This window comes from Strix aluco, chromosome 3 (assembly GCF_031877795.1).
Source record: "Strix aluco isolate bStrAlu1 chromosome 3, bStrAlu1.hap1, whole genome shotgun sequence".
NCBI classification, from domain to species: domain Eukaryota; kingdom Metazoa; phylum Chordata; class Aves; order Strigiformes; family Strigidae; genus Strix; species Strix aluco.
In genome coordinates this window covers 110,807,326-110,951,504 of record NC_133933.1, presented here as the reverse complement: position 1 = coordinate 110,951,504, position 144,179 = coordinate 110,807,326, and the positions used below count along the sequence as shown (strand labels likewise).

Sequence of the window (144,179 nt, the reverse complement as noted above, 5' to 3'; positions counted from 1 at the left end):
GTTCTATTTGGTGGACAGCTTAATTCTTCATCCATTACTTGCCTTCATTTGGTGGCTCATTGTTTCTAGTGTGATAATTATTTTTTCAGTTTGTGAAGAAAATTAAATAGGGTGAGGTAAAAGAAATTAAGAGAATTTTAAGGAAATTATTTCCTTAAAAGTTCACAATTTATACTTTTTGCCATTTTGTAGCACTCCAATTCAATGCATGTTTCCCCATGATACCTCATGAACTAGTATATAGAAATGAGAAACAAAGAAATTACTTTCAAATATTGAGAAAGATTCCACTCCTGAAAAATAATGAGTCTCTTCCTGAAAGTAGGAGCAAGAAAAACAAGACTAACATAAGTGAAACATTGTGCATGATTTTTGGTTAAAATATGTTACAAAATATTGATTTAAAATCAGAAAAGTCAAGAAATGCTAAAGGTGTTCATAAAGATTCATTAAGTTTCAAAAAGTCAAAGGAGCTGTTTGTAAAAGAAGAGATATTTTGCTTGAAAGCTGTCCAACACTAGAATAAAACAGGTTCAGTCCAGCACGCTGGCATCTGTCAGTACTCAGCAAAGGGCATAACAGACAAATCATATGTCTAAAGTAGTTATGTCTGACGTCAAATTTATTAGAAACGTAGTTCTGCATCCATTCTGGCTGAAAATTGCCAATACAGAAGGACAAGGTCCATCAAGAGAGGACCATGTCAATGCCATCCAAGACAAGGATTTTGTTCATAAAATGATCCAAAGTTGAATATTCTGTTTTGAATTAATAAAAGGGAGGTTTCTGCTAGACAGCAAACAGTATCTATTCCTTCATTTGTTGATACGCACAAAAAGACTGCCTGCTATGCTGTTGCTCTCTTTCTGCAAGGTACTGATGTGTCACATTCCCTAGGATTTTAATGTATTTCCCTCTTTACTAAATAAGCATAAAGACCTGGCAGGAAGATTAATGGGGAGACATGGGCTACAGAGCATATTTAGCATTGTATCTCTTCTACCAGATCTATCCAGAACTTCTGAGCAAGTGATTCAGAATGTGGATGAGACGGGAAATTTATGAAACCTGTCTAACAAGGGATCATCTGTATAAAACATTAGAAAACTGAAAGAATTGACAGAAGCAATTGTTCTTGTCACATGAACCACTTTGCATGTAATTCTGTGAGTATCTTCAAGTCTTCTTAGGCTGGGGCACACTGGCTCTTCAGCTCCTGGTAGGTGGTGGTTTATCATCTGTTCTGCATATTTGTAGTCACTGTATCAGAATTAACAAAGCTCTAGAAAAATTAGTGTCAGTAACCTCCCTGCCCCCAAAAAACACCCTGAATAAAACTATTCTATTCCAACTCCATAGTAATTTAAATAATTTTGGATAGGAGATAGCTATTTAATCTAATTGGGCCTCATGTCTTTCTGCTGTCTTGACATTGCCTTCATGCCCAACAGAAGCGTAATTTTTTTAAAAAATGTATGCAGCCTATTGGAGCAATATTTGAAGAAAATTCAAACACCTAAAACTTCTGAAAGAACTGTTGAATTATGTACATTTCAACTTGCAATTTTTACTTTGAAGATTATTTTCACTTACTACATGAGTTAGAGCTGTAATTTATACTGACTCTTCTATGTACCTTTATCTCTGTTTTCAGGTATCTAAAGAGTTATGCAAATCTTGCTATTATTAATTCACATCTTGGTTATTCAGCTGATGACACATTTCTCCAGCTCTCACCTATCTTTACTAATAACAAGGTACAGAATTAAAAATCTGGAAGCCTGGTCTAAATTTCGAAGAGTGGATAGAGATTTAGGATTGTTGAAGCCACTGGGGATCAAGCATATGAAATTTTATAGACGCAAGAGCTAACTTTCAACCAGTGAATTGCTGAATGCTTTCTGGAAAATAAGCTTAAAAACAGCACAAGAACTGAATCATTCAAATGATGCACTAACAAATTCTGAAATGTAATTGAGCTAATCTTTTCTGTTCTTTACTCTTGTTCTGAATTGATGTGCAGTTAAAATTTACCATACTGACAGTAGTGGTTATCAGGATATAGGCAGAACTACAGTAGGTCTTATCTTTGTATTGAAAGAGCCAATAGTAAAAATTAGAGATCAGCATAGTTAGCAGGTCCAATCAGATCTCTGCAGAGATTCACTTACCTTAAGGATGGAATTTTGTAAGGACAGGAAACCAAAAGGGAGGGAGGATCGGGTAAAGCTAGCAAAGAATTTTTTAAGAAGATACTTTTTTCATAATAAATGGGGTATGGTCAAACAAAAATGCTCACAACGGAGGCAATTTTAACTATTTTCTTCTTTGGATTTTTTTTTCTCTACAGCTTTGACATTGCCATAGATAAAGATGTACATTCTCTGTTTAACATCTCTTCCGTATTTTAAATGTAAGCAAATTAGAGTAATGGTCTTTTTAAAGCACAGAACAAAATGACACATATAAAGATTAGGAAAAAAAAAGATATTTCAACATACAGGACTCTGATTCTCCTTGGATAAATATTAAATGAAAGTTTGAAGAGTTAGTTGTAATTCACAATGATAATATTTTTTGAATTTTTATCTTCCCAGCATGGAAAAAATATTTCCTGCCTATCTCCAGCAACAGGAAAAAATGTGTCATTTTGTCAGTGCAGAAAATAAAGACAGAGTAGAGCTACATCAGTGCTTGGGAGCCATGAAGAAAGCACTGTAGTTCTGGACACTAGAAGAAATGTAAACTGATCTGCCCTTTGTAAGGCTTCACCTGCTCTTTTCTTAAATCAGTTTGGCAGGAGGAATGGTTGCAGGCTATGACTCTTTCCCTTTTCTAGACCCACTGAGATTGGCATCCCAAAGATGGACAGGTAAAAATCCACACTGATTGTCTTTGTTTCTGACCTTTCACTGGTAGAATTTGAGGAATGATTTTAGTTCCAGTGAAAATTCAGCTCCACAACTAAGCCAAATTTGGAAGCACATTAGATTCCTTCTATTTAGATACTCAGCTAAGATGGCTAAGTTATCTAATCACCCAGGACTTTCACTCTCAATGATGAAAAGAAATAGGTGTCTTCAGTATTTCGATCTATCTCAGAACACAGATCTGAGTGAATTACCTTCTGGAAATACCTGTCATTTCCTCTCTTCATTGAACAGCAAACCTCCTCAGCTAAGCAGCTAAAATTAGGAGGGATAAATCTGGGCCTATTAAGTCCCAGTAGCACTACACGTTAAAAAGTGCTAGCGGTCTGCTTTGAAGTCCTGCTGGAAAGATGTATATTACATTGCTGAAGGAGTACCATGGTTTTGGTATTCTGTTTGTACACGTTTATATTGCTTCACTTAGTGTTTCTTTTTATGATCAATAAAATTATAGTTTAAAATTTTATTCACTCTTCACATTTGCTAACTTTATGTTTTACAGTGGATAATAGACACGTACGTTATTTTGAAATACAATACTGTGAAAAAAGTAATGGTAACATTTAGGAAAAGATTTTCATTTTGTTGGACGAAGTGCTGAATAAAAGCATCCCATTTTACTAGCTGAGATAATCAGTAAATAATCATAACAGCTTTTGCTGATAGAGAACAAAGACCATTCTTTCACAGTTATGTCTATAACGTTCACATCAAATTGTAGTGTACTACTTTTTGAAAGTTGAACATTAGTGAAATAAGGTAGCTGATTGGAAAAATTCATAACTCAAATTCAATTGTCAAGGTTTCTCTTCATAATCTCAAAACTCTATCCAAAGGGTTGTCTACATATTGAAGAAGGAAAACTCACTGTCTTGGAACAAGTCTAATGACACCAGTGGCTGTAAGATTTTTCACAATAATCTGGTCTGTCCTAATTTACAACATTCATTTTTCTATAATCATAATGGCTTATGGGTTATGTCCACATGTAAGCAAGTGGACATAGTAAGCAGTTCTTTAATCATGATACATCAAATAATTCAAAGTTGAAACAAGGAGGTATTTTTCACTAATATATCCTGCAACCCACTACAAATAGTAATCAATAAAAATATTTACAGTTCTTGAAGAACTTTGTGGATGACATGTTTGTCTAGGCTTTTTTACAATTTTACCCCTGGATTGAAAAAAGAGACACCATTGAAATAATACTCATATTTAATTTGTCACTTTCCAAAATTATGATCATACAGTCACAAAATTAGAAAAGTGTTAAATTTGGTTTGCACCTCTGGAGATAGTCTAGTCCAACCTCCTGTTCAGAGTAGGGTCACCTAGAGCAGGATGCCCAGGACTGACTAATCTGGTGTGGCCTTCTCTGATGGAGTGATTGCATTGGTGGCTAAGGAAGAGCAGCAGATGTCATTCGACTGGACCTCTGTAGGGCCTTTGGCATGGTCTCACACAACATCCTTGTCTCTAACAGGAAAGATGGATTTGATGGATGGACTATTTGGTGGGTAAGGAATTAGCTGGATGGCCACATAGCTGTGGTCAATGATTCAATGTCCAAATGGAAAATAGTATCAAGTGGTGTCCTCCCATACAGGGACAAGTACTGTTCAATATCTTTATTAATGATATATAGAGTGATCAATAAAATCTCTTTAATAATAAGCCTTGAGAATAGTACCTGCTTTCTGTTTTTTTCAGAAATATCTGGAGAATGAATCGTTAACAACAATATTCTACTTGCACTGCAAATTCTGCAAATCTATGTGCACCCATGTACTTGAACTTACCTGTATAAATGTAAAAGATTAATAAATAGGTCAGCATATACTCATCTTGAATGGAACTAGATTTCTGACCCTTATTAATTTTTTGCTTTCAGAAAATATCACTGAGACTTGCTAACAAAGCACATGCTTCACTCACCTCATGTGCTAGCCTGCATAAAGTCAAGTAATCTGCTATTGCCTAGTATTAATGAAGACTTACTACTTTAGCTCTGCATAGCTTATAAAATGTAGTCTCACCCCAATATCAAAGGGGTCATTTCATGATTCATCTTATCTTTTTTTTCTACTTGAAGTGACAGAAGATTGGAAAATAATCTGTGTTCAAACTCAGTTGATAAAAACACATCGTTGTCCATATAATACCATAGAAGTATTTTTTATTCAAAAGTTTACCTAGATCCATTCACATATGCTAACAGATTTCTGCTTAGTGCTTTCTCAATAAATCTGCTGGGTAAATATGATCTCTGTGGGCTTTGTGGTCACTTCTCACTTGTTCTTTATTGTGGCTGTATTAGTAAAATCCTCTGACTGTGCAACCTCTATCTGTAATGTCCAAAAACATCTTTACCTGAAAAACATATCCAGAAAACATTACCAACAGTTAGGTCTAGTATGCATTGACCTCCTGAATTTAGTAGAAGCAAATGAAGAAAGAGTTACATATACATTGCAATGCATCTTTATGGCATTTTTCAGAAAAAGTATGCTTGTAAACTCATGTCTTCTCAGTCGTGAAGAACTTCCAATTTAGCGGTGAACATAATAGCAAACAATTTAAAGCTGAATTTCCAGAATATTCCCCACAAATCATTCCTACTAAGGAAATCTTTCTATCAGACCAGCAGTATAACTTGCTACAGCAAAGTCAGATGGACTCATGAGCCCATAGAAGCCACATGGCCTCTTCTAGCTGCACCAAGGCTGGAGTCCATGGCCATGAGCTAAAGATTTCTGATGCTCAGGCTCTGAAGAAGTTTCATGTTGCTCCAGTTGTTGTCAACACTCGATATAAAAATAAAAGGCAGAAAACCAAACCAGTGTAAATCTAAAGTGGGAAGACTTTTCCTGCTAGCAAGCAAGGAAGGAAGGACTCAGCTGAGTAGAATGATCCTATATCAAGATAGTGTTAGCTTCTTGAGATATCAACTGTACCAGAGTCTAACAAGCACTTAAAATTCCGGCTTATTCAGCTTTGAACAAGAATTGCTTTTCTTCTACAAGAAACTTGAGGAGAGAGATCACCACTTTAATGTACCACAGCAGCAAGTGTGACAATTATAGTCCTAAGAGAGGTTTGAAGGAATACTAAAGATACAGTTTTCTTTTGGATTCCTAACTCTTGTCATTGGGGATAAATGTTTGATCATCAGCAAGTCCCACAGAGAAAAAGCAATGTCTCCTACCAGGATCAGCAACGGTCCTGTTGGATACTTTTTCAATTCCAGTCATCATGTAATTTCTGGCTGTAGAGAGTCCAAGATTGAGTAGACCACTGTGATTCTCTGCTCTGATCTCTTGGATATCAGTGGCCACCAGGTTTTCCTGAATTTTCATGTTTCCTTTATCTAAAGCTTTTCTAAATCTAATTCACTCATGCCTTAAATCATAATTCAAATTTTACTTGCATCAGGCTCTAGTATTAGGATTTTGTTATAACCTTGCCTGTTAGATTTGGAGAGCTTTTTATTAGCAGATTTCTGTTCCTTACGTAGGCACTTATAGGTGAAAGTCAAGTTTCTCTTTTGCCTTTTCTTTGGGTAATTCATTGCAGCATAGATGAGAAACAGCCGAGCAGACTTTACATTAGTTAGTTTGAGCTCATGCTTCCACACTCTCCTGTGGAATCATGACCTGATTTTCCTGTACAGACATGTTACTAGAGTGCAGACATGCATTGTCCATGATTTTTTTCAGAATCTCTTGTTGCCAGCACAATATCAAACATAGAGGCACTAAGATCTTAGAAGAAACAAACTTATTTTACTTTCTATTCTAGAATTATGAAATTTAGGACTGCAAAACCAAATAATTCCTGTACAAATACATTTTATTTCAGTATTTCCTTTTTTGTTTTTCTATTTACAAAATAATTTTCCTTTCTCAGAATTTTATTCTTTTATTCCCAGAGTTTTCAGTCTAGGATTGATTCAACAGTTATTAAAATCAGTTGAAAAATTAAGCTCATATTTATTGGTTTTTAGACCAAAAATAAACATATATTTACACTGTGATGCTAAGTTATAGTGTTAGTTGTGAGTACAGAAAAGATTCATTTCACCTAACAACCATGTCTAAAAAGTTAGATGTCTAAGTCTAACTCAGTCACTCCCTTTATATGCAATAGAGTATAAGAGGCATCTTCACCAAATGATTCATAGCATCATAAAATAGGTGTCCAAGATGAGTTAGTTACCTGAGTCACCCTCTGTAAGTATATTTTTCTCTCCACTGACTATATAAAGGATAATTATTCTAGATTTAGGAGGACAGGTTTTAGATATTTCAGGAACGATTCAGGTGCCTATACAGAAATACTGAAGGTTGTCTGAGGTATCCTCATGGAGACAACAGAGACAACACAGAAGTTAAGAGAAGCAGCAGCTGGAAACCAAACAGAATACTCCAAGTATCTAATAGAACAGAAAATGCTTAGGCAACTGAATTCAAGCCCTGCATTCTGGTGAGGTAAAATTTCCATGATTACATGATTATGTACTATAGTCGTCACAGGCTTTTACCCAGTTATTTTAAAAATTTCACAAACCAAAATTCTGAATTTTAAAACATCACAAGAACACAAGATTTTTCTTCTACCAACAAATCCAGAGTTCCATGAATGAACACACAGTTGAATAAAAGGTTTACTCATACCTTTCTCCCTAATGATAAAATTATTTATAGAAAAATAACTAAGCTGTATAACCTCACTAAAGTTGTAATGTATGAAAAAAACTTTTACTTGCCTGTTAGAGGGTCAGTGAAGTTTTCTGCACAAAGGGACTGAATTTTGAAAAGTGTACATCAGTAAAAATTGAAATTAACATATTTGATGGCTTGGGGTTTTTTCAATATTCACTATGTTCTATCCAGGCTCCTGAGCAACCATAAAGATTTCCATGAATCGGATACAGACACTGAAGGAGACATGATCCAGCTGAAGAGCAGAGCTTACATGGTGTTTTTGAATGACTCAGAACTGCAGCTCCCAAGAGGCATCATAAGAATTCTTTCTTCCAGAGTCAGTCCTGTCAATGAATTAAAAAAGCATTGAAATGATCTGCTGTCTTACTCTTCCTCATGGCTTGGACAGATGTACTTTTTGGTGGGTAAAAAACTGTCTGGATAGCTGGGCCCAAAGAGTGGTGGTGAATGGAGTTAAATCCAGTCGGCATCTGGTCACAAGTGGTGTTCCCCAGGGCTCAGTGTTGAGGCCACTCCTGTTTAACATCTTTATCAATGATCTAGATGAGGCAATCGAGTGGACCCTCAGTAAGTTTCCAGATGACACCAAGTTGGGCGGGAGTGTTGATCCACTTGCGGGTAGGAAGGCTCTACAGAGGGATCTGAACAGACTGGGTCAATGGTCCAGGGACAACTGCATGAGTTTCAACAAGGCTGAGTGCTGAGTCCTGCTCTTGGGTCACAACAACCTCATGCAACGCTACAGGCTTGAGGAAGAGTGGCTGGAAAGCTGCCCGGTGGAAAAGGACCTGGGGGTATTGGTCAACAGCTGGCTGAATATGAGTCAGCAGTGTGCCCATCTGTGAGAATGACTTATGAGGAGCATCTGAGGGAACTGAGGCTCAGGGGAGACCTTATTGCTCTCTACAACTACTCAAAAAGAGGTTGTAGCGAGGTGGGTGTCGGTCTCTTCTCCCAAATAACAAGCGATAAGACAAGAGGAAACGGCCTCAAGTTGCACTGGGGGAGGTTTAGATTGGATATTAGGAAAAATTTCTTCACCAAAAGGGTTCTCAAGCATTGGACGAGGCTGCCCAGGGAAGTGGATGAGTCACCATCCCTGCAGGTATTTAAAAGACGTGTAGATGTGGTGCTTAGGGACATGCTTTAGTGGTGGACTTGGCAGTGTTACATTTATGGTTGGACTGGAAGATCTTAATGGTCTTTTCCAACTTAATTGATTCTATGATTCCATTATTCTATGATTCTGAAATATATAGGGACATTTAGACATCCCACTTATGCAGCCCTTGGAAGAAGACAGGTGCCCAGATTTCCAGTCAACCCAAAAGGTGGAATTCTGGGATGGTGATAATAGCAGAACTTGAGGTATCTAAGCCAATAAATGGTAATAGTTTAGGCCCTAACAGGTCCTTAATTGTGTAAGCACTAGATGTGAGCTTTATTACTTTATAAATCACTTTCCTAGACTTTGATACCTATGTTTCCTTTGGGAATGTTTTTCAACCAAATTTACAACCTCACTGTCTCCACATCAGTTTTTCAACTTGGCTTCTCTCATGTAAACCATAAGATGTGCATCCAAAAATGACCATAAAACAAATACTAAAGCAACAGCATAATCTGAAAAATTCCCCCTAAAAGAAGAATCTATGACTATGAAAAATTACATTTCATACAAACTTTTCCCCTGAGCTGAAAATGAGAAAACTATGCAAAACAACGTGAAACAGATGTGGCCACTGAACCTAACATGGCACTGGAGGGAGTCCAGAGGTGGTAATGAGAACAGTTTAGGCATCTGTAGAGGAATAAGTGATGCTTTCTGGTCAGGATAAAATTAATTTATTGTCTTACTGATACAATGGATTAGTACTTATTAATTGTTCCTATGCTTTTTTTTTTTAGTACCCATATATTTATAGTACCCATGCTTTACAACAGCATGTTACATCTGAGCCTACCAATCATTTCTTTTTTTATAACTAAAGATTTTACATTTAAAAAATTTTGGAATTGAGACCTAGAAAGGCTACTTAGAATACAGCTCTCCATTTTCATCTATGAAATGAGAATTAAGAGAGGATTGATGAATCTAATTCTTCTTTAAAGCATATGGATTCTTTGAATCTTTTTAACATGTATACAGACCCTAGTAAATTTAAGGTTTCTGTGTGTTCAGGTGATTTTTCAGCATAAACAGAAGAAATATTTCTCTAATATAATTAGTCAGAATTTACCCTTTTTTCAAAAGAAAAAAAGCAGGGTATAGTATATATTTGCCCTTAAAAAAATCTCTAGAAATGCATTCAGAAGGTATATAAATAGTTCTCAGATAATTGGTTATTACACATTCAACCTCTGTCTTTGCTAAATTGGAAAATGAATTTTCTGAAAACAGAACAGAGGCAGCTCATGCAATACAAGAACCATTCCCATATATCTGCCATTATAAATCCAATATACAGAGTTGTAACTCTATTCTTACTGATCTCAATTCATTCACCACATTGTGCCAGGGAAGGTTTAGACTACATATTAGGAAGCATTTCTTTACAGAATGGGTTGTTAGGTGTTGGAATGGGCTGCCCAGTGCAGTGGTGGAGTCCCCATCCCTGGAGGTGTTTAAGAGGCAGGTTGACATAGTGCTTAGGTATATGGTGTAGTTGAGAACTGTCACTGTTAGGTTAATGGTTGGGCTAGATGATCTTCAAGGTCTTTTCCAACCTAGATGATTCTGTGATTCTGTGCTTCTGTGATTGTCTGTACTGACACTGGTGATTGCCCCAACCCAGGTGCAGAACCTTAGCCTTTGCTTTGCTGAACTTCAACATGGGCCCACTTCTCAAGCCTGTTAAGGTCCCTCTGGATGGCATAATGACAATAATATTAATATTAAATGTAATACTTACCTTTAATATCTAGAATTTGTCCAAAAGTAAACAAGCACGAGCCAAATTTAACACAGCTATCATGAATCACCTAATGAAGTATTCAATCACAGTGGCATTCATATACTACCTAAATCAAACACCTGCTCAAGTTTTTAATCTTTTATGTCATCACACTGTTATCACCCAATAATTATTTTGCTTTGTATGGTTTTACCTTAAGTCAAAAAAAATGTGACATCTCAAAGGTGCTCAGGGAAGCATGACTCCTGAATTTTTTGGAGAGTAATTTGATCAGACCTGTGAAGGTCATGAGCATACTGGGTGTATTGAGATGCAGGTTGGTTTGCCAAACCAGCCATTGAGCCTGGAAGTGCAAAGGAGTGCAAGTTAAAGCAGCTTTATTAAGTGGATGAGAGTGAGGGCATTTTTCCTCAAGCTTACTGCTACACAAACACAGTTGTCCTTTATCTGAGCAGTGATACTCCACTGTGCTGTGCTCTGAAGATTTACCAGTCTCTAAGACTATGCACTACATATTAGTTCAACTTTAGGCACATATATTCAAACATTAGAACCTCAAAAGCTCTGTCTCATCTAGCTGATTAAACTCTTGAGACACCTACATTTCTTTTAATCAGCCTTTCTTGGATTAACTCTCCAGAACAGTGAAGCAAGTACTAAAATAAATTCTCTTATATTTCAGATAAATTGTCTAATCACTGGGATAATGAATCAGTTTTTCCTTTTCCTCCTTCCTTTCTGGTCAATAAAGAGTAATTATATAAAACAAAGTAGAAGAGCTTTGCATTTTCTCCCCGCAACAAGGAGAATGAGCTTCAATGGACACGTTTCTGTGTCTTCCCACTCAGGGGGGACCTGTTGTGCTTTAGGCGTTTAAATCAGGGGACTGGTGAATGAAAAACAGCACTAACTCAGCATTATCGCTCGAAGTCAGATTAACATTTAACTGAAGTACCAAACCCTGTGTGTATTACTAGCCTGTCTCAAATGTGCTTAAAGCACATTAAATTAAACTTCTGTCATTAAAACTTAAGATAATACATTTGTCTCTCATTTATGATGAATTAAGTGTGTAGATGGCAGCGTGCAACAGATCAGTTGACAGTGAAGGTCTCTGCAGTGATTCTCTCTACCTGCTACCCCAACTTGAAGGAATTCAGTTCAGAATTAAGACAACCAATGCAGGTGTTTACACATACATATCTGCAGGCATGCTGTTTCTTAAACTTTCATCATCATCGATGTACTGTATTGATTCAACAGAATCAACAGAAATAAAAAGTGATTCAGGTCACCATAAAATAGATATCTGGTAGTGTAATCTGAAGCTGAATTGCTGAACATTATCACTAATTATCAACAGTTGAACCACCCCCTTCAGGTGATTATTTGTCCCTTCTGACTACAGAAAGAGCCTAGACAAACATGTTAGCTCAGAAGCCTAATTCTTACATGGCTGTAATTAGATAAAATCAATTTCACTGGTTTTATTGCAAGCTTTTATCTCTGTCTCTCTCTCATATTCATCCTTTGGCCATTATTTCTGAAAATTTCTCTGCTACATTGTTAGCAGTGGTTGAAAAAAGAATAAATGGGGACATATCCTGATTGTCTTATTTTTTTCTGAAGTTTCTGTAGACCATTTTCAAAAAGAAATAGATAAACAGGTCTTGGTTTCTCAATGGAGAAATAATTTGATAAAGTGCTGTTCTCTAAAGCATGTATTTTTGGTTGCTCAGGACAGTAAGACTACGGAAAAAAAAATCTTTGAAAGCAAAATGACTTGTAATGATGAATCACAGCTGAGAAGGGGGATATACCAAATCATCCTCTTGGCTGTATTGATTTCAATGTACAGACAGCTCAACCTCTGATGTAATGGGAAGCACTGTCCATGGCACTTCCCCAAGGGCTAAGAGGCTTTATGTTATTACATGAGTGTCTCCTAAATGTGGATGAGGATTAATTTTCAGAACTCTGAAAAACCAAAAATAAGTTTTGCTCTCTCACACTAAGTTGGATTTATTACATAGTAACTCCCACCACTTTATTCTCTAAATTGCAGCAAATTGGCCCTGACTTTTTGAGTTGGACTTATCTCATGCAACCCCCAGATAAACTCCTATTTTGTTTTGTATTGTTTTTCTAAATTCAAATAAATTATACAAATTAAAAGTCCCTCCGAAGTGTTCTGTTGAAACATGCACCTAGACATGCTGAGTTGGAAAAAATATGAACTCTCCATCCTTTTCTCAAAATCTGACATAGAGACCTGAAGTCAAAAAATTTTGTTTTCAGGTGATACAGGGTTGTGTCTTTACTGTTGGAAAATGATTGATTAAATTAAATTGAGGTCTAGTCAAATATGAACAAGCACAAATCTTTTTCACAAAGAAATTCTGAGACTCCACAAGGTTAGTGTTCAAATATATACATAACATGTAGAGCACCTTCATGTTGACATTCACAATCTCCATTTCCTGTCTTTGTCTTTCGTCTTATTCATATATAGGTCAGGAGATGTGATATAATACGATCTATTGAGAGCACAGATTCTCCTAGCAAAATGCTTCAAGTAATATCATTTTTTATTGGATTAGCACTACTAAAATCTAATTTAAATACTCATTCAAATATAGGCTGTTAAATTATAGGTTCATGTTTAATATTGTTAATGGAAATATATTTTTATGTGTGCACACATATGGACCAATGGAACCCAAAACAAAAGCCATGTGCAAAGAGAGGGCTACTTAGATTAAACATTTATCTGAGTTAAAACAATTCTGTTATCCTGAAACTTGATCATGTTTCTTTTGACTGAAACATGGAATTTTTGCTCCTTGTTGAATGCTTTTGGTAAGTGTCTTGTTAGAGAGACTGACAAAGCACCCTCACACACAGTAAATTAAAAACGCAGAGTAGTTGCCATTTTAATGGACACAGATATTGTTAAAATAAAATACCAACAGAGCTATCTTACTCTGAGTCTCTCACGAATTGTGTGTGAGTTCTGTTTCAGTATTACAGTAAATACACCTCAATTATTTCAACAAGCAACAAGAGCCTGACATTTCTATTACCCCCCAGGAATCATGACAAAGCTTCAAAATTGCATATAGCTTTATATATTTATCTTATTAAATAATTTTTCTAAGACAGAAGTTTAATCTTCATGGGCATTTTCCTGTTTAAGCAGGCTGGCAAATTAAAATGAATGCTCTTTGGAGAACAGATGAAGAATACACTAGGAAATCCCAGGTGAACTTCTGATCATGCATGAGATACTGCATGACTGACAGACTTGTTCTTTCTTCATGTATGATGCATATAAAAGATCATGTTGGGTGACTTCAAACAGTAGATAAAATTCATTCAGAAGTTAGGAGATACATATCTGTATGAGTTTCTGTATTTATGGCACTGTAATGAGACCAGGCTAAGCTGTGCTTGGTGAGGGCATGGAACTTATATTCTCATTAAAAATCTATCGTACTAAAAATATACAACTAGGAAAATATATCTTATTAAAGTTATGGACTGCCCAACATCTGACAGTTACCATTTAAACCTTAAAATAGTGCTTGCGCTGCCATTTTGCGTGCATATCATACAGGATAGAGAGAAAGCTACATCCCTGTCTGACTATTGTTTAAAAATCTTCTAACACAATCCATTCTGAAATCTAGCATGGAATACCACACACATTTACAGCAGCATGAGACCTTTTCTCCCCACATTCAGTGCACTATGCACTTGTACTCTAAGACAGTCAAAAGTGCTTGCAAGGAAGCTGCCCCTTACATAAATTTTCTCAAAGACAGCTGCAGAAAAGGAAGGGATTCTACAGTGAGCAGTTTTACATTAGTTTCACCTTCATTTAAATGCCACAGGAATCCAATACTGCAAATTAGATTGATTAGTCTCTTAGGAACTTTCTCTTCTGTAACATCACAAAGACTCAAACTGAATAAGAGAACTTTGGGAGAAAAGACTCAGCTAAGTATCTTTATCCTGCTACAACTGATCACACTACTACAATATTTTGGCCTTGCCTATTCACTTACTTAGGTTCTTCAATATTTTAACTACTATCTTCTTTCCCACTCCAGTCCCTAAAATCTTTATTTCCAGTCCTTGGTATAGAAAGCAGGTAATAATTGCAATAGTTTTACTAAAATTCTGTTAAATATTCAGGTTTTGCATCTCAGAAAACCCCCAAATCAGAAAGGAGGTGACCAGTGTTTTAAATTTTCCAAGAAATAACATCCACATGGGCTGTGTTGAAATTTGTCTGCCATTTATTACCCCATGATATTAATGAAGAAACTGAAATATTTTGGGTTCCAGAACTGGCTTGACCTGGTAATAGGACTTGTAAGAGGGTGAGCTAAGATTGTAGGAGAGAAAAGGGGAAAGAACAGGCATAATCAGGGTTTTGGGGGGAACTCCAGGTTTTGATATCATGCCATTGGACAGGTAGAAGCTAGAGGAACTAATGACATATGGCAGTAACACACAGAATATCAGAGGTGAGAACACAGCAGTAACAGTATGGGTGGTCAGGGGAGTGGTATAGATATGAAAAGAAAGCAAGACTTGGAACAAGGACTGGATGGGTGAGACCGAGGCAGGCAGGTCCAGGTCAGGAGAGGCTGGAGAAAAGTAGCTAAACCATGCTATTATGCTTTTGTCAGTGCACAATGTCTCTGCACACAGATTCGAGAGATGACTGAACAGGACAGGGTGTGACCATCCCAAGACCAAATCGCAGAACATTTCCAGATATCTTGGACTCTGGCTGCCCAGAAGGTGGTGGAGTCACCATCCCTGGATGTGTTTAAGGGTCGTTTGGATGAGATGTTGGGGGATATGGTGTAGAGGAGAACTTTGTAGAGTAGGGCTGATGGTTGGACTCGGTGATCCAAAGGGTCTTTTCCAACCTCAATGATTCTGTGATCCTGTGACTCACCTAAAAGGCTCATATTCCCAGCTTGTCCCATACATCTTTCAAAATGTATCTGAGCACCACTGTGAATATCCTAATTGGTTCCTATTAGTGCATCCCCAGACTGCCTGCTATCATAACAGTTACAAAGACCAACTCTACATATGGGTAAATATTTCTGTGTCCAGACATCCTGACATTATGTACTCTGAGTCCAACCTTAGCTACCTTCTCATTGCTGATAACAAGCTGCCTCACCAGGGAGCACACCTAATAGTCTATCCCCCAGGCTATGTACCTCTTTCCCTTTATATGGACATCAGGACTGTCTTTCACTCTCCAAAAAATTATTATCCTTTAATAAGGAGTCAACAAAGGTCTTGCTAATGATATATCTTGCTGTCTGAATATCAATATCATGAAACAGAAACATTCTCTGGAATCTGGTGTCAAATTAGAGAGGCAGGGAAAGATCTGTCCTAAATTATAACGCCGCACTTCTCTAGACTGTGCAGAAATGCCCAGAACATAGCCAGAATGCGTGACCACCTATCTAGGGAGATGTTAATTTGCTATTAATGAAAAGGATTTCAAAAGACCATGAAATAAGCTTCTAAATATCTTAAATTAGGGGCTGCCTACTTATGAACAAAACTAAGAAATTGTAAGAAATGGTTTTATTATAAAAGTTCTGCTTGAAAGGTATGCTCAAAGTTTTGCCCACAAGTCATCCTAGATAAATGAATGAAATGATATATATTGTTTAATCAAACATGCCTGATAAAACCAGGTGAACTGTGGAGGCTGTATACACCTACAACACATCTGCACTAGTTTCTCCACATGAAAATAGAAACATGTGGCAGCATTACATAATCAATTCTGTAGTTGTACCTCTTGTACCTCTTGTACCTCTCAAATTTCAGTAGTAATGTACAAAGATCTATGAACAGTAGCTGACCTTCTTTTGTGTTAACATATGTGTACATTCTGCATTTTATATACCTTTTTCTCCAAACCTCATAAACGTATAAAATCTGCATATCATCAGTTTGATTGATGGTGTGCCAGCGATGACCCTCACCCTGCCATCTCAGTGGAGGCAAGGGATGGAGATATGCAGGACAACAAAGATGCAAGGGATATGGATGGATCAGTAATGGTGGTAACACCTGTGAAACATCAGGCTGGAATTAGGACCTCTAAATGCAAAAAAGTGCTGGGGACATCAGCCCATCTGCAGTGCATCTATACCAATGCACACAGCATGGGTAACATACAGGAGGAGCTTGAAGCCATGATGAAACAAGAAAATTATGATGTTGTGGCTATAACAGAGACATGGTGGGATGTCTCCCATAACTGGAGTGTGCCAGTTGATGGCTACAAACTCTTTAGGAGGGATAGACAAGGAAGGAGAGGTGGTGGGGTGGTGCTGTATGTTAGGGACTGTTATGATTGCTTTGAGTACACGTGTAGTGAAGACAGGGTGGAGTGTCTTTGCGTTAGAATCAGGGGGAAGGCCAACAGGGCAGATGTTGTAGTAGGAGTCTACTGCAGGCCACCCACCCAGGACAGAGAGGTGAATGAAATATTTTATAGGCACTTAGGAGAAATCTCACGATCGCTTGCCCTTGTTCTTGTGGGAGACTTTAACTTCCCAGACATCTGCTGGAAATACAACACAGCAGAGTGGGACCAGTCCTGGAAATTCCTGGAACGTGTGGCAGATAACTTTCTGATGCAGCTGGTGAGTGAACCAACCAGAGAAGGTGCCCTGCTGGATCTCCTCTTTGTGAACAGAGAAGGACTGGTGGATGATGGGGAGGTTGGAGGCTGACTAGGGCACAGCGATCATGAAATAATACAGTTCCCTGTTCTTAGAGAGGCTAGGAGAGGGGGTAGCAGAACTGACATCCTGGACTTCCAAAGGGCTGACTTTTACTTGTTTAGGCACCTGCTTGACTTGAACCCTTGGGAGATGGTTAGGAAGTGTAGAGGGGTCCAGGAAGGCTGGGCACTCTTTAAGAAGGAAGTCTTAATGGCACAGGAGCAGGCAGTCCCCAGGTGCTGTAAGAGAAGTCAACACCAGAGAAGACCACCCTGGCTGAACAGGGAGCTTTGGCTGCAACTCAGGGAGAAAAGGAGAGTTTACAGCCTTAGGAAGAAGGGGCTAGTGACTCACAGTGATTACAAAGATGCTGTGAGGCTATGCAGGGTGGAAATCAGGAGGTCTAAAGCCCAGCTAGAAATTAATCTGGCTTCAGCAGTCAAAGATACCAAAAAGTGTTACTATAAGTACTTCAACAGCAAAAGAAAGACCAGAGGGAGCCTCCATCCCCTGCTACACGCAGGAGGAAACATGGTAACAAGTGATGAGGAAAAGGCTGAAGTGCTTAATGTCTTCTTCGCTTCAGTCTTTAATAACAAGACTAGTTGTACTGAGGGAATCCAGCCTCCTCAGCCAGTAGACAGAGACTGGGAGAATGACCCCCCCACAATCCAGGAGGAGACAGTCAGTGACCTACTGCATCACATAGACACACACAAGTCTATGGGACCGGATGAGATACACCCGAGGGTGCTGAAGGAGCTGGCTGGGGTGCTCGCCAAGCCGCTTTCCATCATTTACCAGCAGTCCTGGCTGATCAGGGAGGTCCCAAGAGATTGGAAATTGGCCAATGTGACACCCATATATTAGAAGGGTTGGAAGGATGATCCAGGAAATTACAGGCCTGTCAGCTTGACTTCGGTGCCCGGGAAGCTGATGGAGCAGCTCATCCTGAGTACCATCATACAGCACATGCAGGACAACCAGATGATCAGGCCCAGTCAGCATGGGTTTATGAAAGGCAGGTCCTGCTTGACAAACCTGATCTCATTCTATGACAGGGCGACCTGCTTATTGGATGAGGGAAAGGCTGTGGATGTAGTTTACCTTGACTTTAGTAAGGCCTTTGACACCGTTTCCCACAGCATTCTCCTGGCAAAACTGTCTGCTTGTGGCTTGGATGGGCACATGCTTTGCTGGGTAAAAAACTGGCTGGATGGCCGGGCCCAAAGAGTTGTGGTGAACAGAGTTAAATCCAGTTGGCGGCCGGTCACGAGTGGTGTCCCCCAGGGCTCGGTTTTGGGGCCACTCCTGTTTAACATCTTTATTGATGATCTAGACGAGGGGATCGAGTGCACCCTCAGTAAGTTTGCAGACGACACCAAGTTGGGTGGGAGTGTTGATCTGCTCGAGGGTCGGGAGGCTCTGCAGAGAGACCTGGACAGGCTGGAGCGATGGGCTAAGGCCAACTGTATGAGCTTCAATAAGGCCAAATGCCGGGTGCTGCACTTGGGCCACAACAAGCCCCAGCAGCGCTACAGGCTTGGGGAGGAGTGGCTGGAGAGCTGCCAGTCAGAGAGGGACCTGGGGGTGTTGATTGACAGCCAGCTGAACATGAGCCAGCAGTGTGCCCAGGTGGCCAAGAAGGCCAATGGCATCCTGGCTTGTATCAGAAATAGCGTGGCCAGCAGGGACAGGGAAGGGATCTTACCCCTGTACTTGGCACTGGTGAGGCCGCACCTCGATTACTGTGTTCAGTTTTGGGCCCCTCACTACAAAAAGGACATTGAATTACTTGAGCGTGTCCAGAGAAGGGCAACGAAGGTGGTGAAGGGTCTGGAGCACATGTCGTATGAGGAGCGGCTGAGGGAACTGGGGTTGTTTAGTCTGGAGAAGAGGAGGCTGAGGGGAGACCTCATCGCCCTCTACAACTACCTGAAAGGAGGTTGCAGAGAGCTGGGGATGAGTCTCTTTAACCAAGTAATGAGCGATAAGACAAGAGGGAATGGCCTCAAGTTGTGCCAGGGAAGGTTTAGACTGGATATTAGGAAGCATTTCTTTACAGAACAGGTTGTGAGGCGTTGGAATGGGCTGCCCAGGACACTGGTGGAGTCCCCATCCCTGGAGGTGTTTAAGAGTCGGTTTGACATCGTGCTTAGGGATATGGTGTATTTGGGATCTGTCAGTGCTAGGTTAACGGTTGGACTAGATGATCTTCAAGGTCTTTTCTAACCTAGATGATTCTGTGATTCTGTGATAGACTGAGGAGGGGATAGAGAATCTTTGTTTCCAGAGAATCATTGTCTCAAGAATAATGATTTTCTGCCAATCAGCATTTTACACTGTAATTTTATTTTTGAATCATGCCAAATAGGATAGAAATAGTCAGGGTAGAATTAGAATTACCAAATTACAGAATGGATGACATTGGAAGTGACCTGTGGAGACTGTCTAGTCCAACACCCACCTCAAAGTAGGGTCAACTACTGCAGGTAACTCAGGACTATGTCCAGTTTGGCTTTGAATATCTTCAAGAATGAAGCCTCCATCACCTCTCTGGGCAACCTGATCCAGTGTCTGACCACTCTTACTATAAAAAGGTTTTTTCTTATGTTTAAACATCTTTTTCTGTGTTTCAGTTTGTGCCCATTGCCTCTTGCCCTGTCAGCAGGCATCAGTGAGAACAGTCTATCTTCCTCTTCTTCATTGCTTCCCATTGATAAGATCCCCCTCAGCCTTCTTTTCTCCAAGCTGAGGATTTCCAGCTCTCTCAGACTCTCTCCATCTGACAAATGCTCCAATCATCTTTGTGGCCCTTCACTGGACTTGTCTTGTAAGTCCATGCCTCTCTTGTACTACAGAGCCCAGAACTGGACAGAATACTCCAGGTGTGGCCTCAGCAGTACTGAGTAGAGGGGATCTCCTTGTGCATCCATGCAGGCCTCCTGACACCTTTGATTCTTTACTGACCTAAACTTTTTGTTTTCAGGATTCTATCATTGAAAATTTCCTCTCTTTGTTCTGTTGTGGTTGGTAAGTATATGCACCATTGGCTAGCTACCTTCTACAATGTTACAGATTCATCAAACATAGTAAGGGCTGAAAGAACTAACATTTCTAATAGTTGATTGTTTAATCTCCTTCTTTAAAGACCCAAGCTTCATCATCACCACTGTAATAGTGATAGCACAGTACAAATATTACTTATATAAGATATAAAATTGTGATGTAATATGGTTGCAGAAGAAATCATGACACTAACATGTGTGACCACAAAAATGACTTTACCTTTCCTTCTCTCAAACCAAGTTGATGTCTTCTCTTTTTCCTACAAGTGTTCAAAAAACTTTTCCCAGTCTTATTCCCTGCCCTTTATGTAATGTCTAGCACACTGTTATCAGCAATAGATTGCAATATCCACAAACTAGATGCCACCATCCATTGAAACCCCAGACATATGTCCTTTGCATTATGCAGTTGTGCATGTTGTCTTTTGACCATTTTGGGGTAGAATTTCTAGAGGCTTCTTTCCCCAAAAGATATGAATAATAGGTCTCAAAGTAAACAACAATGTCTGCTTACTCAGTAATGAACAATATTTCAGGGAAGGGAAGGGAAGGGAAGGGAAGGGAAGGGAAGGGAAGGGAAGGGAAGGGAAGGGAAGGGAAGGGAAGGGAAGGGAAGGGAAGGGAAGGGAAGGGAAGGGAAGGGAAGGGAAGGGAAGGGAAGGGAAGGGAAGGGAAGGGAAGGGAAGGGAAGGGAAGGGAAGGGAAGGGAAGGGAAGGGAAGGGAAGGGAAGGGAAGGGAAGGGAAGGGAAGGGAAGGGAAGGGAAGGGAAGGAAAGGAAAGGAAAGGAAAGGAAAGGAAAGGAAAGGAAAGGAAAGGAAAGGAAAGGAAAGGAAAGGAAAGGAAAGGAAAGGAAAGGAAAGGAAAGGAAAGGAAAGGAAAGGAAAGGAAAGGAAAGGAAAGGAAAGGAAAGGAAAGGAAAGGAAAGGAAAGGAAAGGAAAGGAAAGGAAAGGAAAGGAAAGGAAAGGAAAGGAAAGGAAATAATCTTTCTTGTGTTTAAATGGGCAAAATAAATAATCATTATGTTTCTCTGTTATTTCCCACTTCTATGTGTAGTCTATAATAGAGGAGTCCAACTGCCGGAAAGGTTTATCTCTTGCCCTAGTCATGATGTGACCATCATCACCACTTCTCTTTACTGCTGCACTTATTACCCTTCTCCTCTATCCACCTTTTCCAGAAGAGTTTAATCTCTTCCAGAGGAACCGGGGGGTCCTGACTAAATTCTTCACGTGACAGGGGAAAGAAGTTGGTGTCCCCTTCCCACTTTCCCAAATTTACTCTTTTTAAATTTGATCCTGTCACAGGTTGCAGTGTGGTTATATGTTCACCCAGGTACACTGAACACAATCTCTTGCCAAAGGTTTTCAATTCTGAATAAAAACTCATGAATCAAAATAGAGTGGAATGCTAACAATGTCTCAAATCCTTACATAACTTGATTGCAAATGAGGATTAGCTTACCCTGGCAGCTACCTTTATTTGCCAGCAGATGCTGGCAGAACACTTCTTCCCTGGGGAGGTTTCCATCTGCTGTTTTAAATAGCTTTGGATTCCTCTTTTGATTCATTTATCAAAAAGGTCAAAGAAATTTTTTTTGTTTAAGGTTTCAGCATCCTAGTAGGCAAAAGAGGAAGTTATCTTTTGAAGGACTCCCTCCTTCAAGCAGAGGGACCTTATCACTGGGCAGTAGATATGTAGATATGTGTGTTCACATATTCCTACTGTCTCACACTATAGTTTCTTGCTTTTTTTGTCCAACCAGTGACACAACTTCTTCAGGAAGAATGGTTACAGTTCTATTCTCACCTCTTCTCAGTCTTACTTATATTCTACTAGAAAATTGGAGTAGGATGTACAAAATGCTGGGAAGGACAGAGTATCAGTTATTCATATTCTAAAGGTGTGCACATACCTCTAAACCTAGCACCAGGCTCCTATGTAACACATGGATAGATCTTTTCCCCTCCACACTAGCATCTTCCTGAACGACAAACACTAGCATTGTGCATTCTGTGTTGGACTCTCGGCTGGGGTTACATGCTAAATGTGGATTTTTTGTATTGTGGAGCTAAAGACAGCCAGCCCTCATAGATGGTTCAGTTGAGTCAAGACAAGTAAGAAAATTACTGTGAAACTGTTCTTCCTTATACCTGTTACCTCCTTATTGCTTCCTCATTTAGAGGCATTATGAATTTCAGAGTGAGCTGCTTCTTCTCCTTCCAGATAAACATCAAGGTGAATTTACAGCTCTGGCATCAGCTATATCATTTACATGTATATACTACAATATCAGCTGTGTTGTGACTGTAATCACTGTTTCTGTGTTTATAACATTCTAGCTGACAGATAATACAATTGAACAGATTGGAAAGATATTGTGCCCTTAACAGTCTGGCTTCTGCAATAAAATGATACATTAGATAAGCAACACACACTGTTTTGCACTGATGTCTGAGCATAGTTTTATATTTTCAGTATTATTGTTAGCTAAGCAGCCTTTACAGTATGTCATTATTTACACTCATGCAATATCTTCAAGGGTAGCATCCAAGAGCAGATGTCAGACATTCTCGCCTTGTAACAAAAGCCTCTAGCCTATGATAAACATAAAAAGGAAATGTTCTTAAGAAGGCTGTCAGGTCCTTGCCCTTCTGGAGCCTGGTAGCCATGTGGCACCCACTGGAGTCAATAGAAATCTTTTTGTTAACTTCAGTGAGCTTTGGATTAGCACTTCAAGTTTCTGTAGTATTCCAGATCAGCCACTGTACAAATCTTAATGAGATGAGTTGAACAATGCCCTTAGAAGCTAGAAGGACAGAACATATTGTTTCATCCATCCATTTCTGACAAAGATGAAGGGCCACGATGGAGGAATGTAAAGAGATACCACAGTGTGTCAAGACGGGAAATGGATATGCTCATTATACTCTTTAAAAATCCAGAGGGATTTAAATGGGTGAGTTTCTATTGGCTCCCTAATAATTCCTCTTAAGGATAAATCCATAAGAGGAATTAGAAAGGAGATAATGACTGAGGTTGATATACATTTGCTGGAACTTCTTTCCTGTCTGTCAGGACCATGCCTATAGGCTTTTAAGCATTTCAGTGCCAGTCCTTAAGTGGAAAACCACAATTAATACTTAAAAGCTTATCACTTTAAAGTCTAAAAAACCCCCATTTTCTCACAATGCTAACTCATTGCCTCAGTAAATTCTGGATAATAAAGATAAAAATGGGTTCAAAAGTAATTAGGCATATTTTTCTAAGAAACGTTCGTCTAGAAGTATATAATGGTGTGGATACAACTGAGCCTCGTGAAGTCTCTATGGAAAACATTTGTGGGAGGACATACTTAGGAATATTATTTCCTAAGCACCCACTCTTGGCTTCTATCGTAGATAGTGGCTTAGATAAGCTACATGGCTTGGTTTTCAGTGTGAACCCAAAACTGTCTGCTACTAGGCCAAATGGCGCATTTTAAAGGTTCTGATTCGCAGGTAGGGAGACAGAAAATAAGGAAGATAGAACAAAGACATATAAAGACACAAACAGATCAGTTGTGCATTAGATGGAGATGTCTCACAGAGACATACATAGTTCATGTTACTCATTTGCAAAAAAAAAAAAAAAACAGCTATGAAAAGATAGCAAAAAATAGCCTACTGAAAGTGATAAAATGTAAGTAGAATTAACATTAGGTTGAAGGTAAATAGTCCCATATGTCTAGATTTGGTAAGGATTTATCCATTATATTGTCATTTGCCAAGATCATATTTCTTGGAATATATATATTGTTTATATTTTGGAAAAATTACAAAATGCCGTGTCCCTCCTCCCAGCAGGAAAGCCTGGATGGAAGAATTTTCTCACTGTTCTCATGTTAAAACCTTCTGTGTAAAAATAGAAAAAATGCCATGATACCTATTAATTTTGTGAACCCTCAAATCATTTCCTAGCATAAGAAGAAAAGACACTTGAGAAAATACAAGAACCGTCAGACTATTATACCATGAAGTATTGTTGATATCGAAATCTTTCATGTTTGTTTATCTGTACAGTCTCAAACAGGATTTTTTTCCAATACATTGTATATTTCGCAGTATATTATACAAACTAAGCAACTGGAACAATCTCTCTCAAAATTTTGAGAAAGTGCAATCATACATTGCAATGTTGAGCAAGATATAATCAAGAAATCTTAATTTAACACAGGAATGACTGGATGAAATGCTGATATTATTACACTTAATACCAGACTGGATTAATTCTATCATTCTTTTTTGCTATAAAATTTATTAACTGATTAAATTTCATACTTCAGGTTTAGTTGGAATAAGATAGATTTCACACATGAAAATTAATTTGGAAATTTAAACATATGGACTCTGATATACCCCTTTGAAAACCAATAAAGCTACATGAGGAATTTAAGAACAGTGTTTTAGTTCCAACTAGTCCCTTGATTCCTTGACAACTATTAAGAAATGAAATTCCTACTAAAGGGAAAGCTATCACTTATTTCAGTGTAGTCAGAATCGCAATATATCTGCTGTGTTTGGTTGTGCAATTGTATGTGTATTTCCTTGTTTATAAAATAGTGATATTTCTACTTTTTTCCCTCTGCACCTTCTAATATTTTGCATAATAAAATCAGTTGCATCTTTTAGGCCACTTCTCACATTGCAAGCTTATAAGTAAAATATTTTCACAAGTCCCTGGTTAGTGTCAGCACTGAAATACCCATTTTTCAAAGACATTTAATGAAGAAACATAAAATATTTTTCTCTGGAATAATTTATTTCTCACCTTAACATAGTTATGACCATAATTACAAACATAGCACCTTGATAACAATCTCAGGTGTTTCATTAAATCTTCTGTGTATTAATTTGTCCTCATTTTGTGACTTATCATCAAGGTTTTGCCATCATTCCAAATGAAAATAGTTTTAGAGCCATATAATTTGATCTTGCTTTTCTGGTGACCTTGAAAATTTCCCCTTAAGTCTCAAAATAAATTGCCCTTTACATTATTGATACGCAGTCAAACATCTGTTTTGAATGCTCTCTTTACACACCTAATCATTTGTTTACGTATTCCATTCAGAACAGCAAAAGCAAAATTATATACTGGACATCATACCTACTTTAACACCCAAAAGCTGTAAGCTGTTGGCCATCTGTCCATGGATCATAGCTAAGTTAGCATATGCTTTCTGTAGCCATGTATTTGGAAGATGAGTAACCAAAACTCTACTTTGAGCAATGAGTCATATCACAGGATTGCCTCTTCTCTATGTCACAAACTTTCTATTCATCTTCCTATGACAGATAGCAAAACCTGTCACGAAACCTGTCAGACAGGAATTCTTCCTTAGGAAGGACCTTCCTCTTAAAAATCAGATATAGAAGCAACACAAGTCCAATCAATGTAACTGTAACATAAAAATGCTGTTCTGCTCTTGTTGGACATATAGTTATTTGGGAATTTTATATGAAGTCAAGTATAAGGAATAAGCAATTTGTCCTACAAGCTTCTCCCTGCTGTGACTGCTATGTGGGCAACTTTGTTTCCATCTGCATCTTGCAGGAGGACAAAATACTGTAATAGGTTTGACTTTGTCTGGCAGCCAGACCCCCACCCACCTGCTCTCTCACTCCCCCTCCTCAACAGGATGGGTGGAGAAAATAGGATGGAAAGCTTGTGGGTCAAAATATAGACAGGGAGGTCACTTACCAATTACCATTACCAGCGAAACAGACTCAGATTGGCAAAAATTAAGTTAATTTATTGCCAATTAAAAAAATATAGTAGGACAGTGAGAAACAAAGACAAAACCAAAGCACCTTCCCCCCATCACCCTCCTTTTCCCATGCTCAATTTCACCCCTTCATTTCTGGCTCCTCTACATCCTTCCCCCAACCCCAAGTAGTGCAGGGCGGTGGGGAATGGGGGTTGTGGTCAGTCCATAAGAGCTCCTCTCTGGTGCTCCTTCTCTCTCATGCTTTTCCCCTGTCCCAACTTTTCAGGGTAAGCCTGCTCCAGCACGGTATCTCCATGGGCTGCAGATTCCTTCAGGACACATCCATATGCTCTGCCCTCCACAGGCAGCATGGCCCTCTCCATGGGCTGCAGTGGAACAATCTGCGTCACCATGGTCTCCTCCAGGTGCTGCAGGGGAATCTCTGCTCTGGTGCCTGGAGCATCTCCTGCCCCTCCTTCTTCACTGATCTTGATATCTGCAGGACCTTTCTCACTCTCTTTTTTTCCCTCCTCCTCTTTCTGTGCAGTGTTTTGTGGTAATCATGAAAGCAGGGCCAAAGAGGGACTGAAGTATATGACATAAATAAGGGAGTGATGAAAGGGCAGTGCTATGGGAGAAGCTCTCACACTTCTGGAATATCAGCACAACTATGGTCTGTACACTAATGCATGTAGCATGGGGAACAAACAGGAGGTAATAGAGGTCCGTGTGCAGTCTCACTGGGATGAAGGGGATGTGGTGGAGTAGCTCACATTGCCATGGATAGACACAGATGCTTTACAAAGGATAGGCCAAGAAGGCAAGAAGTGGAGAGTCACCCTTTATGTTAGAGAGCAGCAGGAATGCATGGAGCTCTGCATGGGAACAGATGATAACCCAGCCAAGACCTAACTGATTGGGATTAAGAGAACAGACCAATCTGGGCAACATTGTGGTGGGTGTCTGCTACAGATCACTTTATCAGGAAGAAGTATATGTGGTTTTCTTCAGACAACTGGAAGAAGTTTCACATTCTCAGGCCCTGGTCCTCATGGGGGATTTTAATCATCCCAATGTCTGCAGGAATGGCAACACAGCAGGGCAGAAGCAATCCAGGAGATTTCTGGAGCACACTGATAACAAATTCCTACCACACGTGATCAAGGAGTCCATAAGGACAGGTGGTCTGCTGGACCTGATTCATACAAACAAAGAAGAATCAGTAGGAGATGTGAAGGCTGGGGGCAGCCTCAGCTGCAATGACCATGAGATTGTGGAGACTAGGATCCTGAGGTGAGAGAACAAGGCAAAAAGCAGGATCACAGCACAGAACTTCAGGAGGGACAACTTTGGCCTGTCTGGGAGAATCCCGTGGGATATGGTCTCTGAGAGATGATGGGTCCAGGAGATCTCGTTGACTTTTAAGGCTCATCTCTTCCAAGCCCAAGAATGGTCAATCACAGCAAGTGGAAAAAGAAGCAAATGCAGCAGAAGGCCTCCAGGGATGCATAAGGGGCTCCTCACTAAACTCCAACATAAAAAGGGGGCATGCAGAAGTTGGAAGCAGGGGCGGATCACCCAGCAGAATGAATACAGAGACACTGCTGGAGCGTGCAGTGATGAGGGTAGGAAACCTGAAGCCCATCTGGAGTTAAACCTGGCCAATATTATTGTGAGGTCACTTTCAATTATCTTTAAAAGGTCATGGTGATTGGGGTAGGTTCCTGAGGACTGAAGGAGAGCAACTGTCACTCCTATCTTCAAGAAGGGCAGGAAGGAGGATCCACAGACTTACAGGACAGTCGGTCTCACTTCAGTACCTCAGAAGGTGATGGAGAAGACCTTCCTGGAAACCATTTCCAAACATATGAAGGACAGAAAGGTGATTGGGAGTAGTCAACATGGATTTGCGAAGGAAAATCAGGCATAACCAACCTCATAGCCTTCCACAATGAAATGACTGGCTCACTAGATAAGGGAAGAGCAGTGAGTGTTGCTTATCTTGACTTTAATGAGGTTATTGACATTGTCTCTATCACATCCTCAAAGACAAACTGATGAGACATGGGCTAGATAAATGGACAGTGGACTGAAAATTGGCTAAACTGCTGGGCTCGAGGGCTTGTGATGAGAGCTACAAAGTTCAGTTGGATGCACGTCATTAGTGATTTACCCCATGGGTTGATACTGGGGCCACTACTGTTTAACATCTTCATTAATGACTTAAATGATGTAGCAGGCTTCACCCTCTGCAAGTCTGCAGACAATTCAAAACTGGGAAGAGTGGTTGGTTCACCAGGTGGCTGTGCTGCCCTTCAGAGGGACCTCAACAGGGTGGAGAAATGAGCTTACTGGAATGTCATGAATTCTTTAAAGGGAAATGAGAAATCCTACACCTATTGAGGAATAACCTCGGGCACCAGTAGAGACTGGGGGCCAACCAGCTCGGAAGTAGCTTTGCAGAAAACATCCTGGGGGTTCTGGCTGCACCAAGTTGTCCATGAGCCAGCAATGTGCACTTGCAGCAAAGGCCAACAGCATCCTAGGCTGCATTAGAAAGTGTTGCCAGCAGATTGAGGGAGATGATCCTTCCCATCTACTCAGCACTGGTGAGACAACATCTGGAGCGCTGTGTCCAATTCTGGGCTCCCTGGTGCAAGAGAGACATGGACAAACTGGGCCTTCAATTCCATGGAACATTATTGCTACAAGTTGCCTTCTCTAAAACAATCAAAAAACTCTTTCTCTGTTACCCTATACTTCCCTAACTGGTGATATTTTGATGTAAATTCAGCTTGATGACGATTCTCAAGCTTTTCTAGTCCTTTTCTTTCTTATACCTACTTTTGTGACTATGGTTAACAAATTTTACCATTAAATTTACAGCTGTGTTGTGCTTTTCCATTAGCACATGCCTTTTAATTTTGACTGCATCATAAATCATTTTCATATCAGACATCCTGACTGTTGGCGCATTTACGTGAGCACTGAAAATTCCTAACACTGAATTAGTCTTCCACAAATCATGCATCATAAGAAAGCTTCAGGTTTCATATATTTTATCAATTCTATAACCCTATGTCTCGTCCCATGCGGTGGGTTATAAAGGGGGTGAATCTTTTGAATTCCCCAAAAGCCTGTGTGCCCGTGGAATAGAGGTGGTCTCTGCTCGGCAGAGCCGCAGGGTGGGTCGAGTCATGACAGTGACTCAGAGGAAAAATTTAGTTGGTAACTTTGTGTGAATGGAGACAATTTGGCAACAATCAACTGATAACCATCCAGGAATGAATAAAGACACTTTGGTGATGAAACTATTTTCCTAACAACCCATCAATGATCAACTGATTGCAATTCATACACAATTTATACACATGAATCTATATAAGAAAGAGAGAGAGAGCAAAATGAGGAAATAGAAAAGAGAGGAGGAGGGGATAGGAAAAGGGGAATCACCACCCTTGGATCCCATGTTGTCATAGAGTAGCCAGCGTGGTCCATAGGTGATGGGTCGACAAAGACACACGTGGGGTGTTGCCTTTATATAGTCTTTCTTGTGCACGCACAATAGGTTGTTCCAGAAGGTTCTCATTTTCTCTGGCTTGTACCTGCACAGTCAGGCAAGTTCTGTCTCTGGGCAACAACAGGAGAGAGGGGGAGAGAAACAGCCCACCGCCCTCTCTCCGCAGAGCTCGCTCTGTTTCTCCCCCACAGGGTATCCTACTTGAGTTGTCTGAGACATCCTCTTTATGAACAGTTTCTTGTTTACAAACAATTTGTGAAACCCTAGCATGTTCCTAACTTATGATAGAAGCTATACATGAGAGCTTTCAACACATTATTAGTAAAGGTCACATGCAAAACACAGTGTTTTCCTCTGATCTGCTGCAAGGATTTATGCTTCTACCTCCAGTCGTTACAAGATTTTCTGTATCACACTAATAAAAAATAAAGATTGGTATGACTCAAATTTGTTATGTGCAAATGAAGTCAACTAAGGCTTGATGAATCTTGCCTAGGATATCAAGGAAACTGTAACAAATTTATAAATGGCAAATGCATGTGATCTTAACAAACTGTTAACCTGAATAAAGTATTGAAATCTTTTACTCAGAAGACAGCATTCAAGCAGCAGTCTTGAGAAAGGCAAGCTAATGAACTTAACTCTGATTAAATCTCATTATTTGCCTCTACTTATTTAAGTTCAGCATGTCTTCTTTTCAAGACTGTTATATCTTGGCCACTACACTGCCCAGTAAAAGAAAACACTCATTCTGATGATTCAGATGTACTTTATAACTTTGTCTCATCCATGATGCTGTTGCTTTGAAGATACATCAATGATGAAGTGGTGCTAAACTGAACAGTTGCAACTTCTTATGCTGTGATCTAGCTTCTTTTGTTCTCTGATTTTCTGAATTACTTCTCTGTGGCTACTGTTAAGGATGAGCTGTATAAGTGTTGTTAAGTTGGGTAGAAAAAAGAGATAGAGGAAAAGAACAGATGTCCTTAGAGACAGCATCCTCTCAAAATTGAGGACTATAACTGATATAATTGAAAAAAGTTTAAGTCACAAGAACCTTTCTTCAGATTTAAACTAGAATCCTTAAGCAAAACAACCTCATCCTATTTACACTGTCAAATATTTCTAAAGATACACAAAGTTTAGTTTTAAAGACAGAGATCACATCTACAAAAAAACATGGTTTTCACAGATTATATGTAGATTTTGAGGAAGAACTTTTATAATGAGGTTCATTCTTTATTAGTGTATAGGGTCTGGCTGAGATGGAGTTAATTTTCCCCATAGCAGCCCTCATAGTGCTGTGCTTTGTATTGGTAGTTGGAAAGGTGTTGATAACATACCAGTGTTTTGGCTACTGCTGAGCAGTGCTGATACAGCATCAAGGCTGTCTCTCCAACATCCTTGATATCCCTGACAGCTGAAGTCAGATTAATTTCTAGCTGGGCTTTAGACCTCCTGATTTCCGCCCTGCATAGCCTCACAGCATCTTTGTAATCACTGTGAGTGGCTAGCCCCTTCTTCCAGAGGCTGTAAACTCTTCTTTTCTCCCTGAGTTGCAGCCAAAGCTCCCTGTTTAGCCAGGGTGGTCTTCTCTGTCGCCGGCTTCTCTTACAGCACCTGGGGACCGCCTGCTCCTGTGCCATTAAGACTTCCTTCTTAAAGAGTGCCCAGCCTTCCTGGACCCCTATACCCTTCAGGACCATCTCCCAAGGGATCCTTTCAAGCAGGTGCCTAAACAAGTAAAAGTCAGCCCTTTGGAAGTCCAGGATGTCAGTTCTGCTTAGCCCTCTCCTGGCCTCTCTAAGAATAGAGAATTCTATTATTTCATGATCACTGTGCCCTAGTCGGCCTCCAACCTCCCCATCATCCACCAGTCCTTCTCTGTTCACAAAGAGAAGGTCCAGCAGGGCACCTTCTGTGGTCGGTTCTCTCACCAGCTGAGTCAGGAAGTTATCTCCCACACATTCCAGGAATTTCCGGGACTGGTCCTGCTCTGCTGTGTTGTATTTCCAGCAGATGTCTGGGAAGTTAAAGTCTCCCACAAGAACAAGGGCAAGCAATCGTCAGATTTCTCCTAAGTGCCTATAGAATATTTCATCCACATCTCTATCCTGGTCAACCCACCACAGAGAGCTCCTAAATTTCCATTCTATGTTTTTGCAAACTTACAGCCTTGGCTTCCACACTTTAATCCAATATTGCAAACAAAGGTATGAATCCCAGTACCTCATTCTTGCATTCAGTTTCCAAAACATAGCCTGAAGGAAAACTCTGGAAAGTTAAAACAGGGCAGAAATTTTAAAAGCTGTCCTTTGCCTTTCTAAATGTTGCCTTTCAAGTTCTCTATAAATACTTCCATGTGTTTCATAATAAAAGTTATTGTTACCTTTGACAACTGAGGTTTTTCATTGTTTACTCTGGATATCTCATTTAACAATAAAAAACAATGAAAAATTTGAGCAAATACTTGTATACTCTAGAAGGATATATGGCAATAGTAGTCACATATCTTCATGTGTCATATAAAATAAGCTAAAATGAACTTAATATTCAATAAAGGCTTAAAGAATTATATAATGATATAAAATTGTGAAAATAAATTCAAATATTTTTATGAGTAGGCAGTTTCAAACCAGTACAATGAAACCTCTTCCAACAAGGTAAGAGGTCAAACATTGTTTTCATCTATATTTGCAGCTTGCCGTATTCCAAAGCAGAGTAGGTCTACCTAGTCACCAATAGTTTATGCCAGTCACTTTCCATTAATTGCAAGACAATTGTTACATTAATTGTAACAATCCTAATGAAACTACAGCATCTAATACTTCCTGTATATGGCTGTAATACAGCTCTCTCCCTTTTCCACCCACGTTGAGTTATCTGAAAACAATAGTGTCTCTAAACCCAATGTCAAAATCCCTTTCTATGAGAGATTGACTCAAGTCTGAGTATTTCAGAACATGTTTAAGTTGTCTTGTTAAACAATTTTTTCTAAGTCAGGTAAGTACATATTGTTAGTAAAATAATTTGAGAAACTTCTTCCACAAGGGCTAAGCTTGGTCACACTAGTTCTCATTAGATGTAACAGAATAACTTATTTACAAAGTCAGTATAGTTTAGCTATATCTCTGAGCGCTTAATAGCAGACTGATGATCTTTTTATGATGAAAAATGAAAAGAGTGATTTTCCAGAACTTTGTAGCTTCACTAGCTCACAAAGAATGCAGTAGACACCTGTCCCCTGTGGTGTGGAACTAGAGTGCAACAGAGAAGGAAAAATGGTATTAGAGAGTGCTCATCACTTTCCCCTGGTCCCCGAGTTATGAGTTACAGTGCAGGATTTCCCTGTTACCTTTCTTCATGGCTCTGGTTTAATGAATTCCTGTTTTATTCCAAATGTAGTTAAATAAAACTGCAGAGACCATTTTTCAACTTGCATGACCCAAAATGAAGCCAACTATGTGAGGGGGAAAAGAAAAGGTTTTGCAAGAGACTAGTCATCTGTAGTCATCTGGTAATACAGGGCTACCCTACTATTTCTATCATGTAACCCAGAATAGCAGAGGTGATTGGAATATTTTGGGAGATAGATAACCAAATTGCAGATAGAGAAATCTTAAGGTGCTAAAGTATGGTTCTCACATCTGCATTTTGTCTCTTTTCTCCCATTAAAAAGTGTAAAGCCAAATAAAAAAGTTTATTTAAATAAAAAGCAGCTAAAACCCATTACTTCCCAAAGAAAATTAGATCACATACTATGAAGGATTTGGAGAAAACTCTCCAAATATATTCTTGTGTTTTGAATTGCCAAGGGGCTTCTGCCTTTTTTTTGGTACTAAATAAAGAAAAACTTCCGTTAGCCTTATGAAGTCCTGCTCCCGTAACACATTCAACAGATGTCTTCTGTTAGGAAGAGGATGCCTGTAGACTGTAAGTCCTGTCTAGTCAGTCTTCTTTAAACATGGACATATAAGGGATGCAGATACTTTGCAAGGATTATCTCTCTTTTTTTTATGATGGAACTTCAGTGAGAATTTACACAGGAATAAGGGAAACAAACTTGCAAAAAATTATTTCAGAAGATATAATATATCAAGGAAAGTAAATATATCAGTTAGTAAGGTTGTCTTTGTGATATTGACAAAGGAACTTGAAAAATCTGAATCTGAAAACATAACTTTTGGTTGAGTATTTACATTTAGATTTACAAAGCACATTTTTTACAGTCAAGCTTAGGTTAGGTCCAATACAGTTACAAGTTGCAGCTAACTTTTATACCCCTGAAACTTAAAGATCTAGTCTCTCCATGGTATCTGTGGATGCTGGGCACCTCAGAATAAGACCCAAAACAAATAACACAGAAGAAGCCAGCTCAAAGCAGCTCTTAGGAAAACTGTGAGGAGTAAAATGTGTCTTTGAACATCTATATTGCCTAAATTGTCCCTGACATGCTTATTTCTGTGTCATCAAAGAGCTAAGAGGGATTTTATGTCTTATTCCATAGAAATACTAAGAATGCAATCCTTCCGTCTTTTCCTGATTAGTGAACACATGTGCATGCACACTCAAGCACCTCTTGTAAAGTGTGGGAAGACTTCACTTTGTCCTTCAGTCTGAAGTGGCCTCACATGCACACATAGACACACACACACCTTAGAGTGACTCAGGTAGTCCTCTAAGAGTTGTCACTTTGCAAGAAGAAAGGATACTCCTGGAGACTTTTTCTGCATTGAAGGATTTTAGAATCATCCATTATTTCAAATTTAAGAAAAAATAAAGATTTCATCAAAGAAGTAAATACATAACTTTGTTACAATGTTAGGACAATCTTCTGGAAAAGATGAGGTTTGTTTATCAAACTATTAACTGTTTAGTACAAAATGTAGAAAGTGAACAAGGAGCAGGATTAAAATGGAGCTGTGTTCTCAGCAGAAATGCCTGGTCACTAGGCTATGAAGTCATAGTCCATCGTCTGCGGTCTCTCTCTTTCTGTCTGTCTCTTACTCTCTTAATCTTGAACTTTTTCTAGAATGGCAACACAACTTCTGAAGAAATGCAAAATACCTGGTCAACACCACCCAAAGCAGCCTTAAAATAATATTCTTGTGGAGATGTATTCTCCTGGAGTGCATGATCCACCTTGGGCTGCATATGGCACATAATTCAGGTTCCCTCCTTTCTTGATGGAGGCTGTAATTATGTGCTACGATACAGAGGGGAAGGACTGGACTGAGCTTGGCTGAGCTTGGCACAAAATTGTGCTCATGTTTGCAAAGGCTTCCATTTACGCAGGGCACCTTGGGCCATCTCAGCACCAAACCCAGCCATATGGTAGAAGAGAAGTAAAAGATTTGTGCACAGAGTTCTCCACACTTCAGCTAAATGTTTTAAGCATATATGAAATGGGCAAGGTGGAGGCAAATGGAGGCTGCATGTTAAGTTAGCATTTAGGCCATTAAATTCTCTTTCCTAAATGAAGAAGTACAATAACGTGGAAAAAGCTTGTATGAAAAAGCAGTTTTGGCACCATGCTACTGACTGCAAAACTGGGGGCAACTGTGAATTTAAATACAAAAAAGTTGATAGGGTCATTGTGGGGAGCAAAACTCGCTATGTAGAGGTAGGGCAGCTGGTAGAGCTAATACAGTTATTTTACAAGTGAGGACTAACTATGATAGCTGTTACTGGGCTTCGCACATTTAGACTGTAATAGTGTTAATAACTTCATCTCATTCGAATACAACTGAAAAAGCACAAGTATTAATTGAAATAATTGTGGGGTAAATATTAAAAAGACGCATTTCTATGCTTTTATTTTTAAAGAACTCTCAAGTCTAAGGGGTTTTTGAAGGTTGGAAGAGATTTTTTAAATCGGCTTTGATAGGAAAAGGGTATTTTTATTAAGCTTAAGAGGGCTATATATTTTACTAAATGCTCCCAGAAAAAGTTTGTAGGTAAGTGACAGTTAAAAAGACTCCAACTGTAATTGAACTTCATCATGCTGTGAGGCAAAAAGACATGAAGAAGCACCCACTGTGTCTTAGGGGTCTAAGGTAAACGTAAAAACTGCACTCAGATCTCCCTGAGATGAATCCTCCTGTTGTATAAAAATCTGGTTCTACTTAAAGATTCAGGGAGGTCTAACACAAATGAATAATTTACTTTCAAGTACCTAAAAAGAACTACAGAAAAATAACCTTATTTTGGTTTCAAAGTCATATAATCAAAAATTTGGAAATATCTACATTAAATTTCCTGTGTTATCTCAGTTTAACTTCTTTATGTTTATTAAATTATCATTTGCGATTTTCCTAAATTTATTCAGTTGTGAGCAAAGCATGCAATGATGCATCCAATTATTATTAAGTACAGAATCAATGGTTATTTGTAGTACCTTTGGTTTACTTGTTTATTAACACTGAAATTGTGGGTAGAATATCAGTCTTGGGATGACTTTCTTTACAGCACCTGTTAGTATGCTATTTCTAGGGCTGATTTATACATTAAATAGATGATTTTTACAACTGTGTTACATTGTTTGGGATTATTTTTAGGGAAGGGAGGCAGAGAAACACTATGAAGTGTTTTTGTAATCCAGAAAAGGAGAAAAATGCTAATAAAGCATCATAATTTTTCATAAGGTCTACAAGTAACCTTGCAGTTAGTTCAACCCACCAGTAAGTCATCATTTCGAATGTAACATATATTGGTAACATAAATTAGCATCTCAGAATCTAAATCTCTAGCTCTTAATTATTCAAAAATCAATGGGTTTTTTTGAACAGTCAGATAATAAATCCAAAATTGGTTTAATTAAATATGTAGGGAAATGAAGGAAGCATTTTCAAACTTGGTATTTTATCACAGCACATAATATATATTTGTGAAGTGAAAGGTAGCACTTTATGCTGACATTTTATCCAGTAGTAACAATTTTAATGGAGTTCCTATAGGAAAAAAAAAGAAAAAAAACCAAACCACACCTTGATTTTTTCCATTAATCCTGAGAGTTGTGTAACATTATTTTTATGACCAAGCAAAAGAATGCAAGTATTTTTAGTAAGCGTAAGGTCTGGACAAAGTCTCCTGGGCATGTTATATCATTTAAGAACTCACTCATGAATAGAGATCATGAGGAAACATCTGTGAAAAGATAAAAACTTAACTCTGATATAGAAAATATAGTACTGTTTTAATTAAGTTTGGCAGATGAGTACTGAATTTTTATTCCGAAGGTGAGCAGCAGCCTTGTTTATACGGTGAATTAGGCATGCAAAGTCTATTGTTGAATGAATGTGAGAAGTTTTGTCAAAGTTTCTTTCAGACCATGGAATATTTTAAAACTTAATCATATTATTAGGAAAAAGAGATTCATGTATTTTGTAATGAAGATATATATACATATATAATAAAGATGTATATATAAAATAGCCTCTTCTTCACAAAGCTTTTTCTTAAATAGACACTGAGTGGGAGGGAACCTCATGACACCCTTCAGAAGTAAACTTACCACAGGTCACGTATCAGGCAAGTCCTGAGGCTGAGAACAGAAACAAGGTTTAGCGCAGCGCTGCACTCTCTGTAGTACCATGGGCAAATTCCTGACACTGCTGCCAGGTTTGGCAGCAGCAGAGGTTTATTCTAGCACCAATAATGACAGCCTAAAACACATTTAAAACAAATTTCTCATTATACATGAAAAACCTTAACTACCACACATTTCAAACTCCTAGATAGAGAATCTGAGAAGTTAATTTATTAGCATTTGCAAGGCCTGTAGTCTTGGTACAACAGCAGAAGCCAACAATAATTCTAGCTACTTCCTTATCTTTTTGAGATATTTGCCTAAATTTAGGGCTAAAATTATAGTTGGACTGAAGATCTAGTTTTATTTTTGGATTCTGACCACACTTAGGTACACGAGAACATGAGAAAAAGGCATCAAATGAGTTAGGGAAGTGAATTCAGCCTATTGGTAAGGCTAAGGCTGGATTAGAAATAGATTTAGTGTCTGAGACAAGAAGACTGAAGATCTAGGTTAATTTCTGGATCCTTCAGTGCCTAAAGAGTTAATACAGGGGCTTATAAGTGGCAGTGACAATGGCTTCTGCTTCATTTGAAAGCAGATGTGAACTGCTCATTTAAGAAAAGATGTAAGATCAGAATGTGGAGAGATGAAGGAGCATAGTGTTATTTCAGCACTTGCAAAGCACAAAGGGCTGTGAAAGACCTGGTGCTAGAGGAGCAAATTAGTTCTGGTTAGTTTTCTAGATGTTACAGGGTTCTGGGTATAGTTATCAATAGGGATAAAGTTTGGTCCTGAGAATATAAACAGAATTCTCCAGCATCTGAAGGGTTTACTAGCAATGTTACCTATAAGTAGTATGGACTAATGTATACCTGAAGAAAGCTTTGATTTAACTTTGAGAATATGAAGAAGTGATGAACATGATTTCTTTTCGGGTTCCTGCAGAACTCTAGAATGCACAGTACCAGGGGCTTGAAGTGGGTCACATACATAGCATGGTATAGTCCACAACTGTAAAGTACAAATAAAATTTCTATTTTTATTTATTTTTATATTTATATATATTTATTTATATTTATATATTTATGGCAGTTTTACATTGCAAAGCAGGAACTGAGTTTTTCAGTTCATTATGTGTGATTTGCAGGCCTAAAATGGTACGATTAGCAGGGTCAAATGGGTCAAAATGAGATGGACCTTGCCAGCAAGTCTATTGTTAGAGTTTGGTCTCTGTTTCATTTCAGTTTGAAGATTAAGATTAAGAAGTACTGAAGATGTGGGCTACATAAGACTCACAGGGTCAGGGACAGAAAGCGTTAAAGGGCTAAGACTATTTTTGGAAGCTGCGAAAAAGGCAGAAAACAAGATCTGGAAACTGTAGAAACAAATCTCTTATAGCTGATCTCCTGTCCTTAAAAAAACTTAACTGTAATAAATAGTTTCCTTTTACCAACAATCGATGTCCACATCAATAGTAGACATTAGGCTTTCCAAGACCATCCCTCATCTTGGCTCAGAAGATCCTCAACTATATTGTAACCAACTTAGCTCTAGAGGCCTCTTTACAGCACTTAATTTTTAAAACAAGCATAAATATAGCTTTTAACATATACAACCTAAATGTGCCTCAGATCTATGGAAAACACACCTCTATTGTTAAACTCTTATCCCAGCTCTGTGAGACTTGTAGTTCCAGTTCCAGTATAAACATAGATTTTGGGTATCTTCTGTACTAGTCCCTAACCGAGGCATCAGCCCTTACTCCAATCTTAACCACAGCTTTCCTTTAAACACCAGTCTTTGTTTTAGTCTACACAGGCTGCAACAATTAACTTTCTTCAGTCACTGATGAACTGTTATACTCCCTTACAATCATGACAGCACATGTCCTAGATTTATGTGAAGCATATTCGAACCAGAAATAAAACCATTTACCCAGGCCAGCTGTGGGATCATCCTAATTCTGCAGGCATTAGAAAACACAAAATTCTGAAAACTTTTCAGCACCTCTTGTACAGAACCCACAATTAACCCTTCCCTAGCCTCAATTTTAGCCCTTCCCTCAGCTATGCTTTAAGAGCCCATAAACTCCTTAACAGAACTTCTTGGCCCTGTATGCTCTGCTCAGTCTAGCAATAAGTTTAATTTCTTTATCTGATTCTCTCACCTTACACTTATTTCTATTCCTAAACCTCATTAAAACAGTAAATCCTCCAACACAACGATCATACCTAAAGACTAAAAGAAGTAATTTTTTCTAACAGCATTCATTCTCATTCTGATTCTGCAAAATACATCTTAAAAGACTTCAGTCCCTGCTGTTTTTAATACTACTCCATACCATAAAATTAGCCCGAGATTTTACCTTTTCCGTAGAACTATGATCCCTTTCCTTGCAGAACTAACCTTAACTTTTTATTCAGACCAAACTCAGCTATAATTCTGGTTCTACAGACCTCACAGAAAAGATAAAACCATTATCCTAATTCTGTAGTCCCTGTTATCATAATCCCTCTTCTTATTTTTAAACTTGATAACAGTAGTCTGATCCATAGGAAAGAGTCTCTAATGAGTATCATCTAGGACATACCTCTGTGGCTATTCCAGCATGCTAGTGCATGGTTAAGACAAAGAAAAATGTTGGAGTTATGGCAGAATGGAAAGCTTACTGCATTATATTGTCAAGGCATGCTACTTGGCAAAATGGGACTTGGGCTGGACCTGGCAAGGTCTAGTATCTTCCAGTTAATTCCTAGGTTATTTTAGGCTGATTATAAGTCTGAAAATAAGATTTAAGTTTGGTGTTGGTAGAACTATTGAGGATAGGCGATTATAGAAATTTGGGGATATAGCCATATTATGCATGGTGCTTTTACCTCCCCCCCTCTCACCCCTTGTGTGTTCCCCCCCACCCCACCCCCAATTTTGAGATTAAATTTAAGAATAGGAGTCATTGATTTTTTAAGGTTATTGCTGGATCTTGCTAAACATGCAGAAATTGGAAATGCCTGTATCCTTTTCCTCCTTAACCTGAACCTGTTATCAATCCAGAAACAAAAATAAAGTGTTTGCCCTGGTGGTTTCAACCCCCATCTTAACTCTGTATGGCTTGCAAGACACCTACAACCCTGGGTTAGCCCACTGATACTTCAGCTGAGATAAAGACATCAAAATGTTCCAACATCCACAAAAGATAATTGTGTCACCAGACGTATCACAGTCAATACAGAGTCAGATGTCTGTCACATTTTGAAACTAATACGGTTGAGCTATCCTATTCACTATCTAACTCTTCAGTGTTGTTAACACCCATCTTCTGCTATTCTTTTAATGTATGCTGCAGTCTTTCTATATTCAGAAGTTGTGCAACAACCTGTATAGAAGTGTCCAAATAAATGCACGTGCTTAATATGAAAACAAACATCTCTGAAAAATTTCCAGGCAGCTGCTTATCTTTCCCTATCTATTATCCTGAGGACAGAAACTCCACATCTGTTACTGTGCCTCAGTCCTGAAATCACGAGCCAGTTGAAACCATCAAGGAATTGCTCAACATAATAGATCGAGGCCCTGTATTTTACAGTCATCCTTCGCAACATGCCACAGAATCCCATGAAGATCAACAACTTGCTCTCTCTTAATGAAGTAAAATACAGTATTGGTTCATGGATACTCTAATAGCTCCTGAGAATGCTTTTCATATCATGTTCATATGAAGTAACTGGTAAGATCTAGCCTTCAGTTTTAGTGAATGCTAGACCACACTTTGACTTGTGATCTTCCATTCCTTGCAAGAATTTCTGCAGCAGATCTGGGATTTCCTAACCTGCCTTCCACAAATTGGATGGTTTGGCAACCCAAAGGTGTCTGGATCTCAGTAAGCCACTTGAAAGCCCTAGCAACACTTTAGGTTACCCTCAGGCTGATTTTATTGGGAGTCAATCATTCCCTGTGAGTTTCAACATCATTGTACTTGCCCTATGTGTGGTTTTCTTTTTATCGTGGCCTACAGATCACAGCAACAGTTTTTAATCCTTTTCCTTAGTGCTGAAGCCTCTTGTTTTCAATGTTGCTCCTGTAGCTGCAGTTCTTATTGTGCCATAAGTTCTTGCAATTGCTCACAGGTTCTTCTTGAGGCTTCTATTGGGATTCCTGCTGCCGCCTTTGTGTCTATTGTAGATTTGCTGCAACTGTTGCTGGTGGTGTGCTGCTAGCTCCTTGGTTCTTTCCAAGCAACTTGGAATCTACGTCTCCTACCGGCAACAGCCTTGCTGCACACATTTCTCCCTCTTGGGTGGACTGGCTTTGCCTATGGTCGTCGCAGGAGTACTGCTGGTATCACTCCACTGAACAACTCTTGATCACCGTTTCAACACAAAGCGGACGTAGCAATTCTACCTAGGCAACAACAACAACAAAGCCCTTTTTCCTCAAGTAAACAAGAAGTTTTTTAAGTTATTATAGAAGAATCAGGACACACACAAAGACCACACCACTCTTTTAAAATCCACAAATACTTGAAAAATTGTATGCAAGTTCTCCTACTCCTTCTAGCCTGGACCTTAATTCACTGAGGTAGGAATTAACCTCCTGGGCTTACTGTAAGCATGTGTGTATCATTTTATTACGGAACACAAACAGTCGATTTGCTAGATTCAAAAAAAGACACATGAACTCTATTTGAAGGAGATAACAAAATTAGTTCTTGTGAGTCATCACTGCATTGCTGGTAAAGTGAAAGCATTCAGAACAGGAAGAATAGATTAATTAGCTTTAATCTTGAACCCTGCAAAGCTCACACAGCTAGGATGAAACCAGGAGCCAGCAGGCATATAATGATTTTTATTTTATTTTCTAGCAAGTATTGATAGGTGGTTTACAAGGGTAACAGACCTGAAGAGCAAAGCATAGACATCTACAGGATTATAACAAGGGTCAGAGATCATAACTATCATGGATCTTTGGTCCACAGTAGAGTTAATTCTGCTTCCAATTAAGGTTTCACAACAGAAACTGATAAAACCTTTTTCTTTTTTTTTTTTTAACATAGATTTTACAAGATCTTCAGAAATAGCTGGAGATCTGGAGCCAACAAACTGATGTTTATTTCTGAAGCAAGCATGATCATCATATCATATCATATCAATCATATCATATCATATCATATCATATCTCATATCAGAAATGTAGTTGGTTTTCAGCAACTCAAAATAGGTTATAGTGCATGTGATGGGATCTTGGGCTACTATTAAGTAAACAGTTTGGTCTGGAGATGGGCTAGTGTTCAGGACTGCAAAGAACTGGGGCAAGTGCTGTTCAATTCAAATCTTTGGTTGATTAGGATAAAGGCTGTAGTTAACAAATGTGGTTTACGGTTAATATTTTCTAAATTGACTTCTAAATATAAAGTTGCTGTCAAGAGTAACAGCATAAATAACTACATTTCTCCCCTTCCCTCCATAAATGAGTAGAGTAGCTGCCATTATGTAGTTTAATACTCCTGACACAGAGTAAAATAGGGAAAGTCTGAGGAAGTGTCCTTGGAAAGAGAAATAAAAGAATATTACAGTCAGTGCAGCAACAGCAACCACTGAGAGTGGAGACATTACCAACCTCAGTCAAAGGAATGGAAAAATTTTTAAAAAGGTGAAAGAACAAGAAATAGGTGAATGCTTTGAACTGGTGAACACTTTGAACTTAAAGGAACTGAATATGCACAGACCTACTATTCAGAAGTATCTCTTTCTTTTGGGAAACCAGAAAGTTTCCCAAAACATCTGTCCCATAGATCACAAACAAATCTTACTAATGGAGGCTACATAGTACTGCCTGCAATTTTACAGCAAATACATACATTGAGGCTCATGTGTTGGAAGACAAACTAACTTCCATTGCTGACTGCTCAGATATCCTCTATTAAGGTCTATCACTTTGGCAGATCTATTGCTTCGTAGGCTTGTAACTAAGATTCAGGTGAGAGGTGGGATTAGGATTACAGGTTAAGGCAGCACTAGTGAGAACCCAAGAGACAGGAAGTGGGCTGGTGTTGGTAGGACCAAAATGTTTATGACTGCAGGTTCCCATGCCGGTGCTTGGTTGCACAGAGATTTCAGGTTATGTCAGGACCCCTCAAAACCTGCAGGGTTAAAATGAGGACTGGATCCAATATGGGCAACTGATTTATCAAAAACTATAGGGAACAACTGGTCACTTACTTTTATTAAATCTAACACTGGGCATGATATTATGATTAAGGTCATCTTACAAATGGTGATGGAAAGCAGATTTATTATTAAATTCTATGAAAATTGCAGAGCAAAGATGTTGGACACGAGCAAGGGTGAACTGACTAAATTCTGCAGTTGATATAAACCAAACTGGTTAAAATTTATGGTTAGGTTTGAAATAAGATTATTGTTATAAAAATAGGGACTGAATATGCTCATTAATTGCTATGTTTTACGATGTCCTCAGAGCTAAGAGAAAAGTTAGAGCCAGTGACGCAGTTTGTCACTGATTTTGAGTTAATTGAAGGCAAACAGGCTCTAAATAGGCTTAAAATGTAGCACCAAACTATAATCACAACTGCACATTTTTGACAGATCTGGACTGCAGTCCTTTTAAATTTCTGAATGCCCTATGCTGAATTATTTGCTCTTGGGCATAACATTCCTGAAGAGTGGCCATACCTATTGAAACCAAGATTCCATTGTACTGGGTTTGTGTATGGCAGGGGTTTGGTAGCGGGGGAGGGGCCTACAGAGGTGACCCCTGCGAGAAACTTCTCAAAGCTCCCCCAGCTCCAAGTCAGACCCCCCTCTGGCCAAGACCAAGCCAATTAGCAATGATGGCTGCGCCTCTGTGATAACGTATTTAAGAACGGGAACCTGAGAGGAGGAGGAGTTGTGAGGGAAATACCTATGCAAGCACCGAGGTCAGTGGAAGAAAGAAGGAGGAGGGGGAGGTGCACCGGAGCAGAGACTCCCCTGCAGCCCATGGAGGTCACCGGTGGAGCAGATGCCCACCTGCAGCCCGTGGAGGGCCCCACGCCAGAGCAGGTGGCTGTGCCTGAAGAAGGCCGGGACTCTGAGGGAAGCCCACGCTGGAGCAGTTCATGAAAAGCTGCAGTCTGTGGGAAGGAGGTAATGGCCTCAAGTTGCACCAGGGAAGGTTTAGACTGGATATTAGGAAGCATTTCTTTACAGAACGGGTTGTTAGGTGTTGGAATGGGCTGCCCAGGGCAGTGGTGGAGTCCCCATCCCTGGAGGTGTTTAAGAGGTGGGTTGACATAGCGCTTAGAGATATGGTGTAGTTGAGAACGGTCAGTGTTAGGTTTATGGTTGGACTGGATGATCTTCAAGGTCTTTTCCAACCTAGATGATTCTGTGATTCTGTGACTCATGTCAGAGAAAGTTCATGTCTCTTGTGAGAGGGACCCCACGCAGGGGAAGAGTGTGAGGAGTCCTCCCCCTGAGGTGGAAGGAGTGGCAGAAACAACGGGTGATGAACTGACTGCAACCCCCATCCCCTGCCCCCCTGCGCTGTTGTGGGAGAGGTGGCAGAGAAATTGGGAGCAAAGCTGAGCCCTGGAAGAAGGAAGAGGTGGGGGGAAGGCATTTTTTAAGATGTGGTTCTATTTCTCACTGTCCTACCCTGTTTGACTGGAAAACTAAATGGTAGTGGTGGTGTTTGAATTAAGTTGATATTTTTCTTCCCCTAACAAGTCTGTCTTTTGCCTGTGACCATAATGGGGTGACTCATCCCTCCCCTCCTTATCTCAACCTTTGAGTCTTTTGTTTTATTTTCTTGTTCCCATTTCTGAGGGGGAAGGAGTGAGTGAGCAGCTGTGTAGTGCTCAGTTTCCCTCTGGGCTCAAACCATGACACCACATAGACCAGTATCCAGATTCTGACAAGAGGACACATAGGAAATAGCATAGAAGTGCATGCATTTAATGTTACATCTATCAGAAAACATTACTCTTGGAATCCCTAGGAGTTCATTCACAAACTTCAGAGGACAGCGGTATCAGTTTTTTAAACTTAGTAGCCTTTTATTTTAGTTTTTTCTTCCATACATTTTTCCAGCCACCTCTGAATACATTTAAACTCTCACCATTTGGAGCATCTTCTCTCAAGAGTGTTTTGCAGATAAACCACACGTGTTAAGAACCACTTCCTATCATGTGTTTTGAATTTAAGGCCTCCAAACCTTGTATTGGAAGGCACAATCATTCCCTATTTACTACTCTACCCATGGCACTCTTGATTTCATAGACCTCTACGTACACCTTCACTCACATAATGTCCATGTTAAAAGCCCTAATACACTTAGCTATTTCACATACCTGATCACCTTTGTTAAACTTTTCAGAACCTCCTCCAGTACTAGTATATATCATCTCTGCAGTGGGGAGGGAGGAGGGACACAGCTGCAGACAGATCACCCTGCTCCATGAGGAGGGAAGGAGTGGTTTCCACTGTGTTCTCTGTTCTTTTAAAATAGTTCTTAATATTGACTTGAAGCACCAGGATGACATTTTTAACAGAACTATCTATTCTAATTCCAAGACATCATTCCAGAAGAATAGTAATCAGCTCAGAGATCAATCTACTTTCTGTGTAAAATTTAGATTATTTTCCTCATATATTTTGCTTAACATTGGATGTATCTATGCTGAGTTTTATGTGTCATTACAGTGATCATTCAGTCTTATAAGGCTCTTTTCTGATTTTTCATGGTCAGGCTTTCCTGAATAACTTAATATCAATACACTCTATTACATTTTCCAAGGAATGCCTCATTTATGAATATGCTGGAAATTATCAATCTTGGCACAGATCCCTGAAGGGCTCTACTGATAATCTTCTTGCATGGTGAAACTTTACTCCTTACTCCGATCTCCATTTTCTGTATTCTAGGCAACTAATTACCTATATAATGACTTTGCTTCTTATTTGGTGGATGCTTTATTTATGTAGGCACCTATCAAGAGAGTCTGTTGGCAGTATCAGTCAGATTTCCCTAATGCATGCTGTTTCCTCCAAAAAAGCACAATAGATTTGTAAAGCATGACTTTCCTTTACAAAACTCATGTTAATAATATTGAAACACAATGATAGGTAGCTAAAACCACCTGAACTATAGGAAAGCTAACAACAATGGAAAAAAATCCATTTGCGGCATGGCAATGAGTGAGGAATTCTAATGCACTGAAAAAGAAATGAATCATAGCAATGAAACGAGCCTTTTAACTAGACATGAATTGTTAAATTATTAATAGTGAAGAAAAGGAACATTTATTCAATTAATACTTTTGTTCTGTCTTTAGAAGAAAGCCAGATAAGATACATGGATCACATAGGAATAAAGGAAAGATTCTTAATTCACTGGTAACTGAGAAAGATATTAGACAACATCAAGAACAGATAAGCATTTTACAGGCACATAAGATGTTTCCAGTAACACTTAATTGTTTGCTGAGGAAATATCTGGCCTCCTGATTTTAATTTTATTTATTTATTACAGTGACAATGAAACTGTAAAAGACTGAAAACACTGATTATTTTTTTTGTCACCTTTCAGGGTGAGGAAATGGAGTGATATGGATGACAACTGATTAGTCTGATTCCAGTCAGAGGTAGATTAATATAAAATTATTTGAAAATCAGTAAATAAAGAATTAAACGATGGTATTCTAGTTAATCTCAGTCAACATAGATTTTACAAAAAAGTAAGTTTGGTCAAACAAGAGGGGATGGATTTTTTTTTTTTTTACAATAGATTTTTGTTGACAAAAGTAACCGCACAGATATCATATTGTTAAGGAGTTAAATAAATGCTACTAATGTAATAACCCAGTGCCATCCTGTAGCAAAATGAAAGGAATGAATTGGAACTTGAGTTTACTAACAAGACATATACGACTGTAAATCCAGATACAGCAGTGGTGAAACTGTTACTGACATGTTCTCCTGATGTTTCCTTTTACAAAAGGATGTTGGGAAAAAAAGTGGAAGGATCACAAAAAAAGCACATAAAAAGGGCTGTAGAAAGTGTCAAAAGAAACATTCCAATATAAACTGGAAGAAAAGTCAATTGTTCTTGCCTTGAACAGGAAAATCTGTTAAAATGGGCAAGTAAACACAGTTACTTATCTCTGTTATTTTCCACTAACCTTTGATTAATCCACTGATGTCTGAATAGTTAATTGGGGATGGCTTCATTAGGACCTTTTCTAGAGACATAAAGTATACAGATATTTCATCAACTGAGAAAACCAGGACCAAGGTTAATGTGGTTCTACTGAGTTAAATATCACCTGAGTTTGATCTTCTGTATCTATTAATTTAGGTAAGATAAGAAAGAACCATGCAATTTCCCTTTCATGGCAACAAAAATGTACCTGTTTTCCACATTATCTGGAGCAACTAATCAGAGCATCCATTTACTCCAGACACATATATGATCAATATTGGAATAACATTTCTTTTCCAAAGTATGCTACAGAAAACTGCCAGATCCATTTGGCATTCTCCTGGGATACACTGTTGACAGATACCTGTTATGCTTTCAGGGCCATCTCACTTGAATATAGCTTAAAATCAATAAGATTAAAATACATATTTTTACCATGAACATAAAAACTGTACATTTTTCTGATGTTTGTTCACACCTCACCATTCAGTAGGTAACTGCTTGCCTATACAAGGACTTGTTGAACACAGAGTTTTACTTTGTCTGCAGGGGAATAAAAAGCAGTAATATTTAGTGTTTTGCTACTAAAAATACCCTAAATGGATCATGCTGCTTTATTTTCTATTCCTTCACCCAGTTTCTCAGATTGAGAACCTCCTACTACATGAAGAGAGCTAGTAAGATGTTTTCAAACATGGTGGTATTTCATTAGAGGAGCACTCCTTTGTTAAAAACAAAGTTCTGTAGTAATATTTTACTTTCTCTCAACCTCTGACAAACCACAAATGCAGCTCAGTAGGTTGCACCAAACAGATTGCTTCAGAGTCAGGCAGCTGGGGATTTAACAGATTGAACTGCCAATCTCAAAATCAAGTTTATTGGCACAGTCAGAAGTTACAGGACATCACGGAGCCAAGAACATAGTAGCCTTGGGAAATGTAATCAGATCCAAGTTTTAAAGACCCTGGACAGCCCTTCAAGACTTGATTTGTTAGCCATCCTGTTCCACACATTCCCTGTGCTAGTCCTAATTCTTGGGGAACTCCCAAGAGTGCTCCCACTTCTGAATTAGCTGGGTGCACCATTTAATTTTGGAAAAATCATAGGATATTCTGATTTCCTGAATTTCTTTTAATATTTTCCACTGTCAATATCCTTGAAGTTTCTTTATTTGTTTGTGAGATTGTCTCAAATCAAAAGAAAGATGTTTAGAAATGTTGGACTTTTTCAGAGAATGTAAGTTTCAGATTTCACCTAGCTCCTAATCACTATTACTACGGTCAAAATCCTTTTCCTTTGAGTATTGTCCTCTTGCTCCTCTAACAAGTGAGGAATGGCAAAGAAAAGGAGACAGATAACTCCATCTGAAACAAGGGGGGTTTTTATTCCGAATTCTGTTTTCAAATAGAATAACTGCAGAGGTCACAGCTTCATTGGGCAACACTGACCAGGGAACATTCTCACTCTGTGACAACCTCTAACGGAAATATCTGGCTGCAATTCCTGACTTAACTGAAACTATCAAAGTGATAGTTCCACTAAACTAGCATTGCAGAATAAGTAAGAAGATGGGTATAAACAGCCATATCTATGTGCAGTATATGATGGCAGTGATAGAAGCCCATTTGCATTCCTTTAATTACAGAGACAAATTATTTGGTATATGAGAACAAGAACTTACAAAATCTTCATACAAGAGAAATAACCTCCCAGTTCAATATTTTAATTGAAAATTAACATTTTAAGACAGAAACCTTTCCCTTGTGGTATTTGTCATTAAATCATTATAAAAATGTATGAACACTTCCCCAGATGACTATGCCAATTGGTAAAGGTGAAAACAATTGCACTGCTTCCGCTATTCAGCCTGAGCTCAATGTAAAATCTAAATGAATAACATAAATAGTAAATCATCAATTAGATTTTTATCTTTTATGATAACAAATAGGTACTAATTCAGCAACGTAAGGTCTTCTCATAGCTATACCTGTTGTGGGTTTTTGTCATTTAGCTGTGTTTCCTAAATAGAAACAAGTTAGAGTGAAAAACAGTGTGATTTTTTGAATATGACACTTCAACACCAATAGTAAAACAACCCATAAAAAAATTGAAGATTGGTCCCACTTTGTGATGAATGCCAAATCCAAGTCAGTTTTCAGTTTCAGAACCATTTGGCATTAACGTTCTGTGAGACAAACCTGGAAAAACCTGGCCATTTATCTTAGAATAAGACAAAAAAAGTTAATAAAATAATAACAACAACAATAACAATAATAATAATTTTTTTTAAACCTCAAATTAATAAACTTTTTCACTGGTCTCAAAATGGTATTATTCTGTTCTGTGTGAAAATTTCTCCATTAAAAAATAGACTAGTAATTTTGGGGGAAAAATCAGGTCAGGAAAGAGGCAGAAGAGAACAATCACAGCAGCAAAATATTCGGTAAGTGTGTTATAGCTTGTTAAAAATAATGTAATATGAGGCAAAGTCATTTTCTGTCTTAGGAGAAAGACCAGCTTGTAAAGGTCATATAAAATTGTATTTTTAACATTTTCTTTTCCTTTCAGGCTAAAAGTAAAGCTATTGGCAATTTTGGTCCATTATAGATCTAAAAGATCGTGTATTTATACAGACAATGCATGAAGGGAAAAAAGAAAAAAAAATCTTTTTATTCTATTCTGTAACTAAGTTGATATCGCTGTGATTCTGTCCAATTTACATTGATTCTTTGCTGCCTCCAGTGGAAGTTGTGTACAGCTGCCTGACCATAAAGACATGGAACTATTTTTTTAAGCTGATTTCAAGTTTTGAAGCTGCTTTTTGAAGCTGCTGCAGTTCCCAGATTCCGATACTTATTTTATTCCAATTTAGGCCATGATGCAAAAAAGCTCCTGTCACTTCTACCAACTGGTAGGAGTCCCCAAAGGGATGGCCGATTTGCAGCTGCCTCTATCCCTTGCAACGTGAGTGGGACCCACAGGTTGTGCCTATAACCAGAAGACAAAACTGAATGCTGCCAGGAAGGGTTCCTGGCACTGGAACCCAGCCATCGATACTGTTAAAGTCTCAGTGCAGTCCCTAGCACATGATTAGCCTGTGACAACTCTCCTGATCAATCCCGGGTACTGCTGGGAAGCTAGGCAGCCCAGCAAGTGTTCCTAATGGGTAGTTTGCGTAAGGCTGTCCCCTCACAGTCAGTAAGAAGAGTGGACAGAATGGATGCGGCTTATCCTGTGCCAGCTGGCTTAAGTGCCACAGACTTTATCAATGCTCTTGAGCACATTATATTTACTCCTGCAGTTGTAGCCTGTGTATGCCAGGTCCTGGACTTCCCACTGTTTGGCTGATTCGGGATGTTTTCTCTCTTCTAAATGACAGCAGACTTCCATACAAGAAGAGACAACATTCACAACCCTGGGCTAGTAGCTGTACAAGACATTATATTGAATACGTTTTCTGCATTTTCATCTTTATATTACTTCAAGTGCAGAATCAAGAAAGGCTAGGAGTCAAATCTTAAATCTACGGACTGCTCTTCTGCAGCTGTTGAATAAACTTCCTGCCTTTACCCTGGAAGGTAGCTTATTTCATTATGAAGTTCATCATGAGAAGGCTGCTTGAGTACAATTGAGACTGCAGTGCTGGTTCCTGGAAGGAGAGAATCACTGGTCAACAGTGAACACACATATAGTAGGCTCACTGCTGCACAGTAGCTATAGAACTGCTTATGGCCTGAAAGATAGTTTCTTAGAATGGGATTAACCTCCCACCCTCCCTTAGCTGCTTTGGTAGGCACATGATCTTCCAAAGAGTGTGCTTGCCTATGAGCAGACCATGATTTTGCCGATAGGCCTGCTCTACCGTCTGATCTGTAAAAAGCCATCCAGCTGTCCACCAGATAGTCACAGGGCCTGCTCACTAAGTGAGCAGCATGCATGCCTACTGATGACCCACAGAAGGAAAAAAGTACCTCTGCTTTTTAAAGTCTCAATGCTTGTGCTTAGTGTTCACTGATAGCGAGTCATATGGGATAGCCTTATGTTGCCTGAGATGGCATTTGTTTTTCAGCATAAATTTTTTAAGAAGCAGGGCAAACACCGTGTGAGATGACATTCTCAAAGTTAGGCTATACTATCAAAACATGTTATCATTTATCAGCAATGGCTCTAAAAACCACGTGATTCACTTGTCTCCTCAAGCTAAGAACCGTGGCTGGCAATGAAAGAGGAAGCTACTCTGCCTCTAAAACTACTGAGTTCTTATGTACATTGAAGCCATCTTCCTCACTTTGGCACAGGTCGGAAAGTGTAATGCACTCTGTCAGCTAATGAGACATCAGCTAGGGTTTTTACTCATAGTCTTAATTTGATGTGGAAAGGCAGTTTCTGCAGCTGCAGCTATGTAACTCTAAGTGAACAGATACGATTCAACAGTGAACACATATATAGTAGGCTCACTGCTGCACAGTAGCTATAGAACTGCTTATGGCCTGAATAAAATAGTTTCTGAGAATGGGATTAACCCCCCACCCTCCGTTAGTGTCCTCCTCTAGGCAATAGTCTACAGTCAAGACCTGCTTCTCTGGGGCATTTATCTTTACTGTGCAAAATAAAGTATCTCTGAAAACCTAAATACAGAATAATTTAGAGGGGTGGTCTCTGGAGATTTCAGGGAATACTTTGAAGACCATGAAAAGCAACTATAAAATGTGTGCCTATTCTCATAAGACCTAAATTTCGTCCTGCTGGTTCAGTAGCATTTCCACAGTAGCTTTGCATTGGTGCAGCACTGTTGCATTGGTGCAGCACTGCAAAGCTGACTGAAGATAATTTTGAAACTGGCTCAGTAAGTGGTGCACTGGCCAATTCAGAACTGTCTTTAGCCTTGAATTTACATGCAGAGAAAAGTTATAGCCAGAAATCTGGTTTTGGTTTTTTGTTGTGGGTTTTTTTAAAACTTTCTACCAAACATCAAGCTGGCCCTGTGTGTAATACTGATAAAACATTTGGGAACTGTATCAAAGTTCTTCAGTTTTGGTTGCAGTGATGATTGATGGGATTTTAATCCTGTTGGCATTTGCATCAGGTAGGAAGTGGGGAAAGCCCTTAAAATGCTCGATTGGCTTTAATACCCCTAACATCTGTTGAAGTTTTTGTTCTAGTTACATATGTTCTCTGGCTGATTTGAGTGCTAAAGGAATTCTTAATGCCTCATCTTTACTCTCCCCAGCAGCTGTCATTGGGCATTGCCTCTGAGAGTTGGAGGCTCACAGAGATGACTGGGCCAGGTGCATAAATATTATTTTATACTTATGTACAATACATTATATTGAAAACATACTCTGCATTTTCATAACTTGGAGCAGAGATTTTGGAAAGTATCATCTGTTGAATGCAATGTAAGTATTTTTCTATATAGATTCAAAAAGTAACTATCACACATGTAGATTCCATGTGTGTGGTCAATATTTTGGAAGTCCAGCTGCCATGCCAACTGATACCCACTCAACCCAACAGAACTAGCAGTCCAATCTCATTCCATCATATTTATCTCTAGCAGGATTGACATGTAACCTGAAGATTAAATGCCTCTTTTCTTTTGTGAGGAGAAGTCTGATTTTTAAACCAACAGTGCAACTTGACTTTTTAAGATTTTTGTAAGTTGATCTGATGTTTAAGGAAAAAATGTATTTCAGAATATTGTTTTGAGGTTCTGGGGTCAATAAAGAGCAACACAAGAAGCTTTTTTATAGTCTAGTCTTAAGGATGTCCATTGGAATTTTCTCCTAAGTGTACACTCAGTTCATGTATTGGTTATGAGCCTGATTTAGACAATCAGCTCTGCTCTGCAATCACTTCAGAAAATGTTGCACTTGCTTTTATTAAATATAGATAGGAATCCTTATGTCTGTTATAATCAGCTAAAACAAGAGCATGCTTGAAACTGTAGGGCTCTTAGCATGAAAATTTCACCAGCCTTAGATGACAGAAGCTAAGAGAACATATTTTCTCATTTTCACATACACCAGGTAAATAAAAGAAGTCAAGGTATCTTTCCTTTACTGCCTTAGCATGGCATAATAGAATGGAATCGGTGAAAAAAAGTGACTTATGTGTGTTATTTAACAAAACCAGAAATTCTGCCTGGCATTTGCTCCGAATCCCAAATGTATTGCCTCTGTTTCATAACCACCAAGGGAACATGGAACAGTACACCGGTTAAAACTATCCATCAAATACTGCATTTGATCTTCTCTTTCACGTGTACTTACTTCACAATGTCCCTATTCTGAGGATCACAATGTTTACTTTAAGGACAGGGCATTTTTCATAACACTGTAGATTTATCTATTCATAGATTTTGATTGCAGAAGAGTTCACTAACTTGACATCCTATAAAAATAAGCCCAAAAAATTGCACCAGGTGTTTTTAAATGAAAGCTACCCCTCCAAGACAAGCCAAAATACTCATTGTATAGCACTTCCTCTATGATCAGCTCTCCTAGGTTCATGTTGCTTTTGAGACAGGGTTTCATATCTCCCTCTCCACCTTCTTTCAAGGAAAGCAAGCAGGTTTTTGTCCTGGCTGGGAAGGTGTGTTCATCTTTCATCTTTGCCTGAAGGGATTAAAACTTACATCTTGTAAATCCCAGAAGAATGCTTTCTTCACCATCCTGGATGCTTAGTGTTGAAAAGAGTCAGGTGCTTCCCGGTATCCAGGGAAGAAGTCCAAGAACGTGTGAGCAGTCATGACAAACAGCACACCTACTCACTTCAGAAGCCTCAGGACTCAGACTGAAGGTGGGTGGAAGTCTCGGGCATCGCAGTTTTGACAATACATATGCAGAGTAGGAGCTTGGTAGCATTTAGGCAGCTAACGTCTAGGTGGTTAGCTTAGATGGAGCCCTAAGAAGACGTACTTAAGAAAAAGTAACCTGTTGGAACATTAAATTATCATCCTAAATCTATCAGTGTGAATTTCAATTAACTCCACTAGTCACGGGAGCTGTTACACATCTTTGTATAATTCAGTGTAAACAGTTCAGAAGAGACCCTTGCCTCAGCTTCTGCACGCATAAAAAGGCAACAGACTGTTGATTTATCTACCTGGTTTCTCAGTTAATATCTCCATGGTACTTTGAGTCTATGCATATATTAGTAAATTTAAAGGGAATATTCCTGAACATTGGAATGAAAATTATCTATGATGCTACTTTGTCCTTGGTGGGTCTTTGGCCCATGCCAGCTATCCCATTCCCAGACTCATGGTGGAGTTACCTCATAAGAGGGATTAACGCAGTTTCTGATAATGTCCACTGTCTCTTCAAAAGGAAGAAAGCTACATTAGCCATATTATTCAACAGCTCACATGCCGTTCCATGCCAGCTGCTCTCCGTGCCAGACATGACAGACATGCCTGGGTACATCTAACTTACTAGGAAAGACGCAGCCTGACGTTCCTGAGTTGGTGTGCACTGAGAACACAGGCTGCTCCTTCCTTACGGGAAGGTGACCAAAAATGACACAGAAATTGTAGTTGTAAGCTAGGGGAGAACCCACCCACCAGGTGTTTAGTTGACTTCCCAAACACCTCTTTCAGTTCTGCAGCTGTATCTACCTTTTTCCGAAGAAATCACTTTGGGTGAATGTAATTGTAGAAACAGCACACCAGGCTGTATACTACCTGGCTTGTTTTCCACCTTCCCTATCTCCATTAGGTGATCCTAATGTGTCAATATTTGGCATGACTAACTTGTAAATACAGCCATTCCAAGTCATGCCATGCAAAGGGCCGTTCTTTCTCACTGTTGGAACTGCTCGTGCAATTTCTTTTTTTCCCCCGAGTCTTAAGGTCACTAGAAACAACCCACGAAGCCAAAGAAGAGGAAGGATTCTGGACTCCTGACAAAGCCTTCTTGCTCAGTCTTGCCTCTGGGTGTCTTTCTTCATCATGCGCCGCATTTTTCCTTTTTTCTTTTTTTTAGTTAACTTCAGGAAGACTGCATGGGCTAAGGTTTTTGTAGCAACAGCCATACATGCCATTTCTATGCTGTTTTTAAAGGAAAGCCAAATCAGCTAATACAGGTAAAAATAATCAAGCAGTAGCTGGGGAATACAACGGCACAAAGTGAGCGCCGTGGCGGCAGTGCCGTGAAGCGGCAATGGCCGTTTTCGCCGCGCTCTGTCCGGCCGCTGGCGGACGCCGGCCCGCACCGCTCCCCCCGCCCGCCTCTGCCCGGCGGGAGGCGGCGGCTCCGCCACCGCGAACGGCCGCCGCCGGCCCCTCGCGCGCGCGTGGCGGGCCCCTCGCGGCGGCGGCGCCCCTCAGCGCCGCCTGGCGGCGGGCGGCGGCGGCTCCAAGTCCCAAGCTCGGCAGCGGCCGCTGGGGGTCGCCGTTGCCGCTGCCCGCGGCGCCCGCGCTACCTGTCCGCGGTGGCCGTGAGGGGCCGCGCGGGCGGCGGCGGGGGGCGGCCGTGGCCGCCGTTACCGAGTGCGCCCCGCGGCTCGGCCGCCGCCGCCTCCTCGGGAGGCGGGTCCCGAGCGCCGCCCGCTCCCGCCCCGCCGCCTTTCGGGGCTTGGGAAGTACGCCCGCCACGCGGTCCGGGCCCGTGTTTGCCCGTTTTCGGCTGCCAAGGGAGAGGTTTGTCCACACAATCAAAGTAAACAGGAAAGTTCAGCCGGATCGGGTTTCACCCCGCGCCGCGCCACACGTCCCGAGGGGCTCCGCGGGGAGCGCGGCGGCGGACTGGGGCCGAGCACACTTATGGTGGGGCGGGGGCTGTCGCAGGAGGGGTCCGGCTTCTGCAGGGGAGCACAGCGCTGCCGGCAGGCTGTGCCCCCCCCCCACGCCTCCGCCGCCGGCTCCGCTTCGCTCGGGCTGTCACCCTCTGCTGAGGGAGCCGGCGGCTGAGGCAGCCGGCGGGGCTCTGCTGCCGGTGGCTCTGCCTTCGCCCTCCTCCTCCTCACCCCACCCGGCCCCGCTGGGAGCGCTTCCAGGCAGCGCCGCGCCGAGCGCCCAGGAAGCCGCCTCGCCCCCCGGGACTGCCTTTGCCAAGAATCGGCGAGAACGGCGACACGCCCGCCTCTTCCACGCGGACCCCGCTCCAGCCACCTCTCCGCGGCCTTCCCGGTCAGCGGGAGCAGAAAATAACTCTCCTCTTCCCCGGCAGCTCGCCCCCGCCCCAACATCTCCCCTTCCCCGCCGCAGCCCGGCCCGGAGTTCCCGGTACACAGGCGGCTTCCCCGCCCGCCCCCGCCGCCCGGCCCCCCGCGGGGCACGGCGGGGAGCGCGGCGGCTGCGGCCGCGGGGCCGGGGACCCGCCTGACGGGGAGCCGCGCCAAGGCCATGAATATTTCAGAGGCTCCTCAGCGCGTTTCTAATTAAAGGCTCGGGCGCGGCGCGCCCCCCCCCGCCCCAGACCCGTCCCCCATCTTCCTGCCGCCGCCCCCTCCCGCTCCCCACACACACGCTTGGGACCGTCTCCTTACGTCGGAGAGAGGCGAAGGAGTGACTGAGCCCTGCCCGGGAGAGCCGAGCGAGGGGGAGGGACGGGGGGGACCGGGGCGGGAGGGAAGGGAGGGCAAGAAGGGGGGGCTTGTGCAAGCAGCGACGCTCCCGAGGTTGCCAAGTGGACTTTTATTGTTTTCCACCCACTTCCAAGTCGATACTATCTGCCGTCTCATGTCCATCCTATAGCCTATATAAGCGGCTGCGCTGGGACTGGCGGCGATGGAGTAGTTGGTGGATACGGCGGGAGCGCAGGGACGGGAGGGGGGTGGGCGGGCCAGCCGCGCAAAACTTGGACTCCCCGCCGCTCGTGGGCTGCTGCCGTCCGGGGAGACCCGGGGGAGCGGCTCCCGAGGGGAAGACACCTCGGCTTCTGGGACGGAGAGACAGGTAAAGCGGCCGGGAAGGGCCGGCAACCCTCCTTCCTCCCCGTCTCTCTCTCGCTCTCCCCACGCCCCCACCCCTCCCGCCCCGCCGAGCCGGAGCGCTGCGGGCGGCGGGGCCGGCGGCACTGCGGGGCCACGCCGGTGACGGGCCACGCCGGTGACAGCCCGCGGGCGGCGGGGGCCGCCGGCGAAGGAGGCACGGGAGAGCGGCCGCACGCAGCGCGGGGTTGCCGTGTGCGGGGGCCGCCGCCGCGGGCCCCGGCGCGGGGGGCAGTGAGCCGTCCGAAGGCCAGCGGCTCCGGGGCCGAGGCAACGTCCCCCGCCGCCGCCGGTTGCCGCTCCCTGCTACTCCCCGTGGGGGTGGCCGTGGCCGCTGGCGCCCCTTCCCCGAGCTGGGAGGGCGAACGGACCGAGAGAGCGAAGCTGGCGTTGCCGCGCCCTGTGCCGGGCGGCTGCCCCTGGACGGCTGCCCCCCAGCCGCGCACCGGCCGTCCCGCCGCTCCTGCCCGCAGCCGCGGCGCGGAGCCCCGCAGCGAGGAGGGGGGGGCCGGGGGGGAGCTCGCTCGGTGCGCAGCTGCCGCGGCTCTCCGGCAAAAAAAAAACTTCGGGGAAAGTTGTCGCCCTTCGCCCGCGCTCCTCCGCTCCGCGGCCGCGGGCGGGGCGGGGCGGTACGCGCCGCTAGCCCGTCGCGCCCGGGGATCTGCTCCGCCGGGGCGCAGGGAGAGAGAGCGGGGTCCGGCCGCGGCCCCCCTCGCCTCGCCCCGCTCCGCGGTTGCGCCGCCCGCGGGGCCCCGGGGGCGCGCGCTGCCTGGCGGGCGCTGCCCGCGGCGCTGGGGCGGGGCGGGCGCTGCCGGCCCGGGCGCACCCACCCCGCGCTGCCGGCCCCCCGCAGCCCGGCGGGGGCTGCGAGCGGGCTGCGCTCCGGCCCGGGCACCCTGCGGGGCTGTCTACGCGCTCTCCTCCCGGAATGTGTCAGATTTCACCCCCCCGAGTCTCCCCACCTCCGACCCACCCCCGTTTTTCTCCTCCAGTGAAATAGGAGGCCTCCCACAGCGGCGGATCCTTCCTTTCCGTCTGCTCCGGCACCCTTCAAGTCAGACTGCAATGAGCGGACTGAGGTCTCCTGGGCTGCTGGGGCTGGTGCTCTTAATGCTCTCAGCAGGATATTGCAAAGAGAAAACTGACTCCGCAGATTTGAAGGACCGGCAAAGTCTCTTAAATCTGATCATGGAGATCATTCAGGAACTGAAGAGGTACCACCTGGAGAAGGACAGTGGGGTGCAGTACTTCTCCAAGCACGACTATAACTTAGATCGAAGGGAAGTGGCAGACTACGGAGGATACCAGGACGAGCAGAGAGTTGGTAAGTCACAGTCCATGACTTAGGAGACCTTTTTTTTTCTCTAGGGTGCCTTGGTGAATGAGACATCACATCAGGTTACTAATTTTATATCAAGAATTCACCGCTCAAAATACCTGCCCATTTCCCTTGGTATCAGAAACAGACACAGACGGCAAATGTGGAATGGAAAAACTCCATTCGCATCTCAGAGTCTCTTACTCTCTGGATAATGTACTCAACTGAAAGTCCGACTTCCAGCTTTGAACGAAACCTATTAATAAAGGAAAAGACTGAAATGGGCTGAAATCAAAGAAATAAGGGATGAAAACACTCTTTTTCCTGGAAGTTTACCACTTTTTAAAATATGCGTGGTTTAAGTCTTTCTTGGAAATGACCCTAGCAAGGATTCCCCTGCAGGACTATAGCATGTCCTTATAGATCTCACATCTAGAAGTTTTTCCTGCAGTTCAGCTTCATTAAACTTTTCACCCTGCTTGTTAGTCCCTTTTGTACTCCAGAGGTAGCACCTTTGAAATACTAGGGAACTGGAACAGAGTACTGCTCAGTCACTGTACCAGCTATGGCCACCCTGGGACACTCCTGCAGTCATCCCTCCACTCGTTTGAGTGGCTCTTCTCTAACCTCCGGTGAAAGCCCAGGGTTGTTTGTAAGACGTCCAGGGTTGTACGGAGCATCCGGAAGCAGTCGTACCACACCACGTAGTGATGGATAGTTACCGCTCAGTTTCGTGATGTACTTCTGTGCATCCAGTTGAAAGTTGATTTGGCTTCTGCTGCTGCCATGTCTAATTTACTCTTCAGTCATTCCCAAACCCCTACAGCATTACTGCTGCTTATCTTACCCCTCCTACTGAAAGTGACTTCCTGAATATTTTCCAGCAGATGTCTACTCACCTTCTTCCAAACTGGCTTTCATTTTGCTAGTATGATATTTATTTTTGCTTTATTGATCTCATAAAGCTTCATTGTACCTTTTCTTCATTGTTATCCATATTCAAACATCCTCACGATTTGCATTTGTTGGTGGTTGTCATGAAAATGTTACTTCTCCATCTGGATCATTAATGAATATACAAAGGAAGACAATTTTGTTCCACTTAAGATCAGCATAGTGAGAACATTTCGTTTTATAAATGTTGAAAAGTTAAAGAGGCCAGGCTAAGCAGGGAATCCTGATCTGCACAACTCGATCTCAACATGGAACGTGGGAATGTTTTTTGGCCACCCTGCATCAGCATATTGGTGCAAAACTATTGGTGTGTGTTGAACAGTTATCTACGTAAATAATAAACCTACTTCAGAGCAGATTAGTTAGTGGTGTCATTGACTCCTAAGCAGGATTTTTCATTCTGTTATTAAAATGGGAGTTATTCCCAGTAACCCTGAAAAGGAACTACTGCTTAGAGTCTTTCATTTCAGTTTTGGCATCACTTTCCCAGTGAGCCTGTCCCATGGGAAATTTCTGAGTGAAGCATGTGTGTTTTTAATGCTCTTCATGACATAATTAGGTCAAATACGATAAGGTCAATTTTACTTACACTGACTAAAGTTAGAAGTAAATGAAGAATGACTTTCGAGAAGTGTCTAACCTCACAAGTGAATCAGATCTGGATGGAAATGCTCTCTGCTTTATATCTGATAAGAGGTGTCAGGGGAATGAAAAAGGCTGCTCAGGCATTTATGGTCAAATAAATAAAGCACCATGTAGTGTACCACACACAATCAGCACTAAGCTATCAGCATAGAGTTCGTAACAGAAAGCAATCAAAGATAGCTGTAAATCAGGAAGACACAAGCAAGGGTTAGGGCTAAAATGGATTTCAGTAAACCAGTTTCATTTTGCCATCTGCTGAACACAAAACGCAAGGCGGTAAACCACAAACGGAGGGAGCCAGGAGAGAGCAATTTGCTTGGGATAATTTCCTGTGAATTTTATTTACTGCTAGAGGGAGAAAAAAAAAAAAGATTCCTGTAAGTAGATCAATCCAGTTTCATGATTACCACAGGACAGTGCTTGTACAAACATACCTGTGACAAAAGAGTGGATACATTTGCATGAGAATTAGAAGACACTAAACCAAACTTGAATATATCTTTGGGTCTCTACTGCTAGTGGAATATGTCATTTCCAAACTAAAATTTCTGGAAGAATTTATAGTTAAACTTGGTAATGCAATTCATAGAGAGCTAAAATCTGACTTACAGTTAATCGTCATCTGCGTTAATGACTGCACACCTAACAGACATTGCTTGTTTCATCATCACAGTGTGTTTCACAGTGCATTTTACAGTGGTTTCTTATGTGAAACAATGCTTGCAGTTTGGCCTACTGTATGCAAATGACTTCCGACCTCTGTGCCCCTCTCAGGACGTAGCGATGATGTTCGCTGGACAGAGTTTATTCCCTGTCCTCATACTATGCTTGGCAAGCATAGTTCCAGTGCAGCAGAGTGACTACACTTTTTTTTCTGTCCAACAGAAATAGTTCCCAGAGATCTGAGGATGAAAGACAAATTTTTAAAGCATTTAACAGGTATGTTTTAATTTTGCATTGATATCCATCATTTCACATACATACCATAAACTGTACTCTTCTTCCTGTGAGCTGTGCTGATTCATAACTGATTTTTTCTTTCTTTCAGGTCCACTCTACTTTAGCCCAAAATGTAGTAAACACTTTCATCGGCTTTATCACAATACAAGGGACTGCACCATCCCAGCATGTAAGTGCCAAAACCAGAGACTTTCATAAAAACCCAGAAAACTCTAAAATAGCTCTATAATGTACCAGTAGTGATACAATGTTACAATACATTCTTTGCAATGAAGAATTTGGAGTGCTCTAACATACTAAGTACGCTTTACAGCGTTGCTAGAACAGCATCAGCATTACAGTGAGGAAAACACAACTTTTTCATGGCAAACACACTGCATAGAATGGCTGTAAACACTGCTTCCTTAGGTACTGATGTGTATGCCTCCTCGGTTCCAAACCAGAGGTGTTTGTTTTTCATAGGAACACGACTCCTTTTGCAAACCTCTGATATTTAATTGCTAGTGCTTCAATTTCAAGATAGGATCAGAAATGCAGGTGGGATTATTTCATTATTTATGTAGAACATTTTATATTTTGACTGTTCAGCTACCAATCTACCAGTGATGTTGGCAGTGGATCTTTGCAATGCTTGTCTTCAGTGAATTACAAAAGTGTAACTGCCTAACGCTTAGTAAACAAAAAATCTTTTAAAAAAGTGCTGATGGACACAAATAAGAAAACGCAGCTTATGATATCTCATCAGTGTTAATGGCACAGAGAATTTAAAAAAAAAGAAAATCAAACACTGACATTTATCAGTCAGTAGATGTTACTCCAGATTCATACTGAGGTGGACCTGTTGACTAAGCAGACGCTATTTTAGTACAGCCTTTTCAGAATGGAAGCACACTTTATTTTACTTGTCTGAGGTCAACCAGTTGGGTCAGTAGCAGAGCTGGGAATAGAAACAAGAGTTACAGATTCCAAGTTTTAAGTATTAATAAATATTTCAGTCCAATATATTTTAAAGGCATATTTGGTAAGAATTGCAGACTTTTTCCCTATTTGTAAGGCTTCAGATTAGGAATACCTTGGAAAGATAAGGATTTATAGATAATGGCTAACAAGATCACATTCTGTTTACATGGATGGAGATGGAAGTTGTTCATAACTAGTCTGTTTTGAACAAGCAAAACAGTCATATTACCTTTTTTGTAAGGTTCACAACACAAACATCATTTGACTCGGCACTAATGAGTACTCCGAGCTGTGAAGCTAAAAACTAGTTGGGTCTTAAAGTCTGAATTAGCCTTTTACTCCTGACAGGTGACATACCCACCAACATAATGTCTGGGTAATGGAGGATAATTTGTATGAATGGCAGTTATAGCATATCTATGCTGTGAGTTAGGGATTGTTAACATTGCATCTCTAGGAAACATTAGATGTAGTTACTCATTAATGAAGTAATGCCTAACGAAAATCAACATCAGTCACCGGACTGGACTGACTAGCGTCTCCTTAAAGTAACATTCTTCTAGAAAAATGAGGTAAACAACCTGCTTTAATTCTTCATGGACATGCATGATATTACTTTTTGATAATATCCTGATGTCAGGTAATACTTACTGTTCATTCTATGTAGAAATTCAAAGGCCAAACAACAGAGAAATTAAAAGCATCTGTGATGCTGCAACATGGGGGCAGCCAGTACAAAAGCATTTTGTCAGAATAACTTCTAGTACTTTGTACAGCATAGTATCATCAGCACCTAAAAAGTAATTTACTCTGCTGTCTGTCCATAACCAACTTTCACAATAATTGCTTTGTTAGCCATATTAGAGAAAAAAAAAATGTTGATTTTGTAGTTTTGCATTGGTTCTACCCCTTATTATGAATGCATCAAAAAGCAGAAGGTACCTAAAAGAAGAACTACTAACAGTAGGAATAGAGTGGAAAAAACAATTTTACTAGTTTTAAGATGAAAATTGATACAGTTATGAATGGATTTGTAAGATGTGGTCACCTACTCAGGCTGGACTTAAAACTTCTATGACTAGGAGATGTTATTTGTCTAATTTAACAGTTTTTCCAGGAAGAAAATTTATTGGAGAGTTGCAGTACTTAAGTTGATAGACTTGCTGACTGAGGGCTAAGTTTCAAAGACGAGTGAGCACTACTTATTCTTCCTCTAGTATGGAAATACTAGTCACATGTTTAGATTCCACATTGAAGCACGGACACAGATGTATAAATTTTCATACATGCGTACACTTGGAGAGCCTCCAAGCACATTCATGCTATTTGTTTATAGGTAGTACATAGGCAGAAGTCAGTTGCATAGTTATATGTGCCATTAGATATGGCTTTCAGTTACACAATTTTTACACACTCCATTTCCAAGTCTAATGAGCTGATTTCTATACTCTTGCAAATGAAGGTGTTCATTGAACTTTATTATGACAATAATAAGCACACCGTTACCAATTTTGATTTTTAAAGGCAAAACTGGTTACTTTAGTAATCTATTTATGGTCTTTTTTCATGACAGACTATAAAAGATGTGCCAGGCTTCTTACTCGGTTGGCAGTAAGCCCAATGTGCATGGAAGGATAAAGGTAAGTTTTTTCATAACAGTAATGACATTCTGCTGCACAGCAAAGCAGTGGATTTTGTTTCATACATGAAAATTCATAGGAGTATAATAACAATTGTCCTTTGGCTAAGGTATTCCCCATTCCCCTCTCAGAGTACTTGAAGTAACTGGCTTAATCTGGCTAATATTGGCAATAAATAAAGGGTACCCCCTACTGGAAGTCATTATATAGAAGTCCACATGCATCAGCTGTGAATTATTCACAGCAGCATACAGTTAGCAGATAGTGAATTTGTTACAGAACAAAACACAACAGCTGTAGCTTATTTGTGAAGAGTTGACTCAGTGCACAATTGCCTGTACTGGCAGCAGCAGCCCTTTTATATGTGCAGCTGTAGGTCCATGGTGTACATTTTAGTATGAGTTAATATATAACTAGCTATACATGAAAGCTTTATAAATGCAGATAGGTTGCAGGTGCTTTTATAGTAATTTAATTAAAATGTATTATTAGTAGCATTGATAAACTAACTGTAAGCTACTCTGATTTCTTGGGATTTTCATTGTGTTCACCTCTCATGTCTATGGGTTTATTCCCTCCCTTTTTGCCTAGACGTAACTCTAATTCCTACAAATACTTGGAGAATTTCACCATGTGCCAAAATAAAAACAAAAGCCAACCAACCAAAAAAGTACTTCAAACTATCTATTTCTAGAAAACTGACATGCAATAATACAAAAGGACTAATTTACATTCTGTCCTCAACCTTTACCTGAGACAAAAATGTGAACTCTGACAAAGGGATATGTAATAACCCATATGGATTTGTCAGTAACAAATGCTGTCAAACCAAGATATTTTCACTCTCTGACAAAATACACATCTTGTGGAGAGAGTCAGTGAGAAAAAGCAATAGATGTTAAGCATCTTAGTTTATTTTTTTAAAGCATTGACACCATTTTGCATGGCATTCTCATAAGCTATGGAAATGTGATCAAGATAAATGTACAAATGTCTGGAAAAGAAATACAAGTAAGTTATTAGTGCTTCACTGTCAAACTGGAAAAAAGTATTGAGCAGAGTCACACAGCTTCATTATGGGTATGGTATTGTTTAATAATTTCATTAATAACTTTGGTGATAGAAGACAGCATATTTATGGATGGCAGTAGTGTAGAAGCAACCATGATAGAGTACAATCTTGAAATTGAACATATTCTTGGAAAATTAGGTGGATAGTCTAAAAACAGGATAAAATTTAAAGGAAAGAGCAGAATTATGAAGTCATACAAGAGTAATCAACTGCAGAAATAAAAGGTAAGTTATGAATAGCTAGACATAGTTCTGTAAAAAATGTAGGGGTTGCAGTGGATCACAAAGTAAGCATGTCAACCATGTCACACTTAAAAAAAGACAAACAACATACAGGAATTTATGAATAGAAACACTGTTTATAAACACCTGAAATCATCAGGTGTTCCTGGAATACTGTATTTAATTAAGGACACCATGAAGACATATGGGTGCTTCTTGTAAGAGCCTGAAGAGCAACATGGATGATCAAAGACCTAGAAAACTCAATTTACAAGCACAGCTAAAAGGAATTGGGATTATTTAACCTAAAGAAAAGACTGCAGGGGAACATGATGGAGCTGTTCAATTTCATAAAAAGTGGCTACAAGCCATTCTCTCTATCCAGTGTGCATAAATAAGACATAATTTGTTTAACTTTGCATCAAGAAAGGATTCCATCTAGACATTAGGAAAGACTTTTCTAATGGCCAGGGCAGAGGTAATACATTAAATCATTAGATGTAACTCAGCATCCTGACTTTACGCTAAACTCAACACTTTAAATATTTTCTGCCTGAATTCCTAAAATATACCTAAACTAGCCCAGCTTCAATGCAGAATGTTTCTAATGTCCAGTAACTGTTACATTACTTGTTGTCTTAATTTGAAACATGCAGCCATAAAGATGAATCTCTTATCCATACATCGTGTGTTCAGGGATGGAATCGTGGAAACAATGAATTAATAGTACAATTAATACAATAGTGTAAGGACAAATAAAAGTTAGCAACTTGGTAAATCCTTTGATCTAACTAGGAAAGATGACAGGGATTCAACCTTTCAATTATAAAATCCAGAAAGCAAGGAACAAATTAGCTATTATATGATACTTATTTGTGAACAGTAAGTGAATAATATTGTTACCAATACTAATAAACAGATGCATCAGAGTAGGGAATTCTCCCTTTCCTTAGAAAGTTTGATCTGTATCTTTACATCCTATCATGTAAACACAAACTCATAATATGAAGGAACAGTAAATTTGCTCCCATCTCAAGCTGGGAGTCTATTTAAAAAAAGTCCATCTCTTTTTGCCAGACAACTCCTTTACTCAACTAGTAGGCATGTTTCAATGTAACAAGCCTCCACTTCTGTTATTCTCCTCACAGACACAAATCATTAGTACTGTCAGCACTCTTAAGCAATCTCTATTAGTGGAAAGGAAGGCTTTCTCTACCACATAGGCCTTGAGATCTACAGGTGTCTCCATAAAATTAATCATCCTTCCTCCTCAAAGCTTTTCCACTGCATCAGTTAAATTTGTGTGGGCTAGACATACCCTCTCACAGAAAAGTATAATGCAGGCTTTATTTGTTTTCATCATTTCACAGACTGAGCTATAGAGAAATGGGTTATGTATTTTTCCACTTACCAAACCATCCTTTTTCTCCACAAAGTATATAGTTATCATTAGTCCAAGGTGTTTTCAAGAAGTTTCAAAGTTCTGAACATAGTGCCACTTATACATAGCAAGACAAGATTTCAAAGCCATTTCTTAAGATGGCTTTCTAGTGTAAGAGTTTATTTACAGTCTGGCAATAGGTAAACACTTCTGGTTTCTGCCATAAGGCTACTAGTTAGTATCAGTTCTCAAGCTCGGACGAACTCCTGAATATTAGGTAACAAAATTTTATGATGTGATACTTCTCCGCAAAGGTCTAAATTCACAGGTAGAATTTGACCATTTATATTAATTGTGATCACTAATACAATTAAAATAATCTTTTTAAACTCTTATATCATAAACTAGTGAAATAGCACATTCTTAATTATCCACAACTACTGTTTTTTTCCCAACAAATTAGATTTCCTGTGTTGGTCAGTAGCTGATTTTCATTTTCTTGGAGGCTTATGAGTAGGTTGGGCTATAGATCAACTATTGTTTTTTGATACTTCGGCAAACTAGTAGTTTTGGTGCATTTTTCAGATCCACAGATATCTGTCCATGTTTAGAGACCAACTGGGAGGGAAGAAAAAACAAAGGATAGATTTGGTTTTTATTTGTACTTAAAATGCATTTTGGACTATTGTAGCTTTAAAGCACACAAGACATTGAAACTCAGTGATAAGCTCAAACAAGAAAGTAAGATGTGAAAAAAGGAATTAAGCATCCATTACATCACAATACATACCTAAGGTGGGTGGGCATCTGCGATACAAGTGTATTAGGGACCCCTCCACTTTTTCTCATTTATCCTACACATATGTAACTGGGCTCCATCTTCTGTCTCTTTTTCTAGAGCATATGTTCACACTTTGTCTGTCCCACAGATACTAGCAACGCAGGGGGCCCAGTAGCAGCACTTTTACTTCTTGAGGTTGCAGGAGTAAAGCCATAGCAGCATATTTGTATTACCGCATCACTCAGTAGTCCTCTTCTTTTTTTCCAATCAGCAACCCAGGCCCATTCCCTGGGTTGCTACCAGCATCGTCTCAGACTACTTTTATTCTGCAACACCTTCTCGTGTTCAACACAGCTATGCTGGAGTCCTGCCCTTGATTCTCTTTTTTTGTTCTGTTCTTCAGCCTCATTTTTCTCCCAGTTTCCTAATAGTTCCTATACTCCATGCTTGCTTTGCTCCACCCCATGCAGATACATCCAACAACCATTATGTTGTCCATATCTGCAGCAGATAAGAAATGTCAGGAACAACATTCCTGAAGTCTTCACCTAAAGTTCCCTATTCACATCTTGTGGATTTCCTGTGACAGATGGTGATGAATCTGAAAAAGAAAATCTGGCCTCTTTGACAGCATTTATCACAATTACTTTGGCTACAGTCATACAGATTTTACTGCTTTTGTTTGAAAATGGCAATTGCTACTGTTGGGGCCCTCCCTTTTCCACTACCTGCTCTTTAAGTGTTTGTGATCTCGTAACATATGCTTAAAACCTCCTTGTACCATAAGGTGTAGTTCAAGGACTAAGGACTGCATTATCACGTATGATTACATACTTCCGTTCTGAAGATTTCTTCTAATTATTACACTGACAAGTATTTATGTACTTTTAACTTTTTTTTAAACTTTCTACAGTTCTTTCAAATGAACAAAGTAAAACTAGTGACACAAACAGTTTTACACTAATAAATACTAGTGGTGCAAGTCATAGGAATCTTGGGGTAAGCAGAGAAAATGAGCTTTATATACTATAAAAAGTATATGAAAAAATCTAACAGCTGCTTGTTTCCTAGAGAAGCAGATATAATTAACTATATTTAAAGGAAAAGCAACAGATACAGTATTTCTTGCTTAAAGTACATGATAGGGCAAGAATAAATATATATACATATGAAGGTTAAAGATTCTTTATAAAATTCCTAATAAGCTAATAAAATTCCTAAAAAGCACACTGATAACTGAAATGTCCTTTGGAACTCTGAAAAATCTGTGTAAACTCCTCAAGATGTATTGACCATACTAGTAATATATGTTAAAAAAACCTGAAAATACAAGATAAACTTGGGACACTTTAAATGCATAAAGAAAAAACTGAAACCACACTAAATATCCCATATCCATACTATATACTCAGTATTTCAAACTATTCTTAAACCAGAATATTTGGGCTCTTAAATTTAGCTTCAAGTGTTTTATAACAATAGAAACAACAGCCCTTTAATTGCTTTCTCTTACAAAATTTGTTATCCAAACATCAAGTGCACTCAAGAAATGTCAGACACTTTCATTTCATAAAAGAAGTGAAGGTTTAATTAAGATCTAGATTTTGCCTATTATTCAGTGAAGGCAGACCCTTTTTTTCTAGAAAGTACAGCTTGATCCATCATCTACAACTTCCCATGACATGTCCAATCACCTCTGCTTGGTGACAGGTAGCTCCCGGGATAACCAATGTAAGACTTTTATCAGAACTATTGCTTTGAATTAAATAGGCAGCCAGGGTTCATGCTTACTAGCATGGGTAGTCCAACTTTCTTAAGAGGCAATTCTGAGCTTTCCTTACTATGGGATCTCTGTGGCTAGCACCAGATGTAACACTAAGATCTTTATCACCTTCAATGCAGGGATCTCCGTGAGCTGACTGACGCTCACATTAGAGCAGACTTCCACCTGGGTGTTCATACTTGGGGAAGGAATTTTTTGATGTTACCACATGGAAGTTCGGGTACAAAACCCTACTGGCACAATATTTTAAAGTTTATATTGATATTTAAAGCACTAAATTATTCTCTTACATAGATTAGCTTTCTCTTACAGAGTTTATCATCATGCACAGATAATGCCTAGAACCAAACTTGGAAAGCTGTAATATGCCTTTACAATAGCTTTCATTTGTGCTTTTTAAAATTGGAACAATTCTATGGTTTGGTTGGTTTCAGCTAATATTGCTGGTTGGGTTTGCGTTTTGGTTTTTTCTTTGTTTTTAATTTGCATTAGCAAGAATCAAATATAATCAAATCAGTAAGAATCAAATAGAATCAAATCAATAAGAATCAAAAGAGGAGAAAGGAGCTGTATAGCTACCTATGTTCTCAACAGAGATTGTAGTCAAATAGTATTCAGGATCTTCACTAAGCCTAACCACCATCCTTCAGCTAAATTCCAGTCTAATTTTCCTAGACGGATACATATAACATAGACTATGTGAAATGGAAAAAAAAGAACAACAGATTGATCAGTACTAAAAATCTGGGGCCTTTTCAAGGGTTTCTGAAAAGGCCAGGGATTTACAAAACTGTTTAGCTGAGCACTGGGAATCTATGACCCAGAGCTTTTCATGAGATATCCATACAAAGGCAGGTATAGGTGAGATGACAGATGAGCATCCTATCCACTTCCAGTTTTTCACCCTCAGTGAGCTGCATATTCCCATTAGTCCTGAAAAAAACTATTAAACTCTCAGTTTAACTCGTCAGTTGTACCACACACTGATCAAACCAAAAGCATGTTATTTTGTTTTTAAACATGACTTTTAAACAACACTGTTTAAATAGGGTACAGTAGGGGCATACATACAGAAAATAAGCTAGATGAAAATCCAAGACAAGGAAAATTTATGTAAGTTTCCCCTCTAAGGAAGGATATTTTTTTAAAAAATGTATTTGTCCTATCTGCAAAGCCAGAAAAACATAAATTACATAAAGCTTTTCTGTAACATTAGTACATTTCCTAATAGCTTAAAAAAATTGCAAAACTAAATATGTTTAAATGCTACTAACAAGTATTTCTGTATGCACCAATAGCTTGATTTCCAGTGGATTATGTCAACTCCGACTGACTTTGCATTCAGATGATTCTATTACAAATTATACTTAAGCAGTAGAAAAATGTAGAGAAGCTCGAAATATCAAAGAATTCACACTGACCATGGGAAAGACAGTGACATATGTTCAGACAGGCAACATGAAAGTTTTACCTGTGAAAAATTACATCAGCAGAACTCTAGTATCAGAGAACCACTGGTTTTTCTCTCCCACATGGTCTTCTGGTGGTTGAGACACACAAGCTTCAGCTGAATCTATTCACATGTAAGAGCACTGTCTTTTACCCCTGCAGTTCCTGTTGACTAATAAGGCATAGTGCATTTTTCACTTCAAATAAGGGCATTAACAGGTTATTTTAGAAACACATGGATCTAGGTAGACTTACAGCATTCAATGGTCACCTGTCTAGAAAATGTTGTAGAAAAACTCAGAAGTTACTGGAGAGAGAATGGATCCCTAGATATGTATACACAAAGATGGTTAAATTACATTTTCTCAGAAGGATTAAAGGTGTGGGAGAAAAGGGCTGTGGAAACCTTCACTGCTCAACGTTTGAATTAACATTTCCAGAGCACAACATACATACATAAGCAGTGTGGAAACCCACAACTTCATATCAGTGATTTTACTTTCATTCCAGGAAACTATCCTGGGAAGAGTTAATAGAACAGGCAGCAAATTGAACTACTGCAGCTCCTACCTGGTTTGTGTTGCCTCAGTGTTTGCACATCCCAGGGGCTATATTTATATGACTGAATCTCAGAAAGTTACTTCTGTTTGTTTCTTGTTTATATGAGTGCAAATTTCTTCAGTAATAGGCCCAATGAAACATAAATCCTTCCTAGATCCTTCAAACCTAACCTTGACAGATTTGTATTATCGGACATCGTATCAACAGCTTCCTGACTCCAAGACATTAAGACAGAAACTTGCAATCTGTTAATACTATCCTTGAGGTTTATTAACTTTTTGACTTCACAGATGCTCTCAGAAACAGGGTAAACATAACTATGAGCACATTTTGAATAGGTGGAACTGTATTTTCCGAATCTGTCTACCTAAAATGAACCAGCACAAAAAGGCACCCTATTCCAAAATTTCAGTCTTGATTAACAAACAAAACTGTAATTTAGCAGTCAGCCTGATATGAACTAAACTGAGCTAAATCAGAAATGCACCATTGGAGCTTTCCAAAGTTATTACTGAATTCTCCAGTTTTATTTACTGTTTTTAATTTGATAAATACATTCTTAAACACATGTGAGTATAAAAATAATGAAAGGCAATTTTCTTCTTTCTTTTAATCCACCAGATGTTATTACCATGAAAAGAAACACCAAGAACCAAGAGAAGTGCCTTGGAAACCAACAGGGAAATAGAACTTATTACCTTTATAACATACTCCATTGTGAACAAGAGATTTATTTTTGCAGATTGACAGACTACTTCCCATAGTTCTTTTAACATGCGTTTTGTATGTCGTCAACAGTTTGCAGATTGACATTCTTTACAGTAGTATAACTGCCAGTAGTACTTAATGCTCCATACTTAAAAACACACTTTACAACTGATGTGTAATGCTGCCAAAAATTATGTAAACACAAATATTTCACCAAGAAAATTGATGTTCTATTGCTTAATTCTACAATTTTAAGGAACGTTTGTTTGTATATCTAGAACTACTAAAGATCTGCTCCACAGTAGTTGTGGTCACTTGATATCCTTCATGCTCATGCAATTTTTTTAAAGTTTGGTTAAAACAGACTTGCACCGGGGTCACATTGTACCCTAGGAGTAAAAATTGCATGACAAACAGGAACGTAATTCCAAGTAGACATATTTTTTTGGACAGTGGAGCATGAATTTTGTACACAAACACAAGCTGCCATTAATTTACTTTATATAATGTATAAAACATTCCAGCGAACGTGCAATATGTAAATACTGTAAATAACAAGCGTAAGTAATAAAGTGTTTGGTATTAAGTTGTTTTCAGTTTCCCTTCTGTTCACTGAATCCAGATAAACAAGCTATCTTACAGGAGCTACTATCATTTAGCCACGCTTAAACCTCTTTCCAGTAACAGTTCACTAGAGTAAGAAAGGTACACCCACCTCAGAGAAGTCCAGTAATTTGGACAATCTCTATGGATTTGTGAGGATGGACAGATCAGTGTGATCCAATCCCACAAAATGCCCAGACCACAAGGCTGCTCCAATTCTCTACAGCATTATAAATTTGGATCTTTTTTTATGACAAACAGTTCTTTTGGGGTTTTTTGTTTGTTTAGGTTTTGTTTGGGTTTTTTTCAGAAAAAATCTGCAGTCTATTCATGATAGTGCAAGGTAATATTATCAGTAAGCATCCAATAAATCATTTTAGTATCGTAAATTTTTTAAGGAGTCAGTGAACGCTTACTCAAGAAGACTTGATACACATTTGCATTTCTTCCTTAAATCAGATATTAAATCTAGTTGTCATAATAAAATGTCTCAAATAGGAAGAAAATTTTTATGTGTGGCCTATAGATAAACCTCAGGTACTTTTATCTTAATACTGACCTTTACCTTCCATTTTATCCTCAATTCAAACCACAAAATGTAAAAACAAAACCAAACACACCCCTCCCGACCCTGAGAAATAGCTAGGAGCTGGGATTCTTGAAATTCACACTTAGGAGCCTTCAGCATCTAGCTCTTTAGAAGAAAAAAAAAAAAAATGGCAGAAGCACAAAATCCCATCCTAGAACATGGCTGTATTTAGTAAGGGAGAAGTACATATTTTGTATTTGCTTTCAGTGATCACTAGATGCTAAAGTTTCATTTCTCAATGGAAGTAATACATGCATATCAAAAAAAAGGAATCTACTGCTATAGGATACACTTAGCTGCTCATCTGCAGTAAGCACATGGCTGGAACTTGGGTGCTTCTCCCTGGTTCCACTGACTGAAATCAGATCACAGCATATTACTTGACATAGGAGCTTAAATTAGTATAAATCTTTCTGTAGTAGGACACCTGAAATCTGGTTAAATAAAAACTTTCTAGAAAACTTCCTTGTAAAAGGAAAATAGTAATTTATTTAATGACTTAATAAATGTATATATATATATATATAAATTAATTACATGGAAGTTTTCTCTAGTTTTAGCAGAAGTCAGCATACTTTGACAGAAGATACAATTATACTATAGCGGATTTTTTTTATTTAGTCTTAGGTATAAGCTTACTACCTAAACTAAAACAAGCTGTGGTGGGGGAGAGGGTGAAGGAGGAGTCATGTGTTTTTTTCATTCAACAGTACATTTTTCATGAGTGGTACTTTAAACCTGTAAGAGCTTAGTCGTACGTATGACACACAATTTGTGTATTGATCCTATATTCACTGTTTCCCTTGGAACCCAACTAACAGTACCGTGCAACTGTCCTTCCTGAAGGCAATTCCTTTCTGTATTCTTGCATTCTACAAATTTTTTTAAAATACAATGGTGCTCTCCTTCCCATCCTCCAAAAGAAACCGACTAAGGATAGAACCAATCAATCAGCTTTTTCCTCCTAGGAGAGCTAACAAATTATTCAGACAATAGATTACTTGCTAAAAATATACCTCAAGGCTGAAACTTTTAAAATCTGAACTGAATTTAACACAAATAGTTTTGACTTAGTATCACTATACAGGAAGACTCCTAAGCCTAGTGAAGGTAAACAACCATACCCTTTTATCTCCCTTCTGTTACCCCAGCAGCTCAAAGATAAAGATTTAAGACTTTTAAATCTTAACTTTAATATGTAGGAAACTATAGGTTCAATTCCTATTCAGCCATGAATGGGAAAGCACAAACCAATATGTTGTCAGTCTTCTGAGTTACTTTTACTTTCACTGTAATATTTTAAATGGTCATCCTGGCATAGAATAACATTAGATTATGCCTAAATACTTCCACTTCTGAGGTTAGTGCATAAAAGCACATTTAAGATGGTTTGTCCCTAACTGCCCATCATTTTCCCTTATTTATTTTGTCAAAGCATCCATAAAAGAAATGGAAAATAATTTTTTCCAAAGTCAGTGCTTGATCTGACCTGAAATATTGTATACACTACTCTTTGTCCCTGAAGTGAAACAGCTATTAACTTGCAAATTCCTAGCTTGTTCTTTAAGTCAAAACTATCGGTACTGCAATAATGCACAAAGATCGTGACTTCTGCATTTAAGTGTTCCATCTACCACTTGCCTTTTTGTAAGCAGGTTCTTAAGCTTTCTATCTGATTGAAATTCTAGCACAAAACGGAAACCTCCCTAACACAAACACAGCTGTTCTACAGCTAGAGTCCCAGGAAACTTAATCCCCATCGTGCAGGCTGCAGCACACGCAGAGTGACACCAGGATTCCTCCCTCCCCAGGAATACCGGGGTCCTCGTGTCAAAATGCATTCCTCTCCCAGAAGGCAGAGTGGGTGACATACAGAGGCTACTCTACTAGTTTGGAAGGCAGAGGCAAAAACAAGGCTAAATAATAAGAAAGCAAATTTTATCGATCCAGTTTTACACATAATGTAGTAATGCTTGTTCATACCAATGTTGGTATTATTCAAAATAGGAAAATTATCATGGTATCAAGTTACATTACTTATCTCAGTACTTTTACATTAATTCATTACATCTAAGGCAGAAATGAAGGGCCATGTCCAGACAGACAGGCATGGATTTTTGCAAAACATACAATTTTTTGTCCTAGAGCAGAACTTTCTATTTACTGTCTGCCTGTTAACTTTGTATTACAGATGGACTGTCTTCAGGTTGAACTATATTTTCAGAGAACACTTTTGACAGGCTATCCATTCTCCTAAGTAAATCTGAAAATATTGTCTGGCAGCACATAGGAACATGGATTATAGCAAATTTCTCACTGATTATATTGCATGGATTTGAGTATTTTACTACTATGAGATACAAAATGCAAATTCCACATTTAGGCTTTTAAGCTGACCTGTTTTGTCCTCAAACAAACTAAATGCCATGTTACATGTGCTTTTATCAGTGTGCTAGAAATTGACCACAGGACCAAAGGAAGACTAGGCAGAGAAGTCCTATTAACATCAATCACTATTTCTGAACTGAGTTAATCTTAATTAGTATAAAAAAGTACTAGAACAAAAATTACTTCTTCTTTGACTGAGCATTTAAACTGATACAGAAACCCATTTTCACAGGATCCTGATGACACACACAGGTTTTGCTTGCCTAAGCTTTGAAATAGTGCTAAGAGCAATGTCTGTCTGGGGGTAGGCAGTTAGTTCTTTTAGTCTAGCAGGCTCAATATGAAACAGCTCCAGGCCAAAGGCTGTCTAATGATACTAGGATGACTCTGCTAAGTTATCATATATGAACTATTATCTCACAGACTCCCATTGAGAGTTGATTGAAATTAACTCACTAAGGGCACAATGAGAAAACCTCAGTTTAGTTAATATAGCACATAAAGAAGCAAGATGTTAATTTTGCAATGCTTGTGAGAAAGCACTGCAAGAGTTTACAGATAAATTTATTCTGAATGATATACTTTATTATTACATTGATATGTGACAAAATGGTTGATCATCTAATCCAATTAAACCTTTGCTATATTTTTAATTAGATGACAAAAAAGCTAAAATGCAAAATTAAACTGAAACGGTTCTGAACTTACTGAGGCATAATTTTACAATTTAAATACATCAATCAAGTAAACCTTACGTATTTCAGGAACAGCTAATTATTTTCATTTAAAAATAAGATGATGAAGCATTAACGAGACTTCTCCAAAAAAGCTTTACAGCATCTAACACACTGCTCATAAACAGTTTCAAAGTCCTTTTCATTCCCCTAGAAAAGAACAAGAGAAAAAGAATGTAAGACTAGCAATACTAGCTCAAACAAAGAATTTTTCCAAACTAGTTTCCTGCTGTCAGTAATGGCAAATAACCGATATTAGGGAAGAATAAGAACAGTATAAATACTTGGTGATAGTTTTTGCATATTTCTCCCTAATTTGAACTACCTGCAGCTCAAGAATTTCCACAGCCAAACACTGTGACTTTGTACTCAACAGTCCCGGATGAACTTTCCTTCACATAATTTCTTCCATTCACTTTTTGAACCCTTATAAGCCTTTTCATTTTTTCTTTATATTCGCAGTAACCCGTTGAGTTTCAGTTTAAAGAAGCACTATGTGGAAAAAAAAAACCCACAAAACCAAAACCCTCTTTTTGTTTTGAACCCACTTCCCACTAATGTGATTTGATATTCTGTGCTTCTTGGGTAATTATTCAGCTTTTCCCATGATATCAAAATTTTATGGAACCCTACTGCATCTTCATCCACTGCTCTTTCCTAAACTGATGAATCTTAACCTAACTGGTTGCTCTTGGCTGATACTATTCAACTTCTTTGTTCATCTGGGTCCACATTTTTGTCTCTATCTTTCTTGATTGTATCCTCTTTGCAAGGAGGCTGACCAACCATGGCTTCACCCAATATTGAAAATACACATGCATTCCATTATTTAAATTTAAATGATTGTTATAAGCATAAAAACATGTTTTCCTTTCCTATCCCAATAATTTATATTGTTTTGTTAAGTCATTTAAAAAAAATATGTTTACACTTGGCTTTGTATAACATCAGATTATATGTCACATGTCAACTGTGGGACCTGGAAAGATTATATACATATACATACACAATTTTTAATCAAGCTACCCAAAGAATTTCTTACACATACATAGTATGGATCTTCAATGATAAGTTGTTTCTGTGGATCGTAACTTCCAAGTAGTTCAATTTTGGCCTTGCAGTCTTTAACTTGGTTACTCTTCCTCTTCAGATCTCTGTAACAGAAAAAATAAAATGTTCTCATTAATTTTTCCTCAGAACTTTTTTGATATCAGCATGAGATGCTCATGACTGTTTCTAGAGAACACAGGAAAGTAATATGCATCTGGACTCAGTTAATTCTGTGGACTCTATACTACTGCTTGGGTTTTTTTGTTTCTTGTTGTGTGGGGGTTTTTTAACTAAGTATGGAGGGCATATACATGAACTTAATTCAGAGCATAAACAAGCAGTCAGGCACTCAATCTAAGGCTTAATAGAACTTTGTAACAGTAAGTTCATCAACTCCTTCCTCAAATCAATCATTAGTACCTTCAATATCTACCTTTAGCTTGTATTGAACAAAAATAACAGAAATTATCTATATTTTTCCAGAAGTTTGAGTGAGCTTCTCCCATCTGTTCAAAATCAGTGTTTTAAATTGGTATGCTGCATGTTCTCTCAATACTACTTCTAACTTATGTGAACTCCTACCACATTCAGTTAACAGAAAATGGTAGATTGGTGAGCAACACCTGCCTTCCCTTTGACATACTATGACATTTCATCAGTTGTCACATCCTCTTTCTTCTATATTGCCTCCCATTAATAAAACATACTAGTTTTGAGATAGTATTGTCCCCATCCATTATACCAAATGCAGTTAAAATGTACCTCTCATCATCTTCACATTAAAAGCAGCTTGTTACTATTTTTCACAATGCTGAACACCCAGAACATATTAAATTCTTTTAATATTACACACCTCTATACCAGTTCATCATTTTACTTACCCAACATTAAAAGGCAAAAACCCCTGTAAATCCTTACATAAGCATAATCAGTTTTAAGAAATTAAATTCTAATTATTAATTAATACTGATTAAGAAATTAATTTCAGAGAGTTTAAAAATAGCAGTGAGACCACAATGCCGTTTTTCCTTGAAGAAAAATCAGGATTCCTCTATCATCTGAGAAGTTATTGCTTGAATTTACAGATTTTCAATAAATTCTCTAGCCTTTTATTATTAAAAAAATGTCTAAACATTTCCTTCAAGGCTTTTGGCATACCACTTAATGAACAGGAGAGGGCCAGGTGGCTCTGCTACTACGGAAAAGGGATGTCCCAAATCTTCCTTTTCTGATATGACAGGCACTCCATCAACACCTGGAATCAGCTTGCCCTCCTAGTGCTATGAATAGGCATTCCCAGGCAAAATGGTTGAACTGGGTGCAAGTTTAAGGTGAAACTTAAATGTAGCAGTAGCAATATCCCTATTATAGTTGTGATGTTTCTTTTGCTCTACAGCTCATATCATATAAATTGTTAATACAGAAGGAAGTTTCCATTTAAGAACTCAGGTGAAAATAGAAGCCTAGTCACGTCTTTGCCTGACACATTGCAATAGAGCTAAGTGTTATATATCCTTCATTCACGCAGGCTGTTTAAGAGAGGTCATTCAACACATTCTAGAAAATTCAACAAAATTATACCTATTTCAGCTATGTGGTGCTGATTCTAAAAGTCTTTACATGCTACTAATAGGGTTTGGGGGGGGGATTTGTTTTGTTGTCAGTTGTGGTGTTTTGGAGGTTTGTTTTTTGTTTTTGTTTTTTTTTTTTAAACTAACTTTACAAGTGATAGTCCTTACAAGCACTTTAACACTTGTAGTTTACTAAAGCTCAGCCCTTTAACCCCAATCATCAATATGTATGTAAATAAGTAAAATTGTTGCTAATGATATCCAAATTTTCACACTAGGCAGCTACTTCACCAAATCTTTCTAAAGCATAAATTATCTCAAAATACACACTTAATTAGAACGTAGCTAAACAACAATAAACAAGATTTCCCCCAGCTAACAACCTTACTTATTTCAGAGCTCACTCTATTACTATTAAAAAAAAAGAAAAAACCCACACCACATTTAATCCCTTCCAAGTTTCCACACAGCATCTTTCAGATCCCATGCAATTAGAAAAACTTCGATGAAGACAGTGCGCCCTCATTCTTAACTATACAGGTATCAGCTGCACATCTATAGAACAAAGTATACAAAATTTACATGTCCTTAATCCTTGAGCAGCATGTAACACACTAATAAATCACTGACTTCTATCTCATTGAACTTATTAGAAGTGAAGAATCCATCTACTGGGATACCATTCACAAAGATACAAAAAAAAACCCAAAACCAAAAAAACACCAAGACAAGATAAGCAGTAAAACATGATATCTGTCCTCAACATGACCTATGAGACATCACTGCAAGTAATCCATGTGAATTTGTTCTATTTCTTCATACATTACCTTAGATTGCTCTCATCCATACAAAGTATATAATCAAAGGTCTGGAAATCATCTTTAGTAACCTAGAATTAAAAATATGTGCTTTAGTCTACAAACTGTGTTTGATTTATAAAAAGGAGGAAGAAAGTATTTCCAAATTTCCTTGTTCTGATTTATTAAAAGAGACACAGGGGGAAATAATAAAACTGTGTACCTTCATCAACTTTTACAAGAAGTTAAGGCATTTTAAATATACTCTGCCATGATTTATCCATTTCTGCAAGTTTTCCACAAAAAAAGCAAGTTAGCTATTTTACCAATACTTTTTTTTTTCTTAAATATCTCATGCATCAACTTAGAACAAGTGATATTTCTAACGCTTTCCAATTACTAAAACTAAAGCAGGTTTCCAGGTGTGGAAACCATGCAATAAAAATGTAGACAAGTTAATTTATTGATAGGAAAACAAAAAGGTAGGTAACCTGGAATCAGTTGCGATACTTCCAATCTAGAAATTTGTCACTACCGGAGAAAAATACCGGGTGAAATTCAAAGCTGAAGTACGATGACATGAGTTATAATCTCCTAAAAACAAACGTATTCACAGTATTTTAGGCCATATAAATTCATAAAATTTGTGGTCTGATGTGAAAAAATCTGGGATTATTATATATCTTCCTACCATCATACCATCTGTTCTTTTTCTTTTCCGTAGCTTACTGGCTCCTAAACATGAATATTAACTAAATTCAGAGATCCGAGTTCAGAGTCAGGTAGGCAAGCATTGCAGATAAAACCACTAACTTAAGTACTAATGTTATCTCTATTGGAATAAGGATAGCTGCAGATTTTCACCAGTGTAATTATATTTTATTTTACATTTAAACCTTAGTTTAGGGTAAAATCTTCTCAGACCATGCTCACAATGCACAGTATGCTAGTATCAGATACCTGAACCAAGTGTCCGTAATGAGGATGAATATATGGAATAAAATCTACAATGAGTTCACATTAAGACTGCATTACATGCATAGTGCTATGTTTAGTATCATAACCAAGAAACTTGGGAAGTTTGTTCAGTAGAGGTTTTTCTGGCAGATGTCTCTGGGAAGGATGGGCTAGAGAAGTGAGTAAGCAAGTAAACAGACAAAAAGGCAAAACAAACTATCCTCTAAGTCAGAGTTTTAACTTGTAAAAATTTACATATTTAAAAAAAAGTTTTAGATGAAAAAAAAAGAAATTTTTTTGCAAATTGCAAATAGATACTGATTAAGCTCCCATAACAAGGAGTAGGAAAAGACCTACAGAAATGATCACCAGACTAAATCCATAAATGAAACATTCCACACAAGGAGAATTAAGGGGGGGGGGGGGGAGGGAGCATTTGAAAACAAAGGGTTAATGGTGAAAACTAATGCAGACTTGTTTATTTTCACTGTAAAAATATTTGCTGTATTCATGCAGTGCCTCTGACCTACAAAAATATTTTTGCAGTGGAAATAGCTCTGTTTTCCTGGCAACTTTAAGCAGTACCTCTACAAGCTGCTTCTGATTGCTCTACACAGCTAAACACTGGCCCCTATGAAAATACGTGGGCATAGATTTCTTTGTAGTACAGACATATGTAAGAATAAAGTAAAACAGTGAAAAGAAAAAAAAACACTTGCCACACTTCCCACACTCTCTGTATACTTAACAACTTGACAGTTATTACCCTATGAACCAGCACTAACACAGTTGGAAATGCAGCCCTAAAAACAAGATTACTGGTTGGCTCATGCTCTTAAGCCCTACAGTAATACCAGATACAAAATGCTTAATTGAGCAAACTCCAGTGAACTGAAGATACTCATCAAAACAATGAAAACTAGTATTTTGGGGGAAGAAATTCAGGACATAAAAATTTATGTACATTTTCAGAAGAGTAGTAGAGAGCTCAAGTAGTCAACTTTGGATGGAACTACATGGAGAACGATAACTTTACATTTTAAAAAAGCATATAACCATTATTAAAGACCATCAATGTAGAAACACATCATCATTTCAATTTATTTGTTAAACATTTCCCTTTGTTTACAGAAGGGAAATCTCCTTTTCTCTGTTTAAAAAGAAAAGAGGCAGCAGTCCTCAAATTTATCCAGTTGTGAAACAGTGCTTAATACAACCTTCCTCTAATCTCAATTTCATATTTAAGGCAAATGCACAGTGTGAGTCATGCAGGAATCAATTTTAACCTCAGCATGAATAAAAGTGAAACTGATTAATACCTGTTTTGTGCATGAATACTAAGAGCTCAGAGAATTTCAATGGGTGCATAAAAATACAGCAACCTACCATCAATTAAAATGTTAACAAACTCTTTATTTTATATATAAACATATGCATTTATTTTTACTTCACTTTTCACTTAAAATTCACTTAAACAATCACTGTACACGATGGCAGGATGTAACCAATTTAACATTCTCCCTTACATAAATCATTCTTGCAGCATTTATGTCAGTTTGGAATAAAAAAAGATACAATCCATGATTATCATAATTATGCACAAAATTAAATGAAAAAATGCCTTTCACTGGGTGGGTAAGAGTCTTCTACAGGAGTGAAGAGGATAATTGCATGAGGTAGTCATCTTATGGCAGTATTTTGAAGGCAACAGAAGATAAATCCCTCCTCTCTGTTTCTACAGCTTTTGTATTAAATCTTTCTTAATCTATTCTGAAACAAATCACACACAAAATTCTATCCTTGAGTTTGTCTCTAATAGTGAAACAAATACACTTCCACTTGTACGAACCTGACCACTCTGAAAAGTCCTACTCTACACTGTTCAAGTCCCTCTATTTCCAGAAGTACTACGAGACCATATCAGGTCCACAGTTTAGAGAATCAGCAGAGACCATTTAACAGAAGTTCGGGGAAAAAAAAAAAAAATGGAGTTACATAGTTAACATCAGTGCAAAGTGAACAGTTACCTGTAGTTCAGGGATTTGAAAATTTTCTTTACAAAAAAACCTGCTTGTACTGGGATGTTTTAGACAAATTTTCATCCTGTTAGTTTTTCATTTTATTGTCTCATTCTTGTTAATTTTCTCTCTCTGTATATATGTAACATTGCAGGCTCTTCTGCCTTAAAAATCTCTTCATTTTCCAGAATGTATAAGCAAATGTCTTTATTAAAGCATTTTCATTCCATCTCTGCCAAAGGAGGATATATATATTTGTTTCAAAGCAAAGGATCAACTGGTTTTGGATGCTTTGCTTTAGTTTAACTGCTCATAAACCACTTCAGTAATACCCAAGAACAGTCTCAAGTTTCCAAGGCTTATCTTCAAAGTATACAAACATGTTATACTACTGTGACTGAAACACTGACTAATTAGTTTCAGTACCATTTAGCTTGTATAATGATAAATAATGCTGTTTGTAAGCACTGATAAACAGTAAATCCAGAACTTGTAACACAAAAAGATCACAACAGACTTTTTCTAGTAATTATTCTAATAGTAAAACATTAAAAATCTGAAACAATGTTCTGCTCAATCCTGTTTGTTTTATTATATAATGGAGATTAACATCAGGAGAGGTCTGGAGAGGGCAATTGACTAATTGTGGGAATTTATTTTAAAAAGTTAAAAAACTAAACATGTACTCTTTGGAAGCAAAGAAAGTAAATATGACCTCAGTAAGGTCTAGTAAAATTCTGAAGGGAACAAAAACGGAAGATGATAATAAGTTTACTTGATCTTTTTGTCAGTACAAGAACTAGTGTCATAAACTCAAACTAAGTAAAGGTCAAGCCCTAAAGGAATATCTTATATCCAGAGAATAGTTAACTGAAGTAAGTTATATGCATTTATTTGAGCGTCTGAGTGATTTAAATAGATGCAGACATATTTATCTCCGATCGCTCTAGAATGCAGCATGGAAATACACGTTCTTTTGTTAATGAAAACTGAGACGCGTTTTGGTACAACTTCGAGCACTTCACTAAGTGACAAACCTGCCTTTGACTTAAAAATGCTTCAATAACTCCTCTGAAGTTACCACCAGCCGTGCTACTAATCTTGGGTTTGAGTGCCTTCGTTCTAATTTAGCATTCTAAACTTTTATTTAAAAGATCTTCATGCAAGAACAGAAGCTTTTTGTGATGGGTGAACAGGTATTCTACTTCTTTTTGGACCTGCTAAATAAAAACGCAATTCCTTGCTGAAAGAAGCATCACAGACTACTACAGTAAGCCCATTTGTTAAAACTATTTAAAAAAATGTTTCAGAAAAATGCCCAAAATAATAAACATTTGAAGGCAGGATTTTTCTGTAATGCAGAAACTGCCTCAATGCCTCCTAGTTGTACTTTCAGTGAAGCTTAATAACAAGAAACTCACTAATCTCGACTGGAAGAGTTAGGCCACTTTGGAGTCCTTTGAAAAACTGCATGTAGTATTTATTACTTGATGCTTAATCATGCATTGGTCAAATGACTTTTGTGATTGTAACGGTTAGGGCTAAACAAAGTATGGATATAAATAAGAAAATATACTCTCTTCTACCTGCCGTGCTTTATGTGCTGTCTCAATGCCATGATTTCTTAGACAGCTTAAAGCCCTTGCATCTGGGGAGCGCCCCACGTTCCAGTCTGAAACAGCAGCACTGTCTGTCATCCACTGTAACAACAAAACAAATACATACACATATTTAAAGAAAATTAAAATACAGTACCTGCCTGGCAATATGATTCATGGTAATGCCATGCTTCTTCATGCAAGCCTGTCCTCGATAGTCAGGAGAGCTTCCTATTTCATAGGTAGATGTCGCTGCACTGTCTATCCTCCACTACAGAAAAACAAATTCATATTTTTATGTTTCCTTTCTCACTGCTCATATTTCTACTAACTGACTAAGAGACAGTTATTTCTTACACAGGAACAGAAATAGCTTACCTTATTTTCAACTTTTTCATCAGTTACAAGTTTTCTAAAAACTGCTTCAGCTATTGGAGAGCGACAAATGTTTCCTATAGAAACAAGAGATTAAAGTGAAATTTCACATGACTAAAAACAATCAATAGTTGTGTGGATCTGCCAGATTAAAGATTTCCATTTACTTAGGTAGAATGGAGATTGCTCATGTCATTATAACCCAAGAGATTCTGCAAGGGTGGAAACCCAAAGTCCTGCATCTGGGTTAGGGCAGTCTCCAGTATCAATACAGACTGCAGGATGAGAAGGACCTGGGGACACCGGTGGGTGAAAAACTGGATATGAGCCATCAATGTGTATTTGCAGCCAAAAGAGCCAATCGTATCCTGGGCTGCATCAAAAGAAGTGTGGCCAGCAGGTTGAGGGAGGGGATTCTCCCCCTCTACTCTGCTCTGGTGAGACCCCACATGGAGTACTGCATCCAGCTCTGGAGTCCTCAGCACAGGAAAGACATGGACCTGGGGAAGCAGGTCCAGAGGAGGGCCACAAAAATGGTCACAGAGCTGAAACACCTCTGAATGAGAACTGGTGTTGTACATCCTGGAGAAGAACTGAGAAGATCTTACTGCGGCCTTTCTATATATAAAGGAGGCTGTAGTGACAGGACAAGGGGCAATGGTTTAAACTGAAAGAGGGTAGATTTATATTGGACATAAAGAAGAAATTTTTTAACAGTGTAGGTGGTGAGGCACTGGAACAGGTTGCCCAGAGAAGTTGTGGATGCCCCCTCCCTGGAAGTGTTCAAGGCCAGGCTGGACAGGGCTTTGAGCAGCCTGGTCTAGTGGAAGGTGTCCCTGCCCATGGCAGGGGGTTGGAACTAGATGATCTTTGAAGGTCCCTTCCCAGCCAAATCATTCTATGATTCTATACTATCCATCAGTCTCTTGAAATGCATGTTATTGTATGAAAAGATACAACTTATTAAAATAAATAGGAGGAATATTGTGTAAGTACACTGCTCTTTTCTTCTCCTCTACAAAGAATCTGTGATCATAGAGAACCTGGCAAAATTAAGAAATTCAAGTGGCAGCAAATCATCTTTATCTTCAAATCTTCCTACACACTTGCAAATTTCAAGTAATGCTTTACTAGAGAATCATAAATATTTGCCTGAAGTATTTACAGTACTACCTACCTGTTAATAAAAACTTTTGGACAATTCCAAAACACAGCCACCATCACTGTGGAACCAACACAGTGAAACTGCTAACAACCTGTAGTACAAATGGTCCTGAGCACTGAAGGGAAGTCACTGCAGGTCAAACTGAACCCTCACCAAGAGCAGCTTCCAGATACCAATTCCAAAACCCCCCAAAAGAAATCAATTACACAAGCACTAAAAACACCTCAGGAAAATAAATCTTCCCATTTTTTTTTTGTCAAAAATATGAAGGATTAGGAACAAAACATAACTGATGGCAAAGCTGAAGCGCTATCAATCAGCCAACAAACAGCTAAGATACTTATTTATATAAATACGTAATCTGTCCTCTCTTCCAATGGCCTCCAATTGCACTAGCTGCTTGAGCTGACCTTATTGTCAATAAGAACATATTTCAACAATGAAATAGTGTCCTGTTAAAAACTAGAAATAATGGTTTTACAGCATTTTTGCTCCACTGCTGAAACTGTAACTAAGTTAACCATCTAAGGCAGACCTCTCAAACATGCATGCAAAAATATATATTCTTTGAAAAAGAACGAAATGACTCAACAACAATAAAAGGTCTATTCAGCTACGATGAATATTCATAATATTTGATATGTCACCCAGATGCACAATAAATCATACAAACAAATCTTCACTTTCCATCGAAGAGAATGAATGACTTTGCTCATCCCTGACTTTTGAGTAAGTAAGTATAAAATACAAATGGCAACACTAATTTCTATAGCTTTAAATAAATCACTCTTCTAGTACCAATTAAATTATTCCCAAATCTCAGACAGTAAAAAAAATGAAATGCCCATGAACAAAGTTAAATTTCCAGCAGCAAAAAGAAATTTTCAGGTCAGGCACTTAGCCTAATTTTCATGCCTATAGAAAATATCAAGGTAGATACTTCACTGCTAAAGAAACTGCTATGATCTGGCATTTAATAACTTGCTGTCAATCATGCCAACTATTAAAAAAAAAAAAGTGGGAAGTGAACCCCTGACATAATACAAATTTGCTGTCAAAAGTTTTAGAGAACATCAAATCACTAAATGGGCAAAAGGAACTGGCTAACCATCGAGAAACTGATCTTGCTGAAACATTAAGTGAGTTTTGATGGCAGTCACTCTTCCAGGAGAAAGCATACTATTTCCTTTGAACTAGTTTATTCCAAGCAGAGAAACTACATCAGCCTTGAAAGAAAACTAAAGCAGGAAAAAGTTGGTTTTATTTATAAAGTAAGTGAGAAAACAGATTAGTACTTACTAATTATAAAAATGTTAAAGAATTTAGTAATAAAAAGTCAATCTCAGTTCTTTAATTCAGTAAGCAAGTTAAGTATTATCAACTTAATTTTAATAGGAAACAGAGGGAACATGGTAACATACAGCATGAGAGAGAAAATAACCTTCATAATCAGTGAGCCTAATCCTTTGATATTGCAGACAGATACAGCATCACTTCTCTTACAAACGCATCAAGATCTCATTTAAGGATCATCTGAAACGGCTATTCCAGATACTCATTTCCTGTGGTAGCCTGAAACCTCCCAATTCCCACTTAATAGTTATTCTTGGAAGTCTATGCTCATCTGATCATAGTTAACATCACTATTTTAAAAACCCTTCTTTCCTTCAACAGCCACAGAACCCTTGTCAAGCATAGCTGTGCTAACCCAAACAAACCAAGCTCTCAGTCTCCTCATGAAATTAACTGACCATGATCTAATCACTCCAGTTAAGCCAACTTTGCACTTGTTCTAATTTGAATTTATTTTTCTTGAATACGTACAAATAAAACCACAGACTACGCTGCAGGAAAAGTTTTTACCAATTTGTTTTATAAAAGAAAAAAAACACCTCTGAAATATTTACTTAGCTCTTTTGAAAACAACCTGAGGTAACTTCTACAATCACATTTGACTCCATGAGTATCAGATTTGCGCTCATAATCCCCTACTTCTAATTTGTCCATTCCCTTTCCTTCTCTCTTGCTTCTAACAGGTGACCTTTAAGTCTTCTTTCTAAACTACTAAATTCTGTTTCCATTACACCAGCTGTTGAGACCATCCACTTGTTCTTATACAGTATTTCTCCCACACATGATCCCACACAACTATGCATGAACTGTAAATTTCATTACTACATTCAAAATTTCAGTAATAAACAATTATTAATACTATTGGTGCTATTAATTCATTAGCTAGACCCTAGAATTTCAAAATGGTACTTTTGAAATAAATCCTTCATGGCTTTTTCTATCTGATTAACCTTCTGCTTTACCTGGACTGAATGACTTGATCCAAATTTTCACTCTTCTATAACCTGCTCACTCCTTAAAATAATTGTTATATCATCTTTGATGATATCTTATCAAATATCATCATGAACGGCACCATGATCACTGACCGATTAAACACTTTAACTACCACTGCTAGCAATAACTAGAAACTGCAGTTCTATTATTTTCTGAAACAAACACATAACGTAGTTTGTGATTTAAAAATTAATGTCTTCCATGATGACACATTCCAGATATTACCGGAGGTATTAACAGTACTACGGAACTGCAGTCACCATCCCCATCTATTGTTAGAGACTATGGACAGAATCCCAGAACTGATTTAATACAAGCTCTTTTCTCCACATACTCTGCAATATTATTTTCATCCTAACCAACATTGTTTATCCATGCTATTCCTTGCGACTTATCATTCATCTCATCATTAATGTAAAGCCCTAGCTTATCTCACTGACATATGGAAACTTCAATCCCTGTTTTCCAGTCATCATCCCTTTCCCACTATAATTTCTATCAATTTCATATCCAGTTTTACATCCCACATCTGTCTTTCCAGGCTTTGTTGAGGTTCCTCACAAAGGCACAGTATTTCCTAAATTATGGATTGACAGCCATAATTGGGAAATTATGGGGGAAATCTCACAAAAAGGTTCATAGGGAGATTACCTTCCTCCTTGGACTTGAACAATATTTTCCTTAAATGCTATCTACACCTTATCTTTGCTACCTATCCCCCTCTGGTGTTCCTTTCTCCTGTGTTGTACTTCTGATTGATCTGATCATGTTCTTTTTATGTGGACTATAACAGTATCAAAATTCTCTAAATTTCCATCTTCTCCCTTCATGTTTTAAATTTCATGCTCTTTAAGTCATAGTCACATTTTCAATCATAGAAAACTAGCACCCAAGGTACCCAGAGTCTGCCCACTGAAATAAACCCTACAAACATCTCCAAATACGATGATTCAAGGATAAGAGACTTAAATTTCAAACACAGAATCAGTACTGGAACCATCACTTTTATGAAATCATGCTTTCTCACTCATTTTCTAGGAACAAGGACTCCACTGACTTATCCAAGACAATGCTTATTTTTTTGAGTTCTTACTCCAGTCTCTGCATTAATCTTTGACCCGTTCCCATACAGAAATTGAAGCATTGTTTCCACTGACAGGAAAGACAACTTGAATCCATTTCATGCTCAGGTCTGTACCTAATCTCTAGGTACTGTTGATCTAACCATCTCTTAATTGTTTTAGTATCTTCATTGTTCCTTATTCAGCTCTCTTAACTCTTTCAGACCTTCCCCAAATGCAAAAAAAATGCTTTTCTTCATTTTTCTGTATGCTGCTTGTAACAGAAGTTTTACCAGCTTTCATCCTCTCACATTTAAAAAACTGCTTTTAATTCTGCTTATCTTTCCCTGCATGGTCAGTTCATGTGAGTGACTGTAGTAATTCTTCCCAGTATCACCTGCATCATCCATAAGGTCCCCCTCGGAGACAAGTGTTTAAAGCTTACTACTCACTCTATTCCATTCTATACTCAAATTCCAATCTGAATTTCATCTTGAGTCCTAGTTCTCTCCAGTTAAGTCTATCCTGACACACTCAGCATTCAGTTAGCTTTGTAAGGAGTCATTCAAGGCTCTGATTTTAGTCCGTATCCCCTGGCCTTTCCATTTGCAGTCAACTTTACTGAATACTTACACTCTTTCTCTGAAACACCCAAGTATAGAGCTACCTAAATGACATCATCTAACTTCCATATATTCCCCCACTACCAACACACAGTGGGATTTCTCTCCAGCTATATGTCTGTGTGTATATATATACACCTAAGCAGAATTCAATTTTCCTCAAGATATCTAAATGGGGATGTCTGCAGGAGCATTAGGCTTCCAAGTCCCTAGCCAATCAAGGCTTACTCTATGTAATCAATGTCAATAACAATATGACTTGTCAGGCTTCATAGTAGTCAAACCATCAACTAATTAGCTGAATGTTCACATTTTTAAAATATTTCCCTGCAGCAAGATTAGAGAATCACAGAATAGTTTGGGTTGGAAAGGACCTTAAAGATCATCTAGTTCCAACCCCCCTGCCATGGGCAGAGATACCTCCCACTAGATCAGGTTGCTCAAAGCCCCGTCCAACCTGGCCTTGAACACTGCCAGGGAGGGGGCAGCCACAACTTCTCTGGGAAACCTGTTCCAGTGTCTCACCACCCTCTCAGGGAAGAATTTCTTCCTTATAGCTAATCTAAATCTACCCTTTCTGTTTAAAACCATTAGCCCTCATCCTACCACTACACTCCCTCATAGAGTCCCTCCCCATCTTTCCTGTTGCCCCCTTTAATACTGGAAGGCCGCTATAAGGTCTCCCCAGACCCTTCTCTTCTCCAGGCTGAACAACCCCAACTCTCTCAGCCTGTCCTCATAGGGGAGGTGCTCCAGCCCCCTGATCATCTTTGTGGCCTCCTCTGGACCCACTCAAGCAGGTCCATGTCCTTCTTATGTTGGGGGCCCCAGAGCTGGACACAGTACTGCAGGTGGGGTCTCACAACAGTAGACTAGAGGGGGAGAATCACATTCCTCAAAATACTGGCCATAGTTGTCTTGATGCAGCCCAGGACATGGTTGGCTTTCTGGGCTGTGAGTGCACATTGCTGGCTCATAGTCAGTTTTCCATCCACCAATATCCCCAGATCCTTCTCCGCAGGGCTGCTCTCAATCCACTCATTGCCCAGCCTGTATTTGTGCCTGGGATTGCCTTGACCCATGTGCAGGACCTTGCACTCGGCCTTGCTGAACTTCATGAGGTTTTCATGGGCCCACCTCTCAAGCCTGTCAAGGTCCCTCTCGATGACATCCCTTCCCTCCAACGACACCAAGCAGCTTGGTGTCATTCATGAACTTGCTGAGGGTGCACTCAATCCCACTGTCCATGTCACCAACAAAGATGTTAAACTGTGCTGGTCCCAACACCGACCCCTGAGGAATACCACTCGTCACTGCTCTCCACTTGGACATTGAGCCCTTGACTACAACTCTTTGAGTGCAACCATCCAGCCAATTCCTTATCCACTGAGTAGTCCATCCACCAAATCCATGTCTCTCTAATTTAGAGACAAGGATGTCATGTGGGACAGTGTCAGATGCTTTGCACAAATCCAGGTGGATGATGTCAGTATTTGGCTATATCTAAATGCATATAGTGGACTGTGACAGTTGAAACAGGAAACTCAAATCTCGCTGTAAATGTAACCTAATTTCCGCATACCCATGTCATTTTAGAAATTATTTTATGCAGTCTAGAACTCTGATGGCAGTACTCACACTCAGTCGTTCCCAACAAGCATCGATGTTCTGAGGACCCAGCCAAAACCACTTTGTTTACTGTTCACCTGTCTGACAACTGTTCCTCCACACATGGAGGAGATCAGTAAGCCAGTGCTTAGCCTAAGTTGCCCATGCAGCTTGCTATGTTATAGTGGACAAGTCATCAGAGAGAAAGAGGCCAGCTTATGTAACACAGCATCATATTAAGTTCATTTCTGGAGCTCAACTATTAATTAGATGAGCTACGTAATGTAAAAAGAGCAAACTCATTTTGGTTCACCTCCAATTTTAATTATTTCTTTGCCTTAAATGAAAAAAAATTCTTTCCAGGTGCCTTTTCATATACTGTAATTACATATGTTGCTGGGTGTTTCATTTATTTCTCAGTGATGAGGAACCCTTATCATTAACGTAGTTACGCACATTAACTAGATTGTATTTTGTTGTGTAATTAATATCTGCTTATCTCATTACAAATAAAGAACACAGTCAATAGATATTTCAGTAATAGGTTTCTTTCAAAATAATGTAGAGAGAAAATGTAATTTTTCATGAAGACTTGAACTTCCAGGGATCAGCTCTCAATCACTGAGAAATTTAATGTGTTTCATTAACCAGCACAGAATACTACAGATAAATGCAGTTCTAGAAATCTGTTTAGGACTCTTGTCAGCAATAATCACAGATATTATTTCTAATAAAATTTAGGAGGAAAAAATCTATTAAGGCATTAAGTATTGCTCTTCAAGACTAACAAAAAAAATTTAAGCAAACAAAGCAGGAAGAAGCAGCAAGTTGCCTTCAAAACTTAAATTAATACAGTATATATTTGACTGGAAAAAAGAAGTGCTTGTCATGTCAATTAAATTTTATGTCACATGTCACATACCATTACGGTTATTTTTTATTACCCAGTAACTCAGAAGAGGAAATTTAAGATATTTACACTTGTTTAGAAAAATCAATCCTATTACATCAGTCCTGACTTGTTCACCCTTTCCTCAAGCTTAATATTAATAATTTCACTCCATACCTAAATTTTTGTAGTATCTTCCACTATTCCACAATCACTATTGTGGGCTTACAGACCCGTATGTATGAATTGTTTCGTGAAGATTACTACTGCCTTTAGAACATAGTGTTTGGAAAGAATGCGTATTAATTAGAAGTTCTTACACAGAAATGCTTGTCTAGACCACTGGCTCCCAAAGATACATCAACTGATAATCCCTTACTAAAGAATGTTTTCCCTAAATTATTGTTAAGGGCTGATTTTACTCTAAGGTAAACATCAGAACATATTTCACAAAACCAAACTCTTGTTTTGCTATTCAATTAATCTGCATTTCTCCTATTACAACAGAAAGGCAGATAGCAAAAAAACCCAACATAACCAATGGTTTTGTAAGAAAACTGGCAAAATGCCAGAGATTCACAGGGATCAACTCTCAGCACATAGGTAAGATTATAAGGGTTAGGAAGCAGATAAGAGCAGAAAAGCCCTCCTAGATCAGAGCAAAGAGCCATCTTCCTCAAAAGGAAGCAGAAGCAGATGTTTAGAGAAAGCGTGTACAAAATGGGGCATGGCTCTGTAATCCATGTAGTGAGGTTTGCAATCTGTTTGTTGTGAAGATGCAGAAGATCATCTTGCTTATCAGTAATCAATTGTCTTAAGCTTCAGGAAAGCATTCAAACCCTTTCAGATCCCATTTACACTTCCATTATCTGTGACTTCTCATGACATGAGATTCACAACTTAAACACATAGAATGTATTTTTTAAAAATCAAAAAAAGTTTCCTAGTTCTTTATTTAGCTTCAAAAAAGTCTTACTCTTTTCACCCCTTTTCGTGACGGCCATAATTTCATAGATCAAAATCGTCTCCAACTCCCCTAAGTTCTTTTTCTTACTTAAAGGCCTAACATGTTTTCCCTCTTCTCCGAGATTGTTCCATTAACTTCAGCCATTCTTGCCACCGTTTTCTCTCCGTTTTTAATGTCTGGTGCTCAGGACCGCAAACCGCGCCCGGGAGATACGGCTGCAGACAGGCAGCACCGGGACACTTGCAGGTGGGTCCCTCATTCCCTCCTCGCTGTTCTAGAAGCTAAGCACTGAGCAACCCCTGCCAGAAAGCTGTTCCTAACCACCACTCAGCGCTGCTCTTGAGCAGCGGTATTTAATTCTGAGCTCACGTTGGTTCATGCGTATTTAGGTGCCGCTCTTCCCCACGGATAACCTTACGTTTATCAATGCCGGATTTCACGTGTTATTTCCCACTGATTACTCCGACCTATCACAAAGACAAACGGGAAGCAGATGGATACAGCTTTCTGCCTCCCTTCTCAGCTACTCCTCCGGCCCTCCCCGAGAAGGCAGACATGCCCAGAGCCACCCTCGGGCTACCCGCGACCTCACCGGGCGGGACCGCTCCCCCAGCAGCGGCCCTCGCCCCACCGCGCTCCCTCACGCCCGCCCGGTGCCCCTGACCGAAGAGCGGCGGGAGGAGGACGGGAGAAGACCTGCCTCTCCCCCCGCCCGGCTCACCCAGGCACACGAAGAGCACCGACTTCACCTCCCCCGCCGCCATCTTCGCTCGAGGCCAGCCAGCCACGCGGGGAGGGGACCTTCCCGGCTGTCGCGCCGCCTGCGCCTCACTTTACGGCACCGGCCGTTACAGCTGGCTCATTTTTTGCCAGATTAGAGAAAAAACGGCGAACTGTGAAACTTTCCCAAGCACAAGTGCATGCCCTGGGGGGTGGGGGGGACACAGGCACGAGCAGGACGGCGCCGCACGCGTGGGCGGCACGCAGGCACGCAGGCGGTTGGCGGCCGCCTCGGCCCCGCCCGCCTCACCTGCGGCAGGTGCGCGGCTCGGCGGGGCCGCCCCGGCGCGGCCCAGTGCGGCGGCGGCGGTAGCAGCAGCGAGGAGAAGCGAGGCGGAGCGGAGCGGGGGTGTCCCGGCCCGGGCAGGAGTGAGTATCCCCGGGGGGACAGGTGGTCTTCTCAGCGGGGGAACCGCGGCGGAGGGCTCCCGCTCTCCTCGGTTGCCGCCGAGGCTTCCCCCACTGAGGCGGCCGCCCGCTCCGTCCTGCCAGCCGCCTCCTCCCGGGTGGGCGGCCGTCTGTCTGGCCGGCGAGCCGCGGGGGCGGGCATGGAGGGGGGGGGGGAAAGTCACCCGCCTTCCCGGGCGCTGGAGGAGCCACGCAGAAGGGCGCAGGGCGCTATGAGGCCCGTCAGCCCCTGGTGGGCCGCTCGAGCTGCTGCCCCGTGGGTCTCTGCCGCGGTCGGACTCTCGCCGCAGACCAAGGAAACGTGCGTTTACACCGCGAGCAACGCTTAGTTTTTCCATTAATTTCCCTTCTCGCCCAGTGCTGCAGCATGTGGTGCGTCCTCCAGGTGGAAATTTAAGAAGTGTCAAATACGGTGTTGGCCTCATCAGGGTGCTGGTGAAGTTGAACACATGCACTCTTCGTTTTCCAGAAGAGCTTCAGTATTACTTTGGTTTTGTGTCTGGCTTCACCTGTTGGGATATCCCGGGTACCTGACTGGGTTTTGGAACGCTGGCAGCCGGCCTGTGATGGTAGGGTGTGGCCAGGGCTGGATTCCTCTGCTGCTTTTAAGACTTGTTTGCCTTGTTTATTCAGTCAAAATGCAGCATTTCGGAGGTTAAAAAAAAAAAGTCGGATTCAAAATTTTGTGCCAAATCTGTAACTTTCAAATCAAAGTGAGTAATCAACCATTATAACCTGAAAAGCTTATATATCATCTTTTCTGTGGAAGGGAACACATAGCACATTTCCTTTTATGCAATTTCATATGCTGGCCTGTGTATGTCTTTTTTTTTTTTTTTTTGGTAAATGCAGTTGTACAACTTCATTTTTTAATGTTTATGTATCTTGGCAGTGGAAATGATTGGTAATCAGAAACACTGATTCTCTGTCCAGCATTCCCCTCCTTATACACTGCAGCACTCTGCTGTCTCACAGGTCTCCTTGCAGGTGTCAGGAGTGCAGGGTGGTAGTGCCAGAAGGGACCCATGACACTGCTCAGTTACCAGATGTGGCCTCAGCAAAGGAGAGAAGAGGGAGATGAGTCAGTTGTGTAATTAGCACATGTACCTCTGCCATGTTGTGTAACCTGAGCAGCGTTCAGTGCCTTTATTCCTGCTTTCTGTCAAGTGGAGTGCCTTGAGGTGTCAATATAGGAAGTAGATTCCCCACCACCACCTTTCTATGCATTTGTGGGTCAGGGGAAGGTGAGGCTGATATAGAAGTGAGGGCTGTCTGGAGCTCATATAGCACCTACTATGTATGTGTATATGTTACATGTAGGTACATGCCAAGCTCTAACTTTGAGACGAAGTATTTCATGTTTCCATGACTTGGGAAGAATGGGGAGGATCATTATCTTAAGCATTGTTCTGCAGTCCCAGCCCTCGGTAGTGGAAGAGTTACAGTCTGTACCTCTCCAGTTAATGTCAACTTCATATGTTTGAAATGAGCTGTGACAGAATTCACCGTTGTTCTTTGTTTTGTATCATGGTTTCTCACCACTAAGAATTACTATTTCTGATGTGATAAGCTCTCTATATTTTGGGTGTTTTTTAAACATCCATTACATTGTTGTAAAAGAGCCTGTAATTCAAGGCTGCTATGGAGAATAGGCTGTATGACTTAGTGGGAGAGAAATGCTATTGTGAGCAAGACAATCTAAAACCTTAGTAGAACTGGGGCTCTTCAAACTCTTTATTAATAAACATCAAGCACTGACACTTTTTTTATGTTTATTCCCTTTAGTTCGAAGAAATGTTTCTTGTGTGATTAATTGTTGAAATTAATTCATTGTGGGAATTAGTAACTTCTTAGATTTGACACATGCACATAGGGAATTGGGGTATCTATGAAATGGGGAAATGAGAGGGTCAGAATGATAGTGACAGTTTTACTAATAGAAGTTTGACTATTTTCTGCAGGAAATAACTGGAGTCTGTATTTTGTTAAGGTACCCAAATATTTTTTCATGTAGGTCATTGTAGCATACAGGGCTATTGCATAGTGCACATTGGGGTGGTTGTGTTACATTTTTGTTCTCTCTATGCTTCTGTCCCTGGTGGGAAGATAAACAAGATAGGGTTTAGGATTTTTTTTCTGAAAAGCATGGCTTTGTTTTAGTTAAAGCTTTCTTGTGCAAAGGTTAATGTACTTGTTTACCTGCTTGGGTTGCCTTGAAATGTATTCTCGGCGATTAAAATAGAGTTAGCAAGCCAAAGTTGGGATTCCCTTTGGGATTTTCTCCTTACCCCCATGTATAAATTTCACATACCATACCAACTCCTGTGTTAACATGAGGAGAGACAGGCAGAACTGAATTCCGAGCTCTGACTTAGCTTCAGTCATGCTACTTATCTTGCTTGGTGGGCAGCACCCTTTGGTTTACACATCAAACATATTACAATAAGTGTATATGAAAGCCTTGCTAAAAGGGTTTCAGGTAGACAGTTTCCCAGGGCTTAGGTGGCAGGGTGGAGAGGTGTGGTGGTGTGTTTTGAGCAAAAACCTGCAGTTCTCGTAGTACAAATTCTTGGAAGAGTTTACTTGTTAGTCTCAGACAACCCCCAGGGTAACTTTGTCTGCTTGTTGTGGAGAGTACCACTGTCTATATTCTTGAAAATGCTGTTTTCTGACTATCTTTGTACAAATTGAGTGATTTGTTCCCCATGCACCTTGTATTTATCTTCTCCTAGCACAAAGGCTGCAACTCAGTTGTAGAACTGTGGACTCAGTATTTTAGCATTCTTGTAATTGCTGAAAGTTACAAGGATTTTTGAAGACTTTTAGCTACAGGTGTTCCACTGCTTTGCCTCCCATGCAGTTGAACAGATGTCTGATGAGCTTTTTGGAACAAATCCTCTGATTCAGCTGTGCTTCAGCGACTGTCTTCACACGCCACAGGTCCTTAGAAATAAGGAGTCATCACCTAGTTGAAACATCTTGCATATACAAAGGGAACACATTTTTCTTTAAAGTGCATTGTTCAGTTATGTCAGTATCATTTTAGCCTCCTGTATTCCAGCTCATCAGGAAGTTCATCCTTGTAGGGGATGAGAGGAAATTCAGCATCACTAATTAGAATTTCCTTCAAGCTGACTTCAGTACAGAAACTGCTGGGAACCTACCTCAAATGCTTTTGATAATGTGGGTGGCTCTATGTGTTACAGGGTTTTTTTCAAATTCCTTGACTTTTCTTAGGGAAATAGTTAATTCAAAATGGGATTGAGGACTGATTTCCCAATAAGTTACCAAATTATATACTTTATGTTTGAATTAGGTAAATCCTTGCTTCTATGTTGAGAAAACTAATAAAAAATGTGCACGCAATAAAACTGTGGACATGGGGGGGGGGGGTGGTGTTTGCATGTTGTGGGATTTTTTTAGCATTAACAAAAGGATATTCCATAGGAAAAATATTGAGCTCCCATGGTCTGGGAGTACATATGTAATTGGTAGCAAAATCCAAAAAGGCAGCCTGTCAACACCAGCAGCTCACTAAAAAAGTTGTATGCTTTTGGGCATGACAATATTCACAGTGACTTAGCTAACATGCATAAATACTTTTATCACATTTCATACAATTTAATTTATTCAGATAGCGTGCATAGAGGCTAAGCTTATTTTTGGATGTATTATTTTATATAATTGCTACATTTCAAATAAATTTTGCTTTGCTTTCAGAAAGGTCATCAGCTAACATCTTCAGTTTGTATCTCTATAAGCTTGAGTTTACAAAATCCCTGTGCTTAGAGGACAACAGGCTAAAAACTTGACCAGGAAGGAAAAGTTTTCTACTTTAAAAAAGTCATAGCAGAAAGCCCTAAACCAAAGTTAGGTGCTTTTGAAGGCTTTGAAGAGCAGTTTGCCTTTGCATATGGGCTAATAGTGGAAGAAGCACAAGTGCAGGTTGGGCTTGAGACAGTTTCCTTCTCCAGCTTCAGAGCTACCACATGCTTCCAATAATACTGGATTCCTTCAAGTTACCTTCAGAGGTAGTTTGATTTCCATAACTCATAGTGATACATTAGGAAAAAACCCAACAAGAACCACAGGTTTACAGAGATGAGAACAAAGTGAGAAATCTGCTCTATCTCCATTACTTCTGTGTTTGAAGTGGTTCTTTTTTGAATAAAGACTTGTGATTCTGTAGGTTTTAGTTTGACTTCATACTGTGTATTTGCATACCAAAATCCAAATGTAAATGACTGGGTTTCTTGTCGTTGTTGTCTGACTTCTTAGTTGTCTTGGAATAAGCATACAGATGCAATGCAAGATTCCATACAGTACTGTCAACAGTACTAATCTTTAAAATGGCATTTGGCATTTTTTCTCCCTCAAATTACTATGATTTAAATACATAAATATATATATGTAAATTCAGAAATTGTAAGCTTGATAAATTCAAGAATTTCTTATTATAGCTCTCTCCCCAGTTCTGTAAAAAAAAAAATCTTCAAAACACTGTAAATAGCTTTATGTAGTGATAGAAATGTCTGTGAAATTCTCCTCTTAGAGAAATATAATTGTTGGGCTATTTTCCCTTTAGAGAAGGTGCTCTCTTCTGTTAAGTGACATACCTTTTTCATATTTGAGTTCTTGAAGGCTGAATTTTGTTGTAACTTTAGTATGCTCATGAGGTTTTTCCTGTGCACAGGCTGTTGCCAACAGCTAACCTTAGCAGGTTATAGCAGGTGAAACAAGGAAAAACAGGCTGGTTTTAACATGGATAAGAGTGGGGTTTTTTTTAATTTTCAGCTTTATTTTTAAGCACCATTTCGCTTCCTTTCAATGTTTGGGAAGAAAAATCTGATTGTTCTTATATTTCCATCTGTCTTTGGTAAACCTTGAAATACTTCCAACTCCTTGTTTTCTGTAGGCTGCAGGTTCTGTGGACCTTTCTGCTCTGTTCTCCCACCCCTACCAGTTTAATGCAGTACCATCCAGTAAACTTCTTGTTATCCAGGTTGGGGAAGGAGGAAAGCGTAGTTATGTTAATTCACAGTACAAAAACCTTTAGGGTTTTGAAAGCACACATTGAAGTCTTCCAGTGCAGCTCGGCTGCCACTCTGCAAGGCCATGGAGTTCCTGCTGTAGTACTTGTACCCTACCATAACTCTTACTGTCTCTGACAGACTAACTACTCACACCAAGCTTGTTGAAGAACAGTACTGCAAGAAAGTTGGTAAAATTTCAGGAATCCAAGTGATAAGGAGCATGGTAGAAATACATGAGATTAGTGTAAGGCTTCACTGTTTTACCCTTTTCAACTTTGCTTCTATTGCCTTACACTGATGTATTTTCTGTTGTCTTTTGTCTCCCTTGCTGTTCTCCAGGTGCCTATGGCAGAATTGTATAACAGACAATTGGCATGAACCTCTATTTGCTACTTTCTCATTCCCTGCTACTGCCTTCCTAGACTCCTTTTTGCCCTACCATTAGTGCTTTCCAGCAGGATGATCAAAGTATGCATTCTGAGGCTTTCTTCTTTCATGCTTCTTGGAGTCTCAAGGACAATATCTGCTTGTTGCTGTTGGTTCCAAAACCAGGAGTAAGGAGCTAAGGCTCTGACAACAGAAGCCTGCTGGGTTTCAACCAAAGGGAGTGGTTACTGCCTTTATTTTATTCCATCCTTTTCTTTCAGGTTCCTTTTTAACTTCTGCGTCTATTTCCTTGGACTCCACAGATGTTTTCTTCACATTTCATTGACCTGGCTGCTTTGCTGTCTACCATTGGCATCAAGTGTTGGAAGCAGTAAATGGAGGGAGGCTGGTGGAGACATGTTTAACATAGTCGGCTGCTCATCATCCACTGTTCCGTATTGCTTCACTTTTTCTTGGGTTAGGCAAAATGCTTACAATGCACGTCTTGCACGCTGTTCTCGGAATTCCAAGTACCAGCTGAATCCCAAGGCTGGAGCTGTCTACCACAGTACCACCATGTTACACATCTGTGAAACCAAAATTACATTCAGCTCTTTAATTGTAATGATGCATTGAAAACTCTCATTCAGGCTCTATTCCAACAACTGCACTGTCTTGCTTTTCAGGTTTCTCTTTCCCATTAGATATTCTCCTTTAACCTTTCTTGTTTATGCTAGTTCTCATGTTTATGACTGTTCTTAATCATAATTTTGAATGTTCTCCATTCATACAGGCTTTTTAGCATTGATTTTGCTGCTATAACCACAGGTATTTGCAAATCAGCTATGCTTTAATGTATTGTTTAATGTATTATTGTGCTGTTTCTGAGCTTTTTAGTGAAGTGAAAGTGAAGAACTGAATTACTGTCAGAGGCTCATAGAAAGTATTTGCCATTGTTTCTTCTTGTTTTTGTAACCAAAAAACCCAAAACCACCTTCCACCAAATACATCAAAGCTCACACCTACATGGGCAACATATGTATGAAATCTGCATGTGAGGCATTGTCTCCACTTTATCATCAGTCGTCTTTGAAACTGTACTTTGGATTTTCAGGTTCTCATCATGTCACCGTACTTTATTTCATCTGCTTATATTCAGCAGAATTTTGACTATATCAGAATTAGCTATAGCTTTTAAGTAAAAAGGCTTTATTTATTCTTTATTACACCTTGCTCTGATAATTTCACCAAATGTTCAGCCAACACATTATTACTGTTAGTCAGAATGTAAATTAGAGGCTGACGCACTTGCCTCATCAGCCTACAAATTAAGCAGTTAATCAATTTTGGTGTGATATTCCCCCATGGGGTTTGTGTTGCTGACTCACATATGCTCAATATCTTCTCCTTTCAACAACAAGCAGGAGTGCAAATGAAGTTTGCTCCCAGCTGAGCATTCGCTGGTCATGGCATTCCAAATCCATCAGTCGGTATATCCTCCTGATAGATATTATTGTCTTATTGCTCCTGGTTACCTCTTTCCTGAGCATTACTTGAATACAAAACAGACAATTATATATGCATACTTAAAAGCTAATAGTGAAGGCAGTGCTACAGGATTATTCCTTATGTTATTGAAAGGGTAAATTGAACATGGAACTTCTGCTTATTTATAAATATTTCATATAGTATTTTTATTTAAAAGCAGGTGTTTCTGTAATATCAGTTCAAGACACTTGCAATATTAAATCAGTTTTTAGAAAAAGAATTTTACAGTTCAGATCGTAAGGTAAGCTTGAGGAGGAGGAGGACAATTGGTGAACAGAAGTTTAAACCATTTTTGATGTCACAGAAATCCCACTTACAGTTTTGTCTGTTTATACAGTGATTAAAATAAGTAGAAACAAGATTTTTGTCTCTAACCTTCACTATAATCTTTAGCCATTTTATTTCTATTGTATTTTGGGACAGACACCACCATTTCATAGTGCAAACCTCCATGTACTACTTTTTTTAATTAAAAAAACCCCAAAATAACGAGTTTTGAATTGTCTTTGATGTATTTGTGCAATTTTCCACTTATTGTTTTTTTTAACTGAAAAAGCGTAATGTTCTTTGCCTTTGGACAAAGTTTTACGAAACTGATCTAAAATTTAATAGAAAGAATGAGGCCTCACCCATGCTATATAGCTCACCATTAAACTTTGCCTTTCTAGTGTTGATTCTCGTTTGTGTCCTTATTTAATCTTGAATTCTGTCAACAAAATCTTGACTGTGGTATAGCCTAAGAGGGAGAGCCAGACCTCCGCCTTTCTTCAGGGATAAAAATATTAGATTTCTTTTGACATGGCTCTAGCAATCTTAGCAAAATGGGAGTCCAGCCAGGCTTTATCAAGCATCATATTATACATAATTAAGGTCAGGGTGTGGGCTTGTTGTTTGTTTTTGGTTTACTTTTATTTTTTTTTTAAACAAGTCATCAGTTCCTCAAGACCCATGTAGGCATCCTGCCAGTTCCTTAGTATCTACATAACATTATGGAAGTAAATGAGGGAACTCAAAATGAGCCACTATGGAAGGAATCATATGATAGCCACTTTAAGTAACTGTGTTGATTTTCAGCAGTGTTTAATCAGTTGGCTTATTGATCCTGTCCATTGTTATTAAAACCCTTCTGTTTTAGCCATCCTTGCTTGACAGTTAAAGTCACTTTAATTTTCATACTTGTTGCTGTCTAAATTAAAATCTGGATGTAAGTCATTTTACTTGTAACACTCCTTAACCTGGTGTAGCTTTGGGCTCTTCAGTTGGCAGTGTGTTCAACCTCTTCCTTTTTTCCTTCCCTCTCCTCCCCTTTGTATCTCTGCTGTGCTTTAGAAATATCACCCATTTCTTAGCCCACTTCTGAAAGCGCACAAATGTGACTCCATGCAAAGTAACCAACAGAATGTTATTGTCAAATCCTCCTGCTGGATTTTAGTCCAGAAAAATAATCCTGCATTGCTTCAGCCTGTGGCAGGAAGGGAAAAAGCAAGGGGCAATGGAAGTGTGAATTCCTGCAGATACCCAGGGGATGCAGAAGCAATATTGATATAGGAAACAAATAACATGGGGAGAAAGTGAAGTTTCTGCTGTTATTTTGAGGATGGGAAGTTAGGTTATTCTCGTGCTTACTATTATGGTGTACAGCTAGATGAGGACTCTCTCTCCATCTCCCCTATTCCCTGGTAATAAAGGAACCTCGCACCACGTGGCACAAAAATTACCCTTTTAGAGGGATTGGAGTGAAAATATGTAATTTTTGATTTGCTTGGGTAATGATATTTTTCTGTGCAGAGTTTGCATTTGAGAATATAATGTTTAGAATGATAGTGCAGTTAAATCATAGAATCATAGAATGGGATCGGACCTTTAAAGGTCATCTAGGCCAACCCCCCCCTGCAATGAGCAGGGACATCTTCAACTAGATCAGATTGCTCAGAGTCCCGTCCAGCCTGACTTTGGATGTTTCCAGGGATGGGGCATCTACCACCTCTTTGGGCAGCCTGCTTGTAAAACCACTATCCTCATTGTAAAAAATTTCTTCCTAATTTCTTCCTAAATAGCCACATCGGGATAAAAATAAGCCAGGTAGGAATATCATGCAGGTATGTTGTGAAACTTTCAAACTAAACACTGAAAAGGGTTGCTTTGACATCCTCCCTCCTGCCCCAAGGTGTGACCAAAACCTGATTTTGAAACCAATTGTGTATTGAGAGTTGAAGAGACAGTGAGGTAGTAACAGAATTTTTTTTGCTGGCTCATGAAGTTCAGCTTTGAGTTGTCTTCAATTAAATAGTAACTCCTATGTGCACATAAACATGCACACAATGTTTTCTGGTAATCCATCAAATCTTGCTGAAACAATTCTGAATCTGAAAATGCACATGAAAAGTGTGAAGTGATTTTTTTTTTTTTTAACTTATCTGTTTTTGTTTGCAAGACTTCAGGTCCGAAAACATCTCATCTCTTAGTGAGTTTAGCTAAGGGATTTCTCTTCTAATCTGTTTGAAATACGAGGGGGTTTCTTTTTTCCATTTTTAGTAGTAAGAAGAATGTATTGGAGATATTCCTCCAAATTCTGAGATTGGTCAGAGAGAAGCAAAGGAGGAGAAGGGATGCATGCAAAGATAAGAAAGAGGAGAGTGAGAAGAGCACACAAGTTTATTTTATTTCTCTGTAATCTAGAAGCTGGATGATGCTTGCTTTTGTCTCCACAATGTTTTTTATCTCCAGTATGCACATGTCTTACCTTCATTGTCTTGATCACTTTACTAGAAGTCCTTCATGGTCAGGCATGTAACTGTCCATTTTACCACTGTTAAAATGAAGCCTATCTTCCACTTTAATCTTACTGAACTGTAAGAATAATTAAGCACCATGAAATGTGTATCTTGGGTAGACTGGGTAGGTGACCCTCCCCAAAATCGAGACCTATATCTTAAGTGAAAACCTACATACAGAAGTGTTCACCTGATTATGCAAATGGACATGCACTGTGTGTTACAAATATTAATTATTGTTTGCAAGTTATAATATGCTAAAAAATGTGTTATTCTTGCCTTCTTGAGAAGAATGGTGTTGCAGTATGCCTTTTGTGACTGCCTTGATGTATCTCCATACAAAAGCAAAAATCTTCCTGTTTTTCTCTTATGACATGATGGTAATGTTTCCCCTCTGACCTTGAAAATGCGATGTGAAGTACAAACAACAGAAGCAATGGAGGCATTTGCTCTAGCCCGGTTTGTTAATCTACCAAAAGTGATTGTGTGTTCATGTTTTATTTGTGCTACACTGGCCTCTCTTCTTGCTGTGTCCATGTAGCCAGGTTCCAGCCTGGTGAACCAGGGAAGAAATGCATATTCAAAACTCCTGCAAGCTGACTTACAATTTTAGTGCCATTACAGTCACAGAAAATTGCATATGCTAATAGCTTTTTTAGAAGGTCTTGCGGTCTTAGAATTTAGAGATGCACCTTCACCTGCCCTTTCACACACAGGGACTTGTCAATCATCTTAACTTTCTGAAAATGGAAGAATTAGTATGTCTTCTCTCTGTTACTGTAATGGAGTTTAGAGTCTGTTGCATTCTATGCGTCTGTTTCCTTCTGTTCCCAGAAAGGCTGATATTTCTGCACAACCTTGTGATGTCTGCTGTCACTTCAAACTCTCCTATGTTATACCTGCTGCATTTTCACCAAAGCCAAATGTTGCTACAAGCTTTCTTTCACAGGGGAAGGTAGTTCAGAGACTCAGCTGTCAAAATCTCTTTTTCTGGGAATCTTCCTTCTTGCTTGGAGAACATATTAGAGGACTGTACTTCACTTTGAAAAGTAGAGGCGTAATTCCTATTCTAGTCAATGGACCCTGGACAGAAACTTGGCTGACTTGCTCCTAGGCGTTTCACTTGGCCAGAGCTGAATTGCTCTCCAAGCTTCATTGATTTAATCTCAAAATGTATTTAGTCCTCACCTTCATGATTTTAGGTGGGAATGTTGCCCAGAGTGAAGAGGTGAATGAATGTTCAGGGAACACCAATTAAAAAACTAGGCTGCCTTTGACTGAGAGTTGTTTCTCTGTGCACAGTCTTTCTATGCTTTTGTGAATTTAAGAATAGTAGAATTTTATGGAAATACTTTCACTAGTTCTTTTCAGAAACAAGACATGAGGCTAGATGCATCTCTGGTCTGACAATATATTCATGTATTACTAGGACAATTTGTTGCTGATAAACTTGATAATGGTGGGTGTTGATATGTCCAGACAGGAAAACAAGAATAATTTAAGTGATAGCTTTGAAGGATTTTAGTAGATTAAGATTCATGACTAAGTCATGTCTTTTTATCTCCACTAAGGCCTCTTTTTGCACATCTACAGGTGAAATGTTACTATTCATACATAAAGTGGTATTTATACTGTTGCAGAATATTAATATCTTACAATACTTGATTCTGTTCAGTAGTTGATTAATGACAAAAGATCTGGTAGATCTAAATGGAATTAACACTTCTGTAGAATTTATGATCTCATGGATTTGGGGGGTAAATTTCAAGATTTTTTATCTTTGCAACTGTAGTCTACAGCTTTATAAATCAAACATAGTCTATCCCTAATCCCTGCTTTTTCCTCCATTGAAATCTACAGAGGTGCTTATGTTGGATCACATTGGAGAGAAAATATTGATAAGCCCTTTAACAGGAAATATATTTCTAAAGAAAATTTCTTGGTCTGAAATAGAATTTTGTTCACTTTCAAAGCATGCTGCAAGTTTAGCTCTGTAAGAGAAATCATCTGAAGAGATGTTGACCTTTTAGTGTTTATTGGTCAACAGTTGGCAGTTTGAAGGACAGCAGAGTTGATGGTGGTACAGAGAACAGCAATTAGAGTGATCAGAGCGATGGAGTAACTACCTTGAAGAGAAACTAAGAAGGCTGGGACTCCTGAACGGGTGGAGAAGGCTGGGGTGCTGTGACTATTTATAAAAGCATGAAGGCAGTGGATAAGTTGAATGCAGTAGTTGTTCACCAAAATTCATGAGACCTGAACTAGCAGGCATTCACTGTAACTAGTAGATTAATTTAAAACCGATCAAGTATTTCTTTAAGTAGCAGGTAGTGAACTGCTGCTGCAGGAGTTCTGGAGGCAGAGTATCAGCAGGTTTGAAAAGGTATTAGACAAATTCATATGCAACAAGCCCACAGATAAATAGTGACAGGAACAACAACATCTTTGCTGTTGCCTATTTGGATTCTGAGGAAGTACAAGGGGAAGAGATTGCAGAAAAGAACAGGACTTGTGTGCTCTTCATAAGTGGTGTCTTCTGTTACAACCATCAGAGACAAAATGTGGGTCTGATGCAGAAAGATCACTTCTTAAATTTGCTGTTTCCCCATGTCTGGTTTGAATCATTTTTGCCATACAAATTACACTTTTATTTTTATATGAGCTATCCTGAACCATAGATACAATTTCTTATTTCTTTCATGTTTTACAGTGAATAACCCTATACCTTCGAACCTGAAGTCAGAAGCTAAAAAGGCAGCTAAAATATTACGAGAATTTACAGAAATAACTTCCAGAAATGGACCTGATAAAATCATACCTCGTGAGTAAAGAAAATGTTTTGATTAGCTGAAATCTCCATCACTCCACTGTGTTGCAATCATGCTCTTTTTACCAATTGCCTGTTTTCACTGACCTTAACTTAGAGAATAATGAAGATCTGGGGTGTCATAACTTTTGTGAAAACAATTTGGAAGTAAAGGGGTTCGGTTTGCTGTATTCTAGGCAGACGTAACTTACTGGGAGAGATCTTTTGCATGTTTATAGCTACAGGATATCTGCACGGGAAGCCTTCCCTCTGGGGTGGACGGACAGTCTAATGCTCGCCCTGTGAATGTCTGTTCTTAAGGGAGAACCTGGAATAGTAGCTCTAGTTCTCAAATATCTATATTTATTAGAATTAGCTAGATGGAAATAAGTTGAAGGAAAGAGATCAGGGTGCATTTCCCCTTTGATACTGATCAAGCACTCTTACTTGCTCCTGTCCTCTTTATTTTCGCAATTCTTATTCTGTGTTTCTCCTAGTGTCTTCCTTCCTCTGGTGTTGCTGGTTGTGGCTTTTAATTTATAACTGTTGTGTTCCAGAAGGTCTGTATAAGACGTGCAGGATGATGACACTTTATTTGCCACAAAAACTGTCTAATGATATAAGCTGATTAGGCTGCTATGTGTCACTGCGTTTTAAATTCAGACTCCTCCAAAAATCTGTAAAGACATGGATGTCAACTGTTCACTGCCTCTTTATCTTGCTAAGGGTACCTATACACAATATTCATGGCAACAAGCAAATTAATTCTGTATGAGCTAACTGGGATAGCTGAAGCAGTTGTGGCAGTGTAGAGATCAGTGCAGGCCAACATGACCTGTGACTAGCTGGGTGGTTGACTGTGGAGTGGAGGTGTCATTATTGGTTCAGCTTTTTTACAGTTTTCTTTAAGTTTTTGCTTCGATAATATGGCTCTTATGTGTTCAAAATTGTTATATGTAGAGTTTCATTCTCCCCTTCTCTCAGAACTTCTCTTACAACTTCTCTTACAAGACCTTGAATAAATGATTTTCCTGTTTCAGCTCATGTAATAGCTAAAGCCAAAGGCCTTGCAGTTTTGTCTGTTATCAAAGCTGGATTTTTGGTGACCGCTCGAGGAGGAAGTGGAATTGTATTAGCTCGTCTTCCTAATGGAAGTAAGTGGGTATTTTCCTTTAGTACTTCACGGGAGAATTAAAATTAAAAAAAATAATTTTGTTTTCTTCATTATTTCTTTTCATAACATGAAAGCATGAGATGTGTGAGGAGTCAAGCCAGTAGGTGACAACATTTGATTTGAAAGCTGTTTTCAAAATTTTGTACCTACTTTTAACCAGATGTAAATGCTTCCGCTATCTTTGTAGAGAAGGATGAAATATAAAAGCGTATGGTTTAAAACTCATTAGAAGAATGAATTATATCCAGTTATGCACAATTGTATGATAAATAATTTGTAACAAAGATTTGCTTAGATCATGAGGGTTTGTATTTCTTAAATTCCTTCCTGTGGGATAAACCAGTCTAGTTATGTGATTCCATTGTAGTCGTTTTGAACATAGCTTTACATAGAGAATTTGTTAGGATTTTTTAAACTGTAATAATAAATTGAGTATTTCTTGTAAAGTGGTAAAAATTCTGTAAATTTGTCTTGTTTTGCATGACAGCCTGGTCTGCTCCTTCTGCAATAGGAATTGCTGGCCTTGGTGGTGGATTTGAAATTGGAATCGAGGTATAATTTTGCACTTGAAATACTTGTTGGTAACTCTTTTTGCAAGAAATTAAAATGCATTGACAAAGATCTAAATGTTGTTGACATAGCAGAATCTTATTTTTCTGTGTAAAAAAAGCTATTATAAAATTCATTTATACAAGACAAAATAGGGATTTTGATCCTATCAGTCTAATTGCTTGGAGAGATTTAAATGAAGGGAAGTGACAGCTATTTCCTTAGTTTCTTACTTCTAGCAGACTCGATTTTTCCCTAACGGAAATCTTCTTGTCACTGTGTTCACATATAAGTCAACTGGAGTTAGTTTAAAGTATCCTATACTTAATATTGTATCAAATGCTTTGTTTAAAGAGCACAAGGACTCCATCTGGCAAGAAACAGTGAAAGGAATTGAAGGTAGAGTAAAATGAAGCCTGGCTAATGTTACTTCATGCATTTCCCACTCAAACTTGTGATTACTGACTTCACTCTTCAGTTTGGGAGCACCAAAACTGATGGTGCCGCCTCAGAAGGAATGCTAAAGAAAATGTTTCTAGCCAGCAGAAATGGTTAAGTAAGGGACTGTCAACATCTTCAGACAAATTCTGTTGATCTGAGCCCTGACAGTGCTGTGCCTCTGCTTCCTGTATCTTCTTCGTCACTGCTCCTTCACCCTTTTTTGTTACCGTCTTTCCTTCTCATTCCCACCCTAGCCTCCAGTCCTGTCCCTTTCTTTCTCTTTAGCTTCTGTTCTGCCAATTTCCAAAGAAAATCAAAAGTAACAGTGTGCTGCCAACAAGATGTCTTGCTATGGGCATTGTGTTCTTCAGAAGCATCCATGCATAGCTGATCTGGGTGGTCCACACCAGCTCCCAGTGTATCTCCTACAACTAACCAGCTACCCCTGTCCTGACAGCCAGTCAGCCAGCACTCACATAATGAGCAACAGATCAATATTTTATTGTATCCTTATTGTTTACTGTGTGATCTCGGGCATTATTGCTGTGCACTTTTTAAAGGATGCTGTGAATACAAAATTATTAATTTTTGTAAGGGTTTTTCTTTGGTTTTCATGACTACAGGATCTGAACACATTACAAAACATTGAGTTTAAGCCCCAGGCTTTAGTTTGGGTTTCTTTTTTTTTGTTTGTTTTTGCTTTTATGACGATGAAAACAGACTCTTTGCATGCTTTGATTATTCTATGAATCTTTTCCTTTAATCATCTCCATCTGATATTTTAGATAATGTAACCATTTACTATTGATACTTAATTTCAACAGAAGCTATTTCTGAGAGGGTGTTTTTATCTGAGCAATATGGTGTCCTTCATTTGAAATTTTAGTCACCTTACAAAAAACTGTTTCTGTACTAGCATTATTATAACACAGTCTTATTTATTTCTTCTAGGGAAGGGATGCTATTCAGAAATACATAGGTGGTTTAGGAGCCCAGAGTCCAGTTTCAGCATTCTTTTAGTCATATATAAACTTAAACCTTTTAGAAATTGGTTGAATTTTATTCCTTTAGGAGAGATTATAGTTGGCATAGTTGTAGTAGTACTTATGGGTGGTTTAAAACAACAAGAAGGAAATCCGAGACTTCAGAAGTCGTAGTAAACAGTGTGGTACCTCAAATTAAAGATCAATTTTAAAATTCATCTAAATGCTTTCCTTGAAGGTTTTCTCACTATGGATTCATTTGGCTTTAGCTGTGTATTCATCCTCTTAATGGGTAAGAGGAGGTAGCACCACCCTGAATGACATTCTCTCTCCATCCCTGGATGATTCAGAAACTACTGTCAGCCATCTTTTGTTTGGGATAGGGTGGAGGTTACCAGGAGGCTAATAATAAAAGCCTCTCTTATGCTGTGTGTAATACTTCTGGGCCAGCCTTGTTTTGCAAATAATCTGGTATTTCCTCTTGTATTCCCTGCTGTCACTATTTGGAATTTGGGGTAAGTTGAAAGTTTTTTCTGAACCTGGCTTTCAGTCAAGTCCATCAGATGAAAGATCAGGCACAGTAGTCCTTGGGTAGTCCAGATATCTGTTGAAAATTCATCATCTGTTGATAATCCATCACACTAAACTACAAAGGTGTAATCTACTCTGTTGAACAGGCTGGTACTGCTGCAGTAATTTTTAATACATGTAGTGTGTTTACTGATCTTTCAGGTAAGATAGTGATCTTTATAGGATCATGCTTGTGTTTGAAAGACTTTTTCCTTCTTTAAAATGCTTCCTAGTTTGGGAAAAGAGTTGTAGGAGACTTTTGTGGAAATTTGTTAAATCAAAGAGAGTTATAGCTTTACAGTACTGATGTTAATAGGCATCAAATTAACTAGTAGTAGAAGTTCTTTGATACATGCATTTTGCGTCACAGTCCAGGCAAATAAAGTCTTTTAAAAATAATGATTTTCTTTTTATTCTGTTTTTCATTTGAATCTTTCAAAAATACCTTGTTAGTTCTTCAGTTAATTTGGTTTAATAGTTTCTTGAAGAAACTGGCTAAATCTCATATATTCAAGTCTTAAAAAATTAAATATGGATTTATATATATAAACATATATGTTAAACCCCTCATTTTCTGTCAAGGAAATACAATTTTGTCAATAACGGGAAAACCTGTATCTCTTGGTCTTTATTCTTTGGACAGTAATTTTTATTTACTAGGTTCTGTCTTGCTGTTTGAATTATTTCCTTCGCATCTAAAACACCTTCATAATTGTTTGCAAAAGCCATAGAAAATAAAAATTTGTTAATTAAGAAATTTTGATTTAAAATAGGGTTTCTATTACTGCTGCTGTTTATCACATACTGACCATATCAGCACTTGGAAAAAAATCAGTCAAATTTGAATAAAAAGGTAGGTGAAAGGATTCTTAGTTTCAAAATACCTTGCAGAAAAAGAATAAATTCATTATGAAAATTGTTTCAAAAGACTCCTTTACAAGAAAGCAAGTCATTCTCTTGAGAGAACGAGAGATTCTCACTTCAGTTAAAACCTCGATAAATCTGGAGCTAGTTTTCATTTGCAGAAGGGGGATATCTTCGATACTCTCACCTGTTTTCCTGCAATACGGAGGATGCTTCTCCCATGATGTTCTTTCTTCTTAAAAAGCATAGTAATTTTATTTGATATTTTATAGGTTTCAGACTTAGTGATAATATTGAATCATGAAAGAGCGGTAGAAGCGTTTGCCAAAGGAGGGAATCTTACACTTGGAGGAAATCTTACTGTGGCAATTGGACCTCTGGGGAGGTGAGTAAAATACTTTCCTAATATGGGGTAGATTTAAATATGGAAGTTCATTTTTAAAGCTGTATATAAACACTGATGTGGCTTTTTTGATATGTGCCAAAACAACCTGGGAAACCTGTATCTTGACTGGGCCATATTGTTCTTGTAGTGTTACACCTTTTCAATCTCTTGTTGCTTTTTTTTTTTCTTTTTTTTCTTTCCTGATAATGACATTTGTTGGTAGAAGGAAAGTGTTCTGAGATTTATTCTCTTTTTGCAGGAGACTGCTTGGCTAGGCTCAGTAAAGAGCACAGGTGCTACTGTGCCTGACTGAACTATTATTTTTATTAACCTGTGGGTCTGTGCTTTCTGTCACCACAGATCTGCCTGACAGTAAATAAAAAATACACCAAATAATTACTTTTAAACCTTAAGTGGTTAAGCTAGCTTACTTTGAAGAATGAGATGATATAATCACAGAATAATTTAACTTGGAAGGGATCTTAAGATATATCTACTCCAACCTTCTGCTCAAAGCAAGATCTGTTATGACTTTAGATCAGGTTGCTCAGGGCTTTTTTCCAGTTGGGTGTTGAAAACCTCCAAAGATGGAGACTGCCTAGGCTCTCTGGGCAACCTGCTCTACTGTTCGTCTGTCCTCATGGTGAAAAGTTTTGCCTTTCATCCAGTCAAAACATTTCTTGTTTTAATTTATGTCCATAGCTTTTTATCCTTCCACCATACACTGCTATAAAGAGCCTGGCTTCATACTCTTAATTGCCTCTTCATAGATAATACTTCAAGGCTTCTTTTAGGTTCCCCCTAAGTCTTCTCTTCTCTAGGCTTACCAAGCCCAGTTGCCTCAGGCTCTGCTCATGGGACATGTGCCTCCTTATGCCTTTGTTTTTTTATGATGAAGTTTTTACTGATGTTTTTTCATCTTTTCTGAGAAAATAAAAAGATAATACCTGTTCCACAGATGAGAGAGATCTGTGGATCAGGGGAGGGCAGTGAATGTTACCTGCCTTGCAAAGGCGTTCAATATGCTATCCTGAAACATCTCTGTGTCCAGTCTGGGACACTGTGGCCTAGGTGTCAGGGTGGGGCAGACTAGCAAATAGGTGAAAATCAGATCATCAGGCTCAAGGAATAGTGGTAAATGTTGTACTGGGAAGCCAGGTTTCTTTGAAATTCCTCAGGAGACTCTTCTGGGACCTCTCCTGATTGAGATTTTTATCAGTGACTTGGAGGAGGAGATGCAAAATATCCTTCTCAGGTTTGTGAATGACACGAAATCAGGGAGTGCAGCCAATATGCTTCAGGGTAGGGCTAGAGTGATGGACCTAGAAGTGTAGAGGAAAGATCCAACAGGAAACCTCATGAAATTAAACAAGGACAAATGCTAAATTCTGCACCCTTAGTTGGATAAACCCTTCCTCTACAGTTATGTAGGCAGAGGCTGCCAGGCTGGGTAGCTGCCCTGTTGAGAAGGTGCCGGGGACAGTAAGCTGAGCCAGCAGTACATCCTGACAGAAGAGGCAGCAAACAGTGTAGGGGGCTGCATCAACAGAGCTGTAACCAGTAGATAAGGGAAGTGATTGTTCCCCTTTACTTGGCAATTTGTAGACTGTGCCTAGAATATTGTGTCCAGTTTCAGCCCTGCAGTAGAAGATGTTTATAAACTTGAGTGTGTCCAGTGAATGGCTACCAAGATGGTGAGGGACACGGAGTACATGAACGATGAGGCTGGGGGAGCTCAGCTTATTTAACCTGGAGGAGCGAAGACCTTGAGGTCTTCTAAAATTCCCAGCAGAGTCTCACCAAGAAGACAGACCCCAATTCTTTTCTGAGGTGCATGGCAGTGAGAGGTGGTAGCCATAAATTGAAATAAGGAAGGGTCTGACTGTATATGAGAAAAAAATTTTCAACATGAGTGTAAGTAAGCACTGACACAGAAAGTCTATGGAATCTATATTCTTGGAAGTCTTCAAAATCTGGCTAGACAAAGCCCAGAGCACCTTGATATCAATTTGATGTTGTACCCATTTTGCCCAGGACATTGGACTGGCTGACTGCCTGAGGTATCTTCAAACCTAAAATATGTGATCCTGTGTAGGACAAAAATTGTAACCTTCCAATTCTATTGAGGTCTGATAAGGCCTTACTTGAAATATTTTGTGCTGTTTTGGGTACCATAAAATCAGCGAGGATTTGGATATATTGAATAAAGTTCCAAGTCACCACAAACGTAATCAGATCATTTTAAAACACGATTAAACCATCAGTTAATAATTTTCAGACTTCTGAATGCGAGAGGAGGTCTAATGTGCAGCATTCACATGAGGCAACGGTCTGTGCTTCAGAGGAAACCTTATCAAACAACTTAATTACTTTGTACTGGGTCCTGTCTGAAGTAAGAACTGAAAATGGATTTCAGATTTGACCCACTTGAATTTATTCAACAGAGTTTGTAAGAAGAGAGGGAAGTGAAACTCTTCCTGACTTCTGGTAGGATTAAAATAAAAAAAAAAATTGCTGTTCATGGTGCAAAGCCATATTGAAGAACGTCTACCAAAACTTTTTTCCTTCTAGAAACTTAGAAGGGGATGTTGCCCTGAGAAGCTCTGCTGCTGTCTATACATACTGCAAATCTCGAGGTCTGTTTGCAGGTGTATCTCTGGAAGGAACCTGTTTAATTGAAAGGAAAGAAACAAATCGCAAGTAAGTTCTCTTCAAATCTAGAAGATTGAGTGAAGGCATAGTGACAAAATGAACTAGGACACATTCAGTTTGCAATAAGAGTTTGTTGTGAGAATGTACTCTGCTGAGTTTAGATTTTCTTGAGGGGCAAGGGTTTCTTCAATTTAGACATCTTGCAGTGGGTATTGAGATGATGCTGAATGTTTAGAGATTATATATCTGTGGTGGGTTGACCTTGGCTAGCCACCAGATGCCAGCCAAGCTACTCTGTCACTCCCTCTCCTCAACAGGATGGGAGGAGAAAAAATACGACAAAAAACTCATGGGTTGAGATAAAGGCAGGGAGATCGCTTACCAATTACTGTCTCAGGCAAAAAAAAATTGGCTTGGGGAAATGAATCTAATTTATTGCCAGTTAATGAGAGAGTAGGATAATGAGGAATAAGGACAAATTAAAAAAAAACAAAACCCACCTTTCCCCCACCCCATCTTCCTGGGCTCAACTTTACTCCCAACTTCTCTACCTCCTCCCTGCGAGGAGTGCAAGGGGGATGGGGAATGGGGGTTGTGGTCAGTTCATCACACATTGTCTCTCTTGCTGCTTCTTCCTCACACTCTTCTGTGCTCCAGCATGGGGTCCCTCCCTCAGGAGACAGTCCTTCATGAACTTCTCCAGCATGGGTTGTTCCCACGGGCTGCAGTTCTTCATGAACTGCTCCATTGTGGGTCCTTTCCATGAGGTGCAGTCCTTCAGGAACAGACTGCTCCAGCGTGGCTCCCCCACAGGCTTACAGGTCCTGACAGAAAACCAGCCACTGTGTAGGTGCCTCTCCATGGGTCCACAGGTCCTCCCAGGAGCCTACTTCAGCATGGGCTTCCCATGGGGTCACAGCTGCCTTCAGATGCATCCACCTGCTCCAGTGTGGGGTCCTCCACAGGCTACAGGTGGAGATCTGCTCCACCGTTAACCTCCATGGGTGCAGGGCACAGCCTGCCTCACCACGGGCTGTAGAAGAATCTCTGCTCCAGTGCCTGGAGCACCTTCTCCTCCTCCTCCTCCTTCACTGACTTTGGTGTCTGCAAAGTTGTTTCTCTCGCATATCATAGAATCATAGAATGGTTTGGGTTGGAAGGGACGAACCCTTGGTTGGGTTGGAGCCAGCTGGCATTGGCTCTGCCAGATATAGAGGAAGCTTCTAGCAGCTTCTCACAGAAGACACCCTGCAGCCCTACCCCTTACCAAAACCTTGCCATCTAAACCCAGCGCAATACTGTAGAAGATAGGCATTGAGGTATTTACTACATAATGAGAAATATTCTTTTAGGCCACTTGAAACAAACAAAAAAAATCTGGTTTAGAGTGTCACTGAACTTGAGAAAATACCCAGTTTAGGGAATTCTGCTTCCTTTATGCAGCCTATTAAGTTTAAAATCCAAGGAACCTCTGAGTGTCTTGTAATTGTTACGTTCTGTGTTTATAAAAAGTTGGATTCTGTTAATATCAGCAAAGACTAACACTGATTTTAATGACAGCATTTCAGTAACTTTTAGCTATCTCCATTCATAAAATTCAGGTTCCAATGTTTCCATTAAGGAATTTTACTACATCATTAAGGAATCTATTACAGTGTTTTGCAAAAGTTGTGTGTTTCTTCAGTTTGCTGTGTGATTGGCTTTCAAGTGGTCTAGCTGATACACACTGTGTGACCAGGAACAAAATATTACTGGCGAAGAACATTTTGAAATAAGGTGGTAAGTAGGCATTCAAGTCTGCTACAATTACTTATAATTCCAGATTTACAGTGTTGAACTAGTTCTGTCATTTCTCAATAGATGATCAGTAGGAGAAATGCAGGGATGGGGGAGGAACGTTTGCACAGGATTGATTTATCTAGACATTGAAATGTAGCGATGATCAAATACCTGGCATCTTTTCTTTTGTATCAGGTTTTATGGGCAGGATATTCGTGCTAGTGCCATCTTGCTTGGTGATGTGCCTTTTCCTGCTCAAGCAGAAGATCTTTATGAAACTCTAGCATCCTTCACTGAAGTATATGAAAATGAAGAGCAAAAGAATAATCCAGGAAAAGCTGTAAGGGAACGAAGAAGGGTTTATGCACCTCTTTTTCACATAGGCTTTTTCTGTTCCTAAACTGTTCCTAGTCAGTGGTAATGTTGATGTTCATGTGGCATTCTTAACTTCTCTGTTGGATGCTTAAAGGCATAACACATTGTAGATACTGCATGTGAGTAATATATTCATTCAAGTATTACCCTGGTAGGCTCTTCTGGACAAGAATGTTGCTGGTTTTGCTTTGCATCCTCCAAAATAACAAAGTATATCCTTGTTTTTATAATAGTGCATAATCAAGTCTGAGGTGATGATTAGAAAATTTTGTTCAACTATTCATAATCAAATTAATCTGCAAATAATGAGCATACCATGTTTGATGTGAATACTCTTCATTTTCCTATGTTTTCTGTCTTCCATTCAGTCACATTTCCAATATAATACTAAGACTGTAGAAGATGTTTTCTTGTAGATGTTGACGTTACTAATAGACAATAATTTACTTTCATCTTTGTTAAATCCATGATGAATTACTTTACAGCCATGTGTGCGTCACTAGTTCTTTAGTGTGCTTTTTGAGTCATACAATTTCAGTGGAGAAAGTGATTTTTTTTAATTTTTTTTTTTTTAGTGTAACTTGACATACCTCTAGGCTCTGAAGTTACAATCTACTGCCAGGTGTGATGCAACTTTTTATAAAAATTTGTACATTTTAGGTAAATGACCCACCTGCTAGACCATCATCGAGACCAGAACCACCTAAACCCACTGTTAGACCAACACCACCAGGTTAAAAACATTTTGATAATTTATTCTCTATATAAAATTAGAGCATTAAAGCTAATGAATGTTATGCAATTATTCTAGCAGTAGCTGACTCTATAAAAATATTGTGTTAATACTGTTCCTTGGGCAAACACTAAAAGCATGTTGGGATAGTGCCATGAGCAATAAAGGATAAAGGTTTTGTTTGTTTTATATTAACAAACCTTTTCTCTTTGACAGATTTCCCATAGAAATAGTATTTGTGTAGTTACAGAAGCATGTAATAGTTCAAAGGAAGCATTCATGTTTATTGGATACGTAGAAGCTCCACGGTACAATGAAACTTTTTAGTAAAAAGAACAGATCTACTAGAAACTGCTAGTTCTACTTCTAGCAACTTTGGTTTCTAGAAAACTTAGTTTCTCTTTTAGGTTGTCATTATCTTTTAATAGGTAGAGCTCTTACAGTAGAGCAGAGGAGGCAGAGTTTTGGCTCTATAACAGTTTGTCTGCCAAAGCGCTGTCATTGAAAGTGAGGCTTTACTGTGCAGCTCCTGTTAACTTGATTTATCTCTCTGGACAAGGATATAAGACAGAGTCCTTATTTGTTTCTTCTGTACTGCTCCTTAGATAACTGCAATCATTTTATAACTATTGAACATGTATTAGAAAAGCAGTATATGAAATATAGCAATATATGTTAGTATATCATATAACTTGCTACTTTATTTTCCCTTTCAGCTAAAAAGAATACAAACAAACTTTATCCTGATCTTCCAAATGATTATGCCTCTGTGGGTAAGTACTAAGCTTACATATATTTTATTAATGCAGTGTGGAATCTGAGAAGTTCTAAAAGCACTATGGAAGATACATAACAATATCTGTCCATAACTATTTTTCTTTATTGTTCATATCTTAAAAGGAGATTCAGGTCTTGTACACTCTCTTGAAAATATCTCATAAATGTGAATCTTATTCCCTGACTTTACATTCCAGCAATGATGTTCTCTTTCTGAACAGCAAAAGTTCTTTTGCTTTATTCAGTGAGCTTGAAAAATGCACTGAAAGTAGTAAAACTGTTTTACGTTACCACCTAATTGAAGTGGAAAAGAAAGCTGATACAACAAGCTTGTGTCCAAGTCCTTATGCAAGATACTATAACTCCTGTTTTAATTAAAAAGTGCTGCCACAGGTAATATCTGATTTTGCTGGTATAAACACAGATTTCCATTGCAGTTATATTCCTTGAGGTTTTTGTATTGAGTTGCGATAACTGTATTATACTACAAAGATACCACTTTGTTGTTCTGTTCCGATTCTCTTAAGTTTAAAGTGGTTTCAGCTCTAATGGGAGAATGTTATTCTGTAGTATTTGCAATGCAGCTCTTGAACTGTGGGGCCCAACATCTGGAAACTTGTGATTTGTTAGGAAAAAACTTCATAATAAAAGTGATTATGTTCATTTGGCTGCTATAGTGTTCTCTCCCACTAGGAATCTAATCTTTCACAGGTAAAAAACTGTTAGCTGTTTCAAAGTCAGTGAAATAAATTATTTCTCCCATGAAATATATTGCCCATTTGATAAACAAATGTTTTAGTAGTCTCTGCCGGGATCAAAACCAAGACCAAGGCATTCAGTATTACATATATGTTTATATGTATGTGACCATGTACACACATTTTCACATATTGCATGCACCACTTGAGAACTTTTGCTCCATTTTCTTTTTTGCTTTTGAAAATCAAGTTTGATAATAGATCACAGTAAAAAGTCTATTTCAGGCAGAGTACTGTGATTTAAACCAGTATTTAAACTCTGTTGTCTGAAGGCCAGAATAATTGTATTTTTCATTTCTTGGTTCATGTAATTAGATACTTTAACTAAGAATTAAGATCAGTTTGTGTGTCATTGTCTTTGCATTCTCCTTCATATCTTCTCTCCGTACATGCTGTTGATGTGTGTGTCTGTTGAGGGGACCAACATAGGAGTATCTTAAACTGGCTGTTGATGTGACTTCTGCAGATCAGAGACTTCCTGAGAATCAAAATTTTCTACTGTGCTGTAGAACTTCTAGCATGAAAAGAATGATGACTATACTGATCTGTACTCAGTAGCAGTCATCCAAAAAGAAAGAAAAATTGGTCTACTGGCCATTAAAACTAAGCTTTCCCAGCATTAAACCCCTGACCAACTGAGAAGAGGTTTCTAAAGCAGCAGGAAAAACTTGCACGCAGGTTTGCTATATTAAAGGAAGTGTTCTTCCATTCAGGTGCAAGTGACAGCGTAAAAATCTTCCAGAGCCATCTGTTGATGGCATTCAGAATTCTTTGAAATCAAAATGTGGACTCAATCATTCTACTACTTGAGGACTCCTAATGGTTTCTAGAAATACATAAGCTTGTCTTTGAGGAGTGCAGGAGGCAGTAGGATCTTGTGTAAATGACACTTCCTGCAAGAAATGTTGTCTCATGGTAAATTTCTGTTTACATTGCAAGTTTGGCATGGTGTATTTTGCCTTCTGTTGCAGATTGTATTTCCATAGGTAACAGTTCAAATGTTATCTGAGTCCACAGAAGTACTATTTTTCAAAGGCTAAAGAATTGTTGTTACACAGGGAAAAATCAAGGCTGAAGTCAGTTCCCCTGAGTGTCTCAATACCGTAGCCTTACATGCATGTTGATGGGAGGCTGGAAAAGAGTTGCAGTCCTCTTCACATCAGCAGCAAAGGGTGTATTAATGCGGGGTGATGGAATAGAAAGAGCCTTAAGGCCATACCTCCTGTCAATAATCTCTTCCTGCCTGTTTATAGTCCAGATGATTTCAACAGAGCTGCCTAGCAGCTATAGCTTGTACTAGCCAACCTTTATTGCAGGATTAGTTGCTGCAATGGATGTTCTACAGTGATCTGAAAAAAAACGTACTTTTTTTGTGTCTTTCTAGTTCAAAAAAAAAAAAGGTTTTAGATAACTAATAGAAGAGTGCAAGAAACTAATCTTTAGGAAGCTGCATTTTAGGTATAATGGCTAGTGCAGGGCTAGGTTTTGATGAGCAACAAGCTTGTCTGGGTTGCCAACAGTAAGGATTTGCTTTTGGGCAGTGAGGGGGGAGATTGGCATTGTGTTATGAGGCTTTGGTTTTGCAATAGTTACAAAAGTAGTAGAAAGGTTGAAACATTAATTCTTCTCATTAGATGGAAGAAGAGCTAGACTTGTGGATGAAACATTTTTAATTATTTTATGTGGACCTGAATTATCTGGATAGGTAATGTAATATAACCTATTTCAAACGTAAGAAGAATGTTAAATGAAAAACATGTTTTTCTAAATTGATAATGTGATACTTGAACTCAGGCGCAAGTAGATTGTTTTCATGTAACTGAATAATACTTAAGGTAATGCATTTAGTTGTAAAATGAGGTTCAGTAATGCTTTCAAATGTGAAACTTGGAAATACCATGAATTTTATTTTAAAAAAACTATAATTTGCAGAGCCCTTTTGCAATTCTGAGAAGAAAACCATAATAGCTAATACAGTTATTGTGATTCAGTGAAGTATGAAGTTTCTGCAGTAGTAGAGATTTTTCTGGAGACTGTTCAGATAAAGAAATTAGATTTGCTTATGAGTATGAAAGTTCATGCCTCCTCCCTTACTAGAGTTAGGGATTTGCAGCTTCACTTGTCTCCCTCTATGTTGTACAATCTAATAAAAGGGCTGACTGGTCCTTCCAAACTTTATTACCATGATCTAGCTTTACTTCATCTGGATAGAAGGCTTCTGTGGAGTTCCGTACCACACTGTAATATAAATGACCCATGGTTCTTTAGTGGACTACTTGGAAATTGTAGATGCAGGAGCAGTTTATTTTATTAGGACAATTTTTTTAGATACATTAGGTTGATAGTTTGTCACACTAGAATATCTAATCCAAGATACTAGGTTTTTATCAGTATTATGATTTCTAGTTATTTCTGCTCGGGGTTCTGCTATGGAGCAGCAAGTAACCAAAAACAGATAAATGGTTACCTGACTTACCTGTCTGTCCTCCTAACAAGTTGCTGAATATTGTACAATTCTGAAAATGTTGCAGTGATGTGATTTCCAGTGATCTGCTAGTAAAAGCAGGAGCTGGATTAAAGTGAATGTTAGTGAGAACTGGATCATTAACAGGCAATTTGTTCAGAATGAGAAGTCAGGTGTATTTTCACTTTTTCTTCAGCTCAGCAAATCAGAAAAGGACTGGTTCGCATGTTTGGAAAAGAACCACTTAAAATTGACAAGATGCTGAAACAATCAGGAAACAGACTTGAGGCAGGAATGGGGATGAAAATGCAAAAAACTTTTTCCTTCCAAACACTGTTCTTTCACTACTCATTCACAATTATCAAAAATCATCATGGGCTTGAGTTCTCTGGACTTGAAAAATACATACTTACTTCACATTTCATTCTGCCTCTGCACAGTAATGTGTTCCCTTTCAGGAATGGGTGGGTCTCTGGCTACAATACTGTAAGACAAAATGCTCATTGTAAACACAAAAGCGGTTCTTTTTATAACAATGTATTTTGTCATAATTGGAGACAGTAATGATGCCATTTGCATCTTTTAAGCAGTCATATGCTTTGCTTAAGAAACTCATAGGAACTTGTGCCTGTAAAGCCTAAGTGTTCAAGGGTTGTGTTTAGATTTCTCTCAGAAACAGTGGCTTTCTTACTTTTCACAAGTACTTAAACTAAACATTTTAAAATTTAATTTTATCTTGGTGAAAATGCCCTCTTCTTTTGATTTCTGAACTGAATAAATTATCTATCTGCACACACTGAACCCTTAAGACTATTGTGCATAAAAATCATCACACCCAAACTTGATTACCGTAAAACAAAACAAAAAAAAAATAATTTGAGATGTAACTTTGAAAATAGTATGAAAATATTAACAGATTGTTACTGCCCATTAGACATATATTTTATTCTTACATACTGAAAGAAGTGCTATATCAGGCCTACTGATGAAGACACAGAAGCAGATGAGAAACTTGTCACTGTTTTTAAGAAGCTAAAAAAAACCTCCTTCCTTCAATGATGGTTTGAGTGATTTGTCAATCTCATTATTAAAAATTCATGTCTTCCCATATGAATTTGTCTGCAGCTTTTAGACAATGATGTTTATTGTGGCTTTCTTCACTATATTAGAGCCCTTTCCTACCCAGAGGTTTGGTTTTTTCCCCTCTTTTCCCTTTGAGACAATTGTGCTGTAATCAAATCACCTTTTGATCCTCCTTGATCTTTCTTTTGATTGCTAAACAGATTGATGAGCTCTTTGTCATAAGTAATTTTCTCTTTCCTCTCAAATTTTAAATAGTGCTACAAATAGCAAATTCTGAGATGTGAGCTCACTGAAGTCTAAGGTTTGTGCTCCTAAAAGCCATACTGAATTTGGACTAAACTCCAGTCCTTACCTTTTTTATTATTTATTTTAATCTTCTTACATATTGCTACTCTATGTTAAAACAATTGAGACAGTATTGACCCTTTTTGATTAGGTGGTACCATGAGGTTGTAGTAAACTCGGTTTGTGTAACTAAATCCCTCTCAGAGATGCTGCTTTTCATGGTTATGGTTCTCCAGGAATCAGGTCTGGCCCAATTCTCTGTAATTTTGGAGATGATCTCAATGTTTCTTTCAGTAATATATGAATGCCAGATGGTTCAGTAGATCTATGAAAATCTGTTTGCTGTGAGAATTCCAAGACAGATTTTCATGTCTCCTGAAATGTATTTTGTCAAGGAAACTTGAGGGTCTGTATGTGAATTTCTTTTTGTTAGTACATTATGGTGGGGTTTTTGTGGCCAGTTAAAAACGTGTTAACTAAGCTAACACAGTTATATGGACTAAGGATTCATAGACTACTTACAAGGTAAAAAGCTTTTTTAAAAAAAAAAAAGTCTGTTTTGCAGGTCTCTGAGGGCAATAGCATAATTTTTACTTGTGACTTCACCTTATGTTTCACTTATTTGACTTGCATGCCTGTTCTGCAGTTTAGTTTCCATCTGACTTACGATCTTTGTTATTTTTAGAGCTACTACCCTGTGTGATAATATTAATCAAATTCAGGGAAAAGGCAAAATATAACCTGGAACATGGGCACCATTCTAGCTGTCTCTGCATTAATTAGTACCTCTAATTATGTGTACTTCTGAGCTTGTCTAAACACTGTAGTGAAACAATGGAGGTTTTAGAGCTGCTGAAAGAGAGCATCACTCTGTCCTTGCAACTTTAAAACAGGCTTGCTTTGCTAAATGTGTATTGAAGCAATTGCTTTATTTTTCTGATATGCTTCTCTTACTTTTAACAAAACTAATACTATTTTTGAAAATTTAAAACTTAACTGGAAATCTGACATACAGCTATTTAAATCAGGTATCCAGTTCCACATTTAGAAGTACCCAATGACAAAATTCTGACAAAAACACTATAAGAGAAATGTAAGTGTGCCCAAATCTCCTCTTGAGTAGTGACTTTTGTCTTGAGCATTTTTATTGTAATTAAGACTAAACACCACAATAGTAAAGTAAAAGTATTTCATCAGTTTTGGGGCCAGTAAAATTCAGGTATCTCTGTGGTATCGGGCTGACTTTTTCCCAGTGTAATACCTGAATTTTTGCTTTTCCTTTGTTATCAGAAAGCATATACTTAAAGTCTGTCCTTCTAGAATATTGTCAATATTGCAATTTTTGCTTTTTTCTGTCTGTTCTGGATCAAGATGATTTAAAATGGTGTCATCATTCTGAAGATTCATTTGCCAACTTGAATTGTAGTAAAATGAATCAAAAGCTTTTAGCTTGTAGTTAAGATTATAAAATGGTTTTTGTACCATGCTCTCTTCATAGACCTGTAAGGGAGAAGGAATCCAAAACCTGTTGTTTTTAAGGATGGAGGAAGACTCCATGGTTCACAATGAGGGGAAAAATGCATTTTGCTTTTGAACTGGAAATTAAATTATCCATGGAAACATTATTTATTTCTGTGACTGAGACTGGCTGATATTTCAGGAATGTTGGTCCTGAGTCATTTTCATAGGCATTAGACTGTACACTTTTAAAAGTCTATTTATTACTGGGGATATGAGAACTTGGAGATAAACAGAATAATCAGCTCCACCTGATGGAGTGCCAATACAGGAAGCCATTCTTTCATTTGAATTTCCCATGTTTTCCTGTGATACTTCTGTGCTGTTACTCACTCCATGTAGATAAGGAAGTTAACTGGTTAATGAAATTGTTCTCCCGTTGTGGGTCTTCACGGGGAAGTGGAGTAGACATTTTTTGTGGTGAATAAAAGATACTGATTTCAATAATTAACTGAAAACTGGATAAGATAATTAAAATAACAAACTCAGATAAAATCAGATATATGCATATTCCTTTAGGTGCTGTGGATGTGTGTTGTGTATTTGGAACTGAAAAAGAGCCACTTTTCGTTCTTCAGTTCATGAGTTACTTGTTTTCCAAGAAGGGCAAAGATTTGCTGTAGGATCAAGTAGAACTATTTCACATTGTAAGCAAGAACCCTCATCAAGCTGTGCAGTAATCTGTTCCTTCTATACTATAATTTGCGGAGGAACTCTAGCAGATTATAAACTAAAAATCAATAAGACAGTTCAGTGTGACTAATAGATATTTGTTTTAGAAAATTTTTCCAAAGGGAGATATATGATGTATCTGTCATAATCCTTCATGATATTGTCTGCTAATTTAGCAAATATGAAGAAGTTAACCCCCTGGAAAGTAACTAAAGTACCTTTTTTTGTTGTTTGTTTCTAAGAGTTTTAGCTAAGCTTGGTCTATTTTTGTGTTTTTCATGGCAAGGCTTGTGACATGTTTCTATTTAGTTACCGGAAAAATAAAACATCCATCTGGTGGTCCCCCCCAGTATTAATTTTCTTGCTGTTATGAGCTCTTTCTTAATACTAACCAAACCCAGGAAATCCCAGGAAATTATTTTTGAGACTATTTTTATCCCTGATTTCACTTTTACTAGGATCGTACTATTACTATTATGAATGTAAGAAGTCCCATAATCAGGCTGCTTATGGCTTATGTTGTGGCAAGCTGAGAGGAAAATAATGTAGCATGCATCAAGACTTCAGTGGTCATACTGAAACAAATAATTTACTGCGTATAATCAGCTAACTCAAAATACAAGGCACAAAGAGATTGAGGTCAGACGTGCTAGGATGAAATTGGGATCTTTCTGATGTGCGCCTGCATTGGCAGAGAGCTGTTATGCTAAATATGAACCAGGTACACTGGCATGGGGAACAATATTTTTTCTTGTCATTTTTTAATGGCGTGGAATAAAAATTAGGAAATTAGTGCTAAATCATAGGAATATCTCAGTGCAATCTATGGTTATTTTTTAAGTGTAAAGCAGCATTAAACTGATAATCCTGATTCATAGCAGTTAAAATGTGAAATTGTTCACGCGATCATACAAATGTTAAATGATATGGGTTAAAGTCTTTTGTCTGAGGCCCTTGTAAAGCATGCAGCTTAATGTTTTAGCATATTTATGAAATCTATGCTTAAAAAGTTGTTTCAGAGCTGTGTACTGCACTAGATAGTATTTTCTTTCCATATTGTTCTAATAGTAGGACAATGGTAAGTTTAAATTGCTTTCCTATCTGTTTATCTAGAAGGGCCTTTGGCAGTATGGGAGCTTCTGCTTCATTAATACTAGAGGAAGCCAAACAGGACTTTTAAGTACCTCAAGGAGGTAATAAATATACAGGATTTCTATCCAGACTGTGGCAAAATGGCCTGTGCTTGATTGACTTGAGATGAAAGCTGACAGTGATCTAAGAAATGGAGATCATTTTGCAGTTACGGTAGGGCGATGCTTTACAGAACCATCTTGATAGCAGGGACAAGAAACTTCACTACATCTGAAAACCACATGTTTGAGTGCATCCTGTCTTTCACATAGTCCCCTTATCTCTGGTGAGAGGCAGGAAGGAAATGGGAGGAAATGCTGCATGTCTGTTCCCGGAAGGATACTGAACTTTATATTACATTTACTTTATATTAAGTGCTAAGGCAAGATTGATAATATTTTCCTTTCTTTGGGAATTCATTAGTTTTTACCCTGATGGAACAACAATTTTAAATATATTTTTCCAGGAAGAGTTGCACATTGGACAAATTGGATTTAGTGGCTGTATACTATCTGCAAGCCAGAATTTCCTCATACTTGAACTAAGGGATATTTTCTTTCCAAATTTAGTTACTATAAGCTTTTTCTTCTGAAGGAGCATCTACACAGCCAATATTTCACTTGACCTAAAAGCATACATAGCATCACATCATGTTCATAAAAGTATGAAGAATACTGTCAGTACCCTTCTTACACTTTAGCTGAAAATTACAGCGCTGTTTGCCTTTTCGTATCATGAACTTTATCATGACTGTGTACTTTTTGGCCAGGCTGATGTAATGAGTTTTCAGCAAAGGCTGGCTGTGCTAACCTGGGAAGTGTAATGTGAACACAGGTTGGGTGATGGTGGCAGTCCAAGATGCCTCATCCTCATGAGGGTGGATGTTGCAAGTTGCAGAGCTTGCACTGAACAGTTTAGGCTCTAATTCATAGGTGTGTGCTGTTCCTAGCTCATACTGAAGTTGTTCTGTGATGAAATAGGGGTATCTACCTTTCTTCTACCAGTTTACACTGTGATCAGATGATACAGGTTTGTGCTATGGGATACTGTAAGTGGAAGTACAATTGCTTGGGTCACCATTTGGCAGAGGAAGACAACATATGTTAAATATGTTTTGAAGTTACAAGCTGATGGAGACCATGGTTCTAGGTAGAGTTAATAATGGCTGTACTGGTGGTAGAGTAACATAACAGCAATGAGAATAAGTAATTGTGGCAAGAATAGATCCTAGCATGGATTTCAACAGCCACTGAGCCCCTTAACCCAACTAAAGTTAACAAGTGTTTTTAATAAGTATTTCACAAAACATTACCCTAAGAAACTGGCAGAAACAGTATAGAATGAAGTTGGGTTTACTACTTTTTTTTTTTTTTTTCTGGTTAGGCTGTATATTGTTTCCCAGACTGGGGTGAAAGCTAAGATTTATATCAAGTGACATAGGTCATGTACCAGTAACACATCAGCAGAACTTTTGAATCTGACAGTACAGAAATTTAAGAAGCAAGATGCAGTGTATTCAGGTTGATACGTTAACTCAGTATGTGTAGAGGAAACAGGGAGAAGCTTGTCAACGTAACAAAAGATCCACAAGATTCCTAAGTCGTCAGTTTGACCTGAATAAAACAGTTCTCATTACTGTACTGTACTTTTCAGAATATAAAGGTTATGCATAGCATTGCATCTCAACTTTTGCAGTATGATTTCAGAACAGGCATTATTTGCATTAATGTAGTCTCGAACATAATAAAGCCCTTGACGTTGATATAGTTTATTTGACCATTTCAGTTTGAATGAAAACTTAAATGTTTTTTGAAAAGTCAGAAAAATCTAAAAAGTAATCAGCGAAAGTACTGTTATGGAATTGACTCTTGCAAGCAGGAGGTGATATTTTTATATCCTAAATATCAAATACATCCACAGATGCTTGACAAAAAAAGGCATTTCTTTAATGCAAAAGCTGAGTGTGCTGAAACAAAGATAGAAAGCATTCCATCAGCACATGAAGATGATGAACCAGCATGTTCCCTAGTAGGCCAGAAACTCAAAAGCAGTGAAATATGTTTCATACTGAATGAGCTTAATTTGCACAGTAACTTAAACTTTAAATATAGTCAGGTCTGTTTCAGTCACGAATGAAACCACTGGTTTTGTTCACTAGATCTGACACTGTTCAGTAGTGACATGGAAGCTGCTTTGAAATGGTCTATTTCCAGTTTATGTGGAAAGAGGTCAAAAATACTTGAGCCTTTTTCTGGGTTTTGCAAGTCTGTTATAAAAGTGTGTATAATACCTCTATTCCATGCATACAGATTTGCAGCTGATGATGAATTTCTTATCTGTTGAGACTCTGGAGCAAAACTGACAGTAGCGTATCTTGTACGGAACATCTGGCGCTAACTTTTTGCTTTGTACTGTCTTTAACAACAAGTATAAAACATGGAATAGTTTTTTCCAGCCATCATTTTTTTGTTAATGGAGAACATAATTATTAAGTTATTCTGGAAATCAACTGGAGGGCTTTGTAACATTGGAAACCTGGACAAAGTACCTAGTCGAAGTAATACATAGTGTCTAGCTCTGCAACTAACTCAGAAAATAGGGTTTGCTGAGACAGTTCCCATGGAAGTGAAAGCGGGCTTAACATTTGGGTTTGTACTCCTTTCCAGGACTGGGGTGTATATTTAGTACACAGAGGTATTAAAGAGTGTAGTTCCTGGAATGATACAGGCCTTCCTTGATTTTATCCAAGGTACTTTGAACATTTTGAAATTGCCTTAAATCTACAGCTGCTGTAACAAAACAGACATCAGGTCTTCTGGATATAGGATGCTTCTTTGCCTGTCAGTGATTGTAGAATAGAGCAAAGCAACTGGTGCCTGCCCTCCCTCTTCAGAGCAGGTTTGTGCAAATAGGCATTTGTGTGGGCATTTAAAGGGTACCACTTTACTGCAGTGTCAGTGAAGCTCCGTTACCCCACAAAGTCCATCCTCATTTTCTTATTTATGAAGGAGGAATAGGTTTCAGATTTCAATGTTGAATTTAAATACTTTGAGAATCTTAAGAAGCTTCTTTTCCAAAAAAGAGAAAGGCAAGTGGTTTTGTTTACTTACCCAAAACAAGCCATAGTTAGTGTTAAAAAAACAGCTAAGGCAAGGGATTATTTGTTCTGAGCATGATTTGCTGAATATCATGTCTCCTGACCTTTGATCAGATGAGCATTATTGGAGATTAATTGGATCAATGATGGCATATGACATACTTCAAGTATCCGTACAGAAAGATTTATGCTTATATCTGATTATAGCAGATTAGTACCTGTAGATATAAAATGTCAAATCTACCGTGCATATTTAGGCCTTTCCAAACATCTGTTCAGTGAGATCTGAGGTTGTTGTTTTGTGTATGCTGAGGGTTTTTTGAGGTGAGTCTACATTTGAAAAACAAAATTAAAAAGGCCATTAAGGAAATTAGTAGTTGAATGTGGGTAGGACATTTGAGATTTCACTTGTAAGATTGAACAAACACTTGGTCTGTAATTTGTCCAGAAACAATTACAATGACATTTGTAAACAGGTGTATGTCTGTTCTGCTCTAGAAGCTGAGATAAAACCCGTTCTTCTTAGGTTAAAGGCTGAGAGGTGTGATCTAAGAATATGACAAAAGAAGCACAGGAGGTTGAAAAAAGAACTGATCTATATACTTCTGTGATTCAAGAACTGAAACTATTTTCATGACTTCTAATATTTAGGATACAGTTGGGCTACTTTTTTTTTTCCTGAATGAGAGTTGCATGGAGACTTTTTTTTTGAAGTGGGAATTAACACATGTAATGTTTTGTTGCCATACAGGACATGAAAAGTTAACTTCTTCAGAGAGTCCCAGTGTGTAACATACAACAATATGCTTCTGCTTTACTTCTTTTTTCTCACCCCCCACTGACTGATGTTTCATCTTGTCTTGAGAAAAGAAAGCCATGACATCTTTTAGTTTACGGCCCTCTTTTTCTCTGTGTAATAACTCCTATGGCACTTCTTTCATCCTTTCTCTGACTTTCCTTACTTCATCTTAAGTCTTTAAACAGAGACCAGTTGTCACTTTCCAAAGATGCTGCTGCTTTAGGCCTATCACCAGGCATAGTGAATGATAAAACCTGAGAATGGACATTGCCCAACAAGTATCCAGTAAGTGAATCTTAACGTTATAATGTATGTTGTTTCTGCTTATCATGATGCTGTAACCTAGGTAGTTCAGTAATCTGTCTTAACTTTTGTGCAACCTAGCTGTGAACATGAACTCAACATCACCTTTGTGGGTCTGTCCCCCAATTTTAAGCCAAAGTTCACATTACCTAAACAGTATTTGTTAGAAACTACTTACAAATAGTAAAGCCTCAGAATTCAAATATCAAAGCATGGATTATTAATTGCATTAAATTTCTACATTCATAAAATGTTATGAAGTATAAGTATACAGTGAACAATACCTAATGAGGTCTTAATCTCCAAGATGCCAATTTTCCAAAAGTCACATGGAATAAGATACTGTATCTGTCATGCTTTTGTTATTGCATGTCATCATAAAGTGGATATTTTGAAGCAATGTTGTTTCAATATTTTATAACATCACTGTGGAAATATTTTTTTTTCTTTGTTCACATTCTAGCAAGTAAGTGAGCCAGTTCTTTTTAATAAAGGAATTGCATATAATATATGCAAGAGTTTTTTTAAATTTGAGAAAGCGTTAAAACTGGTAGTCACACCTATTGCAAGCCATATATTTCCTATTTCAATAACAGAATACTGATTTCTGTTGCAGTTTTCATCATTTTGATTGCTTTCTAAGCTCTGAGTGGAAAAATTAGTTGTAACAAAAGACTTTGTTGTCTGTGTGCATGTAGTTAGTAATAAACATACAATTATGTACTTTTGTAGCTTTATTTCCTTACATCCTAGAGTATCCTTTGCTGTGTTTTCAAAGGTATTCTGTGCATTTTTGACTGTTTCATAACAAATGAAATAGTTTCCATTGTTTTGTTTCTAAGGATACTAGTTTAGTCATGTCCATGCATGCTCTCAGACAACTGAACTATTTCCAAGATTGTCTTTTAGAATATCAACAAAGTGAATCTTCAGTTGTTTCTTTGTTCTAACTCATCAGTGTGATTCATTAGAATTATTATGATCAAAACCACTGTTAATTCACATCTTGAATTTAAAACTTATATTCCTTCTTGTTTTAAAACTCTTACTTAAAGGCAATTACAAAATGTAGTAGTGACATAAGGCATGAGATCCTTAAAATTAAAGGACCAAACAGCTTGCAGGAAACTGGCATGTAGGAATAATTAGTGGTTTCGTAAAAAATCCAGCACTAACCCTTACATCTTTCTTCCACACACTCCTTCTCAGTTCCCTTCCAATGCTTCTTTGCCTATCCCTAATACAATTCACCTGAGAAATCAAATCTCTGTAGGGCATAACTTTATGTTCATAAGTTATTTTCATAGCTGCTATGTAACATAGTAATTCAGTAATAGACGTAAAATATAATGGAAACCAGGAGAGTAAGTTAAGATGTAGTAGAAGGTAGATACTCCCCAGTATGACTGACGATACCTAACCAAGACATTCGATTTGCCTCATTCTTGAAAAAGGTGCTGTATCACTGAGACTATTAGTAGTTTCAGCTTCATAATTCTTTGAAGAAAAGACCGCTGAAGAATTAGCATTATATCAGACAACACTCTGTCCAATTTCTCTCTCCATATTGGTAGTCCGGCAGGCAATTAGTACTTTGACTTCAACTTGACTAATGCTTTCATAACTGCATTTTAAATTAATAGCAACAGGTCAGTTTTAGGCCTGTTTTCTTAGTCTCTTTGAAATAGCTGAACTATTTAATTCATGTGCTGGTATTCTTATGGTCAGGGAACATATAAAGGCACTAATCACAAAGACATCTTTATTTTCTCTCCTAACTTTGCATCCCTCTAGTCTTCTGTTTGCTAACTCTTTTTTTGTCTTTGGTAACTTTGGAACAGATTCCATTATTGTACACAGAGACTTCTCTCCTTTTAAAACCTGCTAATATTAAAACACTTTATAGAACTGATGACTTCTTGTTGGATTAATGATCGTCAAACTAATGAGTAACATCTGTGTTCAACACTGTATTATGTTGAATTCTAATATGGCTCTGGGTTTAGAGTTCTGAGATTTGGAATACATCCATTCATATTCAAAATCTATATCTCTCTGTATTGAAGTTTCTTTAAATTATCATAGAATCATAGAATGGTTTGGGTTGAAGGGAACCTTAAAGATCATCTAGTTCCAACCCCCTGCCATGGGCAGGGACACCTTCCTCTGGACCAGGTTGCTCAAAGCCCCGTCCAACCTGGCCTTGAACACTGCCAGGGAGGGGGCAGCCACAGCTTCTCTGGAAAATCTGTTCCAGTGTCTCACCACTCTCACAGTAAAGAATTTCTTCCTTATAGCTAATCTAAATCTACCCTCTTCCAGTTTAAAACCATTACCCCTCATCCTGTCACTACCCTCCCTGATAAAAAGTCCTTCCCCATCTTTCCTGTAGGCCCCCTTTAAGTACTGGAAGGCCTCAATAAGGTCTTCCCGGAGCCTTCTCTTTTCCCAGCTGAACAACCCCAACTCTCTCAGCCTGTCCTCATGAGGTAGGTGCTCCAGCCCCCTGATTATCTTCATTGCCCTCTTCTGGACCTGCTTGAGCAGGTCCATGTCCTTACACTGGGGGCCCCAAAGCTGAATGTGGGGCCTCATGAGAGGGGGAGAATCATCTCCCTCGACCTGCTGGCCACACTTCTCTTGATGCAGCCCAGGACATGGTTGGCTTTCTGGAGTGTGAGCGCACATTGCTGGCTCATAGTCAGTTTTTCATCCACTAATACTCCCATGTCCTTCTCTGCAGGGCTGCTCTCAATCCACTCATCACCCAGCCTGTATTTGTGCCTGGGATTGCCCTGACCCATGTGCAGGACCTTGCACTTGGCCTTGCTGAACTTCATGAGGTTTGCATGGGCCCACCTCTCAAGCCTGTCAAGGTCCCTCTCAATGGCATCCCTTCCCTCCAGCATGTTGACCACACCACACAGCTTGGTGTCATTGGTGAACTTGCTGAGGGTGCACTCAATCCCACTCAATCCATGTCACTAACAAAGATGTTAAACAGTGCTGGTCCCAATACCAACCTCTGAGGAACGCCACTCGTCACTGCTCCCCAGTTGAATATCGAACCCTTGACTGCCAACTCTTTGAGCGTGACCATCCAGCCAATTCCTTATCCACCATGTGGTTCATCCATCAAATCCATGTCTCTCCAATTTAGAGACAAGGATGTCGTGTGGGACAGCATCAAAAGCTTTCCAGAAGTCCAAGTAGATGACGTCAGCTGCCCTTGCCTTATCCACTAATGCTGTAAACCGTCATAGAAGGCATGTGTCACCCTTAAGGTATCCTTATCAGCCCTCTGTTTTTCTGTTAAGATTTTCCAGCTAGCTATCCTTTGTCCCTTTTCATTTGCTAGATAACATTTCCTAAGGACAATTCATAACTACATTTGTTTCAGATCCACCTCTTCCTGCCTTACTCTGGTACTCCTTTGTTAACTAATTATGAATTCAAGCTAAAAATGATCAAACAGAATCTGAATTTGCCCGTTGCTGACTACTGCAGAACAAGTGTGATCTTCAAGTTGAATTTCTTTAGAAGTTCTCACTTTCTGAGCAATGAGTCCTACAGATTGTTTTCTGAATACCTTCAAAGATGCAGCCTTTTCTTTCCCTTTCCACTTTTGTCCTGCTATGATTCAGTTGTTGCAACATCCTTCTCTCTGACCTTTACAAATTCAATATTCCTTTACTCTCACATAGATTCAGGTCTTACTTCAAAGTTGATTTCCTGCCCTATCACTTTGCCCATCCTTTACATTCCTCCGCTGACTCTCAGGTTAAGTGTGTCTTTGAGCTCAAACAGAACCAAAAGCACTCCCTGCCAGCTCCAGCTTTCATCCCATTCTTGTATTACAGATTGAACTTAGTAGTACACCTACCTACTTCAAAGTTAAACTTATGCCAATTCTCTGCCTGCTTTTAGGCATCATTCTAGCCCAATGCTGCTGCATTCCTCAAGTCAGAATTTTAGGTCTTTAGTTCCTACTATCATGAGCCCTAGCACTAATTCAGAAGCTATTCTTATCATTAGTAGTTACTCTGATGCCTTTGACCACCCCTTGCCTTCCACATTCTAATGCATAGTGTGCGAGATCCAGCAGAAAATGTATCTCTGGTGCTTGCAGTTCCTACCCAAATCCTACTCAAAATACAGCTCAGTAAGATTCAAGTCTGAAAATATCAAAGAGGAGGGGCGACAGTAATTACTGTAAGAACTGAACCCATTCAAACCACTGTTAACAGTGAGTGCAGAATAACTGTTGTTGACTGGATTCCGTGCTCAAATTCTAGTTCCACCCTTAAAGCTGACTTTGACTGTAGTGCAATAACTCGTATCTACCTCAGAATGAACTATAAGACATTTGTTGTTCTTACTCTATTCTTCACCCATCCTGCAAGGATCCAATGTTATCTTTTAGTTTCCAGATCTAGCTCCATTAGTTGATAAGCACAGAAAATCCAGAAATATCTGTAAGATATTTACTCTTGCCATTTAATGCCTCATCCCATTCCTGATACTTCTTGTCCACCAATAAGTCTTTCTCTTCAGGCTCTTACTTTATTAAACTCTGATCCTAGTTTTAACCCTAACAGTAGCTCAGTTGCTCTGTCAGTCCTAGGCTAAACTGGTTTGTTTTTGCAAAAAAGAACAGCCATCTTAGCCTCTTATGGGACTGCTAGTGAGCTTAGCTTTTTATTACATACTTGCATTCCTGCTCTTAGCCTAGCTTTATCATCACAAAGCATATATGCCCTCCTTACTAGACCAGCAGTTAAGTAAGTTCTTTCATTATAATTATTACTTAAAGCCGTGCAGCCTTAACCCTAATCTTTGCTGTAGGAAAAGACACTTTTGCAAGAACTGTCACAGGGGAAGACTGCTCAGTTTATGTAGCTTAAACCAAAGTCAGGATCAAAGTGCTTTATTAATTCACTAATAATAGATAATAAGCAGTAATCTGTGAAGTATACATTCAGGATTAATATCAGCGTTACAGCAAATAAATCACAATATTAGACAACTACAAAAAGAGGTTTGTAAATGCAACCTCCAAAGTTTCAATTGTGCTTCCAGGCATGCATGCATGTCAAGTGTTATGTGTACAAAGCTTTGCATCCCTGCACATCCCACCTCGCAGGTAGTATGGGTCATGAGCACACACAATCTATTCCGGCAGTGCAGATTCTCCTACATGCACAAATCTCTTGTTGGAGATGTGGGTACTGCATGCAGCTCTGTGTGTGCTCCTGCAGCTCCCTACAACCCACTGACCCGTATGTTGACAAGAAAACCCCATCATGAGGTCACATATGCACAAAGAGATGTGAGTCCCTACTAGGTGCGCTCCCTTATCTGGGGACAGGCTAGTCACAGTGTCTGACTGGGAGGCTGCTCTGTCTGGCCTAGACGGAGGTGATGCTGGGCAAGGTGACTTCCATTTGTATCAAATTGGGTTTTGATTTCTTCTGTTCCAGTTCAAACTTTCTCCCAATTACAAATTTTTATGCTGCTTTTATACTTCAAGATAACTTTGTTTCAAAAGTCTCTGAAGTTTTTTACCGAATCACTGAATGGTGGAGGTTGGAAAGGGCCTCAGGAGATCATCTGGTCCAATCTCCATGCTCAATCAGGGCCACCAAGAACCAGTTGCCCAGGACCGTGTCCAGATGGCTTTTGAACACCTCCAAGGATGGAAACTCCACCACCTCTCTGGGCAACATATTCCAGTGCTCAGTCACCCTCAAGGTAAAAAAGTGTTTCCTGACATCCAGAGAGCACGTCCTGACAAGAGCCTGGCTCCATCCTCTTTCCACCCTCCCTGCAGGTTTTTATAGACATTGATGAGATCCCCCTGAACCCTCTCTTCTCCAGGCTGAACAGTCACAGCTCTCTCAGCCTTTCCTCACAGGAGAGGTGCTTCAGTCCCTTCATCATCCCCATGGCCCTTTGCTGGATTCTGTCCATGTCTCTCTTGTATTCTCTCTCTCCATGTCTCTCTTGTACTGAGGAACTCGGAACTGAACACAGTACTCCAGGTGTGGCCTCACCAGAGCTGAGTAAAGGGGAAGGATCACCTCACTTGACCTGTTGGTTCATGTAAACCTGTTGAATCAAGCTAATGGTTGTCCTCCTCTTTAACACGTCCTGTTGGGGCCTGGTAATAGTCTTCCTTTTTAGTATGATAATTTGGGGCAAGCATCCTTCAGGAAGTTTAATATAATCAACAGATGTATACATACACAGTATTTACTCTCACAGTCATATTTTAGCAGGTGGTGTTGTCCAGACCATTCACTAAGGGTGGACATTAAAATCTATAAACTCTTCATTGTTGCTGACACCAACTATCATTTTTTACTGAGAGATTTGCAGGACCCAGTAATTAACCTAGTTCTTCAGCCTACTTTGGATTCTTTCCTGAATTCTAATTATAAACTTAATACTAATCCTTTCCAAACAAAAGCCCAGTGTCCCATAATGGGTAGAGAACTAAGATTTTTGTCTGCTCACTGTTAGTTACAGTTCTCATCCTAAACCTATGAGCAGTATCCGAGGCTTTCAGTGCCTCTGAACACTGTACTAGTGATAGTAAATCTTTCTGATACTTGATATATTTGTTTTTAAAAGCATAGATGCTTGCATCTGTCTAGATCCGTTAGTTGTTTTCCATTGTTTGTTCTGTTTGTTGGTTTTCTCTTACTTCTACTGCACAAACAGGGTTCATGTGGTTGCTTAGTTTTCTAGGTCTCCATTTAACCAATGAGAATTCTATTACAGCTCTTCTGTAAGCTGACACTTTTTGGTGCAGCTTTTATGGTAGCACTATACAACTTCTGTCATCTCTGATGCTGGAGACTCATCTGCCTTTTCACATTTTGTGTGGCAGTTCCAGTCACTCCTCTCTACTTCTTTATAAAATACAGAGAAAGTAGAAGTTAGTATGTTGAATGTGTTGCTCATTCAGATTGATTTTTAAATAACAAAAACTATAGCCATGCATTCTAAAGGTTGCACAAAAAATTTGAGTAAGAAAGACTACTCAGTTTCAAGGAAAAATATATCTCCCTAGGCAATCATATTTTCATATGGTATGTTGTGTCCCAACAGAAGCAATGTTATAACGTTTCAGCTTCAAAAGAAACCAGACTCACAGCCCATTCACCAAAGTAGAGATTTAGCAGAAAGTGCATAATATATGGACAGTCAACAACAGGGTTACCCTGTAGGTCATCAGTACCCTTGATCAGATGGCTCATTGATGGTGACAATTGAGTCAGGGCTCCTTTTTTGAAAGCTCTTTAATATGGTTTAGATGAACCCAGAACCAGCAGTAATAGTTGTGTTAGTTCACTTACAGTTTCTATCATGTAGGTGCACACGACCCACAAAATCATGCTAGCTCTCTAATTGCTGGCAATTAGTGAATTTTGCAAAGTGGATGTTCAACAATCTCACCACTAACCTCAAGCATGTGAAACTTATTTCAGTTTCATTGCTGTGTTAGTGGCCAAAACCAGCGCTTTACAGTTTTTGTATAATTCTCCTGTAAGCTCTTCAGCATTAGACATTCAGTGGCTAGGGGATATATACATCTATGACAGTAAAATTAAATTTGGGACTCAAAGCTGGACTGTACTATTCTGTCTCCCAACTCAGATTTAGTTTTTGAGAGCGTAATAAGCTGAACCCAGAATGATGTGAAATGCCTGTTCTTCTCTAAAAAACAGTCTTCGAATCAGCCTATGGGTTTACTAGTATTTTACAGATTCATATTAGAATGTGAAACTAGTGGCTACCTCTACTAGTAAATTAAAGTGTGAAGGCATGGGACCAAGCACTATAACTCAGTTACCTATGTGGTTGTGCTGTTAGAAAGTTCTTTGGCGTTATTCTCAGCTAGCACTTTCCCACATAATTCATAGATGTGCTTTAGGAGTTACTACAGTATAGAAACCAGTAGGTAATTTGGATGTGGCTCTTCTCTCTGGATGGTGAGCATTTACTAGTATGTATGTGGCCAGTCTATGCCAGTTGGCCTCAAAGGCAAAGGCTCTGGCACCCTTCAGACAGTTAATAGAAATGTAGCCAGTGTATCTCTTCTATAGCAACCTTCTAGAGATTGCTTTCATTCTGTGGTAAATGTGCTGTAATTAACAATAGGTTTAACGTTCTTTCATTCACTCGGGCTGGTACTGCAGCGCACCCAAGAGGCCATAAATTCACTCTGGTTATACCTCATCAAGCCCTTAATCCATAGCAGCAATCCTTAGCAAAAAGTTCAAATCATTATGATATATAAAGATGAATAAAAATGAAAGGATATTGTGGTCAGAGCAGTTTGTTATCAAGCGTATGCCATAACTATGTATGCTAGAGCACTGAATATGTATGCTGGCTGTTGCACTAACTGATCTTCAGCCAAAATTTCTGTATTTCTGTTTTGACCACTGTGTTTGTAGAAGTGTGCTGTGTGTATTCAGATACCATTAATTAAGGATTTTCCCCAATGTAATTTGTTTTTATTCCAGTGTGCATACTCATAAATCTCAATGATTTCAGTATCATATGCTGTATGTAGCACTGTAGCACCATCTTGTGTGAGCTGCAAATGTGGCTTCAATACATGCGTTCAGCAATCTTCGTGTTGGCTATAACAATCTTATTTAAAACTTTTTATGTAAAACTGAAATCAAAAAACAATAACATGAAATAGTTCCCCCTTATAATATATGTGGTAGATTTCATAACAGTGTATTCATTTAAGATAAATATTTGTTAGGATGATCCATATGAATATGAGGCATGGGATGCTGCAATCTGGAGGCAATAAATATGCATTTTATCTGTTTTATGATACAGAAATACAGAATTAAAGCATAGAGATTAGAATCTTTGTGAGAAATGAAACTATAGTATGGGAAAGAGTTGCTAGGGAAAATTAAGTAAGACTTGTTATGCAGTAGCTGGCAGGAATAAAGCTGGAAAATGCTTCTAAGTGGTAGCAGGTAGCAAATGGGCAAGGACACAGAACTCAGTGTTAATATCAGCTGTAGTACTTTGAGATTTGTGTTTGGAAAGATACACATGCACAGGGGCAAAAAGTGCGAAGGTAAATGAATAAAACAATCTTGTTTGTATGACAGAGCAGACAATTATTGGAGGCATGATTGTGGTGCATCAAATGCACTGCTACACTTTAATATCTCACATGCACTTCTTTTGTTCCACCTTTTAATGCTTTAATTTGTGTCTAGTTTCCCTTCATTTTTCTTCCTACTTTTACTGAGCGAATTTCAGTATACTCAATAGCTTGTGTAAGAGGAATTATAGTCTTACTCTTAATGCAAGTTCAGCCACGGAGGAGGTGACTTACTTGCTGCCATTGCAGTAAGTCCAGCATATTAAAGTTCTGTTGAATGTAGTGAAAAGAAGCTCTCACCGTCACTTTCAGCACTTTCAGCCTCTTCCTTTTTGCTGTCAATTACCTATTTTTTCCAAGTATAGTTTGGGCAGTTATAAATATATAGTAACTCTAATTCTCCTTGAGTGATTATCCATTTGAACATTTAGGTGATGGAAACACACATGGTTAAGAACTCAAAGTATAATAATTTGTAGCCTTCATCGTAACTTATAAAATGTACTTTTACCCATGCGTGCTGCCTGAACGTGGCACGAGGTAAAACACACCCCCGCTTCCTTTTTATGTGCAACTCAGTCATAATTGTTTTCATGCCTTAGTACCTAAAGAGTCCTGAGCTACAGTATTTTCTTACTGTTCTTCAATTAAAACTAGGAGTAAAATTCAAAGTGTCCTTTACTTTTGTGGGTTTTGATATGATTTCCTCAATCAAAATATCTAGCTTCAAACCACATTTTGCATGGGAACACATCATATCATCCTGACTGCATCAAATGCTTGAATTCTTGGAGAAAGATCATGTAATTGCTGAATACGCAGTCTGTCAGGGTTTCAAGTATGAAAGTAAAAAAGATATTTAGAAAAGCTGTATTGCTGCCTTTTTTTGGTAGGGGTAACTGGTGAAGATAAGGACCTGATAAACATGGGTATGCTCATCTGGTTTTGTTTTCACATCAAAGGAAATAGTGGTGTGTGACTTTAGATCATGAATATAAATATCAGGAGAGAGACTGTGATCAAGGAAGACAGCATTTGACTTCTCGGCAACCAACACTCTCCCAGCACATGGCCAAATAATTTTGTATTAAACTTCGGTGGTTGCTACAAATGCAGATCGTGAAAGGAAAGAACTGTCCTATGGAATGAACATAAATATTGACAGATGCTGGCAAAAAAATCTATGCTGTTTATACATACATTTGTAGTCCATTATTCTTCTCTGTCTGTCCTATTTTGTATTTGTTTGTGTTTGGGAGGCTTGGGGGAAAATGATTTTTCCTCTTTTCTTTTGAAGTGATAAAAGCAACTAGAAGTTCTGTGGGTATCAGTTGTTGACAACAGACTGCCAAAAAAATGTTCTGTCAGTCCTTCTCTCACCATCCTTTCTGGCTCTGTACTTGCAATGCATAGACTAAGAAGAGACTGGGTTTCCCCTTTTGCAACACAGTTTTGGCAGCAAGCAGGTGCAGCTAATGCTAAAAGCCTTTAATCCTGCATGCTTGAGCATGTGTGCAGCCATCATGTCCTTATGAGCAATAGACCCTGAAATCTCCCCACCTGACTGAGTAAATGTTTCCTCTTAACTAGTCTTCCACTGCACCTTCTGTTTTTCACTTTTAGATGCGTTCATGGGGGGGATTTAACTGTTTTCTAAATCAACATTAAACAAATGCAACTACCTCGTATAGTTCAGACAGTTAAAGGAATTGAGAACAAATATAATTATTAGCAAATTGAAGATACTCACTTAGATTAAAAGTTCAACAGTAATAAACATTAAGATATATTGGCTAAAAAAGTGTCAACAGGAATGGAGGCTGGATAATAGTATCCAAGACTTCAGATGATTTCAAACTAGATCAGAAGACTCATGATTCCAATCCCAGCTGAGGACTGAAAGAGTTATGTAAGAGACTGGTGGAAAGAGAATAAAAGCCATTTGTATATGCGGTCTGAAATAGCACTGTGCAAGCCAAGTCACTTCCAGTACATCAAACCATAATCAGTTCTTTCCACTAGCACATCTTCTGAGTTTTGTTTAACATGCAAGATACACCAAATCCTAGACACTGCAAACTCTATGGGAAGAGAATGGAAGTGCTGGGAATATTTTGTATTTTACCATTCTATATCCTGAGTATTGATAAAAAAAGTTAAATCCTTGCTTTACGTTTTGCAGTTTCTATGAAGAAACTGTCACAGAACACATACCAAAACTAAAACCCAGAAGTGGTTCTGTTCAGCAATCTTTCAGGAAGCACTCACACATTCTTCAACACACCGCCTTCGATCACACTGTGTCTGACCGTATGAGGCATACAGAAAAAACTGCTTATCTTCACTTTGTATAGAGTACTACTTTATTAAGTAGACTGTGCTGATAAGCTAGAATCCAAATTTGACTTACCTAAGAATGTAGTGGAAATGGAGGGGTTTTTTCATCAGTGGTTTGTATGCTCAGATAAATTATTTTGTTGTCTTTGTCACTGTTTTCTATTGTGATTTAAGAATATTATCTTGAAGGACTTACTGTATGTGCAGTTTGCTAATTTCTTTTTTGTTTCATTTCTTTCACTTCAGGTAACTCTTGGAGTAATCCAGTAGAAGTAACAGCACTTTATTCATTCGAAGGACAACAGCCAGGTGACTTGACTTTCAAAGCTGGAGACAAAATCACAGTCACAACCAAAACAGATTCCCAGTTTGATTGGTGGGAAGGAAGAATAGGAGGACAAACTGGCATCTTTCCAGCCAATTATGTTGCCATAAGTAACAGCTAAACTTGTATAGAAGAAAATGTTGAAGCAGTAATATATTTACACTGAAAAACATATTTTAACTTTTCAGATTTTATTAAAATGAGATTCTTGATCAAGACTATTCTAACACAAAATCAAAATGCCTTAAAATGACCTTAACTTTCTCTTAAACTTATTTCTTAAATAAACAGTAGGTGATAGTCAGTTTATGATGAAGTTTTATTTTTGAGCAAGTTGCCATATAAAAAGTACTCCAATTTGTGTCTAGTTTCAATTCTGTCTTGCTATATGGATTTTTTTATATGAGGGAAAAATTACAAAAAATTTAAGACTAGACATGCTGAAAAAATACTGATTTCTATTAAATTATAATTTATGGTCTCTTTCTATAATAAATATTCTCAAATTTGCTTCAAAGCATCTCTGAGTTGGAGTTCTTTACTTTTACTAAACACATATTTTTTGCAGGTATGGAAGAAGAAATTATACGTGGTTTTAAAAATCACTTGAGGCATTGCAGTTTCTCTTAGTAGCTACTTTAGGTCTGGTCCCCAATGTTTGTCCTTGTTAGACATACAAAGACCTTTTTTTAAACAACTCTGTAACAGTTAAACAGTTCAGTTTAAGAGCTTGTCTTCTATTGCCCTCATCTTTGAAGAATTTAAGCACTTTTGAAAGTTTGTTTAATAAAATACATGTATAGTCCCTCCCAGAAAATATATAGGCTTATGATGTCCCTTGATTCCTGTAGGAACTTGTTCCACAGATGGAAAGCAAGATAGAGAAATCTCTGCCTGGTTTAACAAGTGAGCTTGCACAACTCTTCCTGCTTCTTCCCAGTTAAGACTTTTTTAATGTTTAAGAAAACAGCAATGTAGAGTAAATTACAGTGTAAACAGAGTAAATTATTAACAGTAAAATAGGGAAGATATTTCTGTAAGATATATGTAGTAGTAATGTATAACACTATCATTCTCAGATTTTCACTTAATTTTGAGTATTTTTGAAAACCAACTTCATTTTACAGACGCAGATATTGACTTGAAAGTTGATGTGACAAAGCAGAGGTGAGAATGAAACTTGGAGTTTTTGAGAACCGGTTTAGTTTCCTTCTTATTGCTGGATATGCTGCATTTGCCTCTTATATGGAGTTAACACCAAGATGATAATTATGCTTCTTCAGTCTCAGCTTTCCCCACTTGAAAATGTATTTTGTTAAGTCCTTGTTTCTTCTAACAGTGCCATGAGTATCAGATGGAAAATTAGTATGTGTGATCTTTCCAGCAGCCAAGCTGCAGTTGATCTGCTGTTATGATCTACTAATCTATGAGGTTCTGTTTAGCTTTAAGTTATCTTATATGAATGGCAAGGTTAAGCTTAGTATAGATGAAGACTTATCATCATTAGAAGATCATTCTGTTCCACTCATTGGCAAAAGTTTCTGTATTTCTTTCAGACGGGGACACACGTTTTTGATAACAAACTCAAAATGAGACAGAAGAGACTGAAACCATAGTCAAATGCGTTTACTACCTTTCAATGAAAATCCTTCATATTCTTTGCCTCATAGATGAGATAGATGTTTGTGATCTGTCTCCAGACAGATACCACCACCAGATGCATACTGCTTGCAGGTGTTTTTTTAGAAAGTATTTTCCAACCAGTTGGGAAGAGTTATATAACCTTACATAGCTGCAGTGGAAATGTTAATATATGCCTTTAGAAGGACTGTTGTAGCACCTGCCAGTTTGAGGTGAGAAAGCAAATTCTGTGTTTACCTATCTTTCACAGACTGCATCTATTGCTTATTCAGCAAAAAACCACTAAATCATCCAATATCAAGACTCACTGAACAGAATTAATAATAATATCGTAGGCCCAGAAGCTAGATATGCCACATATTCACAAAGAATCACTCCTACGTTTATTATACCCTGTTGCTGTCCTTTAGTTGCGCTGTACAAGCTGAAGCATCCAGTAGCACAATTGTGCTGTAGTACTTCATTAGTCACCTCCAGAATGCTGGCTGCTTTTTCAGCCTGTGT

At 38.9% G+C, this 144,179-nt stretch overlaps 3 protein-coding genes across 4 annotated transcripts; 2 read left to right on the top strand and 1 right to left on the bottom strand.

Annotated features, from left to right (window-relative positions):
- The first annotated feature begins 58,410 nt into the window (after positions 1 to 58,410).
- On the top strand, positions 58,411 to 71,823 carry ALKAL2 (ALK and LTK ligand 2). The gene is made up of 5 exons (XM_074819967.1): positions 58,411 to 58,669; positions 61,148 to 61,201; positions 61,311 to 61,391; positions 63,756 to 63,822; positions 71,692 to 71,823. Exons 1-4 carry the CDS (start codon positions 58,411 to 58,413, stop codon positions 63,818 to 63,820), a joined length of 459 nt encoding a protein of 152 aa, XP_074676068.1. The 3' UTR covers positions 63,821 to 63,822; positions 71,692 to 71,823.
- Positions 71,782 to 93,940, bottom strand: ACP1 (acid phosphatase 1). Of its 2 annotated transcripts, none has more exons than XM_074819966.1 (6): positions 93,842 to 93,940; positions 84,462 to 84,535; positions 84,072 to 84,185; positions 79,541 to 79,602; positions 77,141 to 77,246; positions 71,782 to 76,242 (listed from the first exon to the last, which is right to left on the bottom strand). In XM_074819966.1, the coding sequence occupies exons 1-6, from the start codon at positions 93,882 to 93,884 to the stop codon at positions 76,165 to 76,167; spliced, it is 477 nt and encodes a 158-aa protein (XP_074676067.1). In that variant the 5' UTR covers positions 93,885 to 93,940; the 3' UTR covers positions 71,782 to 76,164. The 2 variants fall into 2 exon arrangements, with proteins under 2 accessions (XP_074676067.1, XP_074676066.1); XM_074819965.1 differs by lacking the exon at positions 84,072 to 84,185 and adding an exon at positions 84,241 to 84,354 and having other exon boundaries at positions 93,842 to 93,937.
- A 38-nt stretch (positions 93,941 to 93,978) lies between these two features.
- SH3YL1 (SH3 and SYLF domain containing 1) lies at positions 93,979 to 142,554 on the top strand. Its single transcript, XM_074819963.1, has 10 exons — positions 93,979 to 94,269; positions 106,740 to 106,850; positions 107,876 to 107,989; positions 108,497 to 108,561; positions 111,689 to 111,801; positions 114,373 to 114,501; positions 116,428 to 116,572; positions 117,268 to 117,340; positions 118,057 to 118,113; positions 141,956 to 142,554. The coding sequence occupies exons 1-10, from the start codon at positions 94,041 to 94,043 to the stop codon at positions 142,153 to 142,155; spliced, it is 1,236 nt and encodes a 411-aa protein (XP_074676064.1). The 5' UTR covers positions 93,979 to 94,040; the 3' UTR covers positions 142,156 to 142,554.
- The last annotated feature ends 1,625 nt before the right edge of the window (positions 142,555 to 144,179 follow it).

Coding starts and splice junctions, on each gene's coding strand:
- ALKAL2 (XM_074819967.1), top strand. CDS start 58,411: ATGAGCGGACTGAGGTCTCCTGGGCTGCTGGGGCTGGTGCTCTTAATG. Junction 58,670..61,147: donor CCAGGACGAGCAGAGAGTTG/GTAAGTCACAGT, acceptor TCTGTCCAACAG/AAATAGTTCCCAGAGATCTG. Junction 61,392..63,755: donor GGACTGCACCATCCCAGCAT/GTAAGTGCCAAA, acceptor TTTTCATGACAG/ACTATAAAAGATGTGCCAGG.
- ACP1 (XM_074819966.1), bottom strand. CDS start 93,884: ATGGCGGCGGGGGAGGTGAAGTCGGTGCTCTTCGTGTGCCTGG. Junction 84,186..84,461: donor ATGAAAAAGTTGAAAATAAG/GTAAGCTATTTC, acceptor TTGTTGTTACAG/TGGATGACAGACAGTGCTGC. Junction 79,603..84,071: donor CAGCACATAAAGCACGGCAG/GTAGAAGAGAGT, acceptor TTTTAATTCTAG/GTTACTAAAGATGATTTCCA.
- SH3YL1 (XM_074819963.1), top strand. CDS start 94,041: ATGCCCTGGGGGGTGGGGGGGACACAGGCACGAGCAGGACGGCGCCGC. Junction 107,990..108,496: donor AGCTCGTCTTCCTAATGGAA/GTAAGTGGGTAT, acceptor TTTGCATGACAG/CCTGGTCTGCTCCTTCTGCA. Junction 118,114..141,955: donor AAATGATTATGCCTCTGTGG/GTAAGTACTAAG, acceptor CTTTCACTTCAG/GTAACTCTTGGAGTAATCCA.